The 121,896-nt window shown below is 33.8% G+C and overlaps 15 protein-coding genes, 1 long non-coding RNA gene, 2 other non-coding genes and 4 pseudogenes across 25 annotated transcripts; 15 read left to right on the top strand and 7 right to left on the bottom strand.

The window, feature by feature from the left end:
* The first annotated feature begins 1,071 nt into the window (after positions 1–1,071).
* On the top strand, positions 1,072–3,940 carry LOC103862308 (serine/threonine-protein kinase SRK2E). 2 transcript variants are annotated; one of them, XM_009140003.3, is made up of 10 exons: positions 1,072–1,779; positions 1,943–2,017; positions 2,104–2,205; positions 2,280–2,333; positions 2,422–2,514; positions 2,646–2,738; positions 2,855–2,959; positions 3,053–3,151; positions 3,226–3,424; positions 3,511–3,940. In XM_009140003.3, the coding sequence occupies exons 1-10, from the start codon at positions 1,609–1,611 to the stop codon at positions 3,606–3,608; spliced, it is 1,089 nt and encodes a 362-aa protein (XP_009138251.2). In that variant the 5' UTR covers positions 1,072–1,608; the 3' UTR covers positions 3,609–3,940. The 2 variants fall into 2 exon arrangements, with proteins under 2 accessions (XP_009138251.2, XP_009138252.2); XM_009140004.3 differs by lacking the exon at positions 2,280–2,333.
* Positions 3,941–12,354: 8,414 nt separating this feature from the next.
* LOC103862309 lies at positions 12,355–13,950 on the top strand. Its single transcript, XM_009140005.3, has one exon. The coding sequence runs from the start codon at positions 13,576–13,578 to the stop codon at positions 13,771–13,773; it is 198 nt and encodes a 65-aa protein (XP_009138253.1). The 5' UTR covers positions 12,355–13,575; the 3' UTR covers positions 13,774–13,950.
* A 3,588-nt stretch (positions 13,951–17,538) lies between these two features.
* On the bottom strand, positions 17,539–22,288 carry LOC103862310 (pollen-specific leucine-rich repeat extensin-like protein 4). The gene has a single exon (XM_009140006.3). The coding sequence runs from the start codon at positions 20,944–20,946 to the stop codon at positions 18,535–18,537; it is 2,412 nt and encodes an 803-aa protein (XP_009138254.2). The 5' UTR covers positions 20,947–22,288; the 3' UTR covers positions 17,539–18,534.
* Positions 22,289–33,313: 11,025 nt separating this feature from the next.
* LOC103862645 lies at positions 33,314–37,713 on the top strand. The gene is made up of 5 exons (XM_033287465.1): positions 33,314–34,453; positions 34,534–34,900; positions 35,329–36,609; positions 36,727–37,241; positions 37,414–37,713. Exons 1-5 carry the CDS (start codon positions 33,314–33,316, stop codon positions 37,711–37,713), a joined length of 3,603 nt encoding a protein of 1,200 aa, XP_033143356.1.
* A 1,213-nt stretch (positions 37,714–38,926) lies between these two features.
* Positions 38,927–42,501, bottom strand: LOC103862311 (cold-regulated protein 28). Of its 2 annotated transcripts, XR_004456077.1 has the most exons (6): positions 42,323–42,501; positions 41,805–42,287; positions 40,215–41,725; positions 39,837–40,007; positions 39,547–39,757; positions 39,078–39,405 (listed from the first exon to the last, which is right to left on the bottom strand). XR_004456077.1 is itself a non-coding variant. In XM_009140007.3 (4 exons), exons 1-4 carry the CDS (start codon positions 40,332–40,334, stop codon positions 39,281–39,283), a joined length of 627 nt encoding a protein of 208 aa, XP_009138255.1. In that variant the 5' UTR covers positions 40,335–41,611; the 3' UTR covers positions 38,927–39,280. The 2 variants fall into 2 exon arrangements, 1 of the variants encoding a protein (XP_009138255.1); XM_009140007.3 differs by lacking the exons at positions 41,805–42,287; positions 42,323–42,501 and having other exon boundaries at positions 38,927–39,405; positions 40,215–41,611.
* A 1,868-nt stretch (positions 42,502–44,369) lies between these two features.
* LOC103862314 lies at positions 44,370–49,982 on the top strand (annotated as a pseudogene).
* Positions 49,983–50,006: 24 nt separating this feature from the next.
* On the bottom strand, positions 50,007–63,355 carry LOC108871386 (annotated as a pseudogene).
* LOC117133120 lies at positions 57,475–57,581 on the top strand. Its single transcript, XR_004456961.1, has one exon. It is a non-coding gene; the product is annotated as a small nucleolar RNA R71 (small nucleolar RNA).
* Positions 63,356–64,495: 1,140 nt separating the features above from the next.
* Positions 64,496–71,368, top strand: LOC103862316 (methylcrotonoyl-CoA carboxylase beta chain, mitochondrial). Of its 2 annotated transcripts, XM_009140009.3 has the most exons (10): positions 64,496–64,714; positions 65,068–65,332; positions 65,406–65,525; positions 65,973–66,407; positions 69,961–70,051; positions 70,124–70,356; positions 70,434–70,598; positions 70,689–70,895; positions 70,968–71,024; positions 71,089–71,368. In XM_009140009.3, the coding sequence occupies exons 2-10, from the start codon at positions 65,093–65,095 to the stop codon at positions 71,290–71,292; spliced, it is 1,752 nt and encodes a 583-aa protein (XP_009138257.1). In that variant the 5' UTR covers positions 64,496–64,714; positions 65,068–65,092; the 3' UTR covers positions 71,293–71,368. The 2 variants fall into 2 exon arrangements, with proteins under 2 accessions (XP_009138257.1, XP_009138258.1); XM_009140010.3 differs by lacking the exon at positions 64,496–64,714 and having other exon boundaries at positions 64,775–65,332; positions 65,406–65,499; positions 65,980–66,407.
* A 105-nt stretch (positions 71,369–71,473) lies between these two features.
* TRNAR-UCU lies at positions 71,474–71,546 on the top strand. The gene has a single exon. It is a non-coding gene; the product is annotated as a tRNA-Arg (tRNA).
* Positions 71,547–72,464: 918 nt separating this feature from the next.
* On the top strand, positions 72,465–73,942 carry LOC103862317 (caffeoyl-CoA O-methyltransferase 1). The gene is made up of 4 exons (XM_009140011.3): positions 72,465–72,714; positions 72,795–73,019; positions 73,108–73,239; positions 73,440–73,942. Exons 1-4 carry the CDS (start codon positions 72,589–72,591, stop codon positions 73,731–73,733), a joined length of 777 nt encoding a protein of 258 aa, XP_009138259.1. The 5' UTR covers positions 72,465–72,588; the 3' UTR covers positions 73,734–73,942.
* Positions 73,943–74,364: 422 nt separating this feature from the next.
* LOC103862318 (protein IN CHLOROPLAST ATPASE BIOGENESIS, chloroplastic) lies at positions 74,365–76,418 on the bottom strand. Of its 4 annotated transcripts, none has more exons than XM_009140012.3 (10): positions 76,234–76,417; positions 75,952–76,035; positions 75,794–75,868; positions 75,668–75,710; positions 75,529–75,586; positions 75,280–75,435; positions 75,128–75,190; positions 74,953–75,047; positions 74,790–74,871; positions 74,365–74,718 (listed from the first exon to the last, which is right to left on the bottom strand). In XM_009140012.3, the coding sequence occupies exons 1-10, from the start codon at positions 76,307–76,309 to the stop codon at positions 74,461–74,463; spliced, it is 990 nt and encodes a 329-aa protein (XP_009138260.1). In that variant the 5' UTR covers positions 76,310–76,417; the 3' UTR covers positions 74,365–74,460. The 4 variants fall into 4 exon arrangements, with proteins under 4 accessions (XP_009138260.1, XP_033142648.1, XP_033142647.1 ...); XM_033286757.1 differs by having other exon boundaries at positions 75,952–76,080; positions 76,234–76,324; XM_033286756.1 differs by having other exon boundaries at positions 75,529–75,710; positions 76,234–76,418.
* A 126-nt stretch (positions 76,419–76,544) lies between these two features.
* Positions 76,545–80,125, top strand: LOC103862646 (annotated as a pseudogene).
* On the top strand, positions 79,041–79,837 carry LOC117125703 (probable E3 ubiquitin ligase SUD1). Its single transcript, XM_033287466.1, has 3 exons — positions 79,041–79,139; positions 79,226–79,372; positions 79,457–79,837. The coding sequence occupies exons 1-3, from the start codon at positions 79,041–79,043 to the stop codon at positions 79,835–79,837; spliced, it is 627 nt and encodes a 208-aa protein (XP_033143357.1).
* Positions 80,126–81,776: 1,651 nt separating the features above from the next.
* Positions 81,777–83,627, top strand: LOC103862319 (CBS domain-containing protein CBSX2, chloroplastic). Its single transcript, XM_009140013.2, has 8 exons — positions 81,777–82,101; positions 82,186–82,273; positions 82,359–82,423; positions 82,534–82,582; positions 82,836–82,891; positions 83,004–83,119; positions 83,192–83,249; positions 83,337–83,627. The coding sequence occupies exons 1-8, from the start codon at positions 81,919–81,921 to the stop codon at positions 83,409–83,411; spliced, it is 690 nt and encodes a 229-aa protein (XP_009138261.1). The 5' UTR covers positions 81,777–81,918; the 3' UTR covers positions 83,412–83,627.
* A 542-nt stretch (positions 83,628–84,169) lies between these two features.
* On the top strand, positions 84,170–86,670 carry LOC103862321 (classical arabinogalactan protein 9). The gene is made up of 7 exons (XM_009140014.3): positions 84,170–84,427; positions 84,532–84,636; positions 84,713–84,839; positions 84,932–85,003; positions 85,771–85,816; positions 85,910–86,264; positions 86,357–86,670. The coding sequence occupies exons 1-7, from the start codon at positions 84,382–84,384 to the stop codon at positions 86,392–86,394; spliced, it is 789 nt and encodes a 262-aa protein (XP_009138262.1). The 5' UTR covers positions 84,170–84,381; the 3' UTR covers positions 86,395–86,670.
* Positions 86,671–86,944: 274 nt separating this feature from the next.
* Positions 86,945–88,902, top strand: LOC103862322 (cyclin-D3-1). The gene is made up of 4 exons (XM_009140015.3): positions 86,945–87,803; positions 87,881–88,082; positions 88,155–88,285; positions 88,363–88,902. Exons 1-4 carry the CDS (start codon positions 87,318–87,320, stop codon positions 88,648–88,650), a joined length of 1,107 nt encoding a protein of 368 aa, XP_009138263.1. The 5' UTR covers positions 86,945–87,317; the 3' UTR covers positions 88,651–88,902.
* On the bottom strand, positions 88,688–93,908 carry LOC117132783. The gene is made up of 2 exons (XR_004456335.1): positions 93,725–93,908; positions 88,688–93,626 (listed from the first exon to the last, which is right to left on the bottom strand). It is a non-coding gene; the product is annotated as an uncharacterized LOC117132783 (long non-coding RNA).
* A 3,455-nt stretch (positions 93,909–97,363) lies between these two features.
* LOC103862323 (F-box protein At3g62230) lies at positions 97,364–108,096 on the bottom strand. Its single transcript, XM_009140016.3, has 3 exons — positions 98,410–108,096; positions 98,151–98,324; positions 97,364–98,037 (listed from the first exon to the last, which is right to left on the bottom strand). Exons 1-3 carry the CDS (start codon positions 98,929–98,931, stop codon positions 97,744–97,746), a joined length of 990 nt encoding a protein of 329 aa, XP_009138264.1. The 5' UTR covers positions 98,932–108,096; the 3' UTR covers positions 97,364–97,743.
* A 227-nt stretch (positions 108,097–108,323) lies between these two features.
* On the top strand, positions 108,324–111,825 carry LOC103862324 (V-type proton ATPase subunit H). 2 transcript variants are annotated; one of them, XM_018658043.2, is made up of 12 exons: positions 108,324–108,474; positions 108,754–108,839; positions 108,940–109,065; positions 109,153–109,255; positions 109,337–109,409; positions 109,613–109,678; positions 109,768–109,882; positions 110,005–110,166; positions 110,365–110,490; positions 110,685–110,810; positions 110,995–111,174; positions 111,249–111,825. In XM_018658043.2, exons 2-12 carry the CDS (start codon positions 108,810–108,812, stop codon positions 111,495–111,497), a joined length of 1,356 nt encoding a protein of 451 aa, XP_018513559.1. In that variant the 5' UTR covers positions 108,324–108,474; positions 108,754–108,809; the 3' UTR covers positions 111,498–111,825. The 2 variants fall into 2 exon arrangements, with proteins under 2 accessions (XP_018513559.1, XP_009138267.1); XM_009140019.3 differs by having other exon boundaries at positions 108,334–108,477; positions 108,756–108,839.
* A 9-nt stretch (positions 111,826–111,834) lies between these two features.
* Positions 111,835–113,360, bottom strand: LOC103862325 (cyclase-like protein 1). The gene is made up of 6 exons (XM_009140020.3): positions 112,994–113,360; positions 112,867–112,911; positions 112,727–112,799; positions 112,530–112,627; positions 112,356–112,426; positions 111,835–112,179 (listed from the first exon to the last, which is right to left on the bottom strand). Exons 1-6 carry the CDS (start codon positions 113,358–113,360, stop codon positions 112,054–112,056), a joined length of 780 nt encoding a protein of 259 aa, XP_009138268.1. The 3' UTR covers positions 111,835–112,053.
* A 1,783-nt stretch (positions 113,361–115,143) lies between these two features.
* On the top strand, positions 115,144–118,966 carry LOC103862648 (annotated as a pseudogene).
* Positions 118,967–121,896: the final 2,930 nt, after the last annotated feature.

The following is a 121,896-nucleotide window of genomic DNA, read 5'->3' on the forward strand; positions in this document are numbered from 1 at the left end:
ATGAATCAATATTTAGCAAGATAATAATACATTTATTAAAATTTAGTAGGAAACTTATAATTATGGCAGTTAAAGTTAGTAATATATAGCTTTAAAAATTTAAGCAGTAGTATAATAAAACAAGATTAAGAATTTAATTTAAAATAAATAAAATATATGATATAGAAAATTATTAAGGAATGAAAATAATCTAAGAGAGTCGTATTGTTTTTTTATTTGTCAACAAAAAAATCATATTGTTAAGTAATCAATATATTATATGTAAAATGACAGAAAATAGTGAAAGGATAAGTATGTTTTTAAAGAAGTGCATAATATTATGTTAATGTGCTTTAAAACATAATATTAAGAATAGTTGAACTCTCGTATATCACGTATGTCACGAGAATTAGCAAATAATCTGAAACCACTACACTAAAACAACCCTAAAGTGTGGCCTCTCAGACTATTTATTTGATTGTGGCCTAAAGCATATGCTTCATGAGCCTTATGCAAGGGACGGGCCTGATCTCGACAAATGTACTAATGTAGTAAGCTTTTCTATTTTACTTTTCATTTTAAAATGTGAAAATACTTTTTTATATACCGAAAAGGAAAGTATTTTCTAAATTTAGATCAATTGATTGACCTTGGGGAATGTCCAAAACCAAAAAAACAAAACATTGGCAATACCGGTTTTCAAGATTTTCTAAATACGTGTCCTTTTTCATCATTAGTTAACTAATTAAAAATGTAAGATTTATAATCCTTTAATAACTATTTCAAATTGATTATATATTGTTTTTTAAAAAATGAGCATATTGTATTTTGACCATTAATGCTATATTTTGTTACAATTTTTGTATATTTATAAGCATAGATAACAAAAAAAATCTAGGTAAGTTTTTTCCATATTTTATTGTGTACATCCATAACTAGTACTAAAAAGTCTTAAATTTGTATCACCTATATTCAGTTCAATATTTCATTTTTAACAAACTCCAATTGTTTGTCAGAACATCTGACATCGCTTCTTTTGTAAGAACAAAGGGTACTTCCGTCATTTCAAACCAACTCCCATAATTTTGACAAATCACATTTAACAAAATGTGAAAACTCTTTTTCTCTCTCTCTCTTTCTCTCTCTCCTTCCTTCAACCTGTGGTTTAAACAGAACACAGAGCTTGTTTCATGCGAAAGCTGATAGAGATAGTTAGAGAGAGAAAAACTAGTCTCAAGATCACGAGCTTTCTTTCTTCTTTCTTCTTTCCTTCCTTATCGTCTTTGAACTGAATCAAGAAAAAAGCCAGCGATCAAAGGAAGAAAAGGATCTCAAGAAACCCACTTGTTGTTGGTTCAAGATTTCACGGGTCTCAAAATCTCTGTAAAGTTAGTTTAAAAAAAAAAAATCTCTGTAAAGTCTCTTTCCCACACCCATAACTTCATCATCATCATCATCATCGCCACCCACTACTCTTCCTCAATTTCAACGGCTCAAATTCCTCCACGTTACAGTCTCTCATTTCCTCAGATGTACTGTTAGTAATGTCGAGCCTCTGTTAGATATCTACCAGAAGTCTGATCTGATCTTCACCTTAGACAAACCAAAGTCGCAGAGAGACAACAAAGAATGGATCGACCAGCAGTGAGTGGACCAATGGATTTGCCGATCATGCACGACAGCGATAGGTACGAGCTCGTCAAAGATATTGGCTCCGGTAACTTCGGAGTTGCGAGGTTAATGAGAGACAAGCAGAGTAACGAGCTTGTTGCTGTCAAATATATCGAGCGAGGTGAGAAGGTAAAGTGTCTTTCTCTTATCTTTCAATAAGATGTTAAATGGTTTTGATCATTGATGCTAATATTAGTAAATACTCTTAACATATTTGTTACTTTATCTTCATTTCTTTGTTCTGCTATGTAAAAATTTCATAATTGGAATAATATTTTTATATTATTTACAGATAGATGAAAATGTGAAAAGGGAGATAATTAATCACAGGTCCTTAAGACATCCAAATATCGTCAGATTTAAAGAGGTTTGGCTTCAACTCTCTTAAATTTTCTTATTATAAAATGCTAGTGAAAATATATTTTTGTTTTAAATTCTCCTTTTTGCTTTCAGGTCATATTAACACCAACCCATTTGGCTATTGTTATGGAATACGCAGCTGGAGGAGAACTCTTTGAGCGTATCTGCAATGCAGGCCGGTTCAGCGAAGACGAGGTTGTTTTTCTTGAGTAACCAAGTCTTCTCTTCTTATGTTGAGTTTGATGAATGTATTGTCTATTACCGTGTAGGCAAGGTTTTTCTTCCAGCAACTCATTTCAGGAGTTAGTTACTGTCATGCTATGGTATAATGCATGAGAAAATGTTCTCTTTTACATCCTCTGTGAAAATCAACTAGCTCTCATCTCATGTGATTCAGTTTTTATGTTGTAGCAAGTATGTCACCGAGATTTGAAGCTGGAGAATACGTTACTAGATGGTAGCCCTGCACCTCGTTTAAAGATATGTGATTTTGGTTATTCCAAGGTATTTTTTATTTCTCTAAAACATATGGAGTACATAATTATAAATTTCATAGTGTTTGGATATTTTGTGAGATTATGTCTTCAATTCTTTTTTTTTTTTAACTTTGTGCATGCTCTTGTATGTTTTTCTAGTCCTCAGTGTTACATTCACAGCCAAAATCAACTGTTGGAACCCCTGCTTATATCGCTCCAGAGGTTTTGCTAAAGAAAGAATATGATGGCAAGGTACGCCACTTTCATACTACTACTCTATACTAACCATATACTATACAAATTTATATCTAAATTGTAAATTTTGACAATTCTTGAAATGTTGGTTTTAAATTGGTCAAATGCATCAGCTTGCAGATGTTTGGTCTTGTGGGGTAACTCTGTATGTGATGCTTGTTGGTGCATACCCTTTTGAAGATCCTGATGAGCCTAAGAATTTCAAGAAAACAATACATGTAAGTTTATATTCCATGTTTTATTAGCTAAACAATGTTTTCTTCTATATATTGCTAAACATCATGTTCTGTTCCGGAAAATGTGTTCCTCAGAGAATCTTGAATGTTCAGTACGCAATTCCAGATTATGTTCACATATCTCCTGAATGTCAACATCTGATCTCCAGAATATTCGTTGCTGATTCTGCAAAGGTAAAACTAGTCTACTTTAGTGCCTATAGACCTTGAAAGCAACATTTGTTGATTGTGTGTTATGTTTCTTGTAGAGGATATCAATTCCTGAGATAAGGAACCATGAATGGTTTCTCAAGAATCTACCAGCAGATATCATGAACGATAATGTGATGAATAGCCAGTTTGATGAATCGGACCAACCAGGTCAAAGCATTGAAGAGATCATGCAGATTGTTGCAGAAGCGACTGTTCCTCCCGCAGGCACTCAGAGTCTGAACCAGTATCTCACAGGTGAGACAAGACAAAACATAACAAAAGAAAAAAAACACTTTTTTAGTTTCTTTTTTCCTCAAATTCCTTACAATGTGACAATACAGGAAGCTTGGATTTAGAAGATGATATGGATGAAGATCTAGAGAGCGACTTGGATGATCTTGACATCGACAGTAGCGGAGAGATCGTGTACGCAATGTGATGTGGTATCTCTATGGTTTCTGGTGCAAAAAAAAATGAAAAATGAAGAAGAATAAGGTGTGTTGTTTGGCATCGAAACTCCCCTACTTTGTCAGTGGGCACAGTTTGAAACCGTTGTTGATATGCAAAAAGATAAGGACACTAGTGTATTGCTACTCTTTATTATATGCTTTGTCGCTTTTCTATTAACTCAGCTGACTGGTAAAGGTGGTCCATGTCGCTTGTTTTTATTTTTAATTTGGTTCCGAAATTTGAACCAAAAACACTTACTCAAAATAATGTCCACTAGGTTAAGAGGGATGAACATTATATATAAATTATTTTTAAGTATTATACATTTTTACATATTATGAAATAAAAAATATATATTGAATAATTAAAAGTTTAGTAACTATTACGTATATAATTAAACTGGTACAAATACTTAAATAAATTGTATTAATCCAGACAAATATTTTTTTTCTATTTTATATAGTATAAAATTAAGTTTAAAAGATATTAATATAGGTATATAGTACATTTTTAATATTGACATCTGTTAAAAAATATTTTATACTCATATTATTTTTGATCATTTGTATTTATTTATAACAATTTTTTTAAATCAATGATAACAATAAAACATTTGTGGGATGTTTAATAGTTTTAGTAATTTATAATTTTAAAAACATTTAATGCAAAGTTTAAAATCTAAATATTAAGTTTTTAATAATTGTTCAAAATGTTTATAAAAAAATTCAAAGCAAATTCAAAATTCAAATACTTATGTATTTTATATGGTCTATCATTTATTTTTTAAAAAATATTAATATACATATATATATAATATTTATTAAATGAGATTTCCTACTTATATAATTTCGTAATCATTTGTATCTTGTTATAACATAAATTTTAAACCATGGATCAAAAAAATTTCAATGTGAGATTTTTAACAGTCATTTATATTCTTTTTTAAAAATTCAAAATATAACATATAGGAAAAAAAACTAAATTTTTATTATATAGTTAATGTGGTTGTTTAATTTATTTTAATAAGTTAAAATTTTAAAAAATAATAGAGAATAGACTAATTTTTTATCAAATCTTTATTATTCAAAATCATTAATTGTCATATATACTTTAGCCACATTAGGTAATTCTGTGATTTTTATTTAAGGAAACAATGAAGAACATTTATGATTAATTTATGGTTAGTTTAATAAAAAGCTTATTATATATTTATATGGATCAACATATTTTTCTAAGGATTATAAGAATGATTGTGGTGATGACATGTGGCTACAAAAATATGTTGTAATGCTTCTCTTTTAATATATACTAGGTGACCGGTCCGCACCCTGTGCGGACATAAGAAAATTTAAAATATGGAATAAATATTATATAGTTTTTAGAAGTAACAGATTTTACAACATAGTACCACCGTCTTTGGGAGAATTCATCAGTCATGGAAAAAAGCTGGTAGTCAATATTTGAAATGGACGAGAGGGAACACAATAACGTCAGTATGAAGAGGCAGATATTGTGTGTATATATAATTGCAACGTCACAAAATATTTTGTGTGTTTAAGAAGATACTTTCATTAAAAAAAATGGAATAAATAGTGTATAGTTTTAGAAGTAACGGATTTTATATTATCATTAATTAGAATTGTATTGTATATGTGTCGTAATTCTTTCTTTAGGTGAATAATATTATTTTTCCATAAATACTAAACAAACATTTATGTAGACATATTAAAAGAAAATATAAAAAAAACAAAATATTATCCATAAATAATATAAATTATGAAGTACATTTCTCGATAAAGAAAGCAAATTCAATTAGAAACGTGCAAAAAATTAAATAAATTTTGTAAGCAATTTCACGGATTAACATTATTTCATAAATTTATAAATTTCTAAATGGGAAATTAGGTAACATATACATAACAAACTATAAAATTAACTATATAACCATATCAATCTTTAGGCTATGATATTTATGTATTATTTTCTATATTGCGCTTTTTTACTTTCACCTTTTCTTTTTATATAACTTTATAAGTTTAAAAAGTACTTATTTGAATTTTTTAAATACCTATAAAAAACATAGATTTTTTTTGTATATGAAATGTTTTGGATTTTGAAAAACTAACATATATTTATAAATTGAATATGTACAGTTATAATAAGATTTTTTCTATTCTATTTACGAAACATAGAATAGAATTGCACTTATACAATCTCTCTTTGTGCAATCTCTCCCTCTATCTATCTTCTCTATCACCATCTTTGTCTCTCTCCATCTTTTCATCTCTGTATGTATCTCTTTTTCTCTTTCTTTCTCTTTCATTTTCTCTTTTTTTTTTTCTTTCTCCAATATGTAATGTTCAAATAATGTATTGTTATATTCTATATTATTTACAAAATATTGAATAGAATTCTAAATATACTCTCTCTCTCTCTCTCTCTCTCTCTCTCTCTCTCTCTCTCTCTCTCTCTCTCTCTCTCTCTCTCTCTCCCTCTCCCTCTCCCTCTCCCTCTCCCTCTCCCTCTCCCTCTCCCTCTCCCTCTCCCTCCCTCTACTTTTTTACATGACTCTCATACTTCTACATGCAATACTATAGATGTACGTTTGTTTGAAATGATCTATTCTATATCGACATTTGAAATAGAATGGTACATGGCTGTTCAGTATGGTATACAAACGCTCACGTGCTACGAAGGACTTCAATGTCCATTTATGTGGCAAAAAGACACATTTCCCAAGCTATGGCTATATTGTTAATTTTTTTCCTATTATGGTTATACAACAAATTCTCCCTTTCTAAATTTTATTGAACATGAAATAATATTAAATTGACATACCGTCATCGGTCTCCTAACTCATTACAACCCATCTGGCAAATACAAAAAATAAATAATTGTAACAGTTTATATATTTTAAAATTTGTATTTGAAAAAAAGTAGATTAAAATTACGTACCGTGACTACGGAATATTCTGAAAAATTTGTTTGTAGACAACATTCAATGTTTTTGTCTTCGGCTTCCTTTCTTTACCAGTTATTAGGATTTTTAATCCAGATCTCGACTTAACTCTTGAAAGTGCAACTTTGCCTTGCATTTTGTAAGCATTTTATAAATTATTTTAAAATTATGATAAATTTATTCTTTAAACAACGATAAATAATTTAAAAATAATATTAATAAACATTTTTGGATTTTGTAATATTTAAAATAGTTATTATATAATTATATTCGAACACAGTTCATCAAATAGAGGATAAAACTATTATAATTATCTTATATAAAATTTTGTTCATTTTATTTTATAGGTTATAAATATTAAAAGTAATAAATAAAACATTATTAGTCTTTCAATAATTTCGAGAATAGTTTCCATAAATTGTTATTTGTAATATTCGTTAGATTATATGGCAAGTGATGTTAAACGTTAATAAGTTAAACAATTCTTTCATATTTGGAAAACATATATATATATATATATAACAATGACAAATTAAATGGTAGACTATGTAAACACCTGTTTTCTACCAGCGTGAATTAGAACACCGCCGTATTTAAGAATCATAAGGGCCTCTACAGGTCTTTCTTGTTCGCCTTCACCATCCCACTTCAACGGCTTCAGTTGAACCTTCCTGTATATCCCTGAGAAATTTCCTCCCTGCACCATTCCAAAAGGTTCTCTGTTGTGAGAAAATGACCTTATGAATTAAATTAAAAATGCATAATGCTAGCTTACTTATAAGATAGTATATTCAACAAAAAAAATGATATAAGATAGTATTACTAAATGATACTATGTAATACTTTCCCGGACAATATTCAACAAAGAGAGAGAAAGTACTAAAGAACCTCTTCAAGAAGTGATTTAACTTGGCGAAGCTTCTGAGCATGTTCAATCAAGGTTTTCTGGATCACTATCACTCTCACGACCTGGTCTACATATAAAAAAAAAGGAAGGCCATATTGTCGTTACCAGTATTCAACACATGGAAAAGATATACCAGACATGCTTTTTGGAGACAAGACACAAAGAGTTGAGTTCAGGGTTCTAAAGATGAGGAGCCTTTGCGTATAAACACATTTTTCTTAGCACACAAGCAGCATTATCGTAATACCTTAATAGTATGAGATGAGAGATTTGTGAATAATACTTTAAAGAATGAAAAGAGAATGTTTGTATTTTAAGACCTTGGGTGTCTCCTATATATATACAGTCGATTTATTCTCATATTAATGATTTTAATATTTTGCACAATAAATAATAAAATCGTTTATAGAAAGATATTAAATAAATATTATCAAAAAATGATTTGCATATGATATGATTTTAACTTGCGCAAGTAATCCATATTAGAAAGGTAAGTTATTAAAAACAAACAACCTAATTAGAAACATTAAAATATTTTGTAAGCAATATAATAAATATGATATCAACATGCGCAAGTTTACCGTTTGAATAATAAGTAAAGTTTTTAATATTTGTCTTAATTCTAAATCTTGCCCAAGGGTAAACTAAATCGATAAAATTTAATGATTTCAACGTGCACAAGTAATCCATATTGTGAATAAGTGATTTGTATATTTAATGATTTCAACTTGCGCAAGTAATCTATATTAGAAAGGTAAGTTATTAAAAACAAATTTTGTCAATAAGTTATTTGCATATTTAATGATTTCAACTTGCGCAAGTAATTCATATTAGAAATGTAAGTTATTAAAAACAAACAACCTAATTAGTAGGGGTGGTCACTTTACCCGATATCCGAAGTGGCACCCGAACCCGATCCGAAAAATCCGAACTGAAATCCGAACCGAAGTAACAAAATACCCGAACGGGTATTGAATAAGGAAAGATTGGATACCCGAACCCGAACGGATAATACCCGAACCCGAATGGATATCCGAAGATAACCAAACATATGTATAATTAACCTTATATTTCTAGTTTACATCTCTTATTTTATATAAAAATATTTATATTGATACTACACATACTTTAAGTTCATATGATATACATACAATTACAAAAAAAATGATTTGCTACTCACTTAAAATGCATGTCAAGTTTTTTATTTAAAAAATTAACAAAAAGTTACATCCGAAATTTTAAAAAAAAACTAAATTAGTGCATTTTTAGTTTTAAAATGTTATGTCCAAATCTATTAACTATTCAATCTATTAAAAATAAAAAATTAGTTAACTGAAAGTTATATTTTTAAATATAAGAAACTTGAGAAATGAAAATTTTAATTTTTTTAAAAAAATTTAAATATCCGAACCAGATCTGAAATAACCGAATCCGAACTAAAAATACCCGAATCCGACCCAAAGTACAGAAATACCCGAACGGGTTCTACACCTCTATACCAAAATACCCGATAATCCGAAATATCCATCCCGAACCCGAACGGGTACCCAAGGCTAAACTAAATCGATAATTATTATCCCCTAGCTATATATGGGCTTAACGAAATCGACAATAGTTTTGGGCTTGTCTACATAAGCGATTGATTAAAATAAATGAAAAAAAAAATTCAAAAAAACCAGCCAAGAGAATTATAACGTTTTTTCCTGAGAAGCTCTATATGAGTACCACCTCAACAGAAATCACTAAAGTGACTTCTCTTTTAATGTATAGGGGGATGGGATTTGGTAATTTTCTAATATAAAATAAAAATATGCCCTGTTAATTACATAATGAGCTAATACCAATTGGATTGTTCATTACAAACGAATTTTATGTTCTTCTTTTACCATATTCATGCTAAATCAATATTAATTCTACTCTAAAATTAAAGTATGTTCTTAATAGAGCTAAGACTTATTATATGGGATCCAGATCTAATCTGAAATCCATTTGGACCGCTCCAAGAACTGCTCCGGATCCGCATAAAAAATATGATATTCGAGGTTTCCGGATCCGATAGAAAAATATTAGATCTGTCAAAATTGGATCTGAATCCGGATATCCTAATTTTAAGTCTAGATGTCCAAATCAGGAACCATATTTTAAAAATATATAATATTTTAATTTTCTCAATAATCATATTTGATATATTAATATTTACACATAAAATTAGCTGTATAATATTATATTATTATATACATATATATTTATAAAAATTATATAAATATTTTCATGTATTATTTTAGAATTTTAATATAATTATTTTTACGGATCCAAATACTTAATCTACAGATCTACGGATCCGGATACCCTAAAATTTTCAGACATCCGGATCTCTCCCATCCCTATTTCCTAAGCAAATAAAAAATGAAGAGAAAAAGCTGTTATGTTATCTTTAAATTTTAGATGATTGAAGCATGTATGGACCTATATATGTGAAACAGTGTCTCACTGCCTCTTGTTATAGTAACATAAACGGGATAGTTTGAGTTGTAGATGAGATATGCCTGCCTTGGCAATTGAGTCATTATTGTCTTCTTATCTTTTATTTTCTTTTTGTCTAACTTTCAAATCATTTTACTATTTATTTGACCTATATACTGTGGGTATAGGCAATATATAGGATGAAGACAAACTAATCACTATTTACTAACGTTTATCGATTTGGATCCTGGTTTAATAAGTCTTGTTTGAAAAGGACTCGTTTATGGTGTGGCCTTGGATTATTCGACAATAATGTGGGAGGAGGGGCCTCTATTATGAGGATGAGGATGCGACGTACCGTTTTCTAGCATTTTCTTGCTGTTCAGTGTATACAAACTAAAGCGATTAAGGACAAGCTAATGGAGACGTAATCCCGTTCATGTTAGATTCTTCCTTTTTTTGGTAAGTTAAATTGGAATTTAAACTAAAATATATCTCTATTCAAAGTAGTTGAGTTTCGCTTTTAACTTTTAACTAGATTTTGATCCGCGCTTTTCAAGCGCGAGGGTTGTTGGATTATATTATAATACAAAGTTTTATTATATCGAAAAACATAATTTTTAACAGCTATATAATCTATAAATTAGTTTATTTGAGATTTTATATGCATACTTTTACGTAAGTTTCTTTACGACATGAGAATTATATCCGGATCAAAAAAATAAACCGAACCGACCCAAAATTATATGTTTAGTTCAGGTTCGGAGAAGATAACCTATTGGTTTTTTTTGACCCGCAGGTCTTTGTTTGAGTCCGGGTCCTACCCTAGACCCGATCATAAATATGTGTTTATTAGGTATATTTGGATATTCCGAATATGTTTTCGGTATTATGGATATTGTTTTTAAGTTTTTGGTTTACGATTAGAGTTTTGATTTCAAGTAAATTTTTCAAACTAAAAAAAAAATTGGGTATTTGGATAAAAGTTTGAGTATTTTTCAGTTCATCGTGTCAGATTTTGAATAAGATTTTAAAATTTTATGAATTTTTTGGTATTTGTTTGGAGTTTCAAATACTTTTTGTGTTTCAGATATTTTTCAGATTTTTCATATATTTCAAATTCTTTTAGGATCTTAAATACTCGAACAGATGTAGACCCATCACGTCCATATCAAGTCCAACAACCTTTTGATATAGATTTTTAACGTTATTGTACAAAAACATAGTTGATGAAATATTTTTCTGAGCATAAGAAATAATATTAAGATCTGTTGAAAATATTTAAAATATTGTATGTTTAGAATGATTAATGTATTATCAGAAAAATAATAAATAGTTATACATAACTCCAACAACTTTTTTATATTAGATTTTTTAAAACTCTTTCTTTTTTAATAGTATTGATTCGTTTTAAGTAAAAAGTATATAAAAGTATAATATCTAAACAAATAATTTTCAAAATCTTGAATAATCAATACTGATATCGCGAAGTCAGGTTAGCTTTAATAGAACCAATGAATTTCTTCATTTTTGTGAAGGTAACATGAATATTCAGAAAAATCATTTTTAAATATGAAAATATTATCAAACTATAAACGGTTGAAAGTTTAGTATATGATATGAGATTTTAGTGGAAAAGTTTATATATGATATAATTATTAGAATGTACACATATATGTCTTGTAATTTATCTTGCTTTAAATCATATATTATATGATAAAGGGGAAATTACATGTTTACCACTTTCATGGTACCACTTTTCATTTTTACCACCACTAATGAGATATTTTCAAAAATACACTCTTCATTAAGTGGCAAAAGACTCTTATGCCCTTGTTATTTATATATATAATAAATTATTATTTAAATAAAAAATTAAAAAAAATAAAAAATAATAAAAAAAATAAAATAATAAAAAATAATAAAAAAAATAAAAAAATATTTTATAATTTCGAACTTTTTTATAATTTTTTTTCTAATTTTTTTTTTGAATTTTTTTTTATTTTTTTTCAAATTTCTTTTTGAAAAACGAAAATTATTTTTGAAACTATTTTTTTTTTAATTTTTAATATAGTTTTTAAGTATTTATATATTTATTAGAATCATAAATTCACATTCCAAAACTCTACCCCACCCCTCAACTCTAAACCCTAAGTCTAGATTAGTTAACCTAGGGGTATAATTGTATTTTACCCTTCATTAAAAGTGAAGGTAAAAGTGGTTAGTGTAAACATGAAAAGTGGTACTATGAATGTGGTATTTATGGTAATTTCCCTATGATAAAAGTGATAATATAAAACATTAGTTTCAGCTTTTACGATTAAAAATTAAAATGATAAATATAGTAATAGTAATGATTAGGATTTAGGAGTGAGATTTAAATAAATAAAAGAATTGACTAAATTATTGTTAGAGAAATATATGGTAACATATTGTTAGTATAAATTTAAGGTAAGAGCAAAAAATAATGAGTTAAATGAAAGGGTCCAAACAACTTTTATAGGTAGATTTTTTTAGACTTCTTCTGTTTTAATAGTATTGATTAACTCGTCAGAGAAGTATATTTCACTCAAGTCAGGTGTACTGAATTTTTTGGAGGTGATTCAGAATTTTATATCATTTATAACAATATTAATAAGATGTGTGTCATGTGGAGTATATGACTGTTTTTAATTATTTGAAACCACTTAGCTAGATTTTTTTCTTTTCCAAAGCGCTTGAATATAGAATGATGCACATCGTATTCATATAATTGGATTTCTTTCGATGATCAAAAGGTCCTGAACGCATAAGTCCGTATAATCCATCAAGGCGAATCCCGAATCATTTAATATAATTCTTCTTTGAAAATTAGATTCCTCTTAACGTGAGTAGAACAGAACATATGACTCCAAGATCACTACATTTTCGGTAATCTAAATACTTAACCATTAGCCCAACGTTGGCTAATTGGATTTATATGATAGATATGTCATATATTCTTAACGGACTAAAGTCAGTATTTGAAACTTACAAGTCAAGACATTCATAACGACTCAAAATAAAAAAAAGATTTAAAACATATGATATAGTTATTTAATTAAAATTATTAGGGTGTGTGGTTATCCAAATGATATCTTTATACCGTCGGTCGTTAAAAGATCTCGTGCCTCGTCGGTTAAAAGAAGCTTGTCGTTTGGGAGCGTCCAAAAGCCACACCATCCGACTAACTTTCATATTCAGAGACGTTTTTGTCAAGTACCAAGATCCAATACAAAAAAAAAACTATTTGTTCAACGAAATTTGAAATCATTTATAGAAAAAGAACATCAAATAGAACAATCTATTTTGTGAACAAAAAAAAAATAGAACAATCTATTATCCATTTTGTTCATCTTGGGTTGCAATCAGCTGATGGTTATCAAGAGTCAACGCAACTTAAAAGTAAAGGATTAAAAGAAACAAGATTAATATTTTATGTTCGGTTCTTTTTCTTTCTTTTCACGGTGAAGTGTTTTATTTCATTTCATGTTTTTATGTCACTATCATAAGAAACGATTAATTATAAACGCTTTTGGATTCTTGGTATAAATACAAAGAAGATGAAGTGATAGAGTTCAAAAAAAAAATTAAAACAAAGAGAGAATCATGATGATAAGAAGGATAGAGATTTGTATAGAGCTTCTAAAGATAGGAATGGAGTTCGTCGTAGCGGTGGCGGAAGCCGTCCAGATTGCCTGGCGGCAACACCTAAACCACCGTACTCCTATGCCTCCTCCGCCTCTCCTCCCCCATGGCATTTCCACTTCTTACCATTCTCCATTCCTCTTTGGATTTCTCCCTTGAATAATTTTTTTTCTTCTCTTATGAAACCACCATTCTGCTTCTTTCTTTTACTCTCTTTTTTTTTGGGGGGGGGGGGGGGGGGTAGACTTTTAGATGTAGGTTTTGTTGATTCCTGTAACTCTGTAAATTACTTTACTTTTTTCAATAAGATTTGCAGTTTCCTGTCCAGTTTATTTCCTCCTGGTGTCCATTTCTTTTGATTATCTGTAGCAAATAATTTCCAGAATAATATAATTATAATCCAATGCTCAAAATGGTTAACAAGACGTGCAGCGGAAATAATTTTCATGTTCAACCAAATTGTTAAATATTACATGTTTCTTCATAACGATACGTACTTAAGTATTCCACAGCAAGTTATTCAATTAATTACTATATTAATCTTCAATTATCCTTGGACATGCCTTGGGTTTTTGGGTTTGGACTTGGACTTTTTCATATAATTGAGAATAATAAAATTCTTTTTAAAATAATAATAATAAGTCGTATTTCTTTTAGTTATTTCACACAAAAATATCTCATTCGAAGCTCAACAATTTTTTGTATATTTTCACTTTTACATCTTCCATTAATTATCATAAAAAGAAAAAAATTTGCAGACCTTCCACAATCTTAAATTATATCAATACACCTTTAGAAAATATGAATGTTTGTATTGCATAAAAGTACACATTATTTTAGGCTATTAAGATATAGTATTAAGTAAAAACTCGTAGAATAGTGTTAAAAACTGATATGAAATATATTTATATTTGGTATTAATCAATAATATTACCCAAAAATTTAATAACATAGTATTTTTAATTAACTTTTTACTGTATGGTTACAACAACAAGGACTCTTAAAAGAGGTTTAGTGGTGCACATACATATACAAATGTGTTTAAGGTTAAAACCATGCGGCCATATCACCAAGAAAATAAAATTATCCTTCATGTGTGGTATGAGGTCAGAGATTGTCACGAATGATGGCGGTTGTCGGTTCATTCATATATATTTTTTTTTTTTTTGAAACTGATTCATTCATATTTTCACCGCCAAATTTTAAACTCGTGATCTTCAAAGTAAATTTTCTTTAAGGAAACTTTTACATCATTAGATGTATACATGTACACTAAAAACATAATAGTTATCCATGTCATCCAATTCAAGTTTAATGTTGAAGTGTATGTGAAACAATCCTCCAACTAATATATAGAAGTGTAGTTACCATTAATTTCCGTAAAAAAATATTAGCTATTAAGATTGTGAATTTGTATTGTTTTTAGTTAGAGTGAACAGATTTGTCTTTTACATTTTAGATACGAAAAGGTAAGGATGTGAAATTTCATAACTCCTCAAAAGCGAAGGGTCTGCTGGGAACAAGTACAAGACTCAATGATTTAGAGCTTGGGAGAGGAGATGCAACGTACGTAATGCAATTGTCTTTCTTATCTTATTCTCTTGCTGCGCACATTTTTTAGCAGATACAATAATTTATTAAAAGAAATATTCGGTTAAGAGTTGACCACGCTTGATCGATTTACTAACGTATCAGATCGAACTATTTATTTTGGACATTGCCTCGTTATTTGTAGATGTGCCATTGTATCAGACACTATATGGATCTTGAGAAACACACTGTGATTTGCTCGTGATTAATTACCAATCGCCAAGTTCATATCTATACAAAGCTCATAAGATAACATATAAGTTTTAACAACTAGACATACACTCAGTCATCTCTTTATAAAGTATAATCCTTCCGTTTCATTAAAATATAAGTTTTAGAAAAAAAAATTGTTTTATAAAAAAAATTGTTTTTTTATGTTTTCTATACAAAAATTGTAATTTCAACAAAACTAATCGAATTTATTGAAACCTATTGGTTAAAAAGCATTGAAATATGATAATTTTTTAAAAAATGTATTATTAAAGTGTTTAATATGTGTGAAAACACTAAAATATATATATCTTTAAGAAATGGAGAGAATACAAAATATAGAAAGTACAAATATACTAGTATGATATATTGAGAGACATGCAATTACAAGTCACGCAACACAAACATCTCACATTAAATTAGTTGGCTGACAATTAAACAAACTCTCCTGTCGTAATCAATTAAAAATTCTTTTTCATATTTCCTGAGAATAATTGTTGAAATTAAGACACGAAGCCACATTAAGTGTACAATTAAAGGATAAAGTGTTGCGAGTAAATTCCTGAGCTAATTAGGTCAGAATGTAAATGGTAGATTGAGTATTCTGATCAAGCCTTAACCTATTTGATTATTTCTAAACAGAATGGTTAGTTTCTAAAGCATTTTCAAGGGAGTTTTTCACCAAAAACTCTTAATGAAGTATTATATTAATATTTATTTCAGATATTAAAGATTATACTAATATTTTATTAGTGAACTTAAAACAATGGGCAAATTCACACAAAATTTTTCAAATAATAAGTTAGTGTATTATAAATAAATCTGAAGACTTCTAATGTGAATATTTCATGAGAGTTTCTTAATTTGCAAAAAAAAAAAGACACAAAAATAATATCTAATTGATTGAATTTCTCAGATAATAGAGAAATACATTCAAAATTATCTCATTCACACAGTGCAGAAAATTTGAGAAACTAAAGGTCTCACTGGTTTTTCCACTACCACCTGCAAACACAGCTTTTGCGGTAGATAGTGGTTCGAAACAATCATACAAACTGCTACAAATCGCTTTAAACCGCTCTGAACCTCTTAAAATCAAAAGCTGGTTCCATCTAGCGTTTACGGTTGCGAGCGGTTGCGGATAGATAAATAAATATATAATATTTTTCAAAAATATTTTAAAATTTTAAGTTAAAAACTTAAAACGGAAATATTGTAAATAAAAATATATACATATTTTATATATTAATTTAAATTCACAAACATTATCATAATTTGTTTTATAAAAAAATTAAACTAACTATTCATTAAAATTCAAAAAAAATTAATATACATACATATATAAAGATATAGACATATATAAAACAAAACCAAATATTCTTTTAAAAGTTTTAATATAAATCTTCAAAATATTTTTATTAAAATTATAACTTTCAAACTAATTTAAAATTTTTAATAAATAAACATAATATTATTATTAATCATATTATATTGATAATTATTATATTTTATTACAATAGTATGTTTTAATATTTTTATAATGTTATAATATGTTATTATTGGTAATTTAATATCAAACCGCTACAATTCTTATAATCAACCAGTCACAATATCCCGCAAACGCAACAATTTTCAAATGTTATGTGAGTCATACAAAACGCTTAATAACGCTTGAAACCGCAACACCCGCATCCGTAAACTCCTGTAACCTCTGCGTTTGAACCAGTTGAGCCCTAAATCATTTAAACAATAGTGTTTTTTGTAAGTTGAGATATTTATATGAGATTCTTACATTGAAGGTGTTCTTATCATATAATGTATAAAATATATTGTATTATGTTATTCTTATAATGCAATTAAGGATAACTGACTAACGTAATAATGTAATACTATAGATAAATAGTGATGTGGACCCGAAGCCATCAATATCTGCAATTACACATGAAGCAGGGTACTGAACATGGACGCGACATAGGGCAGATACGGTTTGACATAAAGACAAGAAACGCTACTATCCATGATGGTCTTTTAAATTGTCACATTTTCTTAGCAAAGCCAATTATTACGAGCTTTTTTCTTCGTTCGAAGGTTATTTCTGATGATATGATTAATTGTAGAAAGAAATGGCTTCTCAGTTCCCATTAATGTATAAACTTTAAGGAGTTGCAGAATCCAGTGATAATTTACAGTTCAAGTATAAATGACAAATATGGATCACGTTGAAAAGGTTCCAACAAGCGCAAAAAATAAAACAAAGTAATAACATATAGTATAAGATCCCTCAACTATTTTCTTTCCCTGCTTCAGAGTAGATCTGATCCAAGTTTTGAAGTAGGTCCAAAAAAAAAAAGAGAAACCGAGCTAGGACTTATCCGTGAGAAGGACAAACGATATTATCAACAGGAAAGTGAAAAGTGAAAAACAGAAACAAGATGACTTCATGCATACCGACGTAGATATCACCTTATGTGATAGTTATTGAAGTCCTTCATGTACCTTACTAATTTGAGATGGCTATGGTTTGGTCAGAGCGAAGAATATAAAGAGCTCGCTATCTCTTGTTCTTGATAGGCGAGGTTTTCGGAATATTATCGTTGGAACTCACACAGAAACTTCCTTGAGGTTAACTATATATGTTTCAAACACAGCCAATATACTTGCCCTGTAGACATGCGTATTCAAAGTTAAAGTGGATACATTCACTCTAGGTACAACTAATTTGAGGCAAAAGAAAAAACAAAACCAATGTGTTGAGGTTTTTAATTCCAAGTACCACAAATTGGATTAAGCTTGTATATACGTTGAGTACTCTTATTCACAAGTGTAGGATTACGCTTATTGCTTCGTAGCAAATCTTAGATGATAGAGTTTACCAATCATGTATAAAACACTAATTAGTTGAAAGAAGAGAGTGAAAACATTTATATTTGCTTAGAAGTTTAAAATCTTTATCTACCATCAGAAGTTGTCATTGTACAAATTTATCCGACATCTGGTACCGTAACAAGTTGGTTTCGCTTATCATACATTAATTGTCTTCTTCTTTCGTTTTACAAATTTAGTTCAAGAAGATACAATTTGCTTTTTATATATAGTCGGTTCTTCTCTCGTTGATGGATATTAGTAGCCAGGGAACATTGGAGGTGGTGGCGATGCGTATTGGTGGCCGACGAAAGGTGGTAGGATGAACTCATCACTTGGGGCTGGTTCATGTGCCAGCGGCACCTCTTTCTTTTCCACCGGTGGCGGTGGCGGTGGCGAGTTAACCGGGGGAGGTGGTGGCGAGTGAACAGGTGGAGGTGGCGAATGGACTGGTGGCGGCGGGGAATGTACCGGTGGGGGTGGTGGTGAAAAGACAGGTGGTGGAGGAGAGTAGACAGGCGGAGGTGGTGGGGAGTGGACTGGCGGTGGAGGAGAGTGGACAGGAGGTGGCGGAGAGTGAACCGGTGGTGGTGGAGAGTGGACTGGGGGAGGAGGAGGTGGCGGGGAGTGAACCGGTGGAGGAGGTGGTGGTGGAGAGTGAACCGGTGGTGGTGGAGAGTGAACTGGTGGAGGTGGTGGTGGTGGTGGTGGAGAGTGAACCGGTGGTGGTGGAGAGTGAACTGGTGGAGGAGGTGGTGGCGGAGAGTGGACCGGTGGTGGTGGGGAATGGACTGGTGGTGGTGGAGAGTGGACCGGCGGTGGAGGAGAGTGAACCGGGGGTGGAGGAGAGTGGACCGGTGGTGGTGGAGAGTGGACTGGCGGTGGGGGAGAGTGTACCGGCGGTGGAGGAGAGTGAACCGGTGGTGGTGGAGAGTGGACTGGGGGTGGCGGAGAATGAACCGGCGGTGGTGGTGAGTTAACCGGTGGTGGCGGAGAGTGAACTGGTGGTGGTGGAGAGTAAACTGGTGGAGGAGGTGAAGGAAGAGGAGGAGAAAGAAGTGGTGGAGAGCTTACCGGAGTTGGTGGAGGAGAGAAAACCACTGGAGGTTGGGATTCATGAGGTGGAGGAGGACTGCGTCGGTTACCCACTGGAGATTGATCGTAAGGATCATCCGGTTGGGGTGACTTTTTTGGTGGTTGTGGTTCATGAACCGGTCGAGTTGGAACTGGAGATGGTTTGTGAACAGGTGTAGTTGGAACTGGCGATGGTTTGTGAACAGGCGTAGTTGGAACTGGCGATGGCTTGTGAACCGGCGATGGTTTGTGAACAGGCGTAGTTGGAACTGGCGATGGTTTGTGAACAGGCGTAGTTGGAACTGGCGATGGCTTGTGAACCAGCGATGGTCTCGACGGAGTAGAGGAGCCGCCACCAGCGCATTTGTCCTTGCTACAGTCAACCGGACGGCTGATCACTACTGCACATTCCTGGGCGGACCGTTGGTCTGGTCGATGAGGTAAGCAATTACGTACGTCGTCCAATTCAATCTCCTTCCGACCACCACCTGGAACACACGAACCACCTTGTCCATTGAAGTAATTGTAGGAGTAAGTGAAGTTCACCAAATTAGGCAACTTGCAAATGTTATCCGCTACTAATCCGGTCAGTTTATTCTCGGAGATATCGAATTCCTCCACACCCGTTAACCCGACAAAACTTGTCGGGAGACGACCAATGAACGTGTTCTTGCTTGCATCGAAAAGCGTCACATTCGACAGCTTTCCGATTTCAGACGGGAAACAACCGCCCAACTTGTTATCCATAAAGACAACTTCATTGAGATTCTTCATGTTTCCGATACTTTTAGGAATACATCCGGTGAATTTATTGTTTGCAAAACTCACAACCGTGGCTGGAGATTCTCCTAGAGATTCAGGAATCGTCGAGGTGAATCTATTGTTGTTCAAGAAAATAGCGTCTAGCTCTTTCTTGAACAGCTCCGAAGGGACTTGACCTTCAAAATCATTGAACCTAAGGTCGATGAATTTAACATCAGGCCATGCGAGGACGACTTCAGGGAAAGGTCCAACAAAACGGTTATTACTGACATCAAATTCATGCATCAGCTTCAGCTTCTCAAAGCTCTTAGGGATGATACCACAAAACCTGTTAGAATTCAAATGGAACAAAGCAACATCTGTCATCAAACCAAGCTCAGCAGGCAAATGCCCTGCGATATCCGCGCCATTAAGGTCAACACCAGCTACTACGGTGACATCAGGATCATCAAGAGCCGGTGCACAAACCACACCGTTGTAGCCACATACGTGAGGTCCATGCCAGTTTCCTGTTGTGTTAAACGGATCCGAAAAAAATGCCTTTTTCCAAGTTTGAAGAGCTATGTAAGCTCTTTTAAGCCTTGTGTTTGCAAATGTAGCCTTGAGGTCAACCTCGTATTCAATGTCATCAGGAAGTTCACCGTTTGCTGGTAATGTCAAGAGCTGTCGCTGCACGATGAAGGCAGCTTCTGTATCGGTCAGGGCAAATGCGACAAAAGAGGAGGACAAGAGGAAGAAGAACAAGAGGAAGATGCAACACACAAAGGAAGGAGGTTTAGCCATGGCTAAAACAGAAACCTTGGAAAAGGCCCAAGGCTGTTTATAGATGGGCATGAGAGGGTTAAAGGAGGATAGAGATGTGTGTTATTAATAACCCAATGTTGCAAGCACCAACGGTTTTTCTTAACATTCTTTGTCTATATTTAGGGGACACTCGTTTGTTTTTGAGGATTTTGCTTCATATCCGGAGGATATCAATAATAGAAATTGTGGTTAAAGAAAGGAAAACAAGTAACCTAAGCAAAATCTTGTTGTCAACCAAAAAGAAGCTAAGCAGAATATCTAAAATGTCGATGTATCAAAACCCGTCAATGTTATAGGAGACAGCCTTGAAAACGAGTGGTGGTTGGTTCATTAGCGAACATCCCGGAACAACGCAAATCATTTTTTTCTCTCACTACTTTACGTGTGACACTAGATACGACCCCTAAAGGATCACAACTATTATATGCTATAACGCTGTGAAAACTCAGCAGATTTAGGAATCAGAAACCAACACTGGTGAATCCATTGTTTCTCAAGATCCTCAAAAGACTTCATATCACTAAAGGTCTAAAACAAGATTTTTTTTAACAACCCCTGAAACAATATATATATATATATATTTTTTTTTCCAGAAGATCTTAAAAATTTTCCTTGTTACAATGTCTCCTTTAACTATTGGGATTATTGCCAAGCATGGTACAATTCCTTTTTGATCCAATCTCCTAAACACAAACACACGTAGTTGATCAATTTTTTACACCATCTGTAACTTATCCAAATCTCCTTATTGGTTCATACCATGGTAGAACTACTTTGGTTCTGTCACAGAAATATTTAAACCTAATATCCAAAAATTATTCCATATCTTCAAGACAAATTTCATTCCATCTGAAGAAGAAAAGAAATTTTTCCCGCTAGCCCTCTTCCACTATATATACATATATATTTCTCATTCAAAGATCATTTTTGTAAGGTGAATGCGAAAGAACGTATCATATTTTCTCATTTTCCTTTGCTTACATTTTCATCGATTAAAAAAACGGATTTACTATCAACTATTGCATCTCACCGTAAAAAAATATTTAGTTTCACACGCTGTTAAATGTGAACATGTTTCTTGCGTAAATCCTACGATATATTAATTGAGAAGTCATTTTAGTGACTTTTTCTTACGTGTAGATCATAGATGAACTCTTACAAAATTGTTATAATTTGAATGGTCGATGATTTTTAATTTTTATTTATTTATTTAGATCTTAAAAAAGGTAAGTCTATAACCAATTAATATCACTTGCCAAAGAATTTACATAATATTACAAATAATGTTTATGGTAACTAATTGTTTAAACTAGGTGACTTTCCCGTGCTCATGCACGGACATAAATATTTATAAAATAAATATAATATAATAATTAATTGATATTTATTTTTAATTTTAATTAATTTATAATTTGTATGTATAATTTATATTAATTATATCATATTACTTTAATTAAATATTTATATCTAATCGGTTTTGTTATTTTTATGGTCAATTTAGTAGTCATTTGGACATATTGGATTCTGTCTATTTATTTGAATTCAACTATAATATTTATTTTTTGTAAATATATTAATTTTTGATTAATTTTCTTATTTGCATTTTAGGTTGGTTGTTGTCTCAAATGCATAGGTATATTTTAGTAAGATTATGCATAATATAAGATATATTGTGATTAGAATGAAATAAAAAATAAACTAAAATGTCTGATTACAAATTACATAAATTAATATAATGATAATATTCTAAATTCTCATGCATATATATAAATTTTATAAAATATCTCAATTGTAACAGTGAGTTAATATTTTATTTTTCATTTGTAAAATGTTTTAAGTCATCATATAATTTAAATAAATGCAATAAATAAATTATTATTATATAAACAAAATAAATAAATTATTATTATATAAACAAATAAATAAATTATACATTCTTATTGTAGTTACATCTATGATTTTATATATAAGTTGGATTAGTTGCTAATAAATTATACATTCTTATTGTAGTTACATCTATGATTTTAGATATAAGTTTGATTAGTTGCTAATATGTTCATTTGTTAATATGTTTATTGCTAAAATTTATTTTTAGTTTTTCCAATATCTCTTAAAATATGCAGTAAAAATGTGATTGTATTTTATAAATTATATTATATAAGTAAAATATAATTTATTTATTTTTCTGTAATTTTAAGATATTATAGTAAACTAAATATATGAAAAAACAAAAAAAAACATTTCAATAATAATAATAATAAATTATTTTTTTGTCAATTAAACCTATATACCTTTATGTTACTTAATTATTTTGTGTAATCATCTAAGAAAATATATAGATATATAAAAAAAAATTCAATTACTTTGAAAATATATATTTGTATTGTGTAAAATTATGTTTTAAAAGAAAAATATTCATTTTTCTAATATCAAGATCATTTGTGTGAACTTTTGTTTTTATGAAATCACATTATATATTTTTTTTTGAAACACTAAATCACATTATATATAAATATATTTTTTTCATCTAAGAAGATATAGATAAAAAAAGTATGTTATTACTTCAAAAGTATATTTTTTGTTACTTAAAGATATCTTTTAAATGAAATATTACTATTTTGTGAACTTTCTTTTTTTTTATGAAATCATATTATATTTATTTCGTTTTAAAATTATTTTTTAAACTTTATAAATGTTTCCTTTTTATTTATATTGTTATTTAGAAAATTTTAAAAAGTAAATAATAATATTTAAATGTACTTTTTTATTTCATTAAGGGTATCATTGTAATCAACCATCGTGAGCGTTAATGTGAACGCGACACCTAGGAAAGTGACTTCTCAAATAATATTATAGAGATTATAGAAAGAGAAATAAATTCATCATTTTTATATTTATAAAATACACAAAATAAAAAACGAAAAACAGTTTATATAAATCAATATAAATCATTTATAAGAACATTTATCAAATTATTTATCTTTGCTTATTGTATATTTTAAATTATTATAAGAGTTTATATGTCATCTATGAGAGCTTATAAATTAATTTATAAAATTTATTTAAAATTTCATCCTACTCTCCTATTATATATTAGTTAAGAAGTGACTTAAGAGACTTTTTCTTATGTGTCGATCATATATGAAATCCTAAAAAAATGTTATAAATTAATTGGTCAATAATATTTAATATATATATCAATTGTTTATATTTAGAAAATACATAAATAATAAACAAAAAACAGTTCATAATTATATTTTAACATCTTTTAAAGTTCATATTACATGCTTTATAAAACATATATAAAAACATTTATCAAATTATTTATCTTGGCTTATTGTATATTTTAAATAATCATAAGAGTTTGTAAGTCATTTATAAAAGCTTATAAATTAATTTATAAAATCTCATCCTACTATCCTACTATATATTAATTGAGAAGTCACTTAAAAGATTTTTTTTTATGTGTCGGTTTTTATGAAATCTTAAAAAATTTAAATTGATTGGTCGATAATTTTTATTTAATTTAATTTTAATAATATATTTTTTTAAAAATAAGTGTATAAACATTTAATATCACTTGCCGAAAATCTACATAATATTACAAATAATTATTTATGGTAACTGTTGGGGTCAAAATCGGTCACGACGGAATCAATGCCTGAAAGTCCGTAAAAATCAGCATGAACGTTTTTACGAAAAAGTAATCTTCGTAAAGATATCTTTACAAAGAGCCTTGCGGTAAAATCTTGTTCAAATCTCAATCGAACCACTAAATACCGATTGTCCGAAGGAAACAGACATGAATCCAATTCGGCCGCGGACAAGCTCGAGTACGGCAATCGGACCACGGACAAGCCAAGCTCGATCGATACGTGGCGACCAAGCATGCACACAGCTCGGTCGCTACGTAGCGACCGAGCGTCCGTCCCGCTCGGTCGCTACATAGCGACCGAGCTCGAGCCAAGCTCGGTCGCTACGTAGCGACCGAGAGTCCGTCCCGCTCGGTCGCTACGTAGCGACCGAGCTCGAGCCAAGATCGGTCACTACGTAGTGACCGAGCGTCCGTCCTGCTCGGTCGCTACGTAGCGACCGAGCTCGAGCCAAGCTCGGTCGCTACGTAGCGACCGAGCGTCCGTCTTGCTCGGTCGCTACGTAGCGACCGAGCATGCGTTCTGTTCGGTCGTTAAGTAGCGACCGAACTCTTCCGAAACGTCGATACGACACCAATTCATGCATTCTCGTCTATCCTACGATGCTATCTCCCGAAGACCGTAGCGAACTCAGTTCATGTCTTCCGACTATTCTAAGACATCAATCAAACTTTGCGGTAAAAACCGCGGAAAGGTCGTTCTTTATCAAAAGAAGTCGTAATAAGCGTTTCGAGTCGGAAGACGTCCCAAAGGGACCTAAGACACGACTCGAGGCCCAACTTACGATTTCTTAACTAAAAGCCCATAAACCGTATGACGGTTTACGCTTGGCGCGCAAGAAAGGATAAATGTCAAGTTTCCGCGGATAAATACGAAATTTTGAGGATAATTACGAAGATCGGAAAAAATGGAATATCTCCATTTTATGCTATGACGGCTTAAGGGCAGAAGAGTAAAAGCGTAAACCGACCTTGGAGCTAGTATATAAGGAGTCCTAGGCGAGAGGCATGAAAAAACTCTCTTTAGACTCGGAATTCTCTGCACTTAGAAACTTTAGACTTTATTCTCGACAAGTTTGGTTTCTATGACTGGCACTCAATTACTAGACGAACTCGCCCAGGCAGTTCGATCTCTTGTCCAGCTCTATCAATTGAACTACGTTCGGCTTGATCCTCGAAAGCCTTTAACAAGGTTCAGTCTGAAATCAATCAAAAACCTTTTCTTTATCTATTTCGTCTTTCGTTATCGAGCTGCGACTCAACTAGGTTTGAGCTATTAGGTCGCTAGAACTAAGTAACTCGCTGACAGCCTTTACGGCCAAAGCTTTCATGATCTCTTGTAATGATCGCAACGCTCTTACGCAGACTCGAAATAAGATCAACTGTTTTCTCTAAACTCGTTTGTTATCTTTTCATAATTTCCGCATATATTTGGTCACTTGTCGTTGGCACTCGCAGAGATCCGGGACCTCTGGAAAATTAAGGTTTTCCTAGTTTCCTTATTTAAACGGAAATCGACAGTGCGAATTTCGGTTCCCACAGTTTGGCGCTAGAAGGAGGGGGGGTTACGGAATACTCTTACTCATGGCCACAAAACGCTTGATCGAAACTATGTCTGGATATATGTTCAACAAAATTGAAAGCCTTGCTGCGACCTTCCGCCACAGGAAGAGCACTAAAACAAGCTCGCGATTTCTCTTTCTAAACGTAAAGGGAAACGATAAATCTTATCAAACCCCGTGAGTTTGGCTCATTATCGAACAAAAGAAATCTCGATGCGTAAGGGTTTTATCAAAACACGTTTTCCGTTCACATTTCGGAAGGATAAAACTTGTTCTCCCAAAAACTGCTGAAAAACCCCTAGGTTAATCGCGGAAAAAGGAAACACAACAAAACGATTACCTAGCTCGGTCGCTACGTAGCGACCAAGCACGCACACCGCTCGGTCGCTACGTAGCGACCGAGCACGCACACCGCTCGGTCGCTACGTAGCGACCGAGCACGCACACCGCTCGGTCGCTACGTAGCGACCGAGCACGCACACTGCTCGGTCGCTACGTAGCGACCGAGCTCCAGCCAATTCTCCACTCGTTACGTAGCGACCGGTAAGGCCTCAGAAAGGTCCTCCTTTGGGTTCTCTTGTGAATCCTCATCGCCACGCTTTTCGTTTCGTCTCAATCGGAGTTTCCGTTGAGATTTTACGATGAAAACAAGTAAGACTCTTCTTGGCTTGCTTCCACTCGCTACGTAGCGACCTGTCAGGCCGTCAGTCGCTACATAGCAACCTGTAAGGCCTCACAAAGGTCCTTCTTTGGGTTCTATTTTGAATCCTCATCGAAACGCTTTTCTTTTCGTGTCAATCGGAGTTTCCGTTGAGATTTTACGACGAAAACAAGTAGGACTCTTCTTGGCTTGCTTTCACTCGCTACGTAGCGACTTGTCAGGCCGTCAGTCGCTACATAGCGACCTGTAAGGCCTCAGAAAGGTCCTCCTTTGGGTTCTCTTTTGAATCCTCATCGAAACGCTTTTCGTTTCGTCTCAATCGGAGTTTCCGTTGAGATTTTACGACGAAAACAAGTGGGACTCGTCTCGGCTCCCTTCCACTCGCTATAGCGACCGAGATGACATCCTCACTCGCTATAGCGACCTGTCAGGCCTCAAAGGGGTCCTCCTTTGCGTTCTCCTTTGAATCCTCATCGAAACGCTTTTCGTTTCATCTCAATCGGAGTTTCCGTTGAGATTTTCGTTTCGTCTCAATCGGAGTTTCCATTGAGATTTTACGACGAAAACAAGTGGGACTCGTCTCGGCTCCCTTCCACTCGCTATAGCGACCGAGATGACATCCTCACTCGCTATAGCGACCTGTCAGGCCTCAAAGGGGTCCTCCTTTGTGTTCTCCTTTGAATCCTCATCGAAACGCTTTTCGTTTCGTTTCGTCTCAATCGGAGTTTCCGTTGAGATTTTACGACGAAAACAAGTAAAACTCATCTCAAACTCCTTGGCTTGTTCCTGCTCGCCCTACCTCCATCTTTGCGTTCACTTTCGAATCTCGATCGAAATGTCTCTTGTTTCGCCTCGATTGAGGTTACCATTGAGACTTTATGATATAAAAAAAAAAACCGCAAAGACCTGTCTCCTCGCATGGATTCAGATTAATCGTATAAAACGGCAACGGTTAACTTAACACCTTGGCCGCCTTAACTATACCATTACGTTGAACCTTTTTACAAAAATCGACGTCTTATCTAAGGAGAAGATAACAGTCAAGTTCGAAAAATAAATGTCAAGTTTCAAAGGATAAACACCAATATCGGAAATGGCGAACATACACGAGAATAGGAAACGGAAATGAGAACGCAAAACTGAAAAGGGACAAAACTGCATCTTCGAGAGAACTAAGGTATTTCCGACTTGAAATTTTTGAAATCAGACTTGGAATTTTCGTAGGAAATTACTTTGAGGCTGCCATAGAACTTTAGGGAACGTAAAACCTAGGCGGATAGTCTAGCGAACTAAGTTTTAAGCGATTTTTCCTGTCTCGATATATTGTTCCATAATTGTTCATCCAGATCTTGCAAACCGATCTAAACTCTCCGAAAGTCGAGAAACGATCGCCATGCATATCAAGCTCGCTTCCTAAAGAGAGAAAAAGTTAGAGACATGAACGTCGTCTTAAAACCGATTCGTTTCTGGCAATTTTCTCGGAACCGACATATCCCAAGTCGTCAACGTGGAAACAACCAAATCACAGTCCAAGCGTCGTCTATAAATCGCCCCGAATTACCGATCATTCCAAACATCAGAAGAAGAAACGAACACAACCCTTCAAAGTATCGGTTCAACCGTTTTCTTTCGTAAAAAAAAAAGGGGAAGTAGGTACGTATACTATACTCGTATACTCCCAAACTTCAAAAAACTTCTGCAAATCGTCAAGAATAGGCAAACGACAATCTTAATATTCGTCTAAACGCTAGCAACATATCCAGACGATCATGAACATAATCTCAAAAACTATACATCATTTCTTGTCGCAATCATGCGTACAGAAAACTTGTACCAATATCAAACTGAAACTCGACGATTAGCCAAAGTATTGAAGCCTTTTCCGGCTTCAGAAAGCCAGTTTCGTTTTAAAAATTTCCGGAGAGAAATCTTCAATCACCAACGCATTTCTTTCAGTTTCCGTTGTACCAAGTAAATCACGGAAAAGCATCGAAAACATTTGGGACAAAGAAAACTCGAGAATATATGTAGCATCGTGCACATTAAAAGGATCACTTTCCTCCCGATGGTTAGCTAGATCCACCTCTGGTTGACCAATTCGTTCAAGAAACGAATGTGTCATGAGAATCCTCACGAATGTGTCATGAGAATCCTCTCGAAAAACCTATGAAAAACGTTCTGCGACTAGATCGTATTGAAATAAACTTCGGTAATACTCCATGAGTAACTCCAATCAACTTTCACCTAAGATCAAAATCACAGCGGGAACGTTTCTCGTAAAACCCGCAGAAACAATGCTACTTTGACATATGTATACATATCACTGATTTACAACCTTCGTAAAACCGGTTATATGATATGATAAATTATCGTATAGCCCGCAGTCGGAAAGCATATGATAAATTCTTCGTAACAAAACTAAGTCCTAACAATCAAACGGTTAACGGAAAATCTAAACTTTTCGACAATCAACCAAGTTTGATACATTCCACAATTCACTTTAAGCCCGCTATGTTTTACCCATAATACGCGGCATCTAAGGAAAAAATCGTAAGAAAGCTTCTAGAGCTATACAAAACATCCTCCAAAATGCACGAAATAGATCTCGGAAGGCCAACACTTCAAAAAACATTATGAAGGAAAACGCTTCTTCCCATGGATAAATTTACGCTACACCTCAATCCTAATTCCTCGATCGAAAATCAAAAACAGGAACAACAATTTTGCTACGAACATCCGTAGTCAAACAAGGACGTTTCTCAATTGCAGGGCTAAGACTAAACCCTTGCAACACCGCGAAACATCTTCAAGCCCGCGAACATTTCAAGCCTGAAACGCGGCATACGAAAGAATAACAAATCTTCAGCATCGCGAGACGTCGCAGACGCCTGAAGATTCGTTCTTCGACGAAATTTCCTTCCTCGATAAAAACATTTTCTTGGAAGACCAGACAGTCATACGCACTAACATCTTCTCAAAACATATCCTTTGCGAAGACTCGAAACGGTATTTTTTACCATTAAGTTTGTTGCTGATCACAACAAACTCTCAACGTCCTAAACAGACTTAGCCATCTCGTAGAGATGACTCTCGTACATCCGACACAAGGATAATAGCGCTATAAAAGAAATCCGAAATTTTGGTCCAGCACTTCCGATCTCCGGAGAGATGCTCGATTCCAACCATACAAGTCGTATAAGCCGAGAACCTATCGCGGACTTTAAATCGGTATGGAATCAGGATGAAACTGAAACGGGATACGTAAGTCGAATTAGTCATCGCACCCTCTAAAACCAGGAGTAAACCTAGGTCTTGCCCTAAACCCAGCGCACTGGTCTCTAACATCTCTAGGCATAGTATCAAACACCCTGATACGAGATCCCAAAATTTGTCTCTTTGCCAATATTCGAGAATCTTCAGAAATCCCGCAAGTTTACACACTGCGGAAAACTCTCGAAACAGATTACGGATATAGCAGTTCACATAGAGTTAGATTACGAGATGACAACTCGTAGTCTTCCCTCTACACCTTTACAAAATGCCATCGGCAGCAATACGCCTTATAATCGCTACATAAAAACTAGACCATAAAGGTCCTACTGGAAAACTAGTCATAAGAACCTTAACACCGAGACGAACTACGAAAGGCTTGATCCCTTCAACAAGGGTACGTAGGCAGCCATCATAAGGCGCGGCCCCAATCTTATCGCGTTTTCTACTTTTAGGAGAGCGAGAAGATCACTTACCACAAAACTTTTCAACCATTAATTCCGCCTAACTCACCTAACTTGCCTAACTTGCCAAGCCACTCGCTAGAACCTCACGCTAGAAGCTCATGGGTCTAACGAGATGGGGGGCTAACTCTTGGGGTCAAAATCAGTCACGACGGAAATGCCTGAAAGTCCGTAAAAATCAGCATGAACGTTTTTACGAAAAAGTAATCTTCGTAAAGATATCTTTACAAAGAGCCTTGCGGTAAAATCTTGTTCAAATCTCAATCGAACCACTAAATACCGATTGTCCGAAGGATACAGACATGAATCCAATTCGGCCGCGGACAAGCTCGAGTACAGCAATCAGACCACGGACAAGCCAAGCTCGATCGATCCGCGGCGACCAAGCATGCACACAGCTCGGTCGCTACGTAGCGACCGAGCGTCCGTCCCGCTTGGTCGCTACATAGCGACCAAGCTCGAGCCAAGCTCGGTCGCTACATAGCGACCGAGAGTCCGTCCCGCTCGGTCGCTACGTAGCGACCGAGCTCGAGCCAAGCTCGGTCGCTACGTAGCGACCGAGCGTCCGTCCTGCTCGGTCGCTACGTAGCGACCGAGCTCGAGCCAAGCTCGGTCGCTACGTAGCGACCGGACGTCCGTCTTGCTCGGTCGCTACGTAGCGACCGAGCGTGCATTCTGTTCGGTCGTTAAGTAGCGACCGAACTCTTCCGAAACGTCGATACGACACCAATTCATGCATTCTCGTCTATCCTACGATGCTATCTCCCGAAGACCGTAGCGAACTCAGTTCATGTCTTCCGACTATTCTAAGACATCAATCAAACTTTGCGGTAAAAACCGCGGAAAGGTCGTTCTTTATCGAAAGAAGTCGTAATAAGCATTTCGAGTCGGAACACGGCCCAAAGGGACCTAAGACACGACTCGAGGCCCAACTTACGATTTCTTAACTAAAAGCCCATAAACCGTATGACGGTTTACGCTTGGCGCGCAAGGAAGGATAAATGTCAAGTTTCCGCAGATAAATACGAAATTTTGAGGATAAATACGAAGATCGGAAAAAATGGAATATCTCCATTTTATGCTATGACGGCTTAAGGGCAGAAGAGTAAAAGCGTAAACCGACCTTGGAGCTAGTATATAAGGAGTCCTAGGCGAGAGGCATGAAAAAACGCTCTTTAGACTCGGAATTCTCTGCACTTAGAAACTTTAGACTTTATTCTCGACAAGTTCGGTTTCTATGACTGGCACTCAATTACTAGACGAACTCGCCCAGGCAGTTCGATCTCTTGTTCAGCTCTATCAATTGAACTACGTTCGGCTTGATCCTCGAAAGGGGTACGTAGGCAGCCTTTAACAAGGTTCAGTCCGAAATCAATCAAAAACCTTTTCTTTATCTATTTCGTCTTTCTTTATCGAGCTGCGACTCAACTAGGTTTGAGCTATTAGGTCGCTAGAACTAAGTAACTCGCTGACAGCCTTTGCGGCCAAAGCTTTCATGATCTCTTGTAATGATCGCAACGCTCTTACGCAGACTTGAAATAAGATCAACTGTTTTCTCTACACTCGTTTGTTATCTTTTCATAATTTCCGCATATATTTGGTCACTTGTCGTTGGCACTCGTAGAGATCCGGGACCTCTGGGAAATTAGGGTTTTCCTAGTTTCCTTATTTAAACGGAAATCGACAGTGCGAATTTCGGTTCCCACAGTAACTATTTGTTGACATTATAGAAAGAATAATAATGTTTGATCCATTTTTTATATATTTGTAAACTACATAAAATAAGAAACAAATTTTTTATTAAATATATATAATGATTTTATATTCTTATATAAAGCCATATATTTGTATATAAATTATTTTAATAACTATTAATGTCTAATAAAATTCATACAATCTTTATAAATCATTTATAAAAATTATAAATACACTCAGAATTTTTTTTATCTTAGCTTATCATATGTTTTAAATTATGATAAGAGGTTTTAAGTCATTTATACAAGTTTATAAATTAATTTATAAAATTTATTTTGAAATTTTATTTTATATTAAATGAGAAATCACTTAATTAATTTTTTGTTAGGTGTCGATCATAGTTTGAGAAATAATATTATAATTTGATTTGTTAATGATTTTCAATTTAATTTATTTTACGAGTAAGAAAATTATTTCTAGAAACAGTTTTATCATTATCCAAACGATTTAAATATACTGCAAAATAATTTATGGTAATTATATATTTAATTTATATAATATATATAATGCTTCATCAAACAAGTTTTAGGAATCATGTATTTCTAAACTATATAAAATATTTAAATTTTTTCAGTAATATATACCTTCAAAACTTAAGTAATTTTATTAAAAATTGAATCATAAATATTATATATAACTAATTTTAGTAAAATTATCAATACAAAATATCAAAAAGTATTTAAAATAGTCATATTTATCCTTTTTAGAAAACAATCATTCTTAGAAAAATATTTAACAAAAAACATATAATGATAAAAACATATTTTTCTTATAAAAATATTTAACAAAATATACATAATGATAAAAATATATTTTAATTTGAAAATTATAATAAATGTAGTATTACAAAAAAATAAATAATATGTTTATTAATAATTTCGTTGACACTTTAATTGGTTACAAGATAAGTGGTGAATTTAAAAGGTTGAATTTGTCCCGACCGATCGAAAAAAAAATTATTTTTCAACGACGTCGGTGATACAAAAGACGATTTGGTCAAACTCTAATTAGCTCGTTGACTACTCCGTCGGTGATGTCTGTCCGTCAAGAGCCGCCTCCGGCTCCCCCTGTCCCACCGGATCTGCTGTTCCTCGGGTCTAACTCGGCTGATTTGGGAAGTGGTGGTTCTCTCCCTTCTGATGTCGCCATGGAGGTCTCTCCATCTCCTGTGATCCCGGTTTCAAGCTCTAAAGCTCGGCCGCACCTTGGATCTGCTTCTCCCCTCGTCGGGGTCCCTAGTGAAGCTGGTTCGGTACCTATAGGCAACAAGGTGGATTCTGGATCTACTGTTCCTACGTCTTCTTCTACCCCTGCCTCGGGTACGGGTGTGGAGGTTCCATTTCCGGGTCAAGACTCGGGCTCTCTTCCTTCGAGTGAATTTAGCTGGGCGGTAAAAGCTCGTGCAGCGTCAAAATTCCCGAAATCAAATATCCATGTGGTTGTTTCTGATAATGGAACACCTAGGGTCAAAGTTCCCAATGCGGTTTTCGAGCGTGGTGCCCAGGCCCACACTGACTTCATTGTCGGTATCTTCTACGGTAAAGCCCCGTCTTATGGCAAGATTTGGGGAGTGCTCAATTTTCTTTGGGGCAAGGACCAGAAGGTTGGCGTTCATTCTCTAATGGCCAACGCTTATCTATTTCGAATCCCTTCGGCGTCGCTCCGGAGAAAGATCCTAAGGCATGAGCTTTGGCATGTGGGTGATTCTCCATTCTTTGTTACTGAATGGAAAGCGTCGTTTAGCACAGACCCTCCTTCTCTTAACAGAGCTCCTGTATGGGCAACGCTCTCGCAAATCCCCTTTGATCTCATCACTGATGAAGGCCTGGGTATTATCTCTAAGCCTCTTGGAGTTATTGTTGATGCAAAACCCTTCTCTAGCATCTCTTCAGTGGAAATCAAGGTCATTGTTGACCTCACTAAGAAGCTTCCTAGTTCCGTAGAAATCGAGAGGGAAAATGGAAGTGTGGATACCCTTACTGTTATCTACCCTTGGCTGCCCCCGTTATGTTCTTCTTGTGGTGAGTTCGGGCACAAAGTCTCCTTATGTCCTCTGTTGGAGACACCCCCGAAGCAGAATAAACAAAAATCTAATCCTAAGACTCCTAAACAGCGTAAGGATAAGCAAGTCCAAACTTCAGTTACCCCTGCAGAGGAAGATGTTGGGATTCTGGTTTGCAGAAGCGAACTAAACCGACCCAAAACTGTCCCCTAAATCCTGAGGTCTCTAGTGTCTATCATTCGTTAGTCAAGGAGATCTCTGCTAAGATAGTAGAAGGTTCGAATTCCAGAGTTTCTCAGTCGGCCCCTCTGGATGTTATCCCTGAGAAAGAGCTCCCTGCTCTTCATGTCGCTTCAACTGATTCTTTGCTTCCGGTCTCGAAAGTTCGGCAAGAGCCAGATGTTTTTCAGGTTCCTTTCACCCCTGTTACCAAAGCGTTTAAAGGTCGTGTGTTAGACATTGCCCCAGCCATTGGTACCTCAACTTCCAATGCGTTCAATCTGTTGAGTTCTGACACAGAGCCCGGTGTACATTCAGAAATCCCTCATGAGGATTCTGGTTCTGATCGTGAAGATTTGAATTTTAATGGGGATGAGGCCGCCCTGTCACTAGTCAAAGGTAGAGAAAGACTTTATTTGAATCATTACTCTCCTTCATCCTCTTCTGGAAAAAAACAAAAAAAAGAAGAAGCGTAAGTTAACTCAGTCGGGCTCTGGCTCAGGTGGTGCATTTCCCCTCTCTCATAGGGGTCGTCACCACGCCTAATATTTATATGTCGGATAATTTTTTTTGGAATGTGCGCGGCATCAACGATATCTCAAAGCATAGACCCCTTGCTTTGTGGCTGAAAAACAAGAAAGTTACTTTTGGTGCCTTTTTGGAAACGCACGTAAGGGAGATAAATAAAGATTCTATATTATTGGCTATCTCACCTAATTGGAGTTTGCTGGCTAACTATCAGTACTCTGAGTTGGGTTGGATCTGGATTATCTATCGGAGTAGCATTCAGGTTTTACCTCTGTTTTTGGATGCTCAATCTATAACAGTTCAAGTTACGCTGGAATCGGGAATCTCTTTTGTTTATTCTGCTGTTTATGCTTCAAATGAGGTTGACGAAAGGAGGGGTCTCTGGTCTTCTCTTCAAGACACCCTTGTCTCTTTTGGTTTGGACTCCAAGCCTTGGATGGTGGTGGGTGATTTTAATGAATCTTTGGGGCCACATGAATCCTCTAACGTGGCTTGTGTGTCTTCTACTTCCTCAATGCGTGAGTTTGGTGAAGTTCTCTGTCAGCTGGGTCTTGTGGATTTACCATCACAGGGGCCTCGTTTTACTTGGTCTAACCACCAGCCGTCGACGCCAATTGCCAAGCGTTTGGATCGGTGTTTGGTAAACAATGAATGGTTAGCTCAGTTTCCTACGGCTCACTGCTCATTTGAACCGCCTGATTTTTCGGATCATACTCCTTGTCACATCAGGTTATCATCTCCTCCACCATCTTTTGGCACCAAAGCATTCATGTTCAATTGTGCTTTACTATCGCTTCCTTCCTTCTTGCCTACCATTCGGTTGGCTTGGGAGGATTTGGATTCTGGTAATGGTCTTCTCTCTGGGTTATGTTTTAAATTAAAGAAGATTAAGATGGTGGTCAGGGACATTGCCAAAGAAAATTTCAGCCATATTGAGAAGCGAGTCCTTCAGGCAGAGGATGATCTCCGAGTGTGTCAGATTAAATCTCTGGATGACCCTACGCCAGATAATTTCGAAATTGAGCGTAAAGTAAGGACTCTCTGGATCTCTCTTAGGTTGGCTGAGGAATGCTTCTTCCGCCAAAGATCTCGAAATAAATGGTTGGAAGGAGGGGATCTCAATACACAGTTTTTTCACAGCTTAATGATTTTCCGCAATGGGTCCAATGCGATCAAGTATCTCTTGAGGAGTGATGGGTCTCGTTCTGTCTCTCTCGAAGAGGTTCACCAGATTGCGGAAAGGCATTTTTCTTCTGTCCTCCAGGATATCAAAGGAGATTATTGTGTTTCACTCAAGGATTTGCTAAACATAATTATCATCTTCAAATGTTCAGACCCGAAACAAGTTATTATAGGAGCTGAAATATCAAGTGAAGTGATCAAGGAGACTCTTTTTAAGATGCCTAAGAGTAGAACCCCTGGTCCTGATGGGTTTCCTTGTGAATTCTTCCAAGCAACCTGGTCTTTTATTGGTGAAGAGGTTTTGAAGGCAGTTCACTACTTTTTCAGGGCACCTTTTATGTCGACAGCTTTGAATAGCACATCTTTGGTGTTGATTCCGAAGCGCCCTGGAGCTGAGTGTATAGAGGATTTCAGACCCATTTCTTGTCTGAATACTCTATACAAATTAATAACAAAAATCATCTGAAACCGGCTCAAGTGTGTGTTGCCTGATGTGGTTTTGCCTAATCAGACAGCCTTTGTCAAAGATAGGCTTCTTTTGGAAAATGTGTTGCTGGCTTCCGAAGTTCTCAACGGGTATCACTCTAAAAAATCTTCTCTCAGGATCGCTCTTAAGATTGACATATCTAAGGCTTTTGACTCTGTCCGTTGGGATTTTATTCTAATTGCTCTCCATGCGTATAATATCCCAGCCAATATTATCTCTGCAATCAAGGCATGCATCACTACCCCAGCGTTCTCTCTATCTATCAATGGGGTTACAGCTGGATATTTTAAAGGTCGTACAGGGCTTCGACAAGGGGACCCTCTTTCTCCGGTCTTGTTTGTGTTGGTGATGAATGTCTTATCCATTATGCTCGATAACGTTGCCAAGGCTGGCATCTTCGATTATCATCCAGGTTGCTCTCATATTCAGCTTACTCACCTGGCTTTTGCGGATGACTTGCTTATTTTTTCTGATGGCTCTGAAAAATCTCTGGCTGGTGTAGTTAGCATTCTCTCTCAATTTGAGAAGCTATCAGGTCTTGCGGTTAACATTCACAAAACTTCCATGTTTTCTTCTGGCCTGCCACAGGAGCTCCTAGATAGAATCAAGACGAAATTTCTTCTATCTTCTGAAAGCCTACCAGTTAGGTACCTCGGTCTTCCGCTGTGTTCTAAAAAAGCTCACGATCAAGGACTGTGACCCTCTTATTTCCCAGATTAGAAGGAAGCTCAACGGCTGGCTCCATCGCCGTCTGAGTTTAGCGGGTCGACTAAGGTTGATTTCCACTGTGATCTCGGGTATTGTGGGGTTCTGGACTTCAGCTTTCCTTCTACCTAAACGTGTTAAGCAGCTAATCAACAGCTTGACTACTTCCTTCCTGTGGAAAGGTACTCTTGATAATTCTAATGGTGCTAAGGTTGCTTGGGATGCACTTTGCTTTCCCAAAAGAGAAGGAGGTTTGGGACTTCGGAGCATCTCTTCATGGAATGCAATTTTCAGCCTGAAGCTTATTTAGTTCTTATTCTTTAGATCAGGATCTCTTTGGGTGGCTTGGTGTCGTCATAAGTATCTCTCAAATGGATCCTTCTGGTCTTTAAAAGAAAATAACTACTCTATCTCGTGGACATTCCGGCGCCTTCTCAGGTACCGAACCCACGCTCTTCCCTTCCTTCGCATCAATGTGGGGAGAGGAGATGGCACTTTCTTCTGGTATGATCCATGGACATCCAGTGGGCCTTTGATCACCTTTTTAGGAGCTTCTGCGCCTGCTCAACTTGGTATCCCGTCTGACTCCCTAGTCTCAGATTATATTGTTAATGGCTCTTGGAACCTGCCCCCGGCAAGGTCAGAACTCCACCTCTGAGCTATGGTTTCTATTTTTGCTGTTACTCCTTCATCACAGCAAGATAAAGCCACTTGGGTCATTGACTCTATCACTTACTCCCACTTCTCGTCAAAGATTTTGTGGAATTTTATTCGGCCTCGACAACAACTGCTCGTTGGAGCTAGTATTGCCTGGCATACTGCAATCATTCCCAAGCACTCCACTAATGCTTGGTTGTTTCTCCTCAACAGAAACCCAACTTTAATGAGAGTAAAGGCTTGGAATTCTGATATTGAAACTACTTGTTTGTTGTGTGGTCTCTCTGATGAGAATAGAGATCATCTATTTTTTTAGTGTAATTATTCTTGGACATGTTGGAGTATTTGCGTTCATAAGCTGGGATTTGTTTCGGTTCCAAGGAACTGGGACCTTGTGATCAACTGGCTTATATCATTACCCAAGAGGGATCCGGCTACGGTGGCTGCTTACCAGGTGTGGGCTGCTGTTTTGTTTGAGGTTTGGAGGGAACGCAATAGACGTTCTCATAATGGTAATACCCTCCCTGAGGTCGTCTTGATTTGAAGCATTATGCGGACGATTAAGGATAAGGGCACTGCTCTTCTCAATACAGGCCTTCCACTAGGTGCTGATCTTCAATTCTGGTCTTCTAGACCTTAGTTTCTTCTCTCCATCGATTCTCTGATGTGGAGTTTGTTAGTTTTTATTAACTTTTCTCTCCTTTGCTTCGGTAATAGGCCACCTTTCCATTTTCTTATATTTATGTACCGAACGTTTCTTTTCTTTATCTAATATGAAAGCTTTTTATAAAAAAAAAAAAAAAGTATTACAAAAACATTCAACAAATCCGTGAAATCGCGGGCATCCCTCTAGTTTATCTTAACCAGTAGAACCAAAAAACAATCACTATTCGAAGTATCTATAAAAGTCGCAACAAATATATTGTTTTTACAAAATGAAAACAAAAGGAAGGTAGACAAAATATGGAAGAGAAAAATAATAGAAGATTGAAAAGCTATGAAAGAAATGAGCATGACTATATCAAATGCTTCCCTTGTTAACATAGACAAAATTTAATAAAACAAAAACCAATCCTAATTCCATCCCATTCAATGCCTCTGCCTCTATAAGGCTCGTTTCAGCCTCATTCTATACAACAAGCAAAACTCTCTCACATTCATTCTCCACTTCACTTCCTATTTTGCTTTGAATCGTTCCACATTCTGGAGCTTCACCATCCTTACGGCACAACTTGATCATTCAGTGAACTGTCATCGTAGTTAGCTTCTCTTCTGCGTTTCCTGGACACCCCTGAATTACATCCCCTCTCTTCTACTTCTTCTCTGAAATTCTGCCCTGACACCTCTGCAGTTACAAGAAGAAAATAAAACGATGAAGGCGAGACTTTAGACTTAAATTAGTTTTTATCAGGCAGATGAGCACTTAAGTTATAAAAAAAAAGATACATTCATGTGTAGGTTAGTGGGTGAATAAACAAACTGGTACCTGCAGTGCATTGAGCTGGATACTCATGCCCCAAAGAATTTCTCGTAAGTGTTCTAGTAAAAGCCTTATCACCGGAGTTTTTTATTTCTTCCTTGCACAATACGTTTCCTTGATCAGCAGTCCCAATGGTATACTCGGATGATATCTCTAAATAAGCTCGTTTCTTTCCAAAGTTGAGCTTTTGCCGGCAACCATTTTGTAATAGCGTAAACTGAAAAAAAAAGAAAAGAATGTCAGTAAGTTTCACTAAGAGGATTACAAAAAAAATGATGTCAGAGAAGAAACCGAACCTGATGAGTCCATGTGTGAGAGTTAGACTGCACATGATGAGTTCTAGACGTTCTCCGAGTCTCCTCCTCTCTTCCTAGTAAGGAATACAGCTGCCTAACAAATGAGTTCTCCAAAGAATCAAGATACGAGTTGTGCTTCTCGTTCGTCCAGTCACCACCACATTCATTCCGCTGAAATATTTTCATAAGAAACGATACTCCGTTACATATTCTCAGGTTACAACCACTAAAAACTCAAACTCCGATTAGTTATACAGATCACAAAATCAGTATCTCATTGCATCATCTGATAATAATGTTAGTAAGCATCAGATTTGAAGATTCCTTCCATGTTTATAAACAAAGGCTAATAATAAACAAGCGGAGGATTTGTTTTACCGTAAGAACGGACTCGAGCGAGTTCGATAGAGTCGACGACTCGCTATGAGATTCACCCGACGCCTCCGCATCGCGATCCATCTCGAGATAAACAATATTAACCTCTGAAACATTCTCCATCGTTCTTCTCCTCCAATGCTCTCCACACAACAACAATAACAACCCAAAAATATCTACGTCTCTTAAAGAAAAAAAATGTGTTCGTAAGAGAGAGGAACGAAGAGATGAAAAGAGAAGATATAAAGAACAAATATCCACGTGGCGTCGCTTTTTACATGTGTCTGATTATTGCCACGTCATTACCGACGATAAATATCTCGGACAAATATCAGTAGGATATTTTTTTTGGGAGCTCAAGTAGAGGAGGTTGTCTCTGTTTTTGATATTTTGTTCACATCTCTAATGAATTATTCTAGAGACGGTTAAGTTTATTTGTAACAACTATCATTAAAATATACAGTTTATATTTTGGATAATGAGATAAATCCGGGGACATTAATTAAAAATTAGCCACTGGTTTGGCGAATGGATATTTTAGATCCTGGCTGACGTGGGTAGTAGCTGCGTCCAAAAATATCTGCTCATTACCAAGAAAAAAATATCTGTCCTTTTGTTTGACAAACCAAACTAAATATCTCGCGAGTCAACCAAACTATCCGGTAAGAAATATCTGTCCTTTTGTTTAAGGTAATACTAAATGCAGAGTCACCTCTTTTTATTACAACGGTTGTTGTTGTTACGCCTTTTTTTTTGTCAACCATACAACATTGTTATGGCTAAACATTTAAATCTGTTCATGAATATACCTGGGCCTAAACGGGTTACATATTAACGGACCGGATCAATCTGTTTTAACATTTTTCTTTGTGATTATTGGGGTTTTTCTTATCAAGACTCTAACTATGTATAAATCTCTCGAGAACATTTCAAAATTTTCGTCAAGTCTACATTGTATCACAAAGCCTATACTAAAATGTGGACCTATAACTCCTAAAAATACACGGCCATATTTCACAGTAAAGATGTCAATGGCATCAAAATCTAATCGCTAGCAAAAATAAAATTATGATGGTTAGCCAATTACATGTGACATGTCTCCAAGGATTTGGTTCATATAATCGAGAGTTTGAGAGAGACGAAAAGAAGAAGATGCAAAACAATTTCTTTCAACCAACTAATTCCCCAACTACAAAGAAAACTAAATAATGATTTACTAAAAATTAAAAAAAAAAGATAGAACTGAAGAACATTTGATATAATAGTTTTGGTTAAACGATACCATTAGAGTCTAAAATCAAATTTCTAAAAAAAATGTCACAGCTATTTTTATCAAAACTGTCATTCCTTTGTACAATCACATCAGAACAAACAAACAATAATTCCTCAAAAACATTAATCATTATTATTATTATTCAACATCGAATTTGGTTCGCCGGAGAATTGTCGCACCGAACACGCAACCACCTGAGCCCATTGTTTCAACCTCAGCTTCATCGTCTCCGGATCATCACCTTCTCCAAATCCCCACCGTCAGATCAAACACACACATAAAAATTTACGAGATAATTAAAAAAGGTGTTTCAGACATACCTTGGTCAACGATCGTCGTGCTCGAATTACTCACTTCACCTTCCGACGCAACCGACGAAAGAGAAGAAGTCCTTGACAATCCACTCCTATACTGTTTATTAACAGCGCAGTACAGCCCCAGAGCTGGTAGAGTTTCAGACAGCCTCGGATCCAGCTCCGGCGAATCGGGCTCGAATCCGAACCCAAGCTCGATGCATCCCTTTAGCTCTTCCAGATCTTCGTCCGTCACGCTCTTGCTACGACCGAGTCGACCCGATGGTCTTTTACCTTTCTTCCTAAGCCAAGCCTCTTCCCGATCGGCGTCCGGGGACCACGAGTGCTGCTTTATCAGCGGTCTAGGCGGCGGTTGCGACAGGGATGCGTTGCGTTTCGACATTTTGAAGCGGCTAGGTTTTTTTGTTTTTGTTTTTTGAGGAGCTATTCCCTCCTCTCTGTGTTTTTATTACATACGCAAAACCGCGTGCGGAGCACTTCTTTCTATATTTTTTTTTTTTTTTGATCAACACTTCTTTCTATATATACTAACTTTTAGTATACTTCCATATTAATTATGTGTATAAATGGAAAGTTACTTTACTATGAAATAGTAAATCTACCCTTAACTTTATACTATATACTTCCATATATCTCTGAAAACTTTTTCTTTCTTAAACTCCAATTATTTGTTAAATATAATCCTATACTATGGATTTCAACCTAGAAAATATGAGGTTGAAACATTATTGTTTTGGTTTGACCAACAAAAAAAAACATTATTGTTTTGGCCAACCACCTAAGATATATATTTTTCAAAGTAAATTGTTTATTCATTTGTAATTTTACTTTTAATAAGTCACCATGTCATTGTAAGTTGCATGGAAATAAAATAGTCAAGGGACTATTCGGAAACTTCAGACATAGTATATTCCAATAATAGAATGAGAATCGTTGACGGTAGCAGACTAGCAGAAGCAGGAATTACAAAAGGTGGCCAGTTGGGTCAACTGGATCCGGTCCACAGCTGGTAAATTTTAATTCTGACAAACAGAATAATATGGTTATGGGATTTGCTGTTGTCATATTCTTTTTCTTTTCACTAGTTTAAAAAAAGTTAGAACTTACATAAAACCATTTTATTATGAGGCCTAAATAAGTTGTTGTCATATTTAAAACCATTTAATTTCATAGAAACATTTGCTGTTGTCATATTCATCTTGTACTCAAAATAAGTTGTTTAAAAAAATTATTTTACATAAAACCATTATTTTTATGAGGTCTGTGACGTGTATTAATGGTAATAATTACCTCGGACAAATGAATTAAACGTAATAAATTATCTTAACAAAAGTTGCTAACAAAAGAGGGGGAAAAGCCTTCTTTTCTGTTGTAAAATAATACTAATATAAACCAAAAAATGAGGATTCAAGGATTGAATTTGAAACTGTTCACACATATCGTAGTTAGGCTTGGGCACGAATCGGATATCCGGATTTTTGAAGGTATTTGTGATCTGTTTCGTATGCCACATATATCTAATTTTCCGATTTGCTTTGATTCAGAAAAATACGGATATTCGGAAAAACGGATATCCGAAAAATAAATAGATATTTGCAGATATTTACGAATACTTACGGATATCTCATATGTTTTGATTAATGCAAATAATCTTAAAATTTTGATACAAATTTATTTTGTAAAATATTTTTTTGCCTGATATATAAGATAAAAATTAAAAGAAATAGTGAATCTACATATTTTATAAACTTTTTAAACTTAGTTAACAATTATAATAAGACAAAACTTAAGAAAAAGATTATAATTGTCATAAATTTATTCATTTCCTTTTATGTAATATTTTTATATAAGTAACAATGTGAATAGAATTTTGTCAAATCATATGTTAGAATAACAACTATATAATTTTATACATTTAAAATTTTAAATATTATCAAGATATACATGTATTTATATATTCCCGGATCGGATCGGATATCCGCTTCCCAAAATTTTAATATTTGTGATTTGTTTCGATTTTAGCGGATATTGATTTTTAGTATTTGCTTTGTTTCGAAGGTTTACGGATATCCGGAATTTTCGAATCGAATCGAAACGAGTAACAAATCAAATTAAATTTAACGGATTAAATGCTCAGTCCTAATCGTAGTGTCATCTCCTGTCCTTTGCGACTGACTTTCTGCTAAACTAATCTTAAGCTGTCCACATGACTAAGACAGGCTGTATCATGGCCGAACTAAAGGAGCTTTCTTTGTTGAGACTTTAAACTTCGTAAGCAAACTTGGAATCTTTTTCCCACCCAATGTCCCTAAACCAGATAAAACCGGTTGAAATTCTGAGTTCATAATTCCGGTTTGATTGAATATTGTCTCATCGGTTTTGAGACTGGCAAACTTGAGTTAGCAGTACAACGTAAAACCTTCTGGCAAACGTTACGGTCACCAGTTTCAACACATATCAACCAGTTTGCTGGAAACAAATATGTCAGAGTTCAGTCCATGTCTAATCGTATATAAATGAATCATAACCCCCCCCCCCCCCCCCCCCCCCCCTACTACATTTCTGAATTGTGTAACTCGCTTAAGTTCGAGCCTACTGAATAGACAGCTAAATTTTGAGCCCATATAAGGCCCACAACTTAAGACTACTGTATATAGATCACATAAATAGGAAATACATAGCTTTACTTCAAGCTATTTTTAGCTAAAGTATCTTTTATCGAGCATATAATCTGACTACAAATTTCTTCCATATGAAAACAATCGAAGATCTTTGGTCCACATGATTAGATTGCGTGTAAGAGCGCAAAACCTTCGAGCTCACATTATTCGAGCCATTCACTTCACATGCATATGCATTTACTAGGAAAATATACTTTATTTTGAGGAATATGTAATAGTTTATATCTTTTTTTTTTTTTGAACTGATTCTTGCATTAATATTTAAAAGGAGAGTAGTAGCAAAAGTGGCAATAGCCCACTTTAATACATAATTAATTAAACTAAGTAGAAACCCATTAGAACCTAATTGCCTTAGGAAAGCCCAAATGAGCAGCCCAAATTAAACTAATGAACGCCCCCCCCCCCTTTCTGATTAGAACGAGAGTAACGAAACCAAAGAACTAGTTAGAACCCTAGTTAGCGATCACGGGAATAGAGAGCAGGAAGAGATAGAAAGCGATCACGTAGGGAACAAAGCAAACCAGAGTTGGATCAATTCACTGGCGAGGGAGTTGTGTTCAGGCCTGAGAGCAGAGATGCGGTTCTTGATGGTGGAGGAGATCTTTTTGATGAGCAGATCAGGATGGCGGTGATTGCCTCTGTGTAGCCGATCGTTGCGCTCCCACCAAATGTCATAGATCGTAGCTTGCCAAGTCAGGATGGAGAGGTAAATTTGATGTCTGCTTCCTGATTGAGATAGGAGAGAGTGAGCTATATGATCCCATGATGTCGATAGGGGACTGATGCCAAATCCTGGAGAGAAGTGAGTCCAGACAGTTGTAGAGTAGGAACAGGAGAAGAACATATGGTTTCTTGATTCATTCTCCCGGTTACAAAGGAGGCATTGCGGATCGGTTTGGAGACCCCAAGCAAGTAAGCGATCTCTAGTAGGACACCTATTAAGCAGCATTAACCAGGCAAGAGTCTTATGTTTTGGTATACCTTTCCTCCAACAATCATTTATTTTTCCAGTGAAGAGATCTCCAATGGATAGACATCTTTCTGAAGAGTTCAACTACTCTTATCAACAATTAGTTTTGGACGCAAAATAAATTAACAACTAGGCGATATTCCCGTGCTCATGCACGGATATAAATATTTATAAAATAAATATACTATAATGATTGATTGCTATTTATTTTTAATTTTAAATTAACTTATAATTTGTATGTACAATTTATGATAAGAGTATTATATTACTTTAATTAAACATATGATTTTAGATATGTTATATCTAGTCGGTTTTGTTGTTTTTACAGTCGATTTAGTTATCATTTGGTTATATTAGATTGCATCGATTTTTCTGAATTCAACTATAATTTTTTTTAAAAATATATTAAAAATATGATTAATTTTTTTATTAGCATTTATGTTGGTTGTTGTCTTAGATATGTAAATATATTTAAGGAAGTTGATGTATAACTTAAGATATATTGTGCTTAGAATGAAATATAAAATAAAGTAAAGTGTCTGATTCCAAATTACATAAATTAATATAACGATAATATTCTACAGTCTCATACATATATATAAATTTTACAAAAGAATTAAATTATAACAGTTGATTAATATTTCATTTTCATTTATTAATATGTTTTAAGTCATCGTATAATTTACATTTATAAAATAAATTATTATTATAAAATTATTTATTCTTATTGTAGTTAAATCTATGATTTAGATATAAGTTTGATTAGTCGATTCACTCATATTGTGAGTATATTGAGTTACATATATTTTTTCAAATTCAAACTAAGGTACAATTATTTTTTATTATCATTAAGTAAAATCAAATTAATCTTATTTATCGTTGTAATGTGCATGTAGTTTCATAATATTTATCAAATTATATGTTGATGTGTTTTCAAAAACAAATATCAGAAAATAAAGCGATTATCAATATGAAGTTACATACATAAGTAACTAATACCTTTTTGGTAGCTTATGAACACATATCAATATTTACAATAATTAAAAAAATTATAAAGTCTAAATAACTTTATGCCTTAGATATATTAAATAGTAAACTGAAATTTATTTTAAGTAATCTTTGAATGAGAATTCAGATTTGCTTTGATATTTTAATTATAGCCATATTAAGTTCCACAAACATAAAAAAAATAAAATTTAAAAGAAAATTTAATATTATGAAAAAAAATTTATAATGATAAAATATAATATATCTACCTCGTTAAAGTATATAGTGTTATGTTATTTTAAAATATTTTGTAATTATTTGATCACAAGATATTTATTGTTAATTGTTTTTTTAGTATCTCTTAAAAATAAACAGTTTAAAAAAGTTGTGTGATTGTATTTTAAAAATCATATTATATAAGTAAAATTTAATTTATAGATATTTTTTGCTGTAATTGAAAGATATTATAGTCAACTAAATATATAAAAAATAAATAAAACATTTCAATAATAACAATTGTAAACTATTTTTAGTCAATTAAACATATATGATTTTGTGTTACTTAATTGTTTTATGTAATCATGTAAGAAAATAGATAGATTTATAAAAAAAATATTTCTATTACTTTGAAAATATATATTTTTGTATTGTTTAAAATTATATTTTAAAAGAAATAATATTTCTTTTTTTCTAATATCAAGATTATGTGTGTGAATGTTGTTTTATGAAATCACATTATATGCAGATATATTTTCATCTAAGAAAATATAGATATAAAGAAATATTTTATTACTTCAAAAGTATATTTTATGTTATTTAAAAATATTATTTAAATGGAAAATTTCTATTTAGTGAACTTTTCTTTTTAATGAAATCATATTATACATACATTTATTTTTCATTTTTTAACTTTATAATAGTATTTAAATATAATATTTTTTATTTCATTAAGAGTATCAGTATAATCAACCATCGTGAGAGTTAACATGAGCGGAATACATAAGAAACTGACTTCTCAAATAATATTATAGAGATAATAAAATATATAGGCGTCATGAAATATACTTTTTATATCGGTTATATCTAATACAGGAAAGAACATGTCTAGAGTGGAACCCCATGTGAATTCTTAGTTCTATAAGCTCACGGTTCCAATTTTTATAAGTTTATGCAAAGTAGACTTTCCTAAACCAGTAGATTCTTTCAGAAAACCATTAAAATATGATTGAAAATAGAAATAAAAGATTGGAGTCTCGAAGAGGCATTTGCATTGTATTGTATTGTATTGTATTGTATTGTACCCCCTGTTCTTGTTCAGATTCATTGATTGGATCAAAATCATGAATTTTCCCGCCGTATTTAAGCATATGATTGGGTGTTTTGAAGAATTGTTTGAGATTCTCCTGTTTTCACCATTTGCTCTGCTTCTCATGTGTGTTTATGTAAATTCTAGTATGAAATTGATTAAAGATCTGATTTTTGTTGTTGTTTCACTCTTCTAGGTTTGGATGCAACGGCTGTTTCTTGAATATTGGTATTCTAAAGATTGATACTTTATCAGTGATTTTAGATTCTTCCTCTGTTTCTAACTGTCTGAATGAAATGAACCATAATCTCTCCTTGTTTGTTTGTTTACTTTAAGGGTCATAGCTTGATTTGAGAAGAAAAGTAAGAGATGGGGTCTCGGATGAACTTTGTTGATGTTGTGAGAGATGAAGTAATTAACGCAAAGCAGCCAGCTTTGGGGAGTGGTCTTCCATTGACGAGGCAGAACTCGGTGTTCTCGTTGACCTTTGATGAGTTTCAGAACTCATGGGGTGGTGGGATTGGGAAAGATTTTGGGTTTATGAACATGGACGAGCTCTTGAAGAGCATATGGACAGCAGAGGAAAGCCACTCAGTGATGGCCAACAACACGGTTATTAACAGAGTTGACAACAATGGAGGTTTGTCTGTTGGTGTGGGAGGAGAAGTTGGTGATAGTGGTTTGCAAAGACAAGGGTCTATTACCTTGCCTCGTACAATTAGTCAGAAAAGGGTTGATGATGTCTGGAAGGAGCTGATGAAGGAGGATGACACTGGAGCAAGTGGGATTCCTCAGAGGCAACAAACCTTGGGAGAGATGACTTTGGAGGAGTTCTTGCTCAAGGCGGGTGTGGTTAGGGAAGAGCCTCAACAACAGGTGGAGAGGCTTGATAACATCAACGGTGGGTTCTATGGATTTGGCACTAATGCAGGTCTCGGCTCAGCTCCTAATGAGTTTGGTCCTAACCAGCCTCATGGATCCATGGTGAGACCTCAGCCACTGCAGATGTTGCAACCACATAAGGTGCAGCAGCCGCAACAACTGATACAGAAGCAGGTTGAACCTTTTCCCAAACAGACGACTTTGGCCTTTTCTAACCCTGTTGGTTTGGACAACCGTTCTCAACCTCCAACACAGGTGACTAAGAACCTTAAGATACATGTTAGATAGTAGTTTTCAGGATTATGCTTTAGTTAAATTGACAATGATCTGCTTTTGCTTTTTTTTTGTAGTACCAAGAAGTGAAGCTTTCAATCCTTGGAGTTCGTCCTATGAACAACAATAATCTTCAAGATGTTGATTTTAAACAGGAGTTACAGTTAGGGAAGTATCTCATGGAAGCCAGATGTCACCTGATATGACTCCAAAGAGCAACATGGATGCATCTCTGTCACCAGTTCCTTACATGTTTGGTCGAGCAAGAAAAACAGGCGCAATCCTAGAGAAAGTGATTGAGAGGAAGCAAAAAAGGATGATTAAGAACAGGGAATCAGCTGCAAGATCTCGCGCTCGCAAGCAAGTGAGTGCCCATTACAATCTTGAACAAACCTTAAAACAACCGTCGGTATAGTTATTTACTTAATTCATTTCGCTGCTTGGTAGGCTTATATGTTGGAGTTGGAGGGCAGAAGTTGCACAACTTAAAGAGATGAATGAAGAGTTGTACATGAAACAAGTGTGTCTCGCTTCTTCCTCTCTTTGAGATTTATATTTTACTTGAGGTTTTGACCAGTTGATCAAATGTTTATGCAGGTTGGAATCATTGAAAAGCAGAAAAAACAGGTACTATCTCTTATATTCTTGAGTCTAATGCTGTAAGCAACATAATGAAGTGAATATATAACATCACATCTTAACATTAAGTACAATGTGCAAGACTAATAATCCCAAAAAAAAGTTTTGATAATTTCACAGAGATTGGCTCTTTTTTTTTGCAGCTTCTGGAGCCAATGCACCAGGCACCAGCCATGGGGATGCAAAAGGCAATGCCTGCGAAGGACATCCACAGGTCCTTGGTAGAGTGCTTATGAAGGCGCACCCAGGGAAATTCAACAAAGAACAGAAGTTATAGAACAACACAGAAAGTAGAAGCTAGCTTTGTATGTAACTTAGGCTTATGTGCCAGAGATAGATCAACAACACACTTTTGTTTTGTTTTCTTGTAGAATCTTTTGGTTTTTTATCTTCCTGATGTAATGGATCTTGATGTTACTTTATTGGACGTGTCATTGTCTTCAACATCTCTGTGACTTAACCAGAGTGAATAGATTGATGGAAAAACGTATAAGAGTGAATAGATTGATGGAAACATCAAGTGTAGAATCAATCATGTTGTGATCTCCAACTGTGAATACAAAATATTATACAAAACTAACTTAGATAGGCAGAGACATCTTCTAACTCTGTGTCTTGATCAAGATGCCTTCAGATTCCATTGGTACTCATGCACAAGCCCTTGTGAAACACTTCTTGGTCTACCATGTCCAAACAGCTTACCACCAATAGATAGAGAAAAATAAGTCACAGTTGCAAGCCCCAGACCTGTAATCACGTTTCCATCCTCTGTTCGAAAACGCGGACGCCTAGCCGATTAGTCGGCCGACTAGGCGCTCGGCGGAACCAAACCACCGGAATTTTACCCAACTCGGTTCAACTAATCGTTAAACCGATTAATCAGTAAAATCCCCTAGACTATATTTGCGAAGTGATTTTGCCACATGTTCTCTCTACAATCATTTTTACAAAAAAAATGATGACATGGCTAGCAAGATTGATGATATGGCTTATAATTAATATGATATGAACAATCACATTTATTATTGACATATATTTTTGGTAAACTTTATAGAATATGACAATAACTAATACATTACATTTAATGTTGATTTATATTTTTGGTAAACTTCTTAAATATGGTAATAACTCATAAATCATCACTAAAATAAATATATTGAAATATGCACTATAAATTTCGAAATATTATTTAATTGTATTTTTATAATTATACAATTTTTATTACTAATATTTTCAAAGTTTTCTACATCTGTTTAAAAAAATTAATAAATTGTTAATCGTAATTTCATTAGTTTCTTTTAGATATCTACAAATTTTATAAATATTGTTTAGTTATAATTTTTAAATAACTATACAATTTTTATATGATTTTTAGTAATTTTATACAAGTTGATTTAATACATTTAACCAAAATAAATAGATAAAAAATTATCTAAGATTCGAATTTTAAATATATTACATATATATTATTAAATGTACTTTAAAATAAACAAAAAAAATGTTTTTTCTTAATTTTATTATTAAATAATCAACTTTATATTAATATTAGTCAAAAATAATAAAAATATATAATATTAATAAATTTCATTTTAAATATAATTTAACTTTAAAAAAATTTATCACTGCACATGGTGCAGGAAAACACCTAGTAACCGATTAATCGCTTAAAAATCGGATTTTAATCGAGTTAAAACCGCATAATAATTGGACTTTGTTGACGAATTTTGGGCCTTATAATGTAAGCCCATATGTCTGAGCATCGACTAGAATTTGTCCATATATTTATAAGGGATTTCAACACCTCTCTTCCTTATTGTTAACCGATGTGGGACAAGTTTAAGTGTTTTTTAAGTTTTTTTTTTCAAAATCGCAGATGTAAATAAAAAGGATGGTAAAGAGACACTGCTGGAGAATCGAACACTCTACCTCCTAGGGTTACATAATCAACACAAGCCACTGGACTATGATGCTTCTACACCCACCTGTCACATATATTTGTATATAAGCATATATTAAAACTATTATTATCATGTCTATTCCATAAAGATATTATAAATATATTAAATTATATTAAAATCTAGGCCCCGATTAATCCCCGCTTAATCCCCGATTTTTTGGTAACTCGCTTGGCCCGGTGTTGCCGCCCGACTAGCACCTAGCGTAGGTTCGAACATGGCTTCCATCTATAACAACTTCTGCCCCTTGGATCATTTGGTCATCCACAGGCATGTCTGTGTCTGAAAGGTACACAACTGTTCTCTTCTCCTGCAACATGATTCAAATTCATGTATAGTGTTTGCTAGAAAAGAACAAAAAAAAATTCTTCTATTTACCTTGAGCAAACCGTGTTTATGAAGGACAGTAGATGAAGAGTTAGTAGCTCCATATATTCTCTCAGCTTCTTGTTCTTCTTTGAGTAGCTTCTTGAGAATTTTTTGACTTCTTTAAACGTTCTGAGCCAGCATGGCCTCTCTAGAAAAACTCCATCATAGTTACTCACCATATAATAAACAACAATATGGATGTAAAGATCTTTAATGTCTTACCGGAAGAATGATTAGATCATATGATGATTCAGCAGCTTCACCAATCAACTTGTCGGTGACAATTTTGGTGCCTAGGGATGCCGTAATCCTCAAAGATCTTTCTACTTATGCAACTGTGACATCTACTTTGGCTCTTCTAAGAACATCTGCAACTGTGACCACTTCAACCTCTTCAGAGCAAAGTGCCTGGTCCACGGCTAGTTGTAAGCTCCCCTGAGATCTGAATGTTGTCTTCACAGCCCAGAACGTAGGAAGCTTCCCGAAAAAAGCAGGATGTCCTGTTGTCTTGCACAATGAACTACACCAAGTTTAGGAATCAAAATGATTAGTTACCATCTGATATACAATCCATTCCTTTATCATTATACCTTCTTTCTTGTCAAAAGTCCCCATGGAAAAAGAGTAATAGCCGGAGCCATGGATATAGCTCTGTATAACCTCTTATCTTCAGCTTGTCTCTTCATGATCTTCTCCAGAGTTACACAGTCTCTTAATGATGTTAGGAGTTTTCAAGGCTCCTAAGACAAATGTTGTAGTATAGAAGATTGTCGAACCAGTTCTGAGGGATATCAAAGCACTGAGAATGCAAGTACTCACTTAATCTAAGTGCAACCAATGATTTAGATGGGTTTTAAACTATGACTAAAACTAGAAAGCAATAACAGAATGATACTTTCTTGACTAAAGGAAAAGAGAACTCATGGGTATAGGGATTAGACCTTGGGTGATCAAGTATCGAACTAAGGATGGCAAATGATCAATTAAACTATCAACCTTAAGCCTAGACACAATTCTAAGCAAGCTCTATGTCTAGATGAATGCTCATTTGCTAACATATCTCAAACATCAAATGTCTTTGGTTGAATAATATGAAAGCAATCATTACTAACAAGTCTATTAGCTATCTTAGCATCTTTAACAACAAATGTCTTTGGCAAAGTATACTAAAAGCCTAGGAGAGTTGTCTCAGGCATTTCATCAAACACCTTTTGGGTGGGAAATGTCTATTGATCAACTTTTGAGTGGCCAACTCAGAAGATGCATTATGAATACTCTACTAGCAAGGAACAAGAATGATCTACACTAAAACATCCTAGAACTAACCTAATCACCCTTAATCTCCCTAACCCATGAATTCAAAAGGTGATTACTCACTAATCTCCATGATCCCTCTTAAACCCATGTTGGATTTCAGATTAATCATGTAGAGAAATACAGGAAATAAAAGGAACACAGAATTCAATAACAAAATTGATCAATTGATTCCAAGAGATCACTTTCCAAAGGTTTTTGGTGGTTTTTCTAAGAACAAAGATGATCTGCCTCCTGGTGGCTACAAAAGATGTTTAAAACATAGGTTTTTCCAAGTGCAAAACGTGCATAATGAAATGACCAAAAGGCCCTTAAGTAAAATAGAAATCGAGCAGATAATAAGCGCGGAGCGACCTCGGCTCGTCGCTCCGACAAGTCGCTCCAGGCTTCGGGAGCGACCTCGCTGGGTCGCTGCGAGAGGTCGCTCCGAGAGCGATTTCTTGCCTCCGGGAACCAAGATGGCGAGCGACTTCTCTCTGTCGCTCTGGACAGGTCGCTCCAAGCTTCGGGAGCGACCTCGCTGGGTCGCTGCAAGAGGTCGCTCCGAGAGCGAGTTGTGTGTCTCCGGACGTGAAAACGCGAGCGACTTTGTGCAGTCGCTCCAACGGGTCGCTCTGGATCGGGAGCGACCTTGGTAGGTCGCTCTGAGAGGTCGCTCCAGGGTCATCTAAGACTGTTCGGAGTAATGAGAACGCGAGCGACTTCATGGCGTCGCTTTAGGAAAGTCGCTCTGAGAAGCGGGACACAGCGACTTCGTGATGTCGCTCCGGGAGGTCGCTCCCATGCTCGGTTCGTCCAATGGTCACCTTTTCACCTCTTTTGAGCTCCAAATAACCTCATGTGGTACTCCAGTACCTAATAGAGACTCATGTATGCAAAATGCAACCTAAACATGTCTGAATCCTAATCTATATGATGAAAATGCTCATGGATGAATGGATAAAACAATGCAAATATGCAAGATATCAACTCCCCCAAACTTGTTCTTTTACTTGTCCACAAGTGAACTTTCTAGAACTCATAGGAAGAGAGGTTGAAGGTGGGAGCACATAGCCAAAAGAAACACAACTAGCACACTCTCTTATTACACTCTAGCTTCTCTAGGCCTATCTTAACTCTTTTTGTTCTTACACTCATCATCAAGCATCCACACATTCAAATCAACCAACTCTCACATTCATTAAGCACAAAACATCAGGTGAATTCTTGCAAATGGTCAGTTGGTCCAAGTCATTTGGTTGGGTAAGGGAAGGCTTTTATTCAAGTGATTCAAGAGGTTCAAAACATATGATCTTTAAGGTGGTTTACTCTCAAAACAAGTAGCCTTGACATTGCACATAATATATCTAAGAAAGGGACCAACTCATGCATACAATGCTCAATCTCCATTGTTCTACCCTTTTCCCAAACATACAAATCACACAATCATTTCCCAATGTCAAACCCTACTCACATCTCTCACCAAAAGATCCTAAGAACTTTAACTCCTTCTCTTTGAAATCTACAAGGGATTTTTTCACAACCTCAAAACATTTCTTAGCTCCTAACAACTTTGCTAGCCCCCCTTTTTCTTTTCTTTTTCTTTTTTTTTTTTTTTTTCTCTTTTTTTTTTTTTTTTTTTTTTTTTTTTTTTTTTTTTTTTTTTTAGGCTGGGGGCCAAGACTTTTCAAAACTTGAGCTAGAGGCTTCTATACTGGTCCCAATAAAACAATTCACTTAAGCACAAAGAGTCTATTCTTTTCCTTTTTCATTTCTCCCAAATCATAATCACAACACTCACCCCCACCTATAGCTAGACAATAGAGTGTCCAATCTAGCAAGAATGAAGATCAAGCATTGTCGTTCCCGATACTCTCAACATTATGCACATGTAAGACTTTCCGAAAAGGCCTCACTCATCAAACAATGAAAGCTTAAAAGGAGGAAAAGGTTTTGGGAGTGGTCTACCACTAGAGTTTGTCAAAAAAGATTGGTATAAAAGATGTGACAACTCAAGTGTGTATAGCCATGACTCAGTACACAAGGGACCATGAGCAAGAAGCATTAAGTTCGTTCAGTTCAAATAAGGTTGTAGTTGGCTTCAAAGACTGAGTTTCAGCAATCAACAAGTTTCAGGAAGAGTTTTCAAGGCTCGAAACATACAAGTCTTTTTGAGAGGTGCAAAAGCTAGTCAAGTGCAACGTAGTGTTCTTTACAAGGCATTCAAATCATTGCTCCCAATGCAAGTGAATGCAACCTATATGCTCTAGACTCTCCTAAAAATGCAAATGATGCAAACTAAATGATTGATTTTTTTTTTTTTTTTTTATCTATGCAAATAGGTATGCCATGCATGACTCAATGAAACAACATCAAAGCAAACATGATCAAATACTTGGTACCTCCCCCAAACTTGAGTTACACAGTCTCTGTGTCGTCAAGTAGAGAGAGAGATACCGAAAAGAAGACTAATATGCAAAAATGAAATGGTATATACAAGGGAGTGTGGTGGGTTACCTTCTATAGGGAATGAGTAGAGGGAGATGCTCCCTCCTCGTCGTCCTCAGGTGGTAACTCTTCAAGGTGCTCATCAGCAGGAGTGCCCATCTCTTCAATGTAGAAGGCTTGCCCGAACACAGTTGGTTTCCTCATTTTCCTCTTGATGTCAAAGTGGAGGATGTTCTCTTTACCCAAATGGAGATCAATCGTGCCCTCCTTCACATTAACAATAGCTCCTGCTGTAGCTAAGAATGGCCTTCCTAGAATCAATGGATCTTGAGCCTCCTCACCCATCTCAAGCACCACAAAATCTGTAGGTATCTCATACCTTCCAATCTTCACAGGGAGGTCCTCTAAGATGCCCACAGGATACTTCACTGAACGATCAGCTAACACCAGAGAGAGTCTACACTTCTTGTACTGAGTGAATCCAAGCTTCTTTGCAACAGACAAAGGCATCAAGCTGACACTAGCTCCCAAATCGCAGAGACTTTTCTCAAATACCATAGGTCCAAGAGCACAAGGTAGTGTGAAGCTTCCTGGATCCTCTAATTTCTCTGGAACATCAAGCCTCTGGATGATGGCATTGCACTCATGGGTAAGAATCATCATGCCTTCCATCTCCTTCTTCTTTGCAGCTACAACATCTTTCAGGAAATTGTTGTATTGAGGAATCAACATGAAAGCATCGATGATGGGCATTGCAACCTGAGCTTCACTCATTTGCTTCTCAAACAGAGCTTTGTATTTCTCTAGCAGCTGCTTCTTGAATCTACCAGGGAATGGAAGTTTGGGTTCATAGGGAGGAGGAACAAAAGAACTTTCACTTGCTGGAGTAACAACTTCACCATCCTTTACTGTCTTCTTCTCCTCTCCAACCTTTCCTTTACCTTTGGCTTCCACTATCTTCTCCAAGATCTCGTCATTGATCTTCTCATCAACAATCACCACTTCATCATCTATGTTGATGGCAACCCCCTCACCTAGTTTCTCAGCATCCTTGGTGAGGGTTTAGGAGGTAACTGCTTACCACTCCTAAGGGTGATAGCTTTGGCCTCCTTGGGGTTTTGGTCAGACTTTCCAGGTAGAGATCCTTGCTGGCGATTTGGTGAGTGTTCATGGAAGCAAACTGATTCTCTAAATTCCTGACTGTAGAAGCAAGGTGTGAGAATTTGTTGTTGAGCTCATTGTAGCTCCCATCAATCTTGGTATGAAGGTTCTTCAACTCATAACCAACATGCTTCTCACTTCTAGTCTGAGACTCCAAGATTTGTTTCAGTAAGGTATCAGTGCTGCTCTCTTGAGGAGCAGAGGAACCAGACGAGGGTTTTGCTGAGGCTGATAGCTGCCTTGCTGGTTGTTTCTTGGCGGATAGCCACTCTGTTGGTTGTTGGGATAGGATTTCTGTTGGTAGTTGTTGTACTGAAAGTTGGGCTCCTTTTTGTACCAGCTACCATTGTTGTTAATGAAACACAACTCCTCTTGACCTTCCAAACCCTCAACTTCATTGACAGCAAGTGGATCTTCCTGCTTGGAGTTACCAACAAACTTCAGCTGCTCTTGGGTTGCTTTTTCAGCAATGAGTAGGTCGATCTTGTCTTCCAAAGCTTTGATCTCTTTCCTCGTCTGCTTATCATCTGTTCTACTGCCTCTGTCGTGGTCTCCACTGTAGACTGCATCACTCTTTACCATGTTGTCAACCAGCTCTTCTGCATCCTCCTCAGTTCTCCCCAAGAAGAACCCATTGCTAGCTGTATCCAGTCTGGCTCTGTACTTAGGAAGAGCACCACGGTAGAATGTGCTCAGTAAGCTCTCCTTAGAAAAGCCATGGTGTGGGCATTGAGCTTGGTAGCCCTTGAATCTCTCCCAGGCTTCACTGAAGCCTTCCAAGTTCTTCTGTTGAAAGCTGGAAATCTCGTTTCTCAGCTTAGCAGTTCTTGAAGTAGAGAAGAACTTCTCCAAGAATGCTTTCTTGCAGTCATCCCAAGTAGTGATGGAGTCACTGGGTAGAGACTTCTCCCACTGACGTGCCTTATCCCCCAAAGAGAAAGGGAATAGCTTGAGCTTTAAGGCATCTTCGGACACACCATTGGTTTTTGACAACCCACAGTAGCTGTCGAACCTGTCCAAGTGATCAAATGGATCCTCTAGAGCCAAGCCATGATACTTGTTGTTCTCGATCACGTTGAGGAGTCCTGATTTGATCTCAAAGTTGTTGGCTGCCACAGCGGGTGCTCGGATTCCCAATCTATGACCATGAATGTTGGGGCGGTCGTAAGTGCCAATGGGTCGAGCTGCTCGCTGTTGGTTTTGAGGTATGTCTCCCATATCAGTACTCAATCTCTGCAAGTGAGCCTGTTGCTCTTCTTCTCTTCTATTTCTAGCACACTCTCTCTCTAAAGCTCTGATGTCTGCAGCTATTGGAACTAGGTTTGATGGACCCCTGCTCCTCAAGTTCATACACCTGTAGATTAAAGGGAGGTGAAGAAAGAGAATCAGTAACAAAAGAAAATAAAAATGACTTAGTCTCAAGCAAGTGACTAAATCTCAATGTTCAAATCTACTCAGAATTTGGCAACGGCGCCAATTTGATGTTAGGAGTTTTCAAGGCTCCTAAGACAAATGTTGTAGTATAGAAGATTGTCGAACCAGTTCTGAGGGATATCAAAGCACTGAGAATGCAAGTACTCACTTAATCTAAGTGCAACCAATGATTTAGATGGGTTTTAAACTATGACTAAAACTAGAAAGCAATAACAGAATGATACTTTCTTGACTAAAGGAAAAGAGAACTCATGGGTATAGGGATTAGACCTTGGGTGATCAAGTATCGAACTAAGGATGGCAAATGATCAATCAAACTATCAACCTTAAGCCTAGACACAATTCTAAGCAAGCTCTATGTCTAGATGAATGCTCATTTGCTAACATATCTCAAACATCAAATGTCTTTGGTTGAATAATATGAAAGCAATCATTACTAACAAGTCTATTAGCTATCTTAGCATCTTTAACAACAAATGTCTTTGGCAAAGTATACTAAAAGCCTAGGAGAGTTGTCTCAGGCATTTCATCAAACACCTTTTGGGTGGGAAATGTCTATTGATCAACTTTTGAGTGGCCAACTCAGAAGATGCATTATGAATACTCTACTAGCAAGGAACAAGAATGATCTACACTAAAACATCCTAGAACTAACCTAATCACCCTTAATCTCCCTAACCCATGAATTCAAAAGGTGATTACTCACTAATCTCCATGATCCCTCTTAAACCCATGTTGGATTTCAGATTAATCATGTAGAGAAATACAGGAAATAAAAGGAACACAGAATTTCAATAACAAAATTGATCAATTGATTCCAAGAGATCACTTTCCAAAGGTTTTTGGTGGTTTTTCTAAGAACAAAGATGATCTGCCTCCTGGTGGCTACAAAAGATGTTTAAAACATAGGTTTTTCCAAGTGCAAAACGTGCATAATGAAATGACCAAAAGGCCCTTAAGTAAAATAGAAATCGAGCAGATAATAGGCGCGGAGCGACCTCGGCTCGTCGCTCCGACAAGTCGCTCCAAGCTTCGGGAGCGACCTCGCTGGGTCGCTGCAAGAGGTCGCTCCGAGAGCGAGTTGTGTGTCTCCGGACGTGAAAACGCGAGCGACTTTGTGCAGTCGCTCCAACGGGTCGCTCTGGATCGGGAGCGACCTTGGTAGGTCGCTCTGAGAGGTCGCTCCAGGGTCATCTAAGACTGTTTGGAGTAATGAGAACGCGAGCGACTTCATGGCGTCGCTTTAGGAAAGTCGCTCTGAGAAGCGGGACACAGCGACTTCGTGATGTCGCTCCGGGAGGTCGCTCCCATGCTCGGTTCGTCCAATGGTCACCTTTTCACCTCTTTTGAGCTCCAAATAACCTCATGTGGTACTCCAGTACCTAATAGAGACTCATGTATGCAAAATGCAACCTAAACATGTCTGAATCCTAATCTATATGATGAAAATGCTCATGGATGAATGGATAAAACAATGCAAATATGCAAGATATCACTTAACCTAACAGCACCAGACATGCCTCCCTTCACAATTTGGTAATGTATCAGCCAAAGCAGAACAGTAGGAGAAGATTTGTAATGTCTAAACTTACAGGCAAAGGCACAAGATCAAAAACTTGTTCAGAACATTTAGAGATTAAGACATCAGCAAGCAACTTGGTCCCTGACGATCCTTCAACCTCTAGCTTCTGCTCCACAGAAACTAGAGTGACTTCAGCACCAGCTCGGCGTAGAACATCAACTAACACAACAACTTCTATCTCCTCCGTACCGAATCCAATCGGAACAAGCACCTATACATGGTTTTAATCAAATTTCCTCAGTTTCTCTATACAGTAAACAAAGCTAAGAATTTTAGACTCTTAGAAGGTGTGAAAGAGAAACCGTTTTGGAAGCAGACACGATGCTACTAACATCGATATATGGCTCTGATTGTCTTCCTTTTTGGTACTGGTGAAGAAATGAAAGAGGCTGAATACAAGCTTGGAGCAACCATCGTTGAAGGTGGACTCAGCGAAGCTATCATCGAAAGAGAAACTCCCAAAGACACCATCAAAGATTGCTAACGCAGCTTAGACGGGAGAGAAAGAGAGCGTCTTATCTGTTGAACTCTACACTTCTAGAAGAAAGCGAAGAAGCCGAGACCAAAACGCTGTCGTACCATTGTAATGTTGTTTGATTGGATAAAGATTCAATTTTTATTACTTTCCACTAGTGAATCTGTCACGCACGACAATGAGATTAAGTGACTTGTTCAATAAAAAGTAGAAAAAATTACTCTAAAAGACACATTCTGAGTTTTCAATTACACAATAAGGCATTTTGTGCCTTTGACACACATTTTATGAGGGTAATGTCATAATTGACCCTGAGCTTGCCTAACTAGGTGGAGGAAAATCGTTTGTATAAAACGGTTGTGTTTTTGGCAATTTTTTTTAATCATCGAAATTCTTATCTATAAATGAATGGCCAAGAAAATTTGAATGTCTTACACCTTTAGTCTTATAAGACACTTTTACTCTATAAGACACTTTTCGTCTTATGTCTTACACCTTTAGACACTTTCCACTGGCCAGACACATTATGTATGTCGAATGTCCTTCATACCCCCAATTTTGATCAGACCAAACTAACCTAACCAGAAACAACTAACTATAATTATATTCTCCCTCCTCTCTACTTTCTACACTCTCCTCTCTCCTCTCTTCTTCAAAACGCAGATCCACTTTCCCTTTCACAGATTTCCAACCCTAATTCCATATCTCTCCAATTCTGATTTCAAATCTCAAATCTTCTTTTACTTTTCCAAATCCCCTAATTCTAATTTCAAACTCTCTCCTTCTTCCTAACTCAACCTTTCTCTGGAAAATTTTGTTTTTCTCTGTTTTTTTTACTTTCTCAATAATAATATCACAAACCTCAGAAATTCATAGGTCTTTCTCTCGGTAATTTTTAAGAGCTTGTTTCTTTGACCAAACCAACTCTACCTCCCAATCTATCTCTGAGCTCGATCCCTTGCGCTCACTGCGACATAGAAACGTCAAGTTAGCACCAGTTTTCTCTTTAATCCTCAATGTTTTCCTTTGATTTTGATTTGTAGAAGATGAGTTGAGGACGAGATCTTTTTGGTACCATAAGACACGAAGTTTTGGTCTGAAAACTATTTCATAATTGCTTGTTCTGTGTCAGTGAAAAGGAGATGTGGAGGAGCAAGGGGAAGAAGAAGATAAGAAAGTTGCATTTGAATGTGTGACGACGACACCTCTCTACTTCAGCGGAGGACGACTGAACCTGTGCGACGAAAAACGCAGAGTAGGGCTGGAATCGGAGAAGTTCATGGAGCTGATGATGTCAACGGGTTTGATCTGCTGCTAGTTGGTGATTTGGGTCATGCTAGAGAGTGAGAGCAACAATGGTGAACTTTCAGTTTTTTTTTAATTTGTGGTACCTCACGTTTTGGTTATTCACTCTTTCACCCAATATTTTTAAAATGTGCAAAACATTTTCTTGATTTAGATGAGATAAACACATCCACATCCGCACCTCACATTTTGGTTTGAGTCATTGTCTCCAGACCTTTGTTTTCTCTTTCAAGTAATGAAAACACTTTTGTCTACAAATTTTTATCAACATATGTCGTCCACATCCACATATTTAGTTCATGACCATATCGACATATTTTTTTTGTAAATGTTGATATATATACATATATGATATATATAAAATGATGTCAAAAATAGAAAATTATATATAAAAATTATTGTAATAGTATATTCATTTTATAACTCTTAAAAATTTGAAATAAAATCAATTGAAAACATTACGTGGTATAAACAATAATAAAATAAATAACCAATCATTTTTTTTAAAAAAAAGATCTCATCCACTAACACAGACATTAAAATACAATTGAAAACATTAGATGTATCCATGTCCACATTTTTTCTATATACACGATTATTTTTTGTTGATATGATTTTTTCATATTTAGATTGCAAAAATATAGTAAAATGGATCTAAAGAACAAAAAGATAAAATTTAAGATATCAAAAATTTATTTTGTTATATACTTTAATATGTTAAAATAATCACATAAAGAAATAGAAAGGATTGATAAAGTAATATTAAAAAAAGAAAACATATCATATGATCATATCCATCCACAATAGTTGGATGTACACAATTACAATGTTTCTATCCACAATTCTTTTGTCCACATTTTTCATTTGTATATTTTGAAGTATAACAAGAAAACATATCAAAATGGATATCAAATTATAGAGAATAAAAAAATATAATGTAGTATATCAAACAAATTTGTCAAATATATCCTTAAATTTAAAATAAACAAAACAAACTAAAACTAGGTAAAACAAACAATAATAATTAAAAAAAAAAAAAAACATGTCTTTTCATTTGGTTTGGTATGAGAAGATATAAAGTACGAAAAAAAAAGTGACGCAACTACTATAGTTAAAATTGGTCCCCACAAACTTAATATCATTTTAAATTAAAAAAGTCTAACCAGCTTCTTTTTTTCTTTTAACCGAACGTAAGGGTAATTATGTACAAACACATGGAAGAAAAGGAAAGAAAGTGTGCTTCTAACAGGAAGTGCCTTAACATGACAAAAAAGAAAAAAAGTATCTGAATACGTAACGCACTCTTTTTTTATCTTACTGTCTTTATCTACAGACTATATGCATTGATCCCTTTCTTCCAACTTTTATTTTTTTCTTATGTTCTTATTTTCTTTCGGATTTGTTTCTTTAGATCTATTTTTTTCTAAATTTTCTTACGTCACCGGTACTCCACTTCCTTGCACAGCCACCGCCGCAACTCTTTATACCATCACTGCCACAATTTTTTACATCGCCATTGCCGTAGCTCTGACACCACCACTGTCGCTGCAACTCTTTACTTTTTCTGTTGTCGCTCACTGCAAATCCATCGTCGTCTCCGCAACCTCACTTTCTCCGTAAAACAAAAATACTTTCTCAATTTTTTTTCTAATCCTTAGGGCATTTTCAACCCTACTTCATTTTCAACTCCAAACTTCATTACAGAGTAAATCTTCTCCAACCCCACTCCATTTTCAACTCTAAAATAGAGTAATGGCTAGGGTTACTCCATTTATGGAGTAATCTTACCTATTAATTACTCCATTTTGGAGTTGAACTTTTTTTATTTATAAAATAGTCCTTTGAAACTTTAATGTTTTTATTTCTTACTTAAATAATATTTAAAATGATACAATAACATAAAAATAGTATATTCCACAAAGGATTATTTAATAATTTTAAATAAATGCATAAAATAACAGAAAACATAAATAATTAAAATAAAAATAAAATAACATAAAATACGTAATTTAATAATTTGGAAAATCCGTTCCGGATCCGCTAAGGTCGGTGAAATATTGCTCAAACGGAGAAGTCTGAGAAAGAGCTTGTTGATCTTGTGATTCAACATTTCGCTTTGATATTATTTATATTTTCCGAACTTGAATATACGCACGGACATTTGGATCTTGTATGAATGAGCGTGAACTCGATGCACCAATTGAACTTGGAAGAGAAGCTCACCTCCGAATATCGAAATTGCAGATGATGAAAATGTCCAATTTCAAAAAAAAATTGCTCGATTTAGGAATATCAAAGATAAAGAAGCTCATTTTTTATTACGAAATGAATTAGTTGATCATTTGTGGGAAAAATATTATAATGCTCATTGTTGAACTCACATATATATTGTCTTTTTAATGATTTCTTATACTTTTTAATAATAAATATTTAATTCAAATAATTTATATTTTAATTATTTATCGTAAATATAAAATAGTTGGGGTTAATTGGTAAATTTTTATAAGTATAAGATTTTATTTGCAATTATTAATAACATAAAAATGAAATCATTTAAGAAATATTATTTTTGGAGTCGAAAATAGAGTAATACATTGAAGTAAAACCTTAGTCCATTTTGGTGTTGCATCCTTTTGGAGTAAAAAATGGGATAATAATACATTGGAGATGCTCTTAGATCCCTCGGGAACCCCATCTTCGCCATCTCAGGTTTCTCCTATTTTTTTGTGATTTAGACACACACACTCTAATTGATTTGGTTAAATCCCACCGTACAACAATTCTTCTTCGCCTCGTGATCCACATCATTAGCACACGAACCGTGTTCTCCACTGCAACAGAACAGATTCCGACATGCCAAAAGAACTAGGAAACGCTTAATACTACTTATCTCCTGACCTCAAATCCCAGAAAACTACATCCACAAGGCTGGCCACATCATTGCTTTTGCTGGTAACCACATCCACATGTTAAATCCTAGACAACTACATCCACAAGCCCCTGTCCACTCAAGAAACGGAGATGGTGGTGGTGGTGGTGCTGGCCGCATAAAAAACAGCGATGGTGATGGCTCTTGAAAAACTGGCAAAGATGGTAGACGGTGGTGGCCGTGGAAGAAATCGCAATAGTGGTGCAGAGCAATTACGCAGAAGGAAGGTAATAACTTTTTAGTTAGAGTGTTAGCAAAAAAAAAAAAAAACTTTTTAGTTAGAGAAGAAAAGTAAAAATAAAATAAAAAATTGATAAATGGTTCCGATGTCAAGTTTTATCTTTCAGTTTGCCCAACAAAAGTCTTAACTACTTCTTAAATGCCAAAGGGCAAGATTGTAAAAAACAACATCCATAAAAGAAACAATGCCTCTCAGGCAAGAAGTATCTTTAGAAGTAAAAAAGAGAGAATTGTGTCTAATCATGTAACTCACTCTAAAAAGTACTCGGGACATCACAAGTCGTAAGCTTTCAGTGTGTCTGAAGTGAGATCGGTTTTTTTTTTTTTTTTTTTGAAAAAGAGAGATCGGTTTTGAGAGGACGAAAATGTTAAGGCTTTTGGGGAGAAGGGCAGTTTCAGCTTCTCAAGAGCTTACTAGTGTTCATCAATGGAGGATCCGAACCGATTCAAAGCCAGATCCTTTTCGGATCTTCCGGGGACTACTACAAAAGGGTTTCTGCGTCGGAGTTCTCCCTGACGGAGTTGACAGAAAGTCTGAGGCTTTTTCTAGCAACTCTATCGCCATGGAAGGAATCTTATCCGAGCTTCGCACCCACATTACAAAGGTAACTAATCAGCCTTTCTATTGTTTGCAGAAGATGATGATATGTATAATTGTTCCTCGTTGGAGTTTTGTAGGTATTAGCTGGAGGTGGAGAGGATGCGGTGAAGAGGAACAGAAGTAGAAACAAGCTTTTGCCTAGAGAAAGGATTGATAAGCTTCTTGATCCTGGTTCGTCCTTCTTGGAGCTCTCTCAGGTTTGCATCAGAGAAAAATCTTGAGTTGATTGCTGATTAATGCTGAATGAGACAAGAGTCTAAGATGAGAGTATTGTTGAGTGTTTTGTCTCCTAGAATAGGGTCTCATACATCATTAGATGTTTCCCAGACAGCATTCTTTATATTTAAAGTTCAAAATCTTATTCCACAGATTGAAAGTTCACTATACGGTCGTAGTTTGGGAGGGTATCTGATGTTATACGATAGATAGTTCTCGTGGAGAAAAGAAATAGCTCGTCCACTCCCTAGAATATAGTTGCATAGCTTTATTGATTGCGTCCCACTGGAAACAGATTTAGCATTTGTGTGTTTAATCTCTCTAGCTGGTTTATACGGTTAGGAAAACAAAAGAAGATTGGACAATTTTTACAAGTAATAAAAACTTGTTTGATGTCTTTGCTTACTGGATATGAATATGCTTTGAAGCTTGCAGGACATGAACTGTACGAGGACCCTTTACCATCAGGCGGCATCATCACAGGGATAGGACCAATCCATGGCCATCTCTGTATGTTCATGGCAAACGATCCCACAGTCAAAGGAGGGACTTACTATCCCATAACCATCAAGAAACATCTCAGGGCACAAGAGATTGCTGCTCGGTGCAGACTCCCTTGCATATACCTAGTTGACAGCGGAGGCGCTTACCTTCCGAAACAGTCAGAGGTTTTCCCTGACAAGGAGAATTTCGGTAGAGTTTTCTACAACGAGTCTGTTATGTCATCAGAAGGGATCCCACAGATCGCCATTGTCTTAGGCTCGTGCACTGCCGGTGGTGCTTATATCCCTGCAATGGCTGATGAGAGTGTGATGGTGAAAGGGAATGGTACCATATTTTTGGCTGGACCTCCTCTTGTGAAGGTTTGTCATATCCCAAAACTAATCTCTTTCCTGTCTTAGTTAGTTTTAGGCCTGCGGATTTGGTCCAAACCAGCCGAACTGAACTGAAATTTTTAGTTTTGGGTTCGGTTTACAGTTTGAGTTCGCTTTACTTCAGTGGAATTTTGAAAGAAAATCAGTTTTCTCTTTGGTTCGGTTATCGATTTTCAAAAAAAGAAAAAAAGACCAATAAAACAAAAATTAACCAAAAATAACCGATTAACAAAAGTAACCAAACCGAATTAACTGAAAATATCCAAACCAACCAAAAATAACCAAATTTAACCGAGTTTATTCAAAAATTTATACTGAATTCCAACCGAAATCCCAAAAATTGATTATTTCGGAAAAAGGTATAAAACCAAAATTAACCGAAAACCGAACTGATTTTTCGGTTCATGTCGGTGGGATTGTGGCCGAACCGAAAATACCTGAACCTAAAAAAAAATCGAACAAACCGAAACCGCAGGCCTAGTTAGTTTAATCTCTACTAATAAAAGGGAGCTTTTGAGGCTCCATAGGGCGTCCACATCAGCGGAAAAAAATTATCCAGAAAGATGACACGTGGCATAAAATATAGTTTTACATTTTAATATTAATTATTTTCGAAAATTATAAAAAATATGTAAACATACAGCATTAAAAAATGGAAGCGTCCACATCAGCGGAAAAAATTTATCCCGAAAGATGACACGTGACATAAAATATAGTTTTACATTTTAATATTAATTATTTTCGAAAATTGTAAAAAATATGTAAACATACAGCATTAAAAAATGGAAAAACTACATTAAACATGTGTAAGATTACCATTGTTCACTAAGAAAACGGGTTATCTTCATAATGTAACATTAGAATTTTATTAAAAAAAAGAAAAAAAACATAAATATAACTATTTGACTATTTGTCCAAGTTCTTCTATTAAACATTGCCGTTTTACACTAAAAATAGAAAAATACGTAAAGATTTAAACATCTATCTTAAAATATAAAATATATACATTAACTAAATATAAAGTATAAGAAAGAGAAATACTCAATATATAGAAAAATAAATAATAAGTAAATATTATAAATATATAAATATACGAATTATATATACAATAATAAGTAAATGCACAATTATTAAAAAATGAAAAGAGTATATTAAATATTAAACATCTATCTTAAAATGTAAAATATAAATATTAAGTAAATAGAAAGTATTAGAAAAGGAAATACACAATTTAAAAAATGGAAAAAATACATTAGTATTTAAACATCTATCTTAAAATGTAAATCAATCTTAAAATATAAAATTATTAGTAAATAGAAAGTATAAGAAATAGAAATACACAATATAAAGAAAAATAAATAATAAGTAAATATATAATATAAGTGAATACCAAATTTAAAAAATGGGAAATTACATTAAGATTTAAAAATATATATTAAAATTTAAAATATAGATATATTACGTAAATAGAAAGTATAACAAATAGAAATATACAATTTAAAAAATGGAAAACATACATTAAGATTTAAACATCTATCTAAAAATGTAAAATATAGATATTAAGTAAATTAAAAGTACAAGAAATGGAAATACATATACATGAAAATAAATAATAAGTAAATAATGTAAATATATAATATATGAATTATATATGTAATAATAAGTAAATACACTATTTTTTTTAAAATGGAAAAAGTTCATCAAGCATTAAACATCTATCTTAAAATGTAAAATATATAATATAAGTAAATACACAATTTAAAAAATGGAAAAAGTGCATTAATATTTAAATATCTATTTAAAAATATAAAATTTAGATATTACGTAAATAAAAATATAAGAAATGGAAATAAACATTTTAAAAAATGGAAAAAGTACATTAAGATTTAAGCATCTATCTTAAAATGTACTTCTATCTTTAAATGGTAGTAAATTATATAAAAATGGAAATACCACATTAAACAAAAAAAAATGTATAATTTTACATCAAGAAAGTCCCTATAAAACTCATTATTCCATCCACATCAACCTCACACTATTAAGCAAAATTTCAAAGCACTCGAGCAAAAAAATGGTTTCACTATCAACTCTTGCCGTCCCAGAAACCTTTAATGACATTGAATGAGATTTTTTTATAACAACAAACTTTTTGTTAGGTGGATTCATTGTTGGGAAACCCGCAACTTCCAAAAGCCAAACTTATTCATGGGAATTGAATTGCTTTTCATAGACTCAAAGGTATTCTTACAAATTTAAATTAATCTAATCTATAATTTTATTGTTAATATTCATACTAACTCTTTCATGATCAAACCATTTCAGTTGATAACCATTCAAGCGTTTATCCCGAAACACTTCCTTCCTCGCCGAATCAGGTATTGGTTCATATTGGTTTAGTATTGTTTTTGGTTTACTAACCGGTTTAGGATGGTCTTATTGTAAATATAATTTAAGTTGGTTTAGCATATATTATGTTTAAAATAACTTAAATTAAATAATAATAATATTATGATTAAAATATAATTTTAGAGAGTTTTCAAATATAGTTTACAGAACATTATAGGTGATGAATTTAATTTATTAAATTCGTTTATTACTTAAAACTAAGTTTTTTAAAAAACATACTGAGTTATAAATATCAATGATGGATTGGTGAGTATAACATGAAGACAAAAATATAAATATCTGATTTTCAAGATAAGAAATTCAGCTTTTATTCAGATACTCAATATATAATATCTTAAATTATGTTTTAAAAAATATACATAATTTATATATATAGATTAATCTTCCAAACTTAAACTATTATATTATATATGAATAATGTTTTTAAATAAAAATAATTTCTGATTTAAAATAAAAATAAAAACAACAAATGTTTATTTACAAATAATGGATGTAATTTACATTATACTATCATTTAACAAGTATTAGATACGTTTTGATATATCATTATTTTCTATTCCCAGAAAACAATAAATTGTTAAACATCAATATCATCTAGGTTAAGTATACGAACAACAAAAATTCAAACATCACAAAAAATATTTACATAACCATTATAATACAATAATTTAATCAAAAATACAATTAAAAAAATATTAAAAAGAATAGTTATATACTTAATATTTGAAAATAAAAGATATTTTTGCTAAAATTGTACTTACCTGGCCAAGGAGATCGACCATCTTTTTACGGATCGATCGAATGTTGAGCATGTGGTCGATCCAAAAATACTCTGCAGTTTAATAAAATCTCTAAAACATTTATTCCAACACTCAAAAGATAGTTTTGCTAAATATGATAACTAAATAGCCAATAAAATTACAAAAAAATATTTAAATAGTAAAAAATATGTTAATTTAACGTGTTAAAATTTAAAAATAAATTTTAATTATGACATGCATTTTAACATTTATATAAATATAAATCATAGCCTAAATATAAATAATTTAACAACTTAAACTAGAAAAAATAAAAATCCCGGGCGTAGCCCGGGTTAATCCCTAGTAAGCATGTGAAAGCTAAAGTGTATGAATAGGCTGCCACAGGAGAGGTAGTCTCAGCTGAAGACTTAGGAGGCGCCACGGTTCACTGTAATGTCTCTGGTGTCTCTGATTATTTTGCTCAAGGTATATAAATCTCTTTCTTGTAGTATCATGTGTTAAGAGTTTAGAACTAAAGAAGTTGCTCTAATCTTGCAGACGAGCTGCATGGACTCGCTATTGGAAGAAACATTGTCAAGAATCTGCACATGGCGGCAAAACAAGGGAAGGAAGGAAGCAAAAACGTTGAATACAAGGAACCGCTCTATGACATAACCGAGCTTAGATCCATTGCTCCTGTAGACCACAAGCAGCAGTTTGATGTCCGGTCTATCATTGCTCGGATTGTTGATGGGAGTGAGTTTGATGAGTTCAAGAAACAATACGGCACTGTGAGAAAACGCTTCTGAGAGACTTAATTTCTTTCCACGTTATGGCTTCTTCTCACTGGAACTTTTTATTTGTGCAGACGCTTGTGACGGGTTTCGCTAGAATATATGGTCAGACGGTGGGGATCATAGGGAACAATGGCATACTGTTCAATGAATCTGCACTAAAAGGATCTCACTTCATCGAGTTGTGTTCTCAGCGTAAAATCCCTCTTGTTTTCCTACAGAACATCACAGGGTTTATGGTAATTAAAAGTGTTTCTGTTGTGTTACTAACATAATGATAAAGAGTGTCATGTGTCCTGATCTTGCTAGCTCTTTTTTTTTTTTAACAGGTGGGTTCAAGAGCTGAGGCTAATGGAATTGCAAAATCTGGAGCAAAAATGGTGATGGCAGTCTCTTGTGCTAAGGTACCAAAGATAACTATTATAACGGGTGCAAGCTTTGGTGCTGGAAACTATGCTATGTGTGGCCCTGCGTTTAGTCCAGACTTCATGTTCATGTGGCCAAACGCTAGAATTGGCATCATGGGAGGTCCTCAGGTAAAACCATTCCTAACCATAATATTTAAAAGAATCGGAATGTGTTTAATCTTGAGGAGGAAAACTTTGCAGGCGGCTGGTGTTTTAAGTCAGATCGAAAGGGCTACCAAGAAGAGACAAGGAGTAAAGGTACTAAATAAAACATTCTCTTCAACATTGATGGGAGATGAATATGGAGTTTTGTGATGTGCAGTGGACAGAGGAAGAGGAAGAAGAGTTCAAGAAGAAAACGGTGGATGCGTATGAGAGAGAGGCAAGTGCTTACTTCTCAACGGCGAGGCTTTGGGATGATGGAGTGATTGATCCATCTGACACAAGAAAGGTTTTGGGACTTTGTCTCTCTGCTGCTTCGAATCGTCCTCTTGAAGATACTCGTTTTGGTGTGTTTAGAATGTAAAACAACTTTGAAACATTTTACATTTTCGAATAATAAGATTACATAGAAGTGGAAAAAAAAGAACACTTTCATATTACCTGCAGAAACTAGCCGACAGATTCAAACTTCGTTAGCAGTTGAAATATGGTTCGAATCTTAAAAATTAATTAAATTAACTCTATTTCGATTGAATATCAAGAAGGCACCCGTGGCCCAATGGATAAGGCGTCTGACTTCTAATCAGACGATTGTGGGTTCGATCCCCACCGGGTGTGTGTTTTTTAACACAATCACTTTTTTCCTTTTTTTTGTTGACAAAATTAGCATAGAGGACTTTGATTAAGGAGTAATACTAATAGTGACGAAACCTGTTGAACGATTACGGATCTGATTTTGAAATTAGAAACATAAGCTTAAAAATCGATCCAAATCAACATTTTACAAGTAGCTAAAGAACAAAGTTGATTTTGATAGGCAGAAGAAAGGAAAAAATCCTAATATAATACGAGATAAAAACCACAAAAGTAATTTCTTTAAATTTGGTGTAAAATTATATTGTTGTATTAAATGGTGTGATTTTAAGTATTGTGTTGGAAAAAAGCTTTTGTATAAAAAAATCACAGTACAATAGAACTTTAGTGTTGGGCTGGAGATGACCATAATCAACTCCTCGTAATTGTAATGTGGAAACAATATTTTTAACAAATAAAAGGAAGGATGATTATAAGGAACTCCACCACCAAAATACGTTCACCTACCACACACAGACGAATAAACAGAGTTGTTGGATCAACCTTTTTGTTCCTCTCAGGTTGATATTCTTCTCTACTCACCAAGTCTCCTTTATTTCCCTCTCTTTATAATTTCAATATATGCAGAAAATATACCTCATTTTATTTTAAATTACTTAAGATACACATTATTCTCTATTTTCAGTATAATTTAATTGGAGAATGAAAATCCAGATATAATATAACAAATACTCCTACATGATAGTATTATGCAGCAAACATTTAACTGACTCATAAATGCAAAAACATACTCTTATTATTCACTTGTGTCACAAACCACGCCACACAATAACGCCACCACCCCAAGTGTGTCTGAAGCCCACCACAGGGCTGGGACCCATCTTAAGATAGCGACTGACCAATTGCGTGTTAGGAGAGTTTCACCAACCCCGGACCGGGAATCATAATACCAGATTTCATTGAACCGGTTTCATTTTCTCTATTATATATATCGCTAATGCCATCTGTGTGAATCACCCAAAAACATAATCGTCAATCTCAGCAAAACAAAACAAAATACAGAGAAATGGCGACGACAACAACAGAAGCAACGAAGACTTCTCCTACCAACGGAGAAGACAAGCAATCTCAGAATCTCCGACACCAAGAAGTCGGTCACAAGAGTCTCTTACAGAGCGACGATCTCTACCAGGTCCGTTTCATTTCAAAACGCTGCCGTTTCTGATCCAGTCCAATAATAAACTAAACACAATCTTAATTAACAACATGCAGTATATTCTGGAGACAAGTGTGTATCCAAGAGAACCAGAATCAATGAAAGAACTCAGGGAAGTGACAGCAAAACACCCTTGGAACATAATGACAACATCGGCAGATGAAGGACAGTTTCTCAACATGCTCATCAAGCTCGTTAACGCCAAGAACACGATGGAGATTGGTGTTTACACTGGCTACTCTCTCCTCGCCACCGCTCTTGCTCTCCCTGAAGACGGCAAAGTAAAACATCTTTCTTCCTCTGTTTTTTTTTTTCTTTACTGTATGATCTGAAAAATGAAGTTAAAAATTTAATATTTTTTATCTTCAGATTCTGGCTATGGACGTTAACAGAGAGAATTATGAGTTGGGTTTGCCCATCATCGAGAAAGCTGGCGTTGCTCACAAGATCGACTTCAGGGAAGGCCCTGCTCTTCCTGTTCTTGATCAACTCGTGGCTGACGTAAGCATCACATAAAGTAAAAAAAATAAAATAAAAAATAATCACATTATGGCCTAATTACTTAGTTAAGGTTAATTTTTAATATTTTGGATGGGATTTTTCTGTATAAGCATATTTGTTTCCTTTTTCATATAAGGAAGAAAATTATATTATTGGTGATTTTATTAAGGTGGTAACTTATCGTGTGTGGTTGGGTGCAGGAGAAGAACCATGGAACGTATGACTTTATATTCGTTGATGCTGACAAAGACAACTATATCAACTACCATAAACGTTTGATCGATCTTGTGAAAGTTGGAGGAGTGATAGGCTACGACAACACTCTGTGGAACGGCTCTGTCGTGGCTCCTCCTGATGCACCAATGAGGAAGTACGTTCGTTACTACAGAGACTTTGTTCTTGAGCTTAACAAGGCTCTTGCTGCTGACCCTAGGATTGAGATCTGCATGCTCCCTGTTGGTGATGGAATCACTATCTGCCGTCGGATCAGTTGATTGATACCCACTTTTGAGTTTGGGTTGATTATTTTCATTTCTCGCTGCCTTTCATTCACCAACCATCTTTATGTATTTTGTTATGTAATATCTCTATTATCCTTGTTTTTACTTTATTTGGTGAACAAAGAATGTATCCTACCTTTTGTTTCGTTTGTTTTTCATTATAAATGATACACCATCCAAAAGAAGATATAGTCTTTTAAGTTTTCTTGAGAGTTTCAAAGAACACATGTATACTTATAGACAAAATGATTACCATGCCATACTGCAGCTTAATATAATCAGCAAATCAATAATATTCTTTTACATGAGGAACCTACAAAGAATAAATATTGGAGCTCTCTATTACCCTCTTTAAAGATCGTGTATTCTGAATCAACAACCAATCATCATGAACTTAATTTGTTGGAAGTGTCAACTAAAACAATACTCAAATTAATAATTATATATATATATTAAGAGAAAGAAAACAACGAAGTAGGGAAGATTAGGTCATCAGTCTTTGAAAATATATTGATAAATACTAAACACATGTTAGGTGGTTTCAGCTAAACTACTCGAACAAAAAGATGAGTATCATACACTTTGCTTTAGAGTTCAGACCTTTTGTCAAAAGAGAGAAGAAAAATTAGTTTAAGAACTATTAAAGACATTTTCTTTAGAAACCAAAACTTTTGATGTTATTACAATGATCTCATAGACAATATAAGAGTTTTTTATTTTTTCATTTGTCATCTGTGTACAAAATGAAGTTAGACATGTCCTTTAATCCAGCCTCTTCATAACATTTAGCAATATGGTGCAAAGATTCAGACCATGTTCCTTCAATAGATGCCAAGTCCAAGAGAAAAGCAGCAACATCCAAAGCAACTTGAATGGGATCTTTACCTTTCTTCAAATCCTCAAAACGACCTTCATCACTCACTTTCTCTCTTATGAATTCGATTTGCTCATCTTCCCATTGTGCAATACTAGCAACCTCCTGCATAGTTAAAATATTATATAGCACATCCACATTCATTCCTTTAAAATGTATCATAAACTTTGACATGCCTCATAAGGACATCCTAAAGTCCACCAAGGTGACTTCAGTGCTACTCTAGCCGCTTCTTTTGCTTCTGAATCACGTCCAACCCTGCAAACAAGAAGAGCCTTAGATAAGTGTTTTCTTTCATTTTACAAAATAATAAAACTGAGAGTTGATGAAGTTACAAACTTCTGCAGTATGTTTGCGTAATACACAAAAGGCCGTCCAAATCCGGGAAACAGATCTTTCCTTGTGTAGAATTCTCCTGTCACCATAGCTGAAACCTTCCAGAAAAAAAAAAGAAGTCTCTTAAAAGTTTCATAAGTGAAGATTCAGAGACATTATATGCTTTAAAGATTCTTACATGATCTCCTTCATCGAAATGCCGTAATACTTTCTTCTCCAACACATCAGGAAACAGACCAACCTATTCAACACCACAATAATGTTTACTGTGGTGTACATAATGTCTTTCATAGATAAGCACAGTAAATGGTTTTTTTTTTAAACGCTTGCCTTCTTTAAGACATAAACATCGAGATTATCAATCTGAGATTCAGCAAAAGCACCCTTTTTGTAAAGCTTCTCGCCTGCCTCCGCTGAAGCAATGTAAAGTTCAGACATCTCTTGCGCATCTTCTTCAACAAGAATCCGGTGAATATACTCATCTACCTGGATATCAGACACTGTAACTCACTTCTCTTTCTCATGGAAATAAAGAATACTCTTTAAGAAGACAGAACTAGAATGAGATGATGAATTTACATTTCTAGCTATAAGCCGGACACCACTCCTCCAAACTTCAACAACAGGCATATCCAATCTGTTCTTGGATAACAAAAGGTTAAATTCAAACAACATGTAATTAAGAGTTACCAAGAATGATCTGACCAAAATGTCATACCCTGGTGGAGCAGTAGGCCATCTCAGAAGCGCAGTAACAGAGCCTACTTAGACAATAAAACAAAAGTAAACAGAAAGATTCTAATAAAAGGGCTAATGGAATCGATCAAATGTTGCATTTTTTTACCTGAAGAGTCCTTAGAAAGCGGAATAGCAAGAGGGATGAGTCCCTGCTTAGTTCCAGGAGATATTATGGTTTCCCCTGCCGATGAAAACACATATTGTTTATAACAATGAATCAGTAACCAGAACTTGCATAACTGTTGTATCATTATTATATATAACCTCTTGTTTGAAGAACTTTGAGTAAGTGTTGAAGATGCGTTGGAGGTTCAGTGACAGCTACTTCTTTGATAAATGATACATGCCCTGCAACAACAACTCTACTAGTAAGTCCCCATCCCAATGTGATATTTGGAGATATGTTACAAATGAATTCACTAACTGTTGTCTCCACCAAGATTAATTTTAAGACAAAGAGACAAAGCTCAAGCACAAACCATACACCATTTCTCTAATACAATCACATCAAATTTTAGAAAATTACAGAGTAAAACGAGAGAATACCAGAAGAGCAACAGGAGACAGTAGCTCTGGTCTGGCGCAAAGGGAGAGCAGAGAAAGGAGTGAACAGCGAACTCATGGCTCCTCCTCCTTATCTCTCTCTCTCTTCTCTCCTCCATATACTCTCAAGCTGATCTGTTTTGGGCTTTCTTATGGGCTTTTTTATTTCTCTTCAGCCCAAACCCAAATGCTAATAACGCGTAGTAAATAAACAAGCGGGAAGGTCAATTTCGTCAAATAACCGGTTAACAAATCCCGGTTTAGTCTAACTAATATTAAACCCAGAGAATTTGCCCTTGCGTATCACGGTTCGTAAGAATAATACGAAGAGGATAAGTATAAACCCTAAACCCCTTTTTCAATCGCTTACTCAACCATGGATTACGCAACCAAAGTATCGATACACATTGATGACGAAGACGATGAGGAGGAGGAGGTTTGCAGGATTTGCAGAAACCCAGGGGATGCGGATAATCCGCTTCGGTACCCGTGCGCTTGCAGCGGGAGCATCAAGTTTGTCCACGAGGATTGCCTCCTTCAGTGGCTTAGCTTCTCCAAAGCTCGTCACTGCGAGGTTTGCAAGCACAGTTTCGCATTCTCACCGCTTTACGCTGAAAACGCTCCCACGAGGCTCCCTTTTCACGAGTTCGTTGTTGGAGTCGCGATGAAAGCTTGCAATAGCCGTCTTCCGCGGCTGAGCTTCGTGCTTTGCGTCTGGCTTCTCACCGTTCCTTTCGTTACTTTTTGGATGTGGAGATTGTCTTTCCTTCGGTTTTTTGGTGAAGAAGCTCAGAGGCTTTTCTTAAGCCACGTGTCCACCACAGTTGTTCTCATCGATTCTTTGCTTGGGTTTATACTATCAGCGAGTATCATGTTCGTTCTCCGTGAAGCGGCGTCGTTTAGGGATTACTTTAGGCATTTGAGAGTTTCATTGTATGAGCTGGTTGGATTGGAGGGTCCGTTGTTTCGTTTGGTTGAGAATGCCTTTAGTGTAAGTTTGATTGTTTATTTTTCTTATTTCTGTTTTGACCCTCTCATTAAAAATTGTGCATATACTTTTGCAGGTTCTGGCAAGCAATATGTTATTCATTGGTGGTGTCATCTTTGTGCCCTTCACACTTGGACGGGTTATATTGTACCATTTTGCTGATACTGGTCTATCGTTGAGAAATATTTTAACTCTGAGTCTGAACAATGTGCTGACTGCTGCTGTCTCGAGTTTGATTAACAATGGTCAGCTCACAGAAATGGTGAAAGTCAATGGAAGTGAATTGAGTGGAGCAATCGATACACTATTTGTTGCTGCTGCTGGTCTCTCATCAACGCTATATGATGTTACAACTCTGACTGTTGGGTACATGTTTATTGTCTCTCTGGTGCTCCTTTACCTTGGAATCACTGCGCTGATTCGATATTTCAAGGATGAGCCATTGACTGTTGAGGGAGTTTATGGGATCGCTTGGATAGTAGAAACTGTGTCACCTCTCCTTGGGCAGTTCTTGGTAGTAATGACACTAGGAATCAGACTTGTCTCTTTTGTGGTCGTCATTTTTGGCGTCTTCCCCCTGATGTGCGGGTGGTGGCTAGATGTTTGCACGGTTACAATGTTTGGTCAAACAATGTCCTACAGACTACAGTTTTTATCAGTTTCTCCACTTGCAAGCTCACTTGTTCATTGGGTTGTTGGAGCCGTGTACGACTGGTATTCATTAATATTGGAGAACCTTCTTCGACAGGTACCGTGTTCCCCTGCTCATAATTTTGTTTTTGTTTTTCCTCTGCTACTATCTAATCATTGTTCCCCACTTTTGTGCTAATTTGCAGGTTCTTCGCCCTGAAGTTTTGTATTTCCTTTATGGTCCGGAAGATGATGAGGAGGAGGAGACAATCCGTTATTTGATTCATGATCCAGTACACAAGATTGCTCGCGATGGTTTCTTATCTGGTGCACAGTATGGGAGTTGGATTGTCTTGCTGGTGTTTTTACCAGTTAAACTTGCGATATGGATGGCTCCTTCAGTCTTCCCTCTCGACATATCGTAAGAAACATTTTGCTTTTGGAGATTCTGTGTTTGAGTATTATGTCTTTCCTAACTTGTGCATCTACACAGTGTATCGGACCCATACACTGAGATTCCTGCCGGCATTCTCCTGCTTACAATATGCACACCATTTATCATCGAGCATTTTAGTATCCAGACCACAGTTGTGTCCCTTCTACGCTGCTGGTTCACATGCGTCGGTTGGGCCCTTGGTTTGACAGATTTTCTCTTGCTAAAAAACCAGAGGACAACGCTGGTCAGGAACAAGAAAATGGTGAACCAGGAAGGCAGAACAGAGCCATAGCTGCTCTTCCAGCCGCTGATGACCCAAACAGAAGTCTCCTCCAAGAGTAAGTACTTCAGAAATAACCTTGTAGCTTGTTTTTATGCTTTGAATTTGTGCATGCTTGAAGAAGTGTTTGTTTGGTGTATAGAGTTTACCATGAAATGAAAGTAATTTTTATTTAGCAGGTACAACTTGCAGCTCCGGATAACCCTTCTTCTACTTGTTGCATCGGTTACTCTTCTTCTGGTCCATTCTACATTGATAGTTGCACCAGTTTCTCTTGGTCGTGCTTTGTTTAATGCCATCCCAGTTCTCCCAATAAGGCATGGAATCAAATGCAGTGGTAAATATGATGGTCCGCTTCATTCTTTAAAATAGATACAAAATTTTAACAGAATCTTCTCCTAAATTTTGTAGATTTGTATGCTTTCTTCACTGGCACGTATGTCATTTGGACTACCATATCTGGTGCCAGGTATGCTATGGAGCACGTCAAGTCAGAGAGGACTTCGGTCTTGCTTAACCGAATATGGAAATGGTGTGGGATTGTCATCAAGAGCTCGGTCCTTTTAGGCATATGGGTAAGTGGTTTGTTATACTGGTTGTTTTCTTATCAGCTTTTTTGAGACACTCCAAACTCATTTGACTCTTGATTCTTACTGAACAGGTTCTTATCATTCCGGTACTAATCGGACTTCTGTTTGAGCTTTTGGTGATTGTCCCAATAAAAGTCCCAGTAGATGAAAGCCCTGTCTTTATCTTGTATCAAGACTGGGCTCTTGGCCTCATCATTTTGAAGATCTGGACTAGACTGGTAAGTATGTTCCCCTCACGGCCTTAAAAATATATATATATCTTGTCACTGAAAGACAACGACAATGGATATGTAATGCTTCAGATGGTGGATGATAGCTGGAGAGCAAAGTTTGAGAGAGTAAAAGAAGATGGCTTCTCAAGGCTTCAGGGGTTATGGGTACTGAGAGAGATTGTACTCCCGGTCGTGATGAAACTGGTAACGGCATTATGCGTGCCTCATGTCCTGGCGAGAGGAGTGTTCCCAATGCTCGGATGTCCGCTAGTTGTGAACTCGGCGGTCTACAGATTCGCTTGGATAGGCTGTCTCTCGGCGAGCCTCTTGTGCTTTTGTGCAAAAAGATGCCACGTCTGGTTCCGAAACCTTCACAACTCGATCCGTGATGATCGTTATATCATTGGTCAGAGACTCCATAACTCTGGGGAGGAAGCCGCTTTGGCTGTAAAGGAAAGCCAAAGCAGTTGAAGTTGCAGGAGATAGGTGAGTGAGATGGTGGACGTAGACATAGACGTGCAATCTAACAAGAAGCTTAGAAAAGAAGATTGTGTGAAGGATAAGCCAATATAAAAATGTGTTAGTGTCCCTAGCAGTTCCAGTGGAACACCATTGTATATATCTAATTAAATATAGTTTTAACTAGTCAAATCTTATTATATTGGTATACTAGGTTAAGATCCGCGCCTTGCGCGGGATGAATATTATATATAAATTATTTTTAAGTATTATCTATTTTTTACATATTATGAAATAATAAATATACATTAATAATTAAAAATTTAGTAACTATTACATATATATAATTAAATTGGTACAAATACTTAAATAAATTTTATTAATCCAGACAAACATTTTTTTTATATTTTATATGATATAAAATTAATTTTAAATGATATTAAGATATATAGTACATTTTTAACATTGACATCTGTTAAAAAATATTTTATACTCATATTATTTTTGATCACTTGTATTTCTTTATAACAAATATTTTTAATCAATGATAATAATTAAAAAAATTGTGGGATGTTTAATAGTTTTAGTAATTCATAATTTTAAAAACAATCCATGCAAAATTTAAAATCTTAATTTTAAGTTGTCAATAATTGTTCAAAATGTTTATCAAAAGAATTCAAAACAAATTCGAAATTAAAACAAATATGTATTTTATATGGTATATAATTTATTTTTGAAAAATATTAATATACATATATATAATATTTATTATATGAGATTTCCTATTTATGTAATTTTGTAATCATTTGTATCTTGTTATAACATAAATTTTAAACCATGGATCACAAAAATTTTAATGTGATTTTTTTTAACAACTTTAGCCATTTGTATTCGTTTTTTAAAATTCAAAATATAACATATACGAAAAAATCTAAATTTTTATTATATAGTTAATGTGGTTGTTTAATTTATTTTAATAAGTTAAAATTTTAAAAAATGATAGAAAATAGACTAAATTTTATCAAATCTTTATTATTCAAAATCATTAATTGTCATATATATACTTTAGCCACATTAGGTAATTCCGTGATTTTTATTTAAGGAAACAATGAAGAATATTTATGATTAATTTATGGTTAGTTTAATAAAAAGCTTATTATATATTTCTATGGACCAACATATTTTTTTAAAGATTCTAAGAATGATTGTGGTGAAGACATGTGGCTACAAAATATGTTGTAATGCTTCTTCTTTAATATATAGGGGATGTTGTAATCTATGAATGTTCCCGTAACATTATATCGCTGAAGACGGGTTACTAGTGTTCTTTTTTTTTTTTTTTTTGGGTTACTAGTGTTCACGGAAGATGAAATTGGGATCGATAAGGTCCACTGCTGGTTATCTGCCCTTTTGACTGTCAATGCTGCTTCTAGTCTTCTTTTTTTTCTTTCTTAAACCAATTTTAAAGCTTTATTGTACATTGAAAAGTGGATCAATTCAGATGAATAATCTTAGTTGACACAGGTTGTGATGCTTGGATGTCTTGTTTGGTTAAAGTCTTTGTCATTGCTTGTGGTGTGTAACATTCAGGATTCTTGTTTTCCAGCACATTACAACGTTTAGTCTAAGTTTTGGTGCGTGAATGTGACAAGTAGATGACATTCATGGTTTGAAGTTTATATTAAAGTGTATTCTCAAGTGTTCCTCCGTAGATATTACATCTGATTCAACGATCACGAGATTCACGACATAAAAATCAAACAACAATTAAAGCCAAAAGAGCGTTCAGATTTGGGTTTCTTCTTGGACTTTGTTATTTGAAATAAGTGGGGAAAAAATCACCCAACCAAAATTGAAGAACCAAAACACGGACCAGTCGACCATGTATGAAACATGTGGATGGTGTCCCCACCAATCACAAACTTGTCTACTTTTTTTACCACCCAATCAAAACAACGCTTCTCTTTCTTCTCACTCTTCATCTCCGCCCCTTTTCTCAAGTTTCAACCTTTATTTCTCACAACAACAAGTAATTGTTTTTTTTTTTAATTTTGCGTTGGGATTCGTGAGAAACAGAGGAGGATAAGCTAATCATGGGTTCGATCTCTCTGTCAAATTCTCTGCCCATACCGCGACTTCCACTACATACATCATCACTCAATCCATCATGCCTTCCTTCATCCTTCTCTCTTCCTCCTCGTCGCTCCACTTTTTCACCGCTAGTCTCGGCCTCGGCAGTCTTCGCAGCTCCTTCCGGCGTTAATAACTCTGTTCCTGTGAGTGCTTATTATTCACCCTTTTCATTTTAAAAATTGAAACTTTTTTTGTTGGTTGGTTGATCATGTGAGATTTGGTTTCAGGGTAAAAACGGGGGTTACACAGTTGGTGATTTCATGACAGGGAAACAGCATCTTCATGTTGTTAAGCCCACAACATCTGTCGATGATGGTAAGTATTCCAAAGATGAAAAAAAAACGTTACTTGTATGTCTCTTAATCTGTTTTTTTTTTCTCCCTCTTTGAAATGTTAACAGCATTGGAACTTCTGGTTGAGAAGAAAGTCACGGGCTTGCCTGTAATTGATGATGATTGGAATCTGGTATATAGCCTTTTCTCTCTTTTGTTATTGTGTTGTGTCTGAAGCTCGTGATTAGCCCATAGTATATGTATGAGATTTTACTTACTCCTCTGCTCTAATTTCCCCTGTAGGTTGGCGTTGTTTCTGATTACGACTTGCTTGCACTCGACTCCATTTCTGGTAACGTATCCAACTTTTTGTTTAATCTTCAGTTGAGTTTCTTTGTGTAATGAATCACCAAAGTATATGGTTTTGAATATTTTAAATCAGTTAGTAAGGAGATAAGACTCGTAATTCGTTTTGTATGATCTCAAATCTAGACTAAAGGTGGATCTTAGTATTGTTGGCACATAGTTTAGTTTTCTTGCTTAGTTCGGTTTATGGGTTTGTTTGGTGAAGCAAACTCTAACCTCTATGTCTTTTGGAATTATAGGCCGGAGCAGCCAAAATGATACAAACATGTTCCCTAACGTGGACAGTTCATGGAAAGTACGTTTTTACTTATCCACTTGTTTGCAATTTATATCAGGACAATTGTTTGTCACCGTTTGATGAAACTCTCCTGGAACTTATATGATATTTGGACTTGTTTTTTTGTCAGACATTTAACGAACTCCAGAAGCTGATAAGCAAGACACATGGGAAAGTAGTTGGAGATTTGATGACGCCTTCTCCTCTTGTTGTCCGTGGCTCTACTAATTTAGAAGATGCTGCCAGGTGCCATTCTCCTCCCTGGAGAATATGAGCTCAGCTTTAAAAAAAAAATCTCTAACCATTTGTTGTCCCCAGGTTGCTACTGGAAACAAAGTTCAGAAGGTTACCAGTCGTGAATTCAGATGGAAAACTGGTGAGAGAATCTCAATTTTTTCTTCTTCTTTTTTGGTTTGATCTGACCTTTGTCTTTTGTCTGTGATTGGTGGCAACAAAAAAAAAGATTGGGATTCTAACAAGGGGGAACGTTGTAAGGGCTGCACTGCAGATCAAGCGGGAAACCGAGAACTCAACCTAGCTAGCAGCTGGTATAGAGCAGAGTTCTTAAACCTGCCATATAATAGTTGATAGCAAATCTATTTATTCGATTGATAAAAGTATATATAATATGTACCTATCCCCTCTCATTTGTCTACCTTCACAAGCAAATTTTTTTTACTTTAGGAGTAACTATTTGTCAAACTCAGAATTCAAGACGATTGGTATCTCATATTATTATATTTTTCGTGTAGCACAAGAAGTCCACTCTCTAATATATCTTATATAACCAACAAACACAACGACCAAACACAAGTCGAACTAGGTCAGGAGGAGTAACAATGGTGTTGGTGTTTTTTTTCTTACCTCCTCGAGGGCAGTGGTATGCCTGACGTTAGACGTCTCTACAACATGCTGTTAAAAAGAATGTAGAGTAACTCAGGGAAGGATATAGTTCATGGCCATGTTACTAATATTGCTCAAAGATTCTCTTCAATATGTGTATATGCCAAGTGCTGAAGCTTGGAAGAGGCTCGCAAAAGTCTCCGACCAAATGCCTCAAACAGACTTTGTCACTTGGAGAACCTTTGATTTCTGGTTTACTCACAGCTTGATCGACCCAGTGATGCGCTGCTCTTGTTTGTCCAGCGTGGTTAAAACCTGCTGCAGCTGAGTTCACACTTGTGTCTCAGTTGAATGCTCACGTCGGTAGCTCTCTTCGTGACATGTACACACGTTATGGATGATGCACAATTGGTCTTGTTGTGGCTTTCGCAAGAAACACACTTATTGAACACACATATTTTTATGTAAAGTCAAAGTTACGATCATGACCTTACGATACGCGTGTTTGGGCTCTTTGAAAGCAACTTCTGGGAAAGTCGAATTATTTATATATTAAAGATATATTTAAATCACGGACCTTCAGCTCATCCTCATCCTCATTACTTTCCTCAAATCTCTTGTTTATCTCTCAAACCCTAGCAATCGAATCTTCTTCAATCCAATTCATGTCGACGATGTCGGGTATTCAAGGCCAGATCCTCGAGGTCACTGGTTAGTAGTGCCCTTCTCTTCGATTCATTTCTCTTCCCCTGATTCGATTCGATTCGATTCTCACAGAAGTTTAATTTTGTTTTTTTTCCTTTGTGATTTCTCAGTGGTTGGTTGCCAGAAACTGAAAGACACGGAATGGTTCTCGAGGCAAGATCCGTACGTTGTCCTCGAGTATAGCGGCACTAGGCACCGTACCCGAACCTGCACAGGTTCGGATCCGAACCAAATTTTAGAATCTTTTTCTACTTAAAGTTAGTTTTGATTTGATTGGTTGGTTGGTTTCAGATGGTGGGAAGAACGCAGTGTTTCAAGAGAAGTTTATGTTCACTTTGCTTGAAGGACTTAGGGATCTTAAAGTTGCTGTTTGGAATAGTAACACTCTCTCCACTGATGACTTCATTGGCAATGCTACGTATGTTAATTTCTCATGTCTACTTTCTGTTTGTGATTCACAAGTAGTCGATTTGGAATTGAGTTTTTTTTTTCTGTTTGTTGTGATTATAGGATTCAGTTGCAGAAGGTTCTTTCTCAGGGATACGACGACTGTACCTGGACTCTTCAGACCAAAACTGGCAGGTAGCTTCATTGGTCTTCACTAGTTTAGCTGACTTTTGCTTTGAGGACATCATGTTTGTGACTACCTAGTTGCATTGTTTATCTGATTTTTGGTGATGCGTATGCCCATTATCTCGAAGAAAGACTTTTGATGTAGTTTTTTAGTAGCATGCAGTGCTTGAATAATATTTAATTTCCTCATTTGGTTGCTGCCTTCCTGTGCCCGGTGCTTTCTACTTTAGTGAAATGATTACTTCTTGCCACTTATTTATATTCTTTACATGGAAAAATGGTTTCTTTTTGTTCACTGATAATAGTGTTTTATGTGGAGTTTCTTGTCATCTTTTCTTTTAGTAGAAATGCAAGATTTATCTTTATTTCAGCAAAATTGCACTTCTTTGTTTGTGGGTTTCCTTCCTAGTGTAATGTGATGAGAGCATCTTGCAATACTCATGTTTCTACACTGAGCTGACTCAACCATTCATCAAATTGGGTTTTTGTGGAACTGATGATATAGAACTGAACCTACTGAGATATATCTCTTGTTAAGTTGCCTAAAAATTAGCAGTGAGGTCTCATTTAAACGCTGTAATGTCAATTAGAATCATAGAATTTTAACCATGGCGGATATGTATGACTCAGTGACTGACTGGAACTTTCGTTATCTTATATTCCCTAAAGTCAGTTACAACAATCTGCAAAGATTTTGGTTGCTTGTTCTCAGTGTTTTCTCCTTGTAATTATTTGATTATAACTTCTTCTAAAAATGCATTACCTTTGTCTTTCAGATTTGCGGGAGAAGTAAGACTAATACTGCATTATGCAGGCGCAAAGGTAAAGCCAAGACTTCATTAGCAACATTGAGTTACATCTTTCATTTATCGACAAAACGGGGCTATAAAGACAAAATCTGTTTCGTGTATGCAGAAACAAAATTACGGGTCTGTGCCATCAGCACCACCATATGCCCCTCAAGTACCTCAATACTCAGCACCGCCCGCTCCATCTCCATATTCATCACCACCATACTCTGGACCATCTCCGTACCCACAAGGACAATACTCTCAGCCGCAATCGGCATACCCACCAGTTTCAGCTTATCCTCCTCAGCCGTCTGCGTATCCTCCTCCTCCCTCAACTGCTTATCCTCCCGCTCCTTCAGCTTACCCTCCCGGTCCTTCGGCTTACCCTCCAGGTCCTTCAGCTTACCCTCCTCCTCCGCCATCCTCAGCTTACCCTCCTCCTCCATACCCTCCTCAACCATCACCATATTACCCACAAGGTACATTAATACTCTTTTTTTCTTCTGATCTAAGGTTTGCTCGTCTGTTCTTGCTCACTGGTGGTTGATATTGTATTCTTCTTCTTCTTCAGGTCCATATCCAGGACAATACCCTCCGCCTCCGTACTAAAGCTCCGGCGTTTAGAATTGACAGGAAAGTGGTTATGATGCATAGATCATAATACTAGTGATGCTATTACTAGAACTTTGTGACGATTTTTTTGTTCTTTTCTTCTTTCTTTGATCCTCCCTGTGCTTTTGTTGGCCTTTGCGAAATGTAGCTTAATGGTTAGTTTTATGCAATGGTCATTGAGACTCATTGGGGAAGTTTGGATATGTTCATATTAAGCCAGCTTGCAGATTATGTTTCAGAATAATCGAATTATTTACCTTTAAAAAGACCTTATATTGTGGTGTGTATGTGTGTGTGATTCATCCACCATTTTTAGTCACAATTTCTTAAGAGCAGCTAATCATCGAACTGCTCAGTGATTAGTATATAATTTATTTGGTCAATGTCTATCTAGCCCGATGTTTTAAAAGTCTTTAACAAAACATTGTTGACAATCGGCAATAAAGTTGGAGAATCTAAGTCTATTAGCCGACAGATTCAACTACACTTTGGTTTCTCGATCTCTACTCCACTGAGTAAAAGTGGGTAAAGACTAAAGAGGGAAACAGACACATAAGAGAATGAAAAATAGTTGATAAAAAAAAATTTGGAAAATAGAAAAGAAACTTGCACATTATTTTGATTAAGAAAAAAAGGTATATTGCGAGAGTAAAAGACAAACGTGAAACCTCATAAATAAATCTTCTTCTACTCGCTCTCCTTCTCACTTCCAGCTTTTCTCCTCTTTCTCTCTCTAGTCTCTTCTCTTTGTAGCTGCCCTGCTACAGCTAATCTCTGCACGTTTCCATAGAGAGGACGATGAGTCTTTCTCCAAGAGATTTTCTCTCTTTCATCTTATCTTCTTCTAGGTAATGCTCCTCTGAGCCTACCTAATAACCAAAGAGCTTATCTTCTTCTTCTCATTCTTGAGTTTATCCACAATGGCGATTCGTAAGGAGGACGAAAGTAGAGAAGAACAGAGCACTTCGTTTCTTCTTGATGCTCTCTACTGCGAAGAAGAGAAATGGGAAGACGAAGAAGAAACAGAAGAAGTTGAAGAAAACTCTTCCTTTTCCTCCTCTTCTCCTACTTCACCACTGGTTCTTCTGCAGCAAGATTTGTACTGGGAAGACGAAGATCTGGTCACTCTCTTCTCCAAAGAAGAAGAGCAAAGACTCAGCCGTCTCGATGAGGTTTATCTCGCCACGGATCGTAAAGAAGCCGTGGGTTGGATTCTGAGAGTCAACGCTCGTTATGGGTTCTCTACTTTGACTGCTGTTTTAGCCATAACGTACCTAGACAAGTTCATCTGTAGCTACAGCTTACAGAGAGACAAACCATGGATGCTTCAGCTCGTTTCTGTTGCGTGTCTCTCTCTAGCTGCTAAAGTCGAAGAAGTCCATATCCCTCTTCTTCTAGACTTTCAAGTAAATGATCATTTCCCTTAAAGTCTCGGTTTTTTTGTTTGTTCTGTTCTCAATCTCTCTGTTTTTGTGGTTTGTAGGTGGAGGAGACTAAGTATGTGTTCGAAGCCAAAACCATACAAAGAATGGAGCTGCTGCTTCTCTCTACTCTCCAGTGGAAGATGCATCTCGTTACTCCACTTTCGTTTCTAGACCACATCATCAGGAGATTGGGTCTTAAAAACAACTCTCACTGGGATTTCCTCAACAGATGTCACCGTCTCATCCTCTCTGTAATCTCCGGTTCGTAAACGACAAAAACAAACCCCATTTCGTTTATCATCTACTGACATTCTTGTGTGTTTTTTTTGTCAGATTCACGATTTGTCGGCTACCTCCCATCAGTTGTTGCCGCAGCTACCATGATGCGAATTATAGATCAAGTTGAGACCTTTGACCCTCTCTCGCACCAAACCAACCTCCTCGGTGTCCTTAACATAACCAAGGTTAGCTTTTTATCACTCCACCAGTAAAACTCTGTTTCACTCTGGCATTTTCACGAACACTTATCGTGCATTAACAGGAAAAGGTTGAAGCTTGCTACAATCTCATCCTCCAGTTACCATTGGATCACATGGGTTTACAGATCGAAACGCAATCTTGCCGCAAACGCAAGAGTCGCGACTCATCATCGTCGTTGAGCAGCCCTAGCTGCGTGATCGATTCAAACCCGTTCAATAGCGACGAAAGCTCAAACGATTCGTGGTCAGCGAGTTCGTGCAATCCACCATCTTCTTCGCCGCAGCAACAACAACAAGAACCTCCGTTGAAGAAGACGAAGATGGAGAAACCGATTTTGCATCTGTCGTAGCCACTCCTTAGCTCTCGCTTTCTACGTTTAATTTACGTTTTTTTTTTTTTAAACTTGAGAACGATCGTGTATGCTTCCCCGTTGCATATACGAAATGTCTCGAATGCCCTTACTTGCTATGGATTGATGCCTATGTCTGAAGGGCATTCGTGACATTTGACTGCATGGGATGCGATGAAGAGATTAGTAAGTCTTTGCGTAAACTTTGAGGCTTATTGCAATCTTTGGGCCTTAATCTCCGGTCGTTTTATATTTAATGTGTTTAACAATCTAAATACGATTAGGATGCATAGGGTTGAGATATAGTATACACTTCGATCAAGAAAAAGTTTATAAATAGCAAATTAAGTAGTATTAAGATGGAGAATACTGCATAGGAAGATGGTTTGGAAGTTTGAAAATAGCGGTGTTTAAATAAGAACTTAACCGAATAAAGTATCTAAATAAAAATGTTTTTTGGACACAACAAGATGTTAAGACGATATATATACACATATATAAATATATTGTATATTTTATATTTCATCAAAATGTCATTTTTCTTTTTACACTTTTAATGCAATTTATAAAATACATTTATCTTATTAATAATTTTATTTATCACGAATATTATTAATTAAATAGATGCAATTAGTAAACACATAAATTTATTTTTAATTATTTTTAATTTACGTAAAAGTGTCAAAATGACACTTTTGTTAAAAGGGAGATTTTTTATTTTTGTCCAGAATGGTGTGTATAATACAAATTATACAAATGAGATGTCAAAATGTTTAATATGGAATGAGACTGTTTCGTTTATGATTAAAAATAAAGGATTTAGCGTTTTAGGCTTTGACTTGTTGAGAAGGGCCGAGTATTCTTCTTTTCTGTGGTCAGTCTTTAAATATAATTGTTTTCGAAAATGAGAAGAAAAACAAAAATTGAAAATGAAACAGTATTATTGATTTAGATTGTTTCGAGAAGTCTTTTCAATTTGAAACCTGCTCTACTTCTGCTAGGCGCACTAGTATACTATCAACTACTCCAAAACATATTAACAGGATTATACAATAATTAATAATCACTAATCAGCTTCACATAGTCTTACAAAAAAATTGACCTATAATGTATTTCATATTTTAAAGAGATAAAAATCAGCAGATGTGTAAGACAGTCCTTCGAAATCAGCTAAAGAGATAAATTATAAGTGAATAATAATTCGCAAACAAGTCTCTTTTATTTGGAGGTCAGTAACTCAGAAATTAGCAAACAAGTCTTATTAAAATCGTTGAGTGGTGTTGGACGACAAAATCTGGTGCAGCAATAACACAAGAACCAAAGCAACCTGCTTCCACTCTGAGCACCTGGGATGATAAGCTTTCATCATTCACTATTTTGCGCATACAAGAATGTCGATAAGCAAAATTATTTGTAGAAAGTAGAAACCAATATATATGGTATGGTCAAATGAATCGACCGAAATTTCTCTTTTTTATTTAGGGAATGCTCAAAAAAAAAAAGTAGAAACCAATATATGACAAAATGAAATATAGCTTTTGCTTTGTTAAATAGAAATACTTTTGTTATAAAAAAGTTGTTGAATAAACTGTAGTTTTACATTAGCAATATTGTCATACAACTTAGTTTTAATGACAAAATGAAATAATCGTCTACCATAGTTTCCTTTTGTATCGCGAACAAGCTTATATATGGATAATACGTTGTTGCCACTTAATTATATTTTGTTTCAACTGTCGTCAAGCTTTAGGTGGTGAAACCTTCTCTACTTCTTTTTCACTTTTTCTTTTTCCAATTTTATTTCTCTTTGAACTTTTCCCAACAAAATAAGATTGTTAAATCTCTACTTTTTTCACGTGTGACACAAATTTTCGTTTTCCTTTCTTTCTTTCTTTCTTTCTTTCTTTATTTAGTTTTCCTTTAGTTTTTCCAATTCATTTCATTATTTAGGGGGGGGGGGATTGTGTTTAAGTGTATCGTTTCTTAACGCTCAGCCACACGTCATCAGAACATATGAACTCCTCTCGTTTATGCAATCCTATATTACATATACGTTTAACATTAGCATTGTCTGAAACAAAAGATACGGTCCCTAATATTCAGCTACACATGCATGCATAAGCACAATAATAAAAGTTTAAGATATACATATTGAATTATCTGGAGCAGTGCATGTAGCTACAAAACGAATGAACAACGAGAAAGGATGTATATCGTGTATGTATGTGGGAAGCGGGAGGTTTTCAAAATGGGAGACCAAATAAATCTTTGTGAGATAATTATTTATGGAGAATGTGTTTTCTGTCTTTTTTGTCTCTTCTATTGGTCTTCTCGTCTTCAAGGTATGTTGTCAATATCATGGTTCCATACGCATCTCGTGAACCCATATAATGACTTGACTTCAATTATTTTTTTCTGAAACAAAAATAAAACGAACAGAAGAGAAGAAGATAGATTATTTGTTGTCTTCTTTATGTTTTTATCTTCAATAGCATTCTTCTCCAGTGAATAATTCATCTTTTACTGATAGTAAGTGTTAAAATCGATGGTTTTATACTTTTATTGAAGAAAAAAGGTCTAATTACTAAAATAAAAACCAAAATATATTTGTATTGGTAAAAGAAGAAGGGAAAGGAATACAGCTTGCACCCAACATGGAGAAAGGGCGAAGAGGTCAATGTGTCCCACAAAACAATAATTATACAATAATATTATCATTCTCTATAGCTTTCTGACCTTTATATTTTAAATATTTCTTCTTTTGACTTCCATATTCTTCTTTTTCTTTCATTGTAATTCGAAGGGAAAAAGGAGAGTGGTCGAAATGTTTATGCGGGGAAAATAATGATCGTTATAGAATTGCATATGATTAACGATTTTGTTTCTTTTTTGTTTTATAAAACCTTCAGATTAGTTAAGTATTTAGGTAAATCATAAGTGGAGTTGAATTACGGAAAGGCTTTTAAGTCTAATAGGTTATTCACTGGTCGTACGTTCAATGCACATAAACAAAAACTAAGTGCATAGATTTAACATCCCATGCTGCACTATATATCTCAAAATTTTACTCTCTCCATACCGTTCTTGATTTTGCACGTACCTTTAAAAGCACAGTTTGGTTAATGGTTAAAGGCTGCTGCTCGGCTTGCTCCATATTTAGCAAGTGGATTTTGGAAATTTTCTCTTCAGGCCAATCCGAGTGTTGCTCAAAAAATGATCTAGGTCATGATTGTTTGCAGGAGTTTTCATGTTATGTTTAATTATTATAATCTATTAATAAATGTAAATGTAAATAAACAATAAATATCACTATTCACTAAACGAACGTGTTGTATTTGGCACATGTCTTCATCCTATTAGTTTCTAAATGCAAACGTAAATTCCGTTGTTATTTTCAAACTGGAAACAGTATAAATAGAATACATGTATTTTTATTACTATGCCACATGCAAATGCTGTCATCGACTGATAAAAGTGTAAGCCATTCAAATAGTTTCGACGTTTACACATTTAAATAACAAAGGTCGTTTTGAGATATGTTAAAAGAAGTCCTTAGTCATTAGTTAGAAATGACTTGAATTATTCACTTTTTTGACGAATTGATTGAACTACATCAAATTTAGTATAGACTATCACACACTAACTTTACTTTTACAATAATATTATAAGTGCGTAGACGTTTTTACTAGTCAAGGTTTGTTGGCAAAAAAATCACATGCACTGAAAAATTAGAACATCATTAGCTTCGAAAAACAAGGAAGTGGGGGATGAGAAGGAAGTAAACAACAAACAGCAAAAAGTGACCAGGGCGGATTCTCAAATTTGTTGTACATGAATCTGTCTCACAGATGCAAAGTCTATGAAGGTTAAGCAAATTAATAATTCATACAATGCCGTGAACGAAAAAAAAACATTCTAGATTGAGAAAATCATTAAAATATATATTCTCTCGTATACGTGTATACTTTTGAGTGTCACACAGCTATGGGTTTAGAATTGGGGTTTTGATATCATATATATGCTTCAAAATGGTTTAATAGTTTCTTTTTGGAAAATGGATATAGACTAAATTATTAGATCCATAGATATCATATTTCAGTATCAGGCTGCCTTGAGTTTCAGTTTGCAATTTAGAAAATAACTCTCGTGTTTTTGACTTTTAGTATATTGATTTTATCCAAATACTTCAACTATAGTTGATAAATTATTGACCATATGTTAACAGTAGCTATCTCTGTAAGAACAACAACTATATTTATATATGCTAAAACACTGTATTGATCACCTTATAAATAAGCCATCCAAAAACTTATCAATCAATTTCTAGGTAAAACACGTGAAAATATACTAAACTTCCAAAGCATACACGAACTATAAACTAGATAAGTTTTACTATAAGTTCTCAGGTCAGTTGAAGTCTATATTAGAAATAAAAAGATATAATGAACCTAAATGCCGACTATTAAATAAAAACCTAGAATAAACACAAATTCAACATGCAACACAAGACATTAATGGGACGCATATGATTAGTAATTAATTGAGCAATTATAGCAATATTGATGGCAAAATGAAAATTGTAAAATATATACAAGGGTATAAATCAATGAAGTAGGACCAAATGAATATAAAAATTAAAATGAGGTGTTGTAGTGTGAGCTGCGATTGCAGAACCTGTCGCTATGGCCCGTCTCCTTCAAACAAATCAGAGTGCAGGTCCCAAACCCTTGTTCTATTTCGTGATTCACATTATTATATGCTTTTATCTCCACGCTTTCTTATACATATAACATACATGCATAATCATACGTCTATTTTATCATTATGACACGGTATACAAGTTGGCTAACGTTTCGGTATGTTTACTTTGAGCTTTTAACACAATTTTCAATATATTTACCATATCCTTATGCAGGGGCGTCCCTGAGGAGAGCCATTTGAAACATGGGCCTGGGGCCCCCATTATTAAAAGGCCCCTATTTTAAAAAAAAATATTTTGTTTTTTTTGAAACATTAAAAAAATATTTATATGTATTAATAATAAAATCGAACAACAGAATTTAGTGGGACTTACATAAAATAAATCTTTTCTCTTCCCACATTTACAGTTTTCTTAGCTTTTTGTTTGAGAATTAGTTTTTTTTTTCTGTTTTGCTTAAAAAAAAAATTCTTGCTCACGAATTTTAAAATTTCAGTTATGTTAGAAGGGCCCCCATTTTTTCATTTGTTTAGAGCCCCACTTTTTCCAGGACCGCCCCTGTCCTTATGAATGGTAACACTACACGATTCTGTACGTCTTCAATTTAACTGACAGTAAACAATCAATCGCTGAAGCAATAAATCTTAGTGGAGATTGAGAGTATATTTTAAATTTGTTTTTATCAAAAGAGTAAATGTTCAATGAAAAATTGTTGATATAAAGATGCCTAAAACAATGTTGGAACTGGTATCCAATGTGGTACTTGTGTATCCATATAATTTAATTTTGATCACGATCTCATATATGAAGCCAAATATAGTCTCACGTTTTCACAAACAAACATCAAGAAACATACAAAACTTCCCTCCCAGCACTTTCTCATTTGTCTTGGATGCTATTATCGATTGGATCTCCAGAACACTTTCTGTTTGAAAATAGAACATTTCGAATGTAGCTACTCTCGTAGTCACTATTATAAATTATTTTCACATTCACTTCCATGCATACGGTGTAGTGTACGTATATGAATGTTAATTTATCAATTGGTTTTCATCTACTTGATATCAGTATAGCAACTGGATTTTGAAATTTGATATCTATCTTATATTTGGGATCTTGCTCTTCATATTGTCGTATTGGAGTAAAGGTAATCATCATATATATGGTACAAAAAATTTAGAGGAGAAATATGAAATTCACGAGATATGAAATGTTGTCCAAATTCGTGGACAAACGATTCGCTATGACTCAGAATCTTGTTTGTTTTCTTGGTTCATAAATAATAAGAAGACAGAGATGTAGGTATAATGCATATTATGGAATTGGCGGTTGGAGCATACGTACGAATTACTTGAACAAGTAAATGTTCGGATTTTGACAGAGGAAGCGAATGATCAAAACTATGCCAACATATTCAATAAAGTCAGATCTTCTTTTCATTTTTTTCTCCATGCGTTGTAAGATTTCAACCTCCTTTTTTACCTAACATCACTACACTTGTCCTTGAAATATTTATTGAATCATTTTTATTTTTGTTCTGTATTATGTATAAACCGAAAGTAAAGCCTAAATGCTTTGTAAAAACATGTATCTTTATAACTCTTTGATACATTCAAAAAGTAACTAAAGATATGAAACTAATCTTGCATGTTATGGAACCTAAATGGTACCGTTTCAAATACAGTCAAATGTTAGATGGTTATATTCAATCCGCCTGGTCCATCTAGGATCAAACATAACATGTTTGCAGGGTTTAATCAAAGCCTGCATCTACAAAAATAGAAACAATAGCCAGTACAAAACATGAATGTACTTAGACCAACTTTACCAAGTGATTAAGTCAATAAAACTATTGGGAGGACCATTAATTGTTTCTACCTAGGTGTGGGTAAGAGACGAGATCAATTCAAAGACTTGACAAAACAATATAACAATAAGTAAAAGGCAAGCTAGCAAGGGAATAACTTTCCAATAGTATTATGTTTTTAGAATTTGTTACTATATAGTAATCTTTGAATTAAGTAAAGAAGTGGGGTTTGGACGTCTTGTTCTCAGAAAAAGGGTGGTATCTTCTCTCTACCGCTCCAGTTTTAAGATTGGCTTATCATCTCTTATCTCCTCTCTACTATTTACTTTACCCTCTTTCCACATAGTAGTATATCAAAAGAGTAAATAAATGTTGTTATTGTGTGGGAAATAGATGGCACTCACTACCCTATCCCTTGTTAAGCCCCTTATTTTTAAGCCCCTCACTTTGAAGGCTTTGAAGCCAAGCCCATTTAGGCAATGGCTCAAGTGAGTCAACAGCCGAACTACTGTCCTAAATGCATGGTTTAAAGAATGGAGGCGTAAACCTGGACATATGAGAAAGCTTGGAGATGCTTTGAACAATAAATTCCAAGAAGAGTTATCTATGTGTTATTGAGCGCAAAAGAGGACAAGAAAGAGAACCAATTAACATTGTTATCCTCCACGCATAATGAGCACCAAGTTTACCAAACTGTTATCAGCTACTATAGTGTTCTCTGAGACGACATCATTAAAAAGGGACAAAATAAGGGTTTCGTACGGAAGAAAAGAAACGATCACAAAAAACAAAACAAAAAGAGGCAAACAAAGGGTTTCTTAGTTTTTACCAAAAAGAAGGTTACTTGACAAGCAACCTTAACCCTAGGAAGAAAAGGTGATCAACCATGAATGATGGAGAAAGCCATTATGATAGAATATTAATCGGCATTGTTCACCCTTGTTACTTTTGAATGAATATTTCAGAAAATGTAAAAAGGGTGTCTTGGCAATATATATGTCTTGGCAATAAATATATGCCTTAGTAGTATACATAGTATATTTGTATATCTACAACAAATTGTTTGCTTGTATAGCTGTAATGAGAGATCCAACAATATTTGTATAAATGATGAGAAAGAAACAATATGAATTGGATTCAATAGGAGAAACATGTGATTTGATAATCTTGGAATGGGATTTGACCTGATATCAAGAGAAACCAATTTAAACACTTACAAACTAAGGCATATATTTATGACTTATTCTTAGGTCCACCCCCTAGGGTGAACCTCTAGGTTCACCAACCAATAGGATTGTTTTATTTTATATTCGATATCTTTTAAAAAAGGAAACAAAATATTGTCAAATTATATTATGTTTTTAAAATTAAAAAGTAAAAAAAAAAGTAATAATTACAAAAAAAAATATTTTACGTCGTCAGCATAACATTAAACCCTAAACCCTAAATTCTAATCCCTAAACCCTTAATCCTAAATCCTAAACCCTTGGATAAACCCTAAACTCTAGGATAAATCCAAAACTCTAAATCAAAATCACTATACACTAAAACATTCAAGCGTTTAGGGTTTAGGGTTTTAGTATTTTTTATTTAGAGTTTAGGATTTATCCAAAGGTTTAGGGTTTACCCAAGGGTTTAGGGTTTACCCAAGGGTTTAGGGTTTACCCAAGAGTTTAGGGTTTATCCAAGGGTTTAGGATTTAGGAATTAGGATTTAGGGTTTAGTGTTTTGTTGAGAACATTAAAAATATATTTTTTAATTCTTTTTTTTGTAACTATTATCTTTTTTTATTTTAAAAACATAATATAATTTGAGAATATTTTGTTTCCTTTTTTAAAAGATATTGAATTTGAAATAATGAAATCCTATTGGTTGGTGAACCTAGAGGTTCACCCTAGGGAGTGAACCCAAGAATGACTCTATATTTATTGCCAAGAAAATACAAGGACCTTAGAAATATATGGTAAACTTAGGGTCTGACTGGTGAATATTCTGGAAACAAGATGAACGAATAGGAAATGAACGTAAAGGAATTAAATTCCAGGAGCGAAAAGGAATTGTTGTTCCATTTCAAATTTGACGAAGAATAATTTTGTTCTTTATTTCTTTATAAAAAAAAGAATGGTGGAGAGAAGAAAAAGTTATCCCTTATGAATGGTTATTTTTTTAGGAACATTAGTGAATGAATTATTCTTTGTCGTTCCTTGGTCACCATTCATATCCTTAGTGAATTCAATTTTTTTTTTGTACATTTGAACATATATTTTACTAGAAATTTCTTAATTAAAACCGTGTTAAAATTTTACTTTTACTATAAAATTTAAAATTTATATTTACTTTTTTAACATAAAATTTCAAATTTATATTATTAAAGATAAGGTTTCTGAAATTCAAACCTAACCAAACCAAAAACTACAACAATTAAATCTTCGAACCAAGCAAACTAATTTTTCATATCCAAATAAAACATTGAGATATCCACCCTTAATATTAACTTATAGGCGTCGTCAAAGAAAAAAAAACTTATATGCATAACTAGCAAAGATCAGTGTCCAGTTTTCACTAAAAAAACTCTAAAATGCTTCAATCAAGCCTTGTGCAAAGTAATTCTCAAATGCTTCGAACCTCTCTCGACATTCTTCTGAACCTCCTCGGCTGCAGTCAGTACCAACCTCCTTTGATCATCGTTCAATCCCTTTGCCTCATAAAGGTCAAGCTGTTCCATCACGAGTCCCCTTCTCATCAAGTACTTCAGAACATGTAACTCGTTGGGGCCGCCACGAAAGTTTTTTATTTTCACAAGTTTAAGGGTCCTTTCCAAACACGCATACGTATCGTTGGTGAGCCAAAACGCTTTCGGATCTAATGGCATCGAAACTCTCTGCAAAATCCAATTAAAAAGTCAAGCGGTTTAACAAATAACAATACCTATATAGGTATATTTTAACAATGTCTAATGACTTAAGGATTTGGATAAGTAAAAAAAAAACTTACCACGATACGCTCAGTAGCATCCATATGGAACGTGAGAGATTCCAGTTCTGGACAGCTATTGAGAAATATTTTAATGCCCACGAACTCATTTGCATGCAGATTAGTCTTCATCACCAAATGTCGTGCTTCCATCGCATCATGCATTTCCATAGGATCTTCACATTCTTGGATCATCTACTTAGAAAAAAAAAACAAATGATGTAACAAACAAACAAATGTTGCACATACACAATGTATAACGGTAAACTGACCAATCTACCTGAATAAGAAAAGAGCAGATCGTCAGGTTCCTAACATGTATCAGATTGAAAAAGATACGAGTAATATCGAATTTAGTATTTTGATAATGCATCAACGTGACCAAATGCTCTATTACATCAATTTTTCTTGAGGCAGGGCTTGAGAAATCAATAGTTATATTTTTTATTTGTTTTGAGGCTGCAAATTCTGTTAGAGATACGATCGCTTTCTCGAAAGACACTGGTTCAGAAAGAGAAAACTCTAAACTTTCAATGACTTCACCAGTAAAGCTAGAGATCCATTGACACATAGTGCTAACAAACAAACTCCTCTTAGACTTTATGGTTTCTGTATCAGTAGATAGGTTCACAAACTCAGATTCTTTGAATACGAGGTTTGTTGTTTCAAGACAAAGATTCTTCCATCGTCTGGCGAGAATACTTGTCTGAACAGATTGTTTGAAAGGCAAGAGAGATATGATTGTAACAAGAAGGCAATCAGGTAAATTTGAAAGTAGATCAGATTTTCTTCTTGAAACCATTATGAAAATGTGATGATTAGAGGAGAAAACAAGGAGATCCAAGAGAGAAGATGGTGGCTATGAGTGAACCAATGATATCAACACTTTCGAGAGTTATGTATTTATATGCTTTTGAAAGCTTTCAAACTTTTGGTTTGGTGATGATGATGGTGCTTTAACTCTTGAAATAATTCTTAGCTTTGTTTTGCCCTTTTCATTAACTATTACCTTTGAGTTTTGAACAAAAATAAATTTATAGGTTCAGAAGTTGTTTCAAAAAAGGTGGTTCAGAATAGTGGTCTGAAAATGATTATTTTCAACTTTTATTAGTAAGCAACTTCAAATTGTTAATCAAAACTAAACAATTTTTTTTCCCTCTAATGCACATATTTACAAAAGTTCTTTTTATGTAATATACAAATTTTAATATCAATAATAAAGATGATTTTCAAATGCTTGTTGTTATGGTATCTAGACAAATACATTTTGTAAAAAAAAATGTTATCTGAACCAAAAGTGGTTATTTACTTTACACTATTTATTTTACACTATTTATTTCTTATATCTTTATTATTTTTTTCCTTTTAAACTTCTTTGTATCAATTTTAACTTTTGACATACCAAAACACTACTCAAATGCTTTAATCATTGAGGAAATCTTACTAAGCATTTAAAATAAAATGTTGTAGGATATTAAAATCATCTGTCAAATAACTAAAAATAGTCAATTTATCTTTGTTTAATTTGTCTAAATTTAGTATTGATTTTAAGTTTCCATCACATGTGTCAAAGCTGGAGATATGATGAGTGTTTTTTTGTCAGCATATCCCCTTTTTATTAATAGAGAAACAAATTCAAAGAGTAACATTTATTTTGATACTTATTTACATCATGTCATATTTGTTGAGGTGTCATGTCCACAATGCTTCTCAGCCTAACTAATTAAATGACCATTCTGTACTAGAGTATTTATAAAATATACCATTTGTATAATATATAAAGTCCAACTACTGTACACATATATATAAGCTATTAATAGGCACAATAATTTTACGAACATATATTCTTCATCGTACGAGGTTTTGGAAGGCGTTTCCAAACATCCTTAGCCACTAACCATATTTCATGTATAATATGAATTTCTCATGTTCGACATAGCACCGTATCAATAAAATTCAAGCAAGTATTGTTTACCAAAAATCATACAATACTTGAAACTCATAGGTGTAAAGTACGTTGCAGAAAAAATGTTTTTTTTTTCATAAGATATTGTTTAGTGGACTCATAATTTATTCTCAATCTCTTAACAAACGTAACATTCGACTATAACAAGTATTGACATCCTATGAATTCAATATGTGAAACACCATCGTTCATTGGAATTTAAGTACTACATTAAAAGACAAAAATGGTTATTATATAAAAAAATGTAAATGGTGATCAAGTTTTAATTGCTTGTAACGTCATCTTTCATTGGAAATACATTTTTCACGTACATGAGTATAGTCATAATTACAATTATTTAACCAAATATGTATATTTTAAGTTTTGTTCAAAAAAATGTATATTTTAAGTCTAAGTATGAATTGAAGACATGGTTAAAGTTAAATTCCATGGAAATTGATTTGTGTGAACTATACCAAAGTTCATTGTCTGGTTCACGGTTTAGGCTAAATTGTATTCACGGATCTTAAGTTTTAACACTGTTTTTATTTTCATTAGAGTGACTGCATAAATCATCTAACATTACTAAAAGCAGAATACGAAGAGCATACAGGCTATCCACGTCGGCCATTTAATCAACCAATGGAGTGTCTTTTTTTATCCACGTCAGCCAAGTTTGGGTTGATCTTGGGTCTTCTAATTTAAAATCCGTAAGCCCATCATCATTTGTAACCAAGCCCACACGATGTGTACCCCTAGCTCTATCTCATCTCATCTCATCTCTTCCCTTAGCATCCTAAAACAGTTAGGCGATCGATCTATTCCACGACTCATTTCTTTGCCTTTTCCCCTTCTCAAACGGATCGATCAATCGACACCATATTCTTGAGTGTGCAATGAATCCGCTGGACAACTCGCCCACTATTGTGACTCACTGAGTCATTCAGCTGGATTGAAACCGAAGATCCGCCGTCGAGGAGCTTTGCTTCGCCGAATGTCGTCGGAGTCAAAGGTCGAGTTTTTACGGAAGCTGGTGAAGGTGAAGGATGGTTTAGCTTCAGATGTTGTGGAGAAGAGTGAGAATAAAGGCAGGAGTAGAAGGAGTGAGAGTTAAGGTCGCCATTAATGAAGCAAGGTTTACAGATTCGATTGAGTTTGATTTGATTTTTTTCTAGGACTTGAAATGGGAGATGAAATCTACTGTTGGAGGGAGAGAAAAGTGTGTGGTGCGGGCAGAGAGAGAGAGAGAACAGAGAAGCAAGCACTTGGACAAAGTGAAAGCGTTAAAGGTAGCGACTTTTGTCTCCTTCACTATGGTAAACCCCAAAAATGCTTCATCTTTCTTTTTTATTTTATGCTTTCCTCTTTCTCATTAAACATCAATTACTCTGAAAATGCATTATCATCGTTTTGGTTCATCATCATTTGTAAATATTAATCAAAGTTGTAAATGATGGCAGGATGGAGCTTTGATCATCGTCATTTGTATCACCCGTAGTGGGTTTTCAACTAATGAAACATGGGCCGATAAAAAGTTAACTCTGAAATGCATTTATAAATAAAGTTTAGCTATGTGTTTGGCAAATTTATTTTTGTTTCTTATACAGTATTTTAAATATTTTAATATAAATAACACTTTGCAATATATTAAAGTAGAAATCTTTTTTGATGTCAAAATAAAATCTATACTATATAAAAGTTGATGCTATAAGCCATTGAAAGCATCCACGTAAGATGTTAAACGACCAATCGTAGTATGACAAATCATTATTTTGGTTTACTATTTTGAAAAATGTTAATGTTACAAAAAAAATAATCATTTATTTCAAACTAAAATATAAATCTATATCAAATAAGGTAAATTTACAAAATTATAAATACTATATTAATTTAACATAATGTTTAACATTTTTCAGAAATTAAAAAGAAATAACCAAAATAATATTTAATTTAAAATATATACTCATGATTTAAATTTAAATAACTATATAAATCTAAATTTAAACTCATGATTTTCAAAATTTAGGTTATATACTATTGAAAATATTCAAAATAACATATACTATATATAATTTGATATTATTAATAATTCAGAATGTTCATATATTATTTTAAAGCACCAAAACATTTACCAAGTGTCTTTTTTTGGTATTTCTAAAAGTGTTAATATTACAACAAAATTTATTTCAAAATAAAATATAAATAAGTACTCAAATAAATTAAACTTACAAAATTAAAAAAACCATGTGCTATATAAAAGTTGAGGCTATAAACCATTGAAAGCGTCCATTAGGATGTTAAACGACCAATCGTAGTATGACAAATCATTATTTTAGTTTACTATTTTGAAAAATGTTAATATTACAAAAAAAAACAATCATTTATTTTAAACTAAAATATAAATTGATATCAAATAAGGTAAATTTGCAAAATTATAAATACTATATTAATTTAACATAATGTTTAACATTTTTCAAAAATTAAAAAGAAATAACCAAAATAATATTTAATTTAAAATACATACTCATGATTTAGATTTAAATAACTATATAAATCTAAATTTAACCTCATGATTTTCAAAATTTAGGTGATATACTATTGAAAATATTCAAAAATAACATATACTATATATAATTTGATATTATTAATCATTCAGAATGTTCATATATTATTTTAAAGCACCAAAACATATACCAATTGTCTTTTTTTGGTATTTCTAAAAGTGTTAATATTACAAAACATTTTATTTCAAAATAAAATATAAATAAGTACTCAAATAAATTAAACTTACAAAATTAAAAAAACCATGTACAAATCTATACTATATAAAATAAATTTTCGAAAACTAACATAAAAATAACAAACAAATATAATAGTTAATTTTAAAATGCAATATTTTCAAACAATTATATCTATATAAATCTAAAACACACTATTTACAAATTTAGGTTATATAACATTCAACAAAAATATGTACTATATTTAATTTGATGCATTAAATCATTGAAAATATCCACATATTATTTTAAAGCACCAAAATATTTCAAATTACCATTTTAATTATTATTTTAAAAATTTCAAGATTTTCAGAAAAAATGTTTATTTCAAAATAAAAAGGAAACTACTTTTCAATTTCGTGAAAAAGGCAAAATTATTAAAGGAATCAATTTGGTATATAAACTAAATCTTTGAAAGACCAACATAAAATTAACTAACAAAAAAATAACTAAAAGAATTAGTTTATTATAAAAATTAACTCTTTAGAAGATCAACATAAAATTAAGTAACTAAAATAATCTTAAAAATATAAGGATTTGAAATAATAAAGACAATATAAATCTAAAGCACTATTTCATTACATATGAATCTATAACATATGATTTCAAAATTTAGGATATATATATTGTTCACATAGAATTTAAAAATATCATTATAATAATATAAAAAAATCAGCATTTTAATTTGATAAATTAAATAAAGATATTATTTTATTAAAAATAATTAACTTGATATATAAAATAAATATATATTTGACATTAAACAGAAAATAACAAAAATAAAAATATTTCAAAAAGAAATAAAGTTAAAAAAACAAATTATTTATAAATAATCACGTATGTAAAAATAAATAAAAATCAATAAAAACTATAAAAAGATAAATTAAAATTTGTAAAAAAATATCTTTAAAGTTAGACTGATATTTATAGCTAATTATTGAAAACTAACATAATAAGAGATTGACAAGAAAAAATCTAATTATGTATGTAACCTTTAATACGATATGGACTATATCCTTTAAAAATCAGAAATAACTTAAAATATCAATAATAATATTTAATGTCAGCATCATAAGTTAATATTTTTATAAACCTTAAATTTTCTTTAAAAAAAATTAAAAAAATACTTACTTGATATATATGCTAACTCTTCATTAATTAACGTCAGAATTATAAACTTATGTCTTAAAGTATGTCAAAACATACATATAGCTTATAAATCAAAATAAAATAAATAATTAATATCATAGTACTTAATATGAGCCAATAAATATAAATGTAAACTGAAATTTAGTATTTGTTTTTTATTTATATCGGTCTCAGCTATAAAATATTGTAAATTTATAATATGTTATATGAGTTTCTTAGAAAAATAATGGTTGATTGTGATTCTTTTTTTTACTGAGCCAATTTATTATTTAGTTTACAATAAGTTACAAAGCTCTGTAAGAAATAAGTGATTGTAACAATAGTTTACATATGTAAGAAATATATTGTTAAACAAGTTGTTTATTTCTGTTTTTTAAAATCTTTTAACTATGTGTTCTCAAGCTGTTTTTATCAATAAATGAATAAACATAGTTATATAGTAATCAAAAATTTAAATTTAATAAATTTTGACATATATGTTATAAGAAAATCATTATCAAAATATTCATTAAACTAATCAAATATGTTTTTAAGAAAAACTCTAAATATTTTATAATCAATAAGCTTTTTTGAATATGGTCATTAAAATTATGCAAACTATATGGTGACTTTTCATAAGTCTTTAGTGTAATTCACCGATAGAATTTATAGGACATATGCTTATGAAAATTTATTAAAGCAATTAACATAACATATAAAATTAAAAATGATCTCACCAAGTTCTATCAATGAAAGATACTTGAAACAAAATGTTATTAAAACATACGACAACATAAAATAATCAAAGAGGCTAATAATTAAAGTATATTAGTTTAAAATTCTAATAATATTTACAAAAAATATTGACATTAGAGTATAGTCTCACGTTCTCAGTGACAACAGAAAATAAAGATATGAAAAATATTCATTATATATTCGTCAGTTGGAAAATATAATATCTAAGTTTATGAAATATGATCTGAACTAATAAAACATCATAATCACGCCATTAATTAATATTGTAACTAGATCAAGTAGAAGATGTATATAATATTTTTTAGTTATATATGTTTATTTTAATAAATAAAATATTATTTAACATTAGTTTAAAGTTGTATATATTTATTTTTCTTTTTGTTATATCTAAAATAATATTACTATTTAAATTTCATAAAAATATATATTATGATTTAACTCTAAATATAATACAAACAAATATGCATTTAAGCGACTTCAGGATGATTATTTCAAATAGAGATATTCACAAAAATATATAATAAGTTTTCTTTCATTGTAAAAATTTGGTTAATACAAAGTAAAGCTAGATATTGTGCATATACATTAAGTTCTTATGTTTTTCAAATAGATAAATAGATAAAACAATTATAATAAAAATTATTATAACAGTGTATTATTTTTTAATATGAATAAAATGATCAATATATATTTTTAAAATATGATTAATAAAAAATATATAAAAGATTAATAAACAATATAAACATGTTTATAAATACACTTACGCATTTACATATACAAAAAAAGATATCTAAATATTAGTTTTTTAAAGACTATAATTGTATAAAAAAAATCTAAATAAAAAAATAATAAAGCATACTTCGAATAAAAATTCATATAAAATGTATATAAACCAATTGTACTTCATTATCTTAAAATTAGTATAAAATGATACAAATTATTAAAATAAACTCGCGCGTAGCGCGAGTCAAAAATCTAGTTGCATTAATGTCTTCTTATTTATGATAATACACATATTAGGAAAAATTATAATTGTCATCTATCTTATTAAAGTAGAAGTACTTTAAACTTTTATTTGGCAACATAGATAGCAGTTAAGAAAATAGTGTTGTTTGGAAACATTGATACGAATAAGTTAGAAAAACAAAATGGGCTTATGTCATTAAAAAATTAGAACTTCATTACATTATATTAAAAAATAATGGACTTATGTTACTTGATATACATTATCAAATCAAAATAATGATTTAAAATTGATTATATCAAGAATTCATTAAAAATATACATATTCAAAATTTGTTTTTTACTAACATATTTTCGAATAACCATTATAAAAATATTTTCAATATATATAAGAAAAATACAATACAAAGCCCAATTCAAACACCCACTTAAATTATGATCTTTATATTTCACATTAAAATTTAAAAATATAATATATGTGATTATTTACATGATTGTGCGTATAAAATATTATTAATTATAAGATTACTTATTTGATTGTACGTATAAAATATGATTAATTATATGATAACACATATTTTTGTAACCTATGATGACACATATAGGATATATAATAGTGATTAGGGATGGGCGTTTGGGTTCGTTTTCGGATCTGTTTTGGATTTCGTGTTCGGTTCAAATTTTTGAGAATTTGGTTCGGATTTGGATAACCAATTTAAATTATTTTTAAAAAATTAAAAATTTATTATATAATTTAATATTTTAAAAAAATCTATAAACAATAGAATATATTACATATAAATTTGAATAACATATGTCAGAGTACCTAACTTAAGATATAAATTGGTTAGGTTTAAATATTTGGATAGATAATTTATAATTATTTAAGTATTTTTGGAGTTTTGAGTATATTTTAACTATTTTAGATATTTACGTTTGATTATTTGTATATATTTTCAAGTATTTAAACGAACTTAAAAGTATCATATATATTATGAATGTTTTTATATATAATAAATCTAAAAATAATTAATATTCATAAGTATATAAATCTATTTTGGATACCCAAAATATTTCGGTTCAGGTCGGATTAGGTTTCAGTTATTCAATACCAAAGTTTTGAATAATTCAGATATTTAATCAATTTCGGTTCGGATTTGATACTACTTATTCAGAATTGGGATCAGTTCGGTTCTTCGAATTCGAGTTTTTTGCCCAACCCTAAATAGAATAATAAAAAATACAAATTGCATCATATATACATCCGCGCGGGCGTGCAGATCAAAATCTAGTTTGAATATTAAACTTTGTCTCCACGCCAAGATTATAAGCCTTTCAAACTTATGATAATGGAAAAAGAAAGTTTTCATTAACTCATATATTATATTTAACTATGATTTCTCAAATTAGTTTATTATATAAGTATCTCTATATATTGAAAAATAAGTTAGCATATATGGATCGATTACAGCCAATTACATGCACATAATAAAATTAGGTTAATTGTACTATTTCGAGGACAATTAGAAGGAGTTTAAAGGCACAAAATGTATATGAATTATATTTTTTTTTGAAAAAATGTGTTGCAACTAAGATTTATAGCTGTAAGCCTGTAATGTATTGTTTAACAATATGTCTTTCATTTAAGATTAAATAATCACTACATCTTGACTTGTGCGTCCGCATGGATAGTTGCTTTTGTAAACGTTTAAAACTAAATACATACATTATTGTACTAATTAAATAAGAAGATACTAATTAATTAAATATAACTCAGTTAGTTTTATTATTCTGAAAATTTAAACGATTTTGATTAATTTAATTTTTAATAAACCAATAATATAATATGATAATTTAATATATTATTTATAGTTTTTTTTATGAATTGTAAAATTGGCTTTTTGATTTAAAAGTAAATGAAAGATTGCATATCTTCTAAATCTATTAGGTAACTAAATATTAGACAATTTCGTAACAATTTTTATGGAAATTGCTATTTATAAGGTCAATGACATTGAATAGTAATTATTAAGGAAAACTTAGGGTTAAAATTTATTTGTACTTCAATTTTAATAGTTTAGATTTGCACGGGGTCTTTACCAAGTGATGAGTGTATAAGGTTATATATTGGATTTATTTCAGACCAAATAATTAGCATATTTTTAAAATAGACAAGAGTGTAACATGAAGTAATATATATATCAACACATGTAGTAATAAAATCTACGTTTCTAATCATTATATGGAAAACCCCATTTTTGTTTCTGGAAATTTTTATTTTAAACCAAAATAGCTTAAGTTAGCAAAAGAACAAAGTTGTTTGACTTATTTCTTACATTTGTTTACTTGAACAATTGCAAGAACTGACCTAAAAACAAATGTACGTACATGAAAAAATTTAAGTAAAAAAATCAAGTATATAATAAAACAAATATCCCATTTTAAGTATACAGAAAAAAAGGATTTATTACATCATATAATTGTTCTAATAATTCTATAAAAAAAACATGGAAGTGTTCCCATATCATAACAGGCCCAAGCCCAAGAAAAAGCATCATACAAAAACAGCCCAATCCCGAGGACCGTGATAAGTGTGTAAGAGTAGGGGTAATATTGTAATTTGTAGGAAATAGAAAAAAACTGTCAGCGTCTGACTATTTTGATTGTCCTATTAACTACTTCCACGGTTCAGATCCGAGCTCTCCTTATCTTTTCAGAAGAAAGAAGAAGAAGAAGAGATCTTTCACTGTCTTCTCCGTTCTCGTTTGCTGCCTTCAAGGTCAATGTTGCTCCTCTGTTTGTTCTCTTCTCAATACTCGAGTGATCGGATCATCTGATTCAATCGATTTTTAATTGGAATTGCGTTTGCTACTTGATCTGTTTTAGTTCTTCTTCTTCTTCTTGACATTTCGTGTAGATCGTTATTGTTAATTGCATCATTCTCGTTGATTGAGAAAAAAAAAAAGACGAGGTCAATTATGACAGGATGGTGACAAAATTGGGTACAAGATCCTTTTTTGTTTTGTCCTAATCAGTTTTTCAATGCATTTTGTGTAGAGATTCGGATCAGTTTCAATCTAAAGAGGTGTTAGTTAAGTTTCTCGACTATCCATGGATCAAGCAGAACTGTCTATGGAGCAGGTTGGTGGTTTTTTTTAATCAGATGCTGTCTAAGTGTGATTGAATTGTTAAAACATTTTAATAATCTATGTTGTTGTTGTTGTTGTTTGTTACCGTGAAGGTGTTGAAAAGGGATATTCCATGGGAGACTTACATGACGACCAAGCTCATTTCGGCTACAGGTCTCCAGCTCTTGAGGCGCTTTGATAAAAAACCTGAAAGTGCAAGGGCGCAGCTGCTCGATGAGGTAAACTCTTTTAAAATAATTTACAGAAAGTCGAGTTAGTTGCTCTGCTGTGTTATTAGTGGTTGAAGTGATATGTTTGTGTTGCAGGATGGTCCAGCTTATGTTCATTTGTTTGTTACCATCTTGCGTGATATATTCAAGGAGGAAACTGTGGAATATGTTTTGGCTTTGATTTATGAAATGCTCTCTGGTAAGTAAATAAATAATAAAAATCTGAAGATATGTTTGCATTCACCTTTTCTACATATTAATGCATCAACTTGTTTGGCAGCAAACCCAACACGAGCTCGGTTATTCCATGATGAAACTTTGGAACATGAGGATACTTACGAGCCTTTCTTGAGGTGAGTCCCTACGCCATACTCTTATGACTGTAATTTGGTCTAGGCAAGTACTATTTCCCACGTTTATTGGATCGAATCTGTTGTTGTTTCTGCTTTGGAAAGGCCTAGGACCAGGCCTTTTTTGCATTTTTCTCATTTTTCAGTTACATTTTTTGCTTGATTTTGGCTTTTGTCTTCATGCTTAACGATATGCCCTCCTTCAGGTTGCTGTCGAAGGGAAACTGGTTCATTCAAGAAAAAAGCTGCAAGATCCTTGCCTGGATTATAAGGTATTTGTAGAGTTCAATATCACTATATTAAACATTTTTCTCGCATACACTTCATTTACCTGGCGGCTCTTGCTCTTGTTGACATATAGTGCTAGGCCAAAAGCTGGTAATGGTTTTGCTAATGGAGAAGCTTCGGGTTCTAAAAAACCTATTACTACAATTGATGATGTTCTCAATGGGTTGGTGGAGTGGCTTTGTGCTCAGGTACCTCTTCTTTTCTCTTTTCCACTTTCAGTTTATGTTGGCGTTGCATTTTTTTTAAGTGGTAATGATTCTTGAAAAGTGTTTGAGGTCCATTATATATAATCTTTAATTTTTAAATGCAGTTGAGGCAACCTTCTCATCCAACTCGTGGTGCTCCAATTGCTATCAGCTGCCTGTCGACACTGCTTAAGGAACCTGTTGTGAGATCATCGTTTGTTCAGGCAGATGGGGTGAAGTTACTTGTCCCTCTTATCTCACCGGCATCCACTCAGCAGTCTATCCAGGTAACTTTATACTTGGTGGAAGTAGTTTCAAGTGTAATTTATTTATTTTGAATGACTATTAAAGCTTTGGAGTTATATTACTCCCTAATTCTAATGCGTGGACTGGATAAATTTGTACCATTGATAGTCCTGTTTCAGTTTCTCGTTCAATATGTCTCAGTAACTAATTCTTGTGATTTGTACGCTCTTGACCAACAGCTACTCTACGAAACATGTCTCTGCATCTGGCTTCTGTCCTACTATGAACCCGCCATAGAGTACTTGGCAACATCTAGGACAATGCAAAGGCTCACGGAAGTGGTTAAAAGCTCGACTAAGGAAAAGGTAAGCTATTTTCCCTTGTGTGACTTGGTCATTGCTATCCTGCAATTACTTAAATTTCATATATGGTATGGTTGATCATTCACAATCTCTGTCTGCAAATACAAGGATCTTTTCTATTTGTTTTGGCTCATTAATTTGCATAATCTTTGTGGGATGCGCTTGTTATGTTTCTCAAACGGTATTTTATCTTATAGGTTGTGAGGGTGGTCATATTGACATTCAGGAACTTGCTTCCAAAAGGTACATTTGGTGCCCAGATGGTTGATCTTGGACTCCCACATATCATCCACAGTCTGAAAACACAAGCATGGAGTGACGAGGTTAGATATGCTAAATACATTGCTGAGTACTGCTTCTTATTAGCGGTTATTGTTGAACATGACGTGAGAGTATCTGGTTATTTTAGTGATTCCTATGTGTATTAGACTAGACTATTAGTATATGCCTTTGTTGCAAGCATCGCCGATGGTTTAACCTGTTGTTTAACTCTTGAATTTTTTAAAGGACTTGCTGGATGCACTGAACCAACTAGAAGAAGGGCTAAAAGACAAGATCAAGAAGCTGAGTTCCTTTGACAAATACAAGCAAGAGGTTCTTCTTGGCCATCTTGACTGGAACCCAATGCACAAAGAAGCCAACTTCTGGCGTGAGAATGTCACTTGCTTTGAGGAGAATGACTTCCAGGTATTGGCTAGTTCTGTTTATTCCATCACACTACAAAACAATCTTAACCACTTTCTAAAAACCTGTTGGTGCAGATACTCAGGGTTCTCCTCACAATCCTGGACACGTCAACTGATCCAAGATCATTGGCGGTGGCATGCTTTGATATCTCGCAGTTCATACAGTACCACCCGGCGGGGAGAGTGATCGTGACAGACCTCAAGGCGAAAGAAAGAGTGATGAAACTGATGAACCATGAGAACGCTGAGGTTACCAAGAACGCTCTCTTGTGCATTCAGAGGCTTCTCCTTGGTGCTAAGTACGCCAGCTTCTTGCAAGCTTGATGGGACTCTTGCATGTTTCTTTCTATATATAATGGAAAGCAACCAAAACACAGACACAGTGTTTCCTTTTCTCCCTGTGGATTTGTTGTTAAAACCTGCCCCAAACCCCTTCTACATCACAAGACCATCTCTTTATTATTTTGTCCTAAAGAAAGTGCTATTATACACTTAAATAATAGCTGCGTTGTTTTTTTACCTTTTGTATTTATTTATTCAATAAAAAGGCCTCGGGGTATGCTATTGTTACAGACAGCAATCTCGGGACTGTTTGTTGTAAGACTGATGTGAATGTTTCAGTGTAATGCGAATGAGATAATATGGTTGCATTCTCTGCTAATGTTTTACAACATTGTTTCAGTCTTAACTTTATTATCAATATCTTTCAGAATTACACATACAAACATACACATACGTCTATAAAGGTATTGTTTACTTTTACAACTGGAATCATCTCATCTATGATACCTGCTTTATGATTGTGGGATCTTGGAAGTAATAAACATATTATTTATGATCAGTTGGCTGACCAACTTAAAAAGAAGACGGAAGAACTGAATCACTTGATGAGAATGCACCTGGTTGGTGCCCCTTCTGCTCCAACCAATCTCAGCGGTAAGCAATGAAGCGAGTACATTCCTGCCTCAACACCATCCAGCTTCAGAGCTTCGACAGGGATTATATCCTGAAAATGATGCCAATTTCTCACTTGTTAGCTTAACTATCTCTCTCACTTTCTTGTCTATGATGTTTTATCATATCCCACAAGAGAAAAAAGACACAGGGAAGCCTAAGCAAAGCAGTGGCGGTTTTCAAGAAACAGAAGCAATGTATACTTTTAATAGAGAAAGATATACTCACCCTTCCTCTAAGTATAACCTTGTGAGTTGCCGGTGACTCGTCAAAAGCAGCAAAGGAAAGATAATCAAGCCCTGGATTCCACAATCCAGAATTAAATCAGGTTTCAGTAAATGTAATAACAAAGCTAAGAAATACTCTAAGTATATGCATGATAACAGAAGTTACATCTCTTACCAACAAGTTTGATGTCCGTGTTCTCAACCAACCACTTGGCCCCATCAGTCATGAATCCAGAAAAGCTTGAATCGAACTCTTTCTTAAACATAAGCCGCCTGATCAAAAAATCCACAGGATTGAGATTAGGCTCAAAATAGAGAAGAGAGTAAACTTTAACATATCTTCACAGTAATATTTGAGTATGGTAGATTTACTTGTCAGTGTTGGATGTTCTGAAGAGCACACGACGAACTCCCCTTGGAATATGAAGTGATTCCATTACCTCAGCTAATATAATTCAATTAGAACAAAAAAAAAAAAAATAACTTCAAATTATCTTCAGACATAAACTCACCAGTTATGTTCTTGTCTCTCGGAACATCAACCAACAAAGCAGGACCTATTAACAGAACTCAAATTATTATTTTTTTTTTCAAAAAAAACATCTTTTAATATGAAAAAAAAACTCGAAAGACGATTACCGTTTAGAGTTTGGAGGTCAAGCGAATCGCAATCGAAACCAGCGTCGTAATACTCGTCAATGAAGTGGCCTGGAGCATCCACGTGTGTTCCCGAGTGAACAGACAGTTTCATCTCCGACACGTTAGCGAACGATCCGTTCTTCATACTCGCGATCAGTCTCAGGTGGTTCGAAAGTCCCTCCTTAGACTCCCACGCCGGCATCTCCGGCGTGTAACGGTGGCTGATGTCGAATATCTTCCCTCCGCCGTAAACCTCCTGGCGGTTTGGCTTGAGGTCGTCGGCGAGTTTACCAGAGACGGCGAGGAGAGGTGAGAGGAGGAGTGCGGCGGCGAGGCCGAGGAGAGGGAAGTTCACGGAGCGGGTCATTGGATCGGGTCAACGGGTTTATTGATGGTATCGAACTAAACTATTCAATCAGTCTGATTTTTTGGCATCGAGCTATTTAATGTAAGACGTGTGACGATTGGCTATTGACTTTTGAATTTTTGATAAAACCGTCAATATTGACTTTTTAACTATGTATTTGAGATAATTTCGATTTTCTTTTATTATTAATAAATTTTGAAACGAGATAAATTAATTTTCATTGTAATAAAATTACTACGAAATTTTGATTTAGAACCTAGTTTAATGGGCAATTGTCAATAATAGCACCTTTTGAAGTTATGTCTCAAAAATAGCACTAGAAGGAGAAAGTCACAAAAATGACATTCATTAAAGGGTAAAATATCTTTAATATCCTTGGTTTAAAATTAAATAAATAAACAAAAATAAATAAAAATAAATAAAATAAAAATAAAAATAAATAAAAAAAAAATAAAAAGAAATTTTTTTTATAGTTTCAGATTATATGCTTTCAGATTCAAAATTTTTATAATTTTTTTTTGAATTTGTTTTTTGAAATTTTTTTTTTATTTTTTTTCAAATTTTCTTTTTATAATTTAAAAATACTTTTTGAAACTGTTTTTAAAATTTTTATTTTTTATTTTAGTATTTATTTTTTATAAAATTTTAAACTCTAATTCCAAAACCCCACCCCTTAACTTTAAACCCTAAGGTTTGGATTAATTAACCCAAGGGGTATAAGTGTATATTTACCTCTTTAATGAAACCTATTTTTGTGACTTTGAGCCTTGAGTGCTACTAGTGTTCAAAAAAAAAAAAAAAAACCTTGAGTGCTGCTACTTTGGGAACAAAAACTTGGTTTGGTGCTATAATAGTTTTTTTCTCTAGTTTAATTTATATGTTTAGTTAAAAAATTTGTAAAAAATTAATATCTTAAAACTAATAAGCACTTTCAAATCACAAATCTCTTGATCATTCATCACTGCGGCGCCAAACACAACCCCTTCAAATTAGGATCTGTCTCTTTCAAAATCATCATATGCTTCTTAATCTTCTTCTTCACATCTTTTCATGATATCATGTAAGCATCCATGTCATTATATATATCAGTAGATAAAATATTGTATAAATGGTTAACGGAAGAAAATAATGACTTTGTTAACTGTTGTAAAATGGTTTTGATGTAGTGCGCTCAACTGATCTTTTATGCACAACGACTAAACATATATTGGCTGTCAACATTTGAAGTTCTTCTATACAGTTACACAAATAGACGTAAAACAGTCAATTTCGACGTCAACACTATTTTGCGATCCCGATTTACATTACATATATTGATCATATCTATATCTATTTATCTATTTATTTATCTATACTAATAAAGTAGAGTTTTTTTTTTCCTTGGGGGGGGTTTATGACACTTGTCATTTTATCATTTGCTGAAGGATGTTTTAGATTTGGGCTTTGTTTTTTATTTGGACTTCGTATTCTGTTTATATTGTTTTCGATTTGGGTTTGTTATGCTTTACTAAAGATTTCAGGTCCAGTGAGAATAAGTTTGGCTTTCTTCTTGCGTTATTCCTTCGCGACCTCAGCCAACAAGTTGCAGAGATTAGAGATGACGATCACCTATCTGTAACGTCTCAACTTCGCATTGACGCCTAATATGCTCTTAGCCTCTACATAATTAACCCACTCTCCCCAATCTGCAGCATTCAATTAATCTCATCAAATCCTCAAAGTAACCTACAAAAGCTTCGGGTACAAAGTAACCTACAAAACCTGACAGAGAGATAAGTAGATTTACTTTTACGCTTTGGTATTTCTGAAGAAGTTAGCTCTTATTCTTTGAAACTCTTCACTGTTCTTAATATGGTATGAATATGGTGATAAAGTGAGAATTTTTGAGGAATCAATAGACGAATTTCATAAATTTTTATGTTTTTTTTTTTCGGGTTTGTGGTCTGATGATTGTCAGATTCATTGACATAAGATTGATTGGGTTGCTTTGAACCAATCACTTTTTTCTTAGATTACAGGTGAGTATGTTCTTACTAAAGCAAGAAGAAGAAGACGGGATCAAAAACTCCTTCAATATCGACTAATGAAGCCAATGCTTCTGTATGTGAAAGGTGTGAGAATCTTCTGACATTGAAAAATTGTCTTTTTCTGTTGATTGATTTACCTTTTGTGTATAATAAGATTTGTTCATCTTTTTGCTGCAACATGCCTAGAAAAGGTAAAGTACCCAAAAGGATTAACAAGGCTGTTAGGGAGAGGATTATATGCGAGCATTTGAATGAGCTTTTCATCGAATTAGCTAATTCTCTTGGTATATTTTCTATTGATTTTGAATGAACAAGTTGCGAGGCTGGTTACATTTTGAATAAGATGGTGCTAGCTTTAGTCTTAACCATGAACATCTTTTTCTTCTAAGAACTGAATCAGCAGAACAGTGGCAAAGTTTCAGTACTGTGTGAAGCTACTCAGTTCTTGAAGGACGTGTTTGGTCAGATTGAGTCCTTTATAAATGGGCACACTTGACTCCTCTCTGATTCTAACTACGTAAGCCACTTTCTAAGATGCTATTAGACATTACAGGCAGATGATGATGCTTCAACAGTCGTTAGTTTTATATGTTTTTGTCTCAATGGTTTTATTAGTTTTTTTGCGTGTAATGGAAACTGTGTAGGTAACCGCAGAGAAGACTCTGAGCTCCAAGGAAGAAACATCAGTGCGCGAGACCGAGATCTCTAGACTACAATCCGAGATAGAAGCAAGAGTGAATCAGTCCAAACCAGACTTGAACACCTCTCATGCGCCTGAGTACCATCATCACTATCAACAACGTTATTATATTTCGTTTACGTTTCTTCACAATAGATTACACAATTTTCGAGTTAAGAATACTCTGTTTCATGCATGTATAGCTTCAATTACAGTTACTCCACACAACAATGTTAAAAGGAATCCCAACAGTTACCGTTACAAAATAAAACCCTACAGACAATCGTTAGTCATAGCTTTTACTGGAACTGGATAACCTTCTCACAACACCAAGTTAAAGATAAGATAAAAAGTATGGACTTACTAATATTGTATACTCAGAAATCTTCAAAAATCTACAGACACACATTTATTTATTCCTGAAACATTCACTCTATAGCACACTAAACACTACAAGCTTGATTTACAGAGTTTTGCAGCAAGATACCATTTCTGCCCGCGTCGTACTCCGCTAATAACCAGCTGAACATGACCATTCTGTCAAATGGGGTAAGAGAAGCATCAAACAAGCATACTTATTTTGATGTTGTGTCTGAACTGATTTCCAGTTTGTGTTTAAGTTAGATTTTATTGTCTCATTTTGAAAAATGATATGTGCTTATTTAAAACATACATGCATAATAAACAAATTTAATCAGGATGAAGAAACCAGATCTGATTTTGTCATTTGGTTGTCGTTTCTATCCTTTGTTTCTGCAAAGCTTACTTGACGAGGTTTAGTGCATGTAGTTTAGTTTACAATTTGTCTTTTAATTCCAACGATTTTTTTTTGTTACAAGGTTAAGACTTCATCTCCACTTCCTAAATCATTATGTGGGCCTAAAAGCAATATGCAAAATATGTAAAAACAAATATGTAATATTCAATACAAAATATAACAAGACGTTTGACAAAAAAAAAGCTATAAGAACCCGAAAGATTTACTTGATAAAAATAGGTTTCAGTTGAACTTAAAATTTATGATCAAAAATCTATATTATATAAAAGTAACCAAAATAGTGTTCAAAAAAAAATATATATATATATATATAAATATATATGTATAAATATATAAAAGTAGCAATTTTTTTTTATATTCTTAAGCTGTCAAGATTATATAAAGGGAGTATAACAAACAAACTTATTATGTCAAACTCATTTCTAAAATTTGTTTCACTATTATAGGCAAACCATCGCTCTCCGCAACACCACGTTTATTGTTTAGATTACTATATTTATATTTGATGTTCTCTTTAACCAAAAAAAATATATATGATGTTCTCGTACCAATGAGTATTGTGACTGAGAATGAATTGATTGAATGGAATATGCAATCTTCTACAAAGGAGGTCATGCACATGACTCAAAGAGACATGAAGCTCATCATGATATATATAAACAAGGGAGATTGATGGTTCCATTTATTTCTCTGAATATGAACCTTCGTCTTGGACCAAAAAGATCAAAGATCAAAGCTTCATTTCACCGCCTTACAATTCAATTTCAAAGCCGGACCTGAGTCCACCAGCAGTTTAAAGATCTCCATTTCTCAAAAAATCTATATATTAGTTTTTTTTAAAAAAAATTGAGGGATTACACAAAAAACATAAACTTTTTAATAATAGTTAACATATTAAATATGGTATAAAGAAATATAATGTGGAATTATATAATATATGTATAATAAAATTTTAAAAATGTTCTTATTTGATTGTAAAAAGAATTTTGAATGGGGCCGACTCTCGGCTGTACATCCAAGAAATATGTAACCCCACACGCTCATTACCGCCGTCAAACAACAACCGTAACCGAAACACCACCGCTCAAAACACAACATAACACATCTCTCATTAGTATGGCAAAGAACACCACAATAATATCATAAGCCAGATAACCAATATCTAAAGCACCGACCCGCGCGAAGCGTGGACAAACTACTAGTATATGATAAAACATACATTAACTCAAAAAATTATTTAAATTTCATACATCAACTTACAATTTAACCGTTTATCAGTGGTGACATGGTATTTACGTCTCATATGAGCCAGTTTATAATATTTTGTAATACAAAATGACATCAAATTTTTAAAAGAAAGAAAACTTGCAGTTGACTAGAATCGAATAACCGTTTGTTCTTTATAAACCAGGTGTACATATATAATAAATACAGCTTTGTTCTTAACCGTTACAAAGCTATTATAAACGTTTTTATAGAATATATAATAAGTTAGCTTTGTTTTTAAGTTTTAACAGTTACAAAGCTAAGAAAACTCTGTTTTGCCCAGAACCGTTTCTTAATTTATATTATTATACATAGTCAACTATTCCTTTTAAGAGATTTGATCTTTCAGATTTTTTTTATTATTTTACCATTCTATAAAAATGTTATACATTGTCTATAACATATATCTATTCACCTTGTTGTTGTCTAAAAAACACACAATTTTCTGCAGTGATGAGTTCATTCAAGTCTGCTTTCATCGTCCTTTTAATTTTTACTGGTAATTTCAAATTTTTGTATAATATGGAAAACTCAAAAGCTTTACTTCTAAACTATAGACAGATTTTATATTATTTATGAACGTAAACATTTAGATTGTAGTACTTATGTTTATTACATCTTGTGTTGCAGTGGTGATATCCGTAACAGTTTAGACTGGTGAGGCGAAACGTATATTACAAGAAGAAAAGTCTCTGCTGGTATTGGATCATCAAGTTTCCAAGCTGGTGGTTAAATTTTGTCCGGATGGTTGCCATTCCTTATGTTTTGCTACCACTTGTGGCTGTGTATGCCATCGGCCACCAAAACCATAAACTATGATCAACTAATATGAATAAAAAATATGTTTTAATATTTCTTCTAACACTTTTGATTATTTCAAAAGATTATGACACTAATAAATTGATTTATAGTGGAAAAGTAAAAAGGTAGTCTAACTCGTATTTATAATTTTATTAATAGATTAACTCTCATTTAATTGTAGTTACTAGTTTGTTTTTATACCTATCTTGCCTTTATTTTCTTTGTTACAAAAAATAGTATTTACGATTTTTCCATTATACAGATTTTTTTTTTTAATATTTATGTAGTCACAAGTTTTTTTGACATATTTATTTCTCTTTAGTCACAGATTTACTTAAATTAGACAGACTTGCTTAAACAAATATGTCATGTTTTTGTCACAAACTTATTTCATTACAACAAATTTAATGATGATTTGACAAATTTAATTTTTCTGACCACAAACTTATTAAATTTTGATAGATTTATACATTATCTATAGATTTATTTATCTTTGGTCACAGATTTACTTCAATTTGACAGAATTAGTTAAGATTGATAGATTCATTTTTGTTTTGACCACAGATCTATTTCATGTAAACATATTAACTAAAATTTGATAGATTTATTTTTCGTTTGCCATAAATTTACTTCATTCTAGCAGATTTAATTACCATATGATAGATATTTTTTCTTACCATGTATAGAAAGTTTGATCTTATTACATTTCTGTTTTATAAAACTTTAAGAAATTTAATCTTTAACTAGATCTTGATCCGCACAACCGTGTGGGTGATTATTTTACATAATTATTTGCTTTACGTGACTAACTGTAATATTTACAATATTACTATGTGTGTAATATAATATTTTAAAATACAAAAATTTTATAGTTCATATACAATAATTCAATTTTTTTCAGTGATAGCATATTTTATATTATGTGATACAAAATTCTGAATTGAAATATATTATCAGTTAAGGATCAAAATTTTAATTGAAAATTATTATATTAAATTAATATAAAAAATTTAATATAAATTCTACATGATTTTAGTTATAATTACAAAGTTAATTAGATATTCAAAAAGTTTTTTTATTTAAAATGAAATATACATTTAACTTTTAAATAAACATGAAATTAACAAATATTTTATAAAAAAATTATTAGGTGAAAAATGCATATACATTTATCTAAATAAATACGAAATTAATTAAATATTTAAAAGGTTTAATAAAACATACATTAACTCAAAAATTATTTAAATTTCATACATCAACTTACAATTTAACCGTTTATCAGTGGTGACATGGTATTTACGTCTCATATGAGCCAGTTTATAATATTTTGTAATACAAAATGACATCAAATTTTTAAAAGAAAGAAAACTTGCAGTTGACTAGAATCGAATAACCGTTTGTTTTTTATAAACCAGGTGTACATATATAATAAATACAGCTTTGTTCTTAACCGTTACAAAGCTATTATAAACGTTTTTATAAAATATATAATAAGTTAGCTTTGTTTTTAAGTTTTAACAGTTACAAAGCTAAGAAAACTCTGTTTTGCCCAGAACCGTTTCTTAATTTATATTATTATACATAGTCAACTATTCCTTTTAAGAGATTTGATCTTTCAGATTTTTTTTATTATTTTACCATTCTATAAAAATGTTATACATTGTCTATAACATATATCTATTCACCTTGTTGTTGTCTAAAAAACACACAATTTTCTGCAGTGATGAGTTCATTCAAGTCTGCTTTCATCGTCCTTTTAATTTTTACTGGTAATTTCAAATTTTTGTATAATATGGAAAACTCAAAAGCTTTACTTCTAAACTATAGACAGATTTTATATTATTTATGAACGTAAACATTTAGATTGTAGTACTTATGTTTATTACATCTTGTGTTGCAGTGGTGATATCCGTAACAGTTCAGATTGGTGAGGCGAAACGTATGTTACAAGAAGAAAAGTCTCTGCTGGTATTGGATCATCAAGTTTCCAAGCTGGTGGTTAAATTTTGTCCGGATGGTTGCCATTCCTTATGTTTTGCTACCACTTGTGGCTGTGTATGCCATCGGCCACCAAAACCATAAACTATGATCAACTAATATGAATAAAAAATATGTTTTAATATTTCTTCTAACACTTTTGATTATTTCAAAAGATTATGACACTAATAAATTGATTTATAGTGGAAAAGTAAAAAGGTAGTCTAACTCGTATTTATAATTTTATTAATAGATTAACTCTCATTTAATTGTAGTTACTAGTTTGTTTTTATACCTATCTTGCCTTTATTTTCTTTGTTACAAAAAATAGTATTTACGATTTTTCCATTATACAGATTTTTTTTTTTAATATTTATGTAGTCACAAGTTTTTTTGACATATTTATTTCTCTTTAGTCACAGATTTACTTAAATTAGACAGACTTGCTTAAACAAATATGTCATGTTTTTGTCACAAACTTATTTCATTACAACAAATTTAATGATGATTTGACAAATTTAATTTTTCTGACCACAAACTTATTAAATTTTGATAGATTTATACATTATCTATAGATTTATTTATCTTTGGTCACAGATTTACTTCAATTTGACAGATTTAGTTAAGATTGATAGATTCATTTTTGTTTTGACCACAGATCTATTTCATGTAAACATATTAACTAAAATTTGATAGATTTATTTTTCGTTTGCCATAAATTTACTTCATTCTAGCAGATTTAATTACCATATGATAGATATTTTTTCTTACCATGTATAGAAAGTTTGATCTTATTACATTTCTGTTTTATAAAACTTTAAGAAATTTAATTTTTAACTAGATCTTGATCCGCACAACCGTGCGGGTGATTATTTTACATAATTATTTGCTTTACGTGACTAACTGTAATATTTACAATATTACTATGTGTGTAATATAATATTTTAAAATACAAAAATTTTATAGTTCATATACAATAATTCAATTTTTTTCAGTGATAGCATATTT

The sequence above is a fragment of the Brassica rapa genome, chromosome A03, assembly GCF_000309985.2.
Source record: "Brassica rapa cultivar Chiifu-401-42 chromosome A03, CAAS_Brap_v3.01, whole genome shotgun sequence".
In the NCBI taxonomy this organism is placed as follows: domain Eukaryota; kingdom Viridiplantae; phylum Streptophyta; class Magnoliopsida; order Brassicales; family Brassicaceae; genus Brassica; species Brassica rapa.

Bases quoted from the DNA above. Each gene is read 5' to 3' on its own strand.
- LOC103862318 (XM_033286755.1), bottom strand. From the start codon at position 76,309: ATGAGTTCGCTGTTCACTCCTTTCTCTGCTCTCCCTTTGCGCCAGACC. The intron at 76,081-76,233 runs GTATTCTCTCGT...ACATATCTCCAA, and splicing joins TGTCTCCTGTTGCTCTTCTG to ATATCACATTGGGATGGGGA. The intron at 75,191-75,279 runs GCAAGCGTTTAA...GGTGTTGAATAG, and splicing joins ATGTTTATGTCTTAAAGAAG to GTTGGTCTGTTTCCTGATGT.
- LOC103862324 (XM_018658043.2), top strand. From the start codon at position 108,810: ATGGATCAAGCAGAACTGTCTATGGAGCAG. The intron at 110,491-110,684 runs GTAAGCTATTTT...TTTATCTTATAG, and splicing joins AAAGCTCGACTAAGGAAAAG to GTTGTGAGGGTGGTCATATT. The intron at 111,175-111,248 runs GTATTGGCTAGT...CTGTTGGTGCAG, and splicing joins TTGAGGAGAATGACTTCCAG to ATACTCAGGGTTCTCCTCAC.
- LOC103862322 (XM_009140015.3), top strand. From the start codon at position 87,318: ATGGCGATTCGTAAGGAGGACGAAAGTAGAGAAGAACAGAGCACTTCG. The intron at 87,804-87,880 runs GTAAATGATCAT...TGTGGTTTGTAG, and splicing joins CTCTTCTTCTAGACTTTCAA to GTGGAGGAGACTAAGTATGT. The intron at 88,286-88,362 runs GTTAGCTTTTTA...GTGCATTAACAG, and splicing joins GTGTCCTTAACATAACCAAG to GAAAAGGTTGAAGCTTGCTA.
- LOC103862319 (XM_009140013.2), top strand. From the start codon at position 81,919: ATGGGTTCGATCTCTCTGTCAAATTCTCTGCCCATACCGCGACTTCCA. The intron at 82,892-83,003 runs GTACGTTTTTAC...TTTTTTTGTCAG, and splicing joins ACGTGGACAGTTCATGGAAA to ACATTTAACGAACTCCAGAA. The intron at 83,250-83,336 runs GTGAGAGAATCT...ACAAAAAAAAAG, and splicing joins TGAATTCAGATGGAAAACTG to ATTGGGATTCTAACAAGGGG.
- LOC103862308 (XM_009140003.3), top strand. From the start codon at position 1,609: ATGGATCGACCAGCAGTGAGTGGACCAATGGATTTGCCGATCATGCAC. The intron at 2,334-2,421 runs GTATAATGCATG...TTTATGTTGTAG, and splicing joins TTAGTTACTGTCATGCTATG to CAAGTATGTCACCGAGATTT. The intron at 2,515-2,645 runs GTATTTTTTATT...ATGTTTTTCTAG, and splicing joins GTGATTTTGGTTATTCCAAG to TCCTCAGTGTTACATTCACA.
- LOC103862325 (XM_009140020.3), bottom strand. From the start codon at position 113,360: ATGACCCGCTCCGTGAACTTCCCTCTCCTCGGCCTCGCCGCCGCACTC. The intron at 112,912-112,993 runs GTAATCGTCTTT...TTCTGTTAATAG, and splicing joins TGACCTCCAAACTCTAAACG to GTCCTGCTTTGTTGGTTGAT. The intron at 112,180-112,355 runs GTGAGTATATCT...CATCATTTTCAG, and splicing joins AGGTTATACTTAGAGGAAGG to GATATAATCCCTGTCGAAGC.
- LOC103862316 (XM_009140009.3), top strand. From the start codon at position 65,093: ATGTTAAGGCTTTTGGGGAGAAGGGCAGTTTCAGCTTCTCAAGAGCTT. The intron at 65,333-65,405 runs GTAACTAATCAG...GGAGTTTTGTAG, and splicing joins TTCGCACCCACATTACAAAG to GTATTAGCTGGAGGTGGAGA. The intron at 71,025-71,088 runs GTACTAAATAAA...TGTGATGTGCAG, and splicing joins AGAAGAGACAAGGAGTAAAG to TGGACAGAGGAAGAGGAAGA.
- LOC103862310 (XM_009140006.3), bottom strand. From the start codon at position 20,946: ATGCCCATCTATAAACAGCCTTGGGCCTTTTCCAAGGTTTCTGTTTTA.
- LOC103862309 (XM_009140005.3), top strand. From the start codon at position 13,576: ATGATGATAAGAAGGATAGAGATTTGTATAGAGCTTCTAAAGATAGGA.
- LOC117125703 (XM_033287466.1), top strand. From the start codon at position 79,041: ATGGAGCACGTCAAGTCAGAGAGGACTTCGGTCTTGCTTAACCGAATA. The intron at 79,140-79,225 runs GTAAGTGGTTTG...CTTACTGAACAG, and splicing joins CGGTCCTTTTAGGCATATGG to GTTCTTATCATTCCGGTACT. The intron at 79,373-79,456 runs GTAAGTATGTTC...GTAATGCTTCAG, and splicing joins TGAAGATCTGGACTAGACTG to ATGGTGGATGATAGCTGGAG.
- LOC103862317 (XM_009140011.3), top strand. From the start codon at position 72,589: ATGGCGACGACAACAACAGAAGCAACGAAGACTTCTCCTACCAACGGA. The intron at 73,020-73,107 runs GTAAAACATCTT...TTTTATCTTCAG, and splicing joins CTCTCCCTGAAGACGGCAAA to ATTCTGGCTATGGACGTTAA. The intron at 73,240-73,439 runs GTAAGCATCACA...GGTTGGGTGCAG, and splicing joins TTGATCAACTCGTGGCTGAC to GAGAAGAACCATGGAACGTA.
- LOC103862645 (XM_033287465.1), top strand. From the start codon at position 33,314: ATGTCTGTCCGTCAAGAGCCGCCTCCGGCTCCCCCTGTCCCACCGGAT. The intron at 34,901-35,328 runs GTAGAGAAAGAC...AATCTATAACAG, and splicing joins CGCCCTGTCACTAGTCAAAG to TTCAAGTTACGCTGGAATCG. The intron at 36,610-36,726 runs GTATAGAGGATT...CTAATCAGACAG, and splicing joins GAAGCGCCCTGGAGCTGAGT to CCTTTGTCAAAGATAGGCTT.
- LOC103862311 (XM_009140007.3), bottom strand. From the start codon at position 40,334: ATGGAGAATGTTTCAGAGGTTAATATTGTTTATCTCGAGATGGATCGC. The intron at 40,008-40,214 runs GTAAAACAAATC...AAAATATTTCAG, and splicing joins CGCTCGAGTCCGTTCTTACG to CGGAATGAATGTGGTGGTGA. The intron at 39,758-39,836 runs GTTCGGTTTCTT...TTTTTTTTTCAG, and splicing joins CTCACACATGGACTCATCAG to TTTACGCTATTACAAAATGG.
- LOC103862323 (XM_009140016.3), bottom strand. From the start codon at position 98,931: ATGGTTTCAAGAAGAAAATCTGATCTACTTTCAAATTTACCTGATTGC. The intron at 98,325-98,409 runs GTAGATTGGTCA...TTTTCTAAGTAG, and splicing joins TCTGCTCTTTTCTTATTCAG to ATGATCCAAGAATGTGAAGA. The intron at 98,038-98,150 runs GTAAGTTTTTTT...TGGATTTTGCAG, and splicing joins ATGCTACTGAGCGTATCGTG to AGAGTTTCGATGCCATTAGA.
- LOC103862321 (XM_009140014.3), top strand. From the start codon at position 84,382: ATGTCGACGATGTCGGGTATTCAAGGCCAGATCCTCGAGGTCACTG. The intron at 84,840-84,931 runs GTATGTTAATTT...TTGTGATTATAG, and splicing joins GACTTCATTGGCAATGCTAC to GATTCAGTTGCAGAAGGTTC. The intron at 85,817-85,909 runs GTAAAGCCAAGA...TCGTGTATGCAG, and splicing joins TGCATTATGCAGGCGCAAAG to AAACAAAATTACGGGTCTGT.